The following is a 141415-nucleotide window of genomic DNA, read 5'->3' on the forward strand; positions in this document are numbered from 1 at the left end:
TGCATAGCTAAACGTAATTGATTTAACTAGCCATCTAACAGTAACACACTGTGCTTTTCACATTATAGATTCCCCCATCCCTCTCTCCTCCCTGCGCCTTTTGGTCCCACCTCTACGACTGATGTCTGCATTTATGTGGCAGGTATCACAACAGAGGGCCATTAAGCACTATGGAAAATTAGAGGAGTTTGTGACCGTGGTAACACAAACTGTCCCAGAACTTATGACTGACAGACAGAGGACCCTCCTTATTTTGGGGCTGAGAGCAAGGGTAAGAAATTCTGTCTAATCTTTCATACGGGATCGCTTCAATTGGTGAAGTACAGAGAATAGTTTTATGCAAAGTATCAGACTCCATCACCACTTTTCTTCCAGGTAACTTTGGGGCGATTTTCTGCTGAGCACCCTGTCAGCCTCCAAACCCTCCTTTATTCTATAAAGTCTTCTCAACTTGCACAGGTTCAGGTTGGTAAATCAAATGTCATAGTACAATGCCAGGATTTGAACTTTGATAATTCAGCCACATTAAAATCAAGAGCTTAAGTTAGTTGGTATGGACAGTTGTGTTCCATTTGTCACCCCCTTTAACACCAAGTCTAAAAATGACCGTCCGGTTTCAGTGTGTTTTCCACATTGTTTTACAGTCCTATGATGCAGGCATGGAATCACCTGAAGCTAACTTCGCCAAGCTCACCCAAAGCTTGATTACAGACCCAGTTGAGCGTGAACACTTCGTTCAAGTAAGTAGCTGTTCATGTCAAGCTTGTCTTGAGCCTGTTTTAGCTTAACATTTTCTATAGCCTGACTCAACCTAATAATAATTTATTTTGCTTATATAGTGCTTCTCATTACAAAATGGAATCTCAAAACGCTTCAAAAGCAAAACAAACCGGCACAGCAAATAATCAAAATGGAAAGTGAATGGTGTCTAATCAGCTTCAGATAGTTGAGGCAGTTTGGAAAGGCAGTCTTTGCCATATGGCTTGACTGGATCGATGGTGCAGCCAGAGAGAACCTAGTAATAATGTCCTTGAAAAATTGCATTTTGTTGTATGATAAGTCATAGCTAGTAGACCCTGGCAAGAGAGAATGAAAAAGACTTGGCACCCAAAGTAGGATCATGCAGGGTCTCCCAACCAATCATTAAGCAGGCTAACCGTTTTCCTTTTGCATTATCTCACTGACTCTCCATCTTTTCAGGTGGTGTTCCTTGAGGAATTCAGACCTGATTTTGACAAAGCACTTCAGGAACTGGTCTGTGACTTCCTCACTAGGTTGGAAGAGCTGCTTACACTACCAGACTTTAAGCAGGTGCAGAAATCACTTTCGTAAGACAGTCTTGAGACAACAGCATTCAAATGAATAACTGTAGTTGGCCTGGAATCTATTTTGGCATTTTATTTGTGTCCCTATTTTCCCTAGACTGCATTGTTGCTGAGTGCTGGCTCCTCTGGCCTTGATGAATGCCTGCAGTCTTTCTCTCACTCAGAAGATCTCCAGTTTCTGCTCCAGAATTACAAACAATGCAGAACATTGTACACAAACAGTAAGTTCATAGAAAATTATACATTTTTTATACCAACCATTTTAGCGCCACATGGTCAGATAAGGTTTATTGATGTAACAACTTTTTACATCAGCTGATGTCACAAAGTGCTGTACAGAAACCCAGCCTAAAACCCCAAACAGCAAGCAATGCAGGTGTAGAAGCACGGTGGCTACAAAAACCTCCCTAGAAAGGCCGGGAACCTAGGAAGAAACCTAGAGAGGAACCAGGCTATAAGGGGTGGCCAGTCCTCTTCTGGCTATGCCGGTTGGAGATTATAGCAGAACATGGCCAAGTTGTTCAAATGTTCATAGATGACCAGCAGGGTCAAATAATAATAATCACAGTGGTTGTAGAGGGTGCAACAGGTCAGCACCTCAGGAGTAAATGTCAGTTGGCTTTTCATAGCCGATCATTCAAAGTATCTCTGCAGCTCCTGCTGTGTCTAGAGAGTTGAAAGCAGCAGGTCTGGGACAGGTAGCACGTCCGGTGAACAGGTCAGGGTTCCATAGCCTCAGGCAGAACAGTTGAAACTGAAGCAGCAGCACGACCAGATGGACTGGGGACAGCAAGGAGTAATCAGGCCAGGTAGTCCTAGGACTCAGGTCCTCAGAGAGAGAAAGAAAGAAAGAAAGAAAGAGAGAAAGAAAGAAAGAGAAAAAGAGAGAGAATTAGAGAGAGCATCCTTAAATTCACACAGGACACCGGATAAGACCGTAGAAATACTCCAGATAGAACAGACTGACCCTAGCCCCCCGACACAAACTATTGCAGCATAAATACTGGAGGCTGAGATAGGAGGGGTCGGGAGACACTGACAATACCCCCGGACAGGTCCAAACAGGCAGGATATAACCCCACCTACTTTGCCAAAGCACAGCCCCCACACCACTAGAGGGATACCTTCAACCACCAACTTACCATCCTGAGACAAGGCCAGGGATAGCCCACAAAGATCTCCCCCACAGCACAATCCCAAGGGGGGCGCCAACCTGGACAGGAAGATGTCAGTGACTCAACCCACTCAAGTGACGCACCCCTCCTAGGGACGGCATGGAAGAGCACCAGTAAGCCAGTGACACAGCCCCTGTAATAGGGTTAGAGGCAGAGAATCCCAGTGGAGAGAGGGGAACCGGCCAGGCAGAGACAGCAAGGGCGGTTCGTTGCTCCAGTGCCTTTCCGCTCACCTTCACACTCCTGGGCCAGACTACACTCAATCATAGGACCTACTGAAGAGATGAGTCTTCAATAAAGACTTAAAGGTCGAGACCGAGTCGGCATCTCTCACATGGATTCCATTTAAAAAAAATCTGATTTATGTGCAGGAACTTTCTCTCACCATGTTCCTTACCTTTCTTGTTCATTTTAAAGGGATTTAAACTTGAATGGATTAGCCAAATAATAAACAATTTGACAGATTAAAATGTAAATTAGGGATATGAGAAGCATTCAGAACAGCCTGGCAGATATTTAATTTATTTTTAACGTATTTGTTTTTGTCTGTGCAGTTTCCTCCTCTGACATTCCTCAGGAATCAGATATTGAATCCGATGCCTTCCCTGACCAGTTAAACCGTACCAATCTGGACACTGGTGTGGCTATGAGGACAGCACATTTAGTGGCAATGGGGAGCACAAGAGATATTATAGGCTGCGATGAAACCTGTGATGAAGCGAATGAAGATGACATAGATGTAGAGGACGAGTCAGCACAGAAAAGGTACAGTGCCTTCAGAAAGTATTCACACCCCTTGACTTTTTCCAAATGTAGATGTTACAGCCTGAATTTAAAATGGGTTAAATTAAGATGTTTTGTCACTGGCCTACACACAATACCCCACAATGTCAATGTTAAATTATGTTTTTAGACATTTTTAGCCGTCATTGTAAATGAGAATTTGTTCTTTACTGACTTGCCTAGTTAAATAAAGGTTAACTAAACAATTAAAATACAAGGCACTAAAATAATACTTACTCAGTACCACTCTCCATATTTTCAAGCATACATATAGCTGCATCATGTTATAGGTATGCTTGTAATCATTGGGGACGGGGGAGTTTTTTAAGATAAAAAGTAAACGGAATGGAGCTAAGCACAGGCAACATTCTAGAGGAAAACCAGGTTCAGTCTGCTTTCCACCAGACACTTGGAGATGCAGGACAATAACCTGAAACACAAGACAAAATCCACACTGAAGTTGCTTACCAAGAAGACCGTGAATGTTCTGGAGTACAGCTGTAATTGCTGCTAAAGGTGCTTCTACAAGGTATTGACTCAGGGGTGTGAATACGTATGTAAATTAATTATTTCTGTATATAATTTAATACATTTGCAAACATTTCTAAAAACATGTTTTCACTTTGTCATTATGGGGTATTGTGTGTAGATGGGCGAGAATATTTTTTATTTAATCAATTTTAAATTCAGGCTGTAACAACTGTGGAATAAGTCAAGTGGTGTGAATATTTTGAGACCCTGTATGTGAGAATTAATTTATACATTTTTGTTGTTTTAAACAGTGCATCAAACAACTTTACCACTTGACTTAGTAATGGTCATCAATTTGCATTTCTGTTTTGTGCCTTTCACAGGGCTGGTTCTGGTCTTTCTCCTACCAGCGTCATGCAAGGTGGTGATACAGGTGAGACCTCACAAACTTTTAGTTGAGTACATTTACCCTTTGGAAAGCCTCAGCTGACCATTGTGGGGCAATGGAAGGGGAAACGTCAATGTTTTTGTTCATTTTTCCACAGACACCGTTGCAGGGGTGTCGTTTCAGGTGTTGACTCCTCTTTCTTCAGCTTCAAATGAGTGTCCCCCATCTACTTCCAGTTCATCACACATGAACATTTTCCACCAGTGTCCCCAGTGTGGGAAGTGCTTTAATTATCAGTCTCAACTTGTCCAACACCAGCAAATTCACTGTGGGGATAATCCATACAAGTGCTCCAACTGCGGGAATAGATTCAAATTCTTTACAAGTCTGTCAAACCATAAGAGGATGCAATGTGTGGGCACTGCCTTTAGCTGTTCCAAGTGCTGGAGAGAGTTTGGTTCTCTGCGTGAGAAATTGAGACACCAGTGTCCACACAACGAAGCCATGTCCATCTGTCCACAGAGCGGGAAGAGTTTTAAGACATCACCACAATATCCATTCCAGTGTCGTCACTGTGCAAGGAGCTTTCCCGAATCGAATCAACTGGACGCCCACGAAAAAAGTCACAGTGTCGTCCAAACGCTCGACTGTCACAAATGTGGAATGACCTTCAGCAACTTGCCCAGCCTCGTGCACCACGTGGAAGCCCACAAGAGGTCGGATCTGAGGCCATCGTCGCACCTTCCAAAGAAGAAAGGATTGCAACTTCCGAGAACACACCATTGCCACCAATGTGGAAAGTCCTTCGTAACAAACCGTCGCCTCAAGGATCACATGCGTACTCATATGAATTATCGTCCCTTTTCCTGCTCCTACTGTGGTAAATGTTTCACTCAGAAAGGTAATCTCACTGTGCACATAAGGCTCCACACAGGGGAGAGACCCTACATGTGCTCTGTGTGTGGGAAGGCGTTTCCATCAGGAGGGGATCTGCAGGTACACCAGCGCTTTCACACTGGGGAGAGACCTTACCAATGCAAAGAGTGTGACAAACGTTTTTTTAAGTCGAGCCATTTAGTGGTCCACATGCGTGGGCATAGGGGAGAGCGTCCCTACACTTGTAATGAATGTGGGAGGGGTTTTATCCGGAGAACTTGCTTAAAAAAACATTTGCTAGTTCATTCAGGGGAGAGGCCATATTCATGTCTTCGTTGCCCGAATACTTACAAACGCAGTTCACACCTGAACTATCACATGAAGAAAAATCATTGAAAGTTGTAGTGTGTATTTACAATATGCTTTTTTTGGTAGAGCTTTTGTAATAGTGGCATTAGTGGAGATGCAGGAAGTACACCCAGTACCAAACTAATTTATCATATCCTCAACACTTTAAAGCCTTGTTTCCCAGTTCAAGGGGAAGTTCAGTAATTTACAGCTTGACGATTCCTCATCCTTTAAGTAGGCTATGGGCCAGGAGACACTGTAATCTGTGCTTCAGTTTTCTTTAAACAGACACTACAAACTAACAAGCTAACGTGAGCCTCCACTAGCTGATAATCAATGGAAGTGATATGGGGCATCCATGAAATGTAAAAAAAAATGCTAAATTACCTTTTGCTAATGTAAAACCAAATATTTGATTTATCTCAGTTGATTTGGCTATTACATTTAGAACAATTGCATAATTGACCCTATCACTCCCTTTGATTTATAATTATAGGTGTTTAAAATGAGCTTAGGTTTGTAGTGGCTGCTTAAAGAAAACTGAACCATAGATTACAGGTTTTCCTGGTCCATAGACTACTTTCAAGGTGATGAACCATCTAACAATAAGTTGTTAAATAGTGAACTTGCTCTTTTTTTTAATCACTGCATAATAGTTGAGGATGCAAATATGTACATAAGCCACTGGTTGAGGCTGTTCCATCTGTTTGTTTACATAATGTTATATGGAGTTTTAGTGAAACTGTTTAAATATTCAGCACCTGGATTTATTTCCATGGTGATATAGTGATTTATTGTTCTGTTGAATGCAGTATAATCGCCAGAATCGACTCTTCTGTAATTTAGTTATGCATTCATATATCAATAAACATATCCATCTAAAAATGCCAACCGTTTAGCCTTTGTGTAAACGTTGTGTCATTCCAAAACATTAAAGTGGATGAATGATTGAGTCAAACATTTTTATAATCATTACATGCTGGTGTGCTCCAATCTGGCACTGGCTTACAGGGTTATCGTACAGGTGACTGTTCAGAACTGGGACGCGACTGCCCTAGATGTCCTGGGTGGACCAGAGGGCCCCCGACTGGGCCTCGTGCAATCAAACAAGCCAAAGCTCAGAAGGACGGGTAACTGCCAACATACAGGAAACACTTGAGTAAATGAGGGATACAAAGTAAATTGAAAGCTGTTGCTTCCACATAGGTGTGGTTCCTGAGTTAATTAAACAATTCACATCCCATCATGCTTAGGGTCATGTATAAAAATTCCCAGTTGCCCATTATTTTGGCTACAATGGCTAGAAGAGATCTGTGACTTTGAAACAGGGGTCTCAAAGAAGCATAGGGGGTTTAAAGGGTGTGTCTCACCAGATCTCAACACAATTGAACACTGAGACGGTTTATCACCACCAGCAACAAAAACCCAAATTGTGGAATTTCTTGAGCAAGAATGGTGTCACATTCTTCCAATAGAGTTCCAGACACTTGTAGAATCTATGGCAAGGGGCATTGAAGCTGTGCTGGCAGGCCCAAAGCCCTATTAAGACACTATGTTTGTTTTAGGAAGTTACCTCTATCTTCCTTTGCTTCTATCAGTAACGTTCTCACTTTGCAGTGGGTAAAAACATGAGTTGAAACAGATATCTTTATCACCCCATCCAGAAACATGATTCCATCAGCACAGTTCACATAGGCTGTGTAGACACAGGCAGCCCAATTCTGATATTTTTCCCACTAATTGGTCTTTTGACCAATCACCAATCTTTTTCAGAGCTGATCTGATTGGTCAAAAGACTCATTAGTGAAAAAAATAATTTGTCTGCCTGTGTAAATGCAGACATACAGGTTTCACAGGGTTCTTCCAAGTTGTTTACTACAGCGGAAGTGTTTTTTTGACAGTTTACCCACCTTTGAGGGAAAAGTCATTGAAATTATAGGGTGTGTTACTTTTGTCACCGCGACCGGCGATCAAGGTTTACCCATTGTGGGAGAAAGATGTACATATAGGGAGAAACTTAATAGTGTACGACAAGAGAAAGATACACTTAGAGTGCATTTGCCATTCTGGTAAAATGCATTGTCTATTGTATAGGACAGGAAACCAAAGTAAGGCCATGAGAGCAACAGCTGGACATACCAAGTTCAGAGGGACATACAAAGGAGGGGTCAGCCAAATGACCAACTGATGGACTATAGACATAGGACATATATTTTTAGGACATGAAGAGAAGAGACACATAGTCTACTAGTCCTAATAAGGACAGACATACCAAAGACCACACCAAGCTGAACATAAGGGGCCCATAGGATAAGATGGGCATGTATTATTTTTGGGACATGAAGAGGTCCTGTCACCATTATAACTTGACTGAAAGCAGATATGGCGTTATCGGGCGTGAACAAGCAGGATGCACAGATTGAAAGATAATGGTGGCAGATGGACTAAGGGAAGTAACATAATTTGCATGTGGGATGGACTCATATGTTGTATGTGTATAAATCAGAGCCAGTGTTCCGCGGACCATCTAGGCTTCTGATATGTTTGTATTAAAAGCCTATATTGAATTCACAAGTTCTTGTAAGTGTTATATTTTGTAACGATCCTCCACGACACCATCTATTTGTTTTACCACTACATTACATGCAGATGAGCTTCAAGTTGGGACTGAGTCCTCCAGCTGGGGGGGTAGTGTCTCATCCAGACCTGTCACTATGGACTTCAGGACCAGTTTCCTAGAAGGGTGATATCTTCTGTGTGGATAAAATAAATACAATTCTTCTTCACGATGCTAAAGTAATGCTGGTGATTGTATTGAACACCCAGAAAGGTAAAGGTATGAGATACATCGCTACTCTGCTACAGAATGTTTGTCATTTGTTATTCCTGACGTTCTTCGCTGTGTCAATCTTGCAAATGGTCTCATTGAAGTGATTTCTGCAAATGAAACAATATACACAAAGTGGTGGGGGCATTTTCTAACCTTCAGAAAGCTTACCTGGTCATGTGATAAAAAATAAAAACTTGCAGACTTGAATACCTTTGCAGTTGCACTGTAAGAGTTGGTTGTGTATTATATCAAATCTACTGTTTTCACTAACGATTATAGTTCTGAATCAACAGAACCCAGTTTTTCAAACGTTATCTATTCTATCGGATAGGTTGAAATGCATAGAAATATAATGAATAGAACAGACTAATCATTGACTTGAATGGGGACTCCCGTTCTATTCATTATATTTCTATGAAATCCATATAGATTTTTTTTAAACTGGGCCCAGGGCTGACATACTGGTAATGACCCACAAACAAAATAACTAAAATCCAATCAGATATCATCAGAGCCTACAAAAACAATATTTTCTAGATATCTCAATCAAACATAATAAAGTGGGCTTGGGAGGACATTCCCAAGCAATCAGACATTTTCTATCCACAGTCAATGGGGAATGTGGCCGTTTGGCAGGCATTTTAATAATAAGGCATAGAAATTTTACGTGTCCCCAACCGATTGTTTTTTGTTAGTTTATTTAAATTTTTTGTAACTTGTTTTTTCACTTATTGTGTACATAATGTTGCCGCTACCGTCTCTTATGACTGAAAATAACTTCTGGACATCAGGACTGCAATTACTCACCACGGACTGGCAGGACCATGTGCACAACACCATAGTGCCTGTGTCCAAGAACACTTAAGGTAACCTGCCTAAATGACTACCGACCCGTAGCACTCACGTCTGTAGCCATGAAGTGCTTTCAAAGGCTGGTCATTGCTCACAACACCATTATCCCAGAAACTCTAGACCCACTCTAATTTGCCCACCACCCCAACAGATCCACAGGTGCCACTAGGTAGTGGAGTAGGAAGCTATGGAGCCACTAGTTAATGATGTAGGGAGCTATGGAGCCACAAAGTAGTGCAGCTGCCCAGTGACACAAGCCTACCAGATGAGCTAAACTACTTCTATGCATACTGCCCCAAGAGGCTTCTTAACAGTTTCTACCCCCAAGCCATAGGACTCCTGAACACCTAATTAAGTGGCTACCCAGACTATTTGCATTGCCCCCCCCCCCCTTCCCTCTCTTTTACACCGCAGCTACTCTTTTATCATCTATGCATAGTCACTTTAATTCTAACCCACAGGGGCGGCAGGGTAGCCTAGTGGTTAGAGCGTTGGCCTAGTAACCGAATAGTTTCAGCTCAAATCCCTGAGCTGACAAGGTACAAATCTGTCATTCTGCCCCTGAACAGGCAGTTAACCCACTGTTCCTAGGCCATCATTGAAAATAAGAATTTGTTCTTAACTGACTTGCCGAGTTAAATAAAAGGTTTTAAAAAAAATTTATATATTACCTCAATTAACTGGTGCCCCTGCACATTGACTCTGTACCGGTACCCCCCTGTATATATTCTTGTTATTGTTATTTTACTACTGCTCTTTAATGACTTGTTAATTTTATTTTTATTCTTATCCATACTTATTTATTTTTACTGCATTGTTGATTAGGGGCTCATAAGTAAGCATTTCACTGTAAGGTCGACACGTTGTATTTGATTTGAAATTAATATTTGGCTGCATTTACACAAGTAGCCAATTCTTATATTTTTTTCACTAACTGGTCTTTTGACCAATCACAGATCTTTTCAGAGCTGATCTGATTGTTCAAAATACCAGTTAGAGGAAAACGTATCAGAATTGGGCTGTCTGTGTCATCTCAGCCTTTGCAGCAGGAACTCCATATATGGGCATAGGCTAGTCACCATGACACAGTTACCTCACACACTAGGGGCACGTTCAGTAGGTCACAAGTTAGTTTTGGAACGTTCAGATATAAATATGTAATGTCAAACAAACATGCTGCTCTGACAAGGAATCATGTCAGCTCTCTCAGTTCTATATGAAAAGTTCTAAAATTCAAAAGGCACTCGCACATCTGAGCTAACATTTTTGCAGGTGCATGGTAACAGTTGAAAAATATGAGAAAAAAAGAAGAAACCCGCACACTGCAAAGTTTGGCAACTGAAAGTGGCCCTGCATGCACATGACCATAAGCCATAATTATACCTCACACAAGTTTACGTTTAACAATAGAAAACACGTAATTGCTCAAATACCTACTACCTCCATGTGGAAATGTAGATGACAATTATAAATCTATAAACGGTAATATATAAAAGTTTAATAAAAAACAATATTTACATTTACGTATACACCTGTTTCTGTGTATTATTTTTAATTAAGCCAAATGCTTATTACATATAGAATAGGTAAGGTAGAATATAATAAATTAAGCCTACTGTAACAGCTTTTATTTGCATAGAAGAAAGAAAAAAAATACACTTGTATTTCAAAGTTCAAATATTGTCTTCTCAGTTTTTGTATTGGTTTTTATGTTGACATTTGTTACATTCAAAATAAACTGACTCAAACCACAAACGTCCAGAGAGAAGCAGGCCCAAACGTCCAGAGAGAAGCAGGCCCAAACGTCCAGAGAGAAGCAGGCCCAAACGTCCAGAGAGAAGCAGGCCCAAACGTCCAGAGAGAAGCAGGCCCAAACGTCCAGAGAGAAGCAGGCCCAAACGTCCAGAGAGAAGCAGGCCCAAACGTCCAGAGAGAAGCAGGCCCAAACGTCCAGAGAGATGCAGGCCCAAACGTCCAGAGAGATGCAGGCCCAAACGTCCAGAGAGAAGCAGGCCCAAACGTCCAGAGAGAAGCAGGCCCAAACGTCCAGAGAGAAGCAGGCCCAAACATCCAGAGAGAAGCAGGACCAAACGTCCAGAGAGAAGCAGGACCAAGCTAGAAAGTATCATAAAATGGCTCATTTATATGACACATACTGTAACTTGAAAGAGGTTATATTATATTTTGAAATGTTTATTTTCCATCCATGTTGGCAGTAATGTACACAAACTAGTTTCACAAAAAGGCATGGTGAGCATGGTTTTCAGTTATACATTGACATTATTCAGCATAACACATTGACAGACAGTGAAACAGCAATCCATGGTAACGCTTTTCAGAATGAAACCAAAACAGGAAAACACACCGGACTCTCTCAAGTGTGTGTTTGTAGGTGTCTCTTCAAGTGTGTGAGACGGGTGTAACTTTTTACACAGTGATGGCATGGGTATGGCCTCTCTCCTGTATGGGTGAATTGATGTTTAGTTAAGACAGAGCTCTGCGCAAAACTCTTTCCACACTCAGGGCAGGTGTAGGGGCGCTCTCCTGTGTGACTGCGTATGTGAACCGTCAAATGACTTGACACTGTGAAGGCCTTTCCACAAACTGTGCACCTGTAAGGTTTCTCTTTGGTGTGAGAGCGCTCATGCTTCTGCAGGTCACCGACTGAGCAAAACCCTTTCTTGCAACGAGAGCAGATGTGAGGTCTCTCCCCCGTGTGAATCCTTGTGTGCACAGTAAGATTAGCCAACTGAGAGAAACACTTCCCACAGTAAGAGCAGCTGTATGGACGCTCGCCCGTGTGAGTCCTCATGTGTGACGTCAACTGACTTTTGGAGATATACTGCTTATTACAACAAGGACATGTGTGGGGTTTCTCCCCCGTGTGTGTCCGTTGGTGGAGTACAAGTGTGGCTAAGGCACCAAAGCACTTTCCACACGCATCACACTGATGGGGTTTGTCCACTGCATGAGTTTTTTGGTGGATCTTCAGCTCAACTGACCCAAAGAATTTGTCTTCACAGTGTCGACAGTTGAAGAGAGGTTCACGAGAGTGAGTTTGCTGGTGACTCTTTAGTTCGGAGCGGGAACTGCAACTCCGTCCGCAATCCGTACAGTTGAGCTGTGCCCTATGTGTCCTCTTGTGTTGGAGCCGTTCACTTAAAGATCCAAATGTTTTCCCACACTTGGAACAAGCATACCCCCCCTCCACTGAATGGGTCCTGTTGTGTCTGGTTAGGCTCGACAGGAACTTGAAACGTTTTTCACAGAGAGAGCAGTTGAACGACGGCGTCACACTATGTGTTTGCTGGTGCTTTCGCAAATCAGAAGTCGTCTGACAACTCTTTCCACACAACAGACATTTGAGGGACTTGTGAGTAGATAGGTGTTTGAACCGCTCGCGGAGAGATCTGAAACTCTCTCCGCACTTGGGGCAATCGAAGGTCGCGTCTAGACAGTGTTTTTGGTGGTGTTTTGAAAGCCCAGTTGAATTACTGAAGGTCTTTCCGCACTGGGTGCATTTGTAGGGTCGATCTCCAGTGTGAATTCGCTGATGCTGAACCAGTTGAGATGGATAGATAAAACACCTTCCACACTGGGAGCACTTGTTGGCAATACGCCGTGCAGTGGACAATGCTTTGGAAAGGGTCTCCGAGGATGGCGATACGTCACTAGGTGGTGGTTGAGCGCAGCTAGACAGCCGAGAAGACTCCCCTGAAGCAGGTTCTGTGGAGAATAAAGCAATAAAATAAATGTCATTGTCTTTGCACAACTATGGAATCCTTGGGGCCCCGTTTACAAGTACGTTTCAAAAGTCTTACCGTTGTTTTCTTCTTCTGTGTCATCATGGTCTGGAGAAAATGGTCTTGATTCTTCAGCACCAGTCCTGTTAGGGGAGGATCCACAGCGCATGTTCAGTTAAATACTAATGCACCACAGTATTAGATAACAGTAGTTTAATATAATGGATTCAAATGTAAAGATGCATGGTGTTGATGGTGTATGTCAAACAAACCTAACTATAACATTTTCCAACTAGATAGAACTGCCAAAGGGGGTGGAGTTGCAATCTACTACAGAGATAGCTTGCAGAGTTCTGTCATACTATCTAGGTCTGTGCCCAAACAATTCGAGCTTCTTCTTTTAAAAATCCACCTTTTCAGAAACAAGTCTCTCACCGTTGCCTCTTGTTATAGACCCCCTTCAGCCCCCAGCTGTGCCCTGGACACCATATGTGAATTGATTGCCCCCCCCCATCTATCTTCAGAATTCGTACTGTTAGGTGACCTAAACTAGGACTTGCTTAACACCCCGGCCGTCCTACAATCTAAGCTAGATGCCCTCAATCTCACACAAATTATCAAGGAACCTAACAGGTACAACCCAAAATCCGTAACCATGGGCACCCTCTTAGAGATCATCCTGACCAACTTGCCCTCTAAATACACCTCTGCTGTCTTCAACGAGGATCTCAGAGATCACTGCTTCATTGCCTGCGTGCGTAATGGGTCCGCGGTCAAACGACCACCCCTCATCACTGTCAAACGCTCCCTAAAACACTTCAGCGAGCAGGCCTTTCTAACCGACCTGGCCCGGGTATCCTGGAAGGATATTGACCTCATCCCGTCAGTAGAGGATGCCTGGTTGCTCATTAAATAAGCATGCCCCGTTCAGAAAATGTATAACTAAGAACCGATATAGCCCTTGGTTCACCCCAGACTTGACTTCCCTTGACCAGCACAAAAACATTGTGGCGTTCTGCATTAGCATTGAATAGCCCCCACGATATGCAACTCTTCAGAGAAGTCAGGAACCAATATAGTCAGTCAGTTAGGAAAGCTAAGGCTAGCTTTTTCAAACAGAAATTTGCTCCTGTAGCACCAATCCAAAAGTTTTGGGACACTGTAAAGTCCATGGAGAATAAGAGCACCTCCTTCCAGCTGCCCATTGCACTGAGGATAGGAAACACTGTCTCCACTGATAAATCTACGATAATCGATAATTTCAATAAGCATCTTTCCACAGCTGGCCATGCTTTCCACCTGGCTACCCCTACCACGGCCAACCACTCAGCACCCCTTGCAGCAACTCGCCCAATCCCCCCACCCCACACTTCTCCATCACGCAAATCCAAACAGCTGATGTTCTGAAAGAGCTGCAAAATCTGGATCCCTTCATATCAGCTGGGCTAGACAATCTGGAACCTCTCTTTCTAAAATCAACCGCAAAAATGGTTACAACCCCTGTTACTAGCCTATTCAACCTCTCTTTCGTATCATCTGAGATCCCCAAAGACTGGAAAGCTGCCACGGTCATCCCCTCTTCAAAGGTAGAGACAGACCCAAACTGTTGTAGACCTATATCCATCCTGCCCTGCCTTTCTAAAATCTTCGAAAGCCAAGTTAATAAACAGATCACCGACCATTTCGAAATCCCACCGTACCTTCTCGACTATGCAATCTTGTTTCCGAGCTGGTCATGGGTGCACCTCAGCCACGCTCAAGGTTCTAAACGATATCATAACCGCCATCGATAAAAGACAGTACTGTGCAGCCGTCTTCATCGACCTGGCCAAGGCTTTCGACTCTGTCAATCACCGCATTCTTGGATGAAGTCTATCACAGTGCCATCCCTTTTATCGCCACAAGCCCCATTTCTTACCCACCACTGCAACCTCTATGCTCTCGTTGGCTGGCCTTCACTACATATCCGTCGCCAAACCCACTGGCTCCAGGTCATCTATAAGTCTTTGCTAGGTAAAACCCTGCCTTATCTCAGCTCACTGGTCACCATAGCAACATCCACCCGTAGCACGAGCTCCAGCAGGTATATTGCACTGGTCATCCCCAACGCCAACACTTCCTTTGGCAGCCTTTCCTTCCAGTTCTCTGCTGCCAATGATTGGAACGAATTGCATATATCTCTGAAGCTGGAGTCTTATATCTCCCTCTCGAACTTTAAGCATCAGCTGTCTGAGCAGCTTACCGATCACTGTACCTGTACACAGCCAATCTGTAAATAGCACACCCGACTACCTCATCCCCATATTATTACTTACCCTCTTGCTCTTTCGCTCCCCGGTATCTCTACTTGCACATCCTCATCTGCACATCTATCACTCCAGTATTAATGCTAAATTGCATTTATTTTTGCCTCTATGGCCTATTTATTACCTACCTCCCTACTCTTCTACATTTGCACACACTGTACATAGATCTTTCTATTTTTATTTTATTTTGTGTTATTGACTGTACGTTTGTTCATGTGTAACTCTGTGTTGTTGTTTTTGCCACACTGCTACGCTTTATCTTGGCCAGGTCGCAGTTGTAAATGAGAACTTGTTCTCAACTGGCCTACCTGGTTAAATAAAGAAATACATATAAACAAATAAATAAATAATAAAATAAAAACCTAATTCACAAGCACAATTCCAACACACTTTGCTCTTACGTTTCCTGTGAGGATTCAAGCAGAGGTGTATCAGAGTTCACACTGGACTCAGCCATCCTCTCTTCTAGGCTCTTTCTAGATCTCTTGGAGGAATTGACTCTGTGGTCCCCTTCGCTTTTGAGTGTAACTTGGGCGGGAAATATGGGGGGGTTTTGAGCCACACTGGAGGTGACCATTGGAGAGTTGGCTGCAAGGTCTGGTGCTCCAGCAGCACACAGGTCCCCAACAGCCCCTTCACATCTCCTCTGGTCCTTTGCTTCGGTAATAACCATTCCCACAGCACTTGTGTTTTCATTCTCCTCTTCCACACCTCTCTCTGTGCATTTATCATCATCGCTACCCATGGTAGACACTCTGTCTTCTTTACTGTTCTGGTTTCCATCTAAACATGCTCTTGATTCTGCCTGTTGATAATCTCTGCTGTCTGACAAAGTTTCCATCTCTCTGCTTACATGGGTAGAGCCTTCCAAGTTAGGCAAGACATCTAATTTGCTGTCAAAGGTATATGCCACTCTCACTGTGGTAGGGAGGGACAGTGAAGCGAGGATGCAGTCTTCTGCAGAGGAGGGAAATGCTGATAGACACAAGGGTAGAGGACAGTAAAGTAAAAAGTCAGTATGTCAGAAGTTAACATGTGGCCTGTCACAATGTGTTTCTTGTGATAAAGGAGCTTAGATTATCACGTTTGTCTAACTTTCCACAGCATGTGTGGTGCTGAAGCAGGTATTGCAGGTCCTCTGTGTGAGAAAGAGACTGCAGACACTCATCCGAGGCAGAGGGTACAGCGCTGAGCCAGGATGCAGTCTATGAAGACAGCACCCCCGAAAATGAGAGTGTAACAAAAGCATAGAAATCCTTTCACCTCTCAAACATCACTCTCAATGTGTTAAATGCAACATTTTAAAGGTGATGATATAACAACAAACATAGAGCCAAAATGGAGCTCATAAAGACTACATTGAATATCAGGGATATTTACATCTCCCTTGGTTTTCTCTCTACCTGCTTAAGGTCTGGCACTGGTAGCAGATCTTCTAGTCTGGAGAGGAACTGACAAACAAGTGCTTGCAAAGCTCTGTCAAAATCACAGCCATACACCACAGGGAAATCTGCCTGAGAGGGAGATGGAGAGAGCAAGTGAAAGGAGTCACACAATTTGTATGGCAGACAAGTACGTCCGCAAACCAAGGATAGATCATATTGATGTTGCTGCCCTTGGCACAGTTGCTATAGCAGGAGGGCAGACTGACCATTCGTCAGAGATTAACTATAAACTTTTTTTGATAATTCAACTGGTTAATAATGTCTGCTATTCAGTGACAAAATGTTGTTATTCACAATTAACATTTAAGCCATACCTTGAAGAATTGGATCCTCTCGACTGGGTCTTCAAGAAGGTTTTTGGTGAGTTTGAGGAAGTTTTCTTCCAACTCATGCATCTGTGCATCATTATTCTGTAACATAAATCCAACACAATGATACAAAAAGCAGGGCAACCAGAAAATGTGATATATTTGACCCTATATACAAAAAAGTGCAAGAACATACCATACCAACTCACCTGTGAAAGACCACAGGATGAGAATCTGTCAAGATGGATCTTAATTTTGTTGAGGTCTTCTGGATGCTCATCTTGAAACAGCTGAAGAGTTACCTGAAAAATATTAACTGTATCCTTGGCCGTGTCTACACTTGAAGTAGGTAGTTTACATACAAAGGTTGGTGTCATTAAAACTAGTTTTTCAACCACTCCACAAATTTCTTATTAACAATCTATAATTTTGGCAAGTCAGTTAAGACATCTACTCTGTTCATGACAAAAGTAATTTTTCCAAAAATTGTTCACAGATTATTTCACTTATAACTCACTGTATCACAATTCCAGTGGGTCAGAAGATTACATACACTAAGTTGACTGTGCCTTTAAACAGCTTGGAAAATTCCAGAAAATGATGTCATGGCTTTAGAAGCTTCCGATAGGATAATTTACATAATTTGAGTCAATTGGACGTGCACCTGTGGATGTACTTCAAGGCCTACCTTCAAACTCAGTGCCTTGTTTCTTGACATCATGGGAAAATCAAAAGAAACCAAGACCTCAGAAAAATAATTGTAGACCTCCACAAGTCTGGTTCATCCTTGGGAGCAATTTCCAAATGCCTGAAGGTACCACATTTATCTATACAAACAATAGTGCGCAAGTATAAACTCCATGGGACCACGCAGCCGTCATACCGCTCAGGAAGGAGATGCGTTCTGTCTCCTAGAGATTAACATACTTTGGTGTGAAAAGTGCAAATCAATCCCAGAACAACAGCAAAGGACCTTGTGAAGGTGCTGGAGGAAACAGGTGCTATATCTACAGTAAAACAAGTCCTATATCGACGTAACCTGAAAGGCCGCTCAGCAAGGAAAAAGATATTGCTCCAAAACCGCCATAAAAAAACTGACTATGGTTAACAACTCCACATATGGAGAAAGATTGTACTTTTTGGAGAAATGTCCTCTGGTCTGATGAAACAAAAATAGAACTGTTTGGAGGAAAAATTGGGAGGCTTGCAAGCCGAAGAACACCATCTCAATAGTGAAGCACGGGGGTGGCAGCATTGTGTTGTGGGGGTGCTTTGCTGCAGGAGGGACTGGTGCACTTCACAAAATAGATGGCATCATGAGGATGGAAAATTATGTGGATATATTGAAGCAACAGCTCAAGACATCAGTCAGGAAGTTAAAGCTTGGTTGGATTATTTTGAAAAATAATGCCCTTTTTTTTGGCTAGAGTTATTTGCAATCCCTTTAACGTTGCTTGCTGGCTAGCTACAGAGGCTAGCTGGCTAGTAAGCTACAGTAGTTAACTACTGTCATCAAGTTGTTGTCATTATCATATTTAGCTTATTCCACCGTTTGCAGAATGCATACTGGCATTTGAATATAGCGCAGGAAAAGGGAATTGGGACACATTTAAATGTAGGTGTAGACGCATGATGTGTTCGGATTTCCATGATCAGAATACAAAAACAGCATTAATTGTCAAGTCTACACGGCCTAGCCCTTGATCATGACTCTGTTCCATTTTTTATTGATTTAACCTTTATTAATTGAACTTTTAGTACATTACACATAAGAGTCATTGGATGAAGGTGTCTTCTGTACAGAGTTTTGTTAAGAGCCCCTATGCTCAATCTGAACATTAACACGCATCGCTTGCGGTACGGTTTTGGAAACATAAAGACCTTCTTTCATATTAGCGAGAAATAATAATAATAAAAAAAGGTTTAATTGATACACACCTTTTATAGGGATAATTATGGTTCTCACGCGGCCATATCTCGTTACAGCGCATGTTTACGGAAGACAGAGGGACCAATTGCGCTAATTATCTATCTAGCATACCTGTGTGTAACCGAAGAAGGCCGGCAGAATCGTGTTGTCACTAAAAAATACTGTTTGCTGCAACTGTGATCAAGCCGGTTAAAACAGTGTACAGTAAGTGAACATTTTTGCATTTATGAAATAATTTGATGTGATATGAAAGTAGAGTTTTTTTTGTTTCTAGAACCATATCACGTAACAATTGAAATCGATTCACATCTTGTGTCCTTTCAAATTTGTACCTTGTAAAAACACTATATATATATATATATATATATATATATAATATGACATTTTCAATGTCTTTATTGTTTTGAAACTTCTGTATGTGTGATGTCTACTGTTAATTTTTATTGTTTACCTTACTTGCTTTGGTAATGTTAACACATGTTTCCCATGCCAATAAAGCCCCTTGAATTGAATGGTAGTATTTGGCTGTCATAGCCAATCTACCTCTGAATATAGCATAAGGTCCTTGGACCTTCAGGAGTAACGGTAGGCTCCTTAAGAGTACATCTGGGCTAGACACAGCCCTTCATACACCTGACACATTGTTAAACACATTACTACACCCAAGGTACGTTTCAGAATTTACTTACCCTTGCCCTTAATGCCAGAAGAAGCAATGTCCTCTGTCTGTCAGTTATAAGTTCTGGGACAGTTTGTGTAACCACTGTCACAAACTCCTCTAACTTTCCATAGTGCTTGATGGCCCTCTGATGCGCTACCTGCCACATAAATGCAGACATCAGCCGTAGAGGTGGGACCAAAAGGCGCAGGGAGGAGAAAGGGAGGGGGTAATCTATTGTGTAGAGAAGGATGTACAGTAATATCAAAGACAGTACAGTATAAAGATAACTGCTTCTCCAATAGAAATCCCTGATCTTGCTTGTAGGAGATGTCATGGCAACGTCGGCTAGCTAAGCTCATGCGCAGAAACAAGTCATCGTCTGACGGTGATCTCGCGCCGAACTGCGAATGTCTATCAACCAAAGGTTGCTAATTCGAATCTCATCAAGGACAACTTTAGCATTTTATCTACTTTTCAACTACTTTTTAGCTACTTTGCAATTACTTAGTATGTTAGCTAACCTTTCCCTAAACCCTTTAACCTAACTTCTAAACTTAACCCTAACGTTTGCCACCAAGCTAGAATTCGTAACATATCATACATTTGCAAATTCGTAACATATTGTACGTTTGAAAATGTGTAACATATAATACGTAATATTGTACTTCGTAACATATCATACAAAATCGCTAATGGACGTCCACAAATTATTACATACCATACGAAACTTAACATATAATAAACGGCAGGTGTTGATTTACATACAGAATAATACGGCATGCTCTGAGACCAGGTTGCAAAGCTAGCTAGCTGGGGCCATATAGACATATAGATCCCTCATATAAAAATAAACGGTGTGCTAAAATAGCTACAATGTCCACAGCAAGTTTGAAGCCATATATAACTAGGCTACCGACAGGAGGCTGTTAGCTACATACCCATAGCATCCATCTTTTGCTGTGTTATAAGTCTGCTAAATGACTGTATCAATGCTGAAAACTGTTTACAGCATTCTGCTGTAAAACTGCAGTATTATTATTAGACGTTGTTCTAAAATGCATGAACAAAACAGAAAGAAAAAACGTGTCCTCGAGTATTGAGCTACTTCCGGGGTGGGAACGTCCACAAAATTATCAAAATAAAAGTCCTTTTCGCTGCACGTGTTCTGATCATGAAGTAACTTACTTTACATCATTCATGAAGCTGTATCTTTTTTCTTTTTGATGAGGTGGAAGTAACTAACAAAAACATAAACATGTTTATTGAATTGAATACCATTTAAATAAATAATGGTTTGATTCATTGACAAATAATATGATCAGTTCATTATTACCAAATTAATTCAACTGTAAATGAGATACAGGCAGAAGAAAGGCCTTAGATTTTCTTTGACAGTATTCAGTCCTTTCTCCTCAGTCTGATCCTTAGCAGCCACAGCTGTTAAAGATCACATTCTGACAGACCTAATTAACACATCCCATCTATGGGGCAGTAGCCAGTAAGGAAAAGGGGGCCTGCCAAACGTGACACAAGAAGGACTGTGGCTGAGGAGAGAAGTAAGGGAAAGAGCAAAGAAGAGGTATGTGTGTGTGGGCACATCAAACAGGCCACAGAGGAAAAGCCCTATCCCAAAGCCCAAACACACTCCATAATCATTGATCTGTCTAGACAGAAATAGGATAGCTAACACCACTGTGTATATGATATTATAGACACTCAGGATCCAGAATGTGCACACAAAGAATCTCCATTGAAAATGCTACTTCCAGAACCGAGTTAATATGTGTCTGGGAGACAAACTCTTAAAGTGACAGTTCACCGTTTTACCTTGTTTTTCCACCTAACTAGGGTGGTGTCATTCATGCTTGATCACTCGTTATTTAGCTTGTATTTTTCTTTCTTTCTAAACAAACAGACTTTGAAGGATATTCATACAAATGTACCATAAACATGAAGATGACAAACAAGTAACAAGAAAAGGAAACCGTACTTTCCACAAGCTACATTTCTTTGAAAAGGTAACATTGTTTATTGAATTAACCTCTCTTGGGTAGGTGGCAGTATTTTCACCTCCGGATGAAAAGCGTGCCCAAAGTAAACTGCCTGTTACTCAGGCAGAGAAGCTAGGATGTGCATATAATTGGTAGATTTGAATAGAAAAAAATGTTAAAATAATGTCTGTGAGTATAACAGAACTGATATGGCAGGCGAAACCCCAAGGACAAACCATCCAGGAAAATTGAGGTCATAGGATTTTCCAGTTGTTTTCTATGGGATACCCTTATTATTAAGAACATAGCTGCAGTTCTTATGGCTTCCACTAGATGTCAACAGTCTTTAGAAATTGTTCGATGTTTTTCTTTTGATAAGTTAAGAAATAGTCACTCCAGGTGGACTCTACTGTTTTGGTGCGCGTGAACTGGAGCACGCTTCACGTTGTTTTTATCCGGTATTAGAAACAGTTTATTCTGTCTTAAATTCAATTGATTATTTACATTTTAGGGTACCTGAGGTTGGATTAGGAACATTGTTTGAAATGTTTGGACCAAGTTTACAGGTAACTTATTAGATACTTTGTAGGCATGTTGGGCGAGTTGAAACCGGTGTATTTCTGAATCAAACGCGGCAAATAAATTGACATTTTTGGGACATTTTGGGACATAAAGAAGGACATTATCGAACAAAATGACTATTTGTGATGTTTCTGGGACATTTTGGAATGCCAACAGAAGAAGATCTTCAAAGGTAAGGCATTAATTATATCGCTATTTCTGACTTTTGTGGCGCACCTGCCTGGTTGAAATATGATTTTCATGTGTTTGGTGCAGGTCTACAATTTTGTTTCTGGTGTCCTTTGACAGCTCTTTGGTCTTGGCCATAGTGGAGTTTGGAGTGTGACTGTTTGAGGTTGTGGACAGGTGTCTTTTATACTGATAACAAGTTCAAACAGGTGCCATTAATACAGGTAACGAGTGGAGGACAGAGGAGGCTCTTAAAGAAGAAGTTACAGGTCTGTGAGAGCCAGAAATCTTGCTTGTTTGTAGGTGACCAAATACTTATTTTCCACCATAATTTGCAAATAAATTCATTAAAAATCCTACAATGTGATTTTCTGGATTTTTTTCTCTCATTTTGTCTGTCATAGTTGAAGTGTACCTATGATGAAAATTACAGGCCTCTCTCATCTTTTTAAGTAGGAGAACTTGCACAATTGGTGGCTGACTAAATACTTTTTTGCCCCACTGTAACTATCTACATGATGGAACCCCAAGTCATTGTAAAGACCTCATATCTTCTGTGCTCGCATGAGGAGATGGGTCCATCTGCCTTGTGTTCAGTCCAATCTTCTCAGTCAGATCCTTAGCTACCATATCCTTCATCAAAATCCTCCTTTTTTGACCAAGTCCATATACATCCCAGTTGTCAGGCAGTAGCCCTTTAAGGAAAAGGCAGGCTGCGAAACGTGACACAACCAGGATGGTGGCCAGAGAGACCAACATGATGCCGGTGCGGAATGGGAAGACATGCAGCAGATGCCCGTCCTCGTGTAGGCTGTCCCAGGGAAGGGGCATGAGTCCAGGCACACCGAGCAGGGGCTCTCCCACTAGTAGCCGCAGCAGTAGCCCTACCACAAGGCCTGCCAAGGCACCATACCCATTGACCTTCCCAGGTAGAAAGAGGACGCAGATCAACTGTGCACACACTACCGTGTACATCACATCTCCACTGAGAATCCAGAAGACATACACAGAGGAGGTCGTCATTGCCAAGCCCGCCCCCATGAAACCAAACAGTAGGATGGACACCTTTACAACCCGTAGAATTTGTTTCTCAGAGGCCTAAAATTAAGAAGAAAAATCAATTGCAGTGCCCTATTCAGTAAATTTGTGGGAAACATTTACAAATAGATAGTTACATAGAATAAACTAAGATGTTTGTAAGTAGATTCTCCAACTTTCTCTCACCCTTTTGCTGAAAATGTTTTTGTAGATGTTTCGGGCAAAAAGGGACGCAGAAGACAGCAGGGCCGAGTCAATAGATGACATCACGGCAGCAGCAATGGCGCCGATTCCGGCAAGAGAAACGAAAGGTGGACACAGGTAGCGCAGGGAGATGGGCAGAATCATACCCGCCTTGCCCTGCTCGTAGGGAGTAGGTAGACCAAAACTGGTCTGGTTCCAATCTAAAAAAAGCAAGCTTATGAGATTTACAGAACTCCCAGTGATTGACATTATTGGGACAGAGTCGGCTCCTCCCATGAAGCCTACTCCTCCATTTTGATGAACACACTGCTGTACCTGTGGATGCTGCCACAGCACCAATGAGAAGAGGTGGTATGGCGAGGATGAAGCAGAAGACAGAGGCAGCATAGCAAGTGAACTGAGCCTGAGCCACAGTGGCTGTGGCCAGGACTCTCTGGTAGAAAGCCTGGTAACAGATTCCACCTAGAGTCTGAGAGAGCGAGACATTGAAATGGACCATAAAAATGTTAAAATCCAAAAACTGACAGGATCTAAATGAGAAAACAACCAGCACAGAAAATAGAAAGGTAACACAATACAATGAAAATGATAGGGTCTTCCTTTGGGAGACATTTAGATATAGATCTATACAACAGATGGTCTGTGATGTGGAATCAACTAGATATTAGACCATGTTTGAGGTTTGAACACCTATGACAAACTGTGAAATTGGAGTGAAATGTGACTTTAAGTTGACATTACCACCAGTAGCAGGTCATCCAGCCAGCGCCCTGCATCTGCCAACTTCAGCCTGCCGGTCCATGGCTCCTGATACAGTTTTGTCACCGCTGTGACTGTAATGTCTGTTGAGGCGGGGCTCATCAGTATGAAGGGCACACAGAACCACTGGAAGGGAAAAAACAAAACCACAAAATCGCTGAAAGGAAAAAAAACTAAACCACAAAACCATTGAAAAGGAAGAAAAAAAGAAGTTGAAGCAATTCCCATACAGAAACTCTGACACGTAAATAAAGTGAATCTTGGCGTGTATATATACCGTAGACCACACACGTGCCTCACTCACTATAACACATTGACCCTATAACCAATAGTTATTCCGCTGTCCCCATAGCAGAAACCTTTGAAGAACACTTTTTGGTTCCAGGAAGAACCCTTTTGGGTTAAATGTTGAACCCTTTCCATAAAGGGTTCCCCTATGGGGACAGACAAAGAACCCTTTTGAAACATATTTTTTTCTAATAGTGCAGGACAAAGTTTTATCACCAGGCTGAGGAACATGAAGATGAGCTGGATGACATCAGTGTAGGCCACCGAGTACAGCCCTCCCAGTAATGTGTAGAGAACTGCCACGGCAGCAGACAGGGCCACAGCCAAGGGTGATGGGATATCCATGATCACACTCACCGTTCCCCCTAGAGCAAAGCATTGTACAGATTGTTCACACATTCTAGCTAGCGTAGTAGCTTGCAAGCTTCTGTGTGTAGCCTATAGCCATCAACATCCCTGAGATCTAGTGTCATGATGTCGCTAGAAGGCCTCAACCATTCACCCAATGTATAACTTACAGACATGCCATGCAGGTTCATGCACTCATTCATGCATCAGGGAGTTGGCCAACATCAGCAACTAATAATGTAAGAGTTTAGACTCATTCTCATGCTTCCAGATAATGTGGTGGTGGAAAACAATTACTTATTCTTCAATAAATTACATCAAAGAATCACTCAGAGAAATCTAAGCTAGAGACAGTTTTTCCACGTGACATAACCAGGTAAACGTGGCTCTAGTCCTGGCACGTGCTAAAAGGTGCTGTGATGGCTATTTTGCTGACAGAACAACTGACTTACCCAAAGCAGCGAGCACACAGGCTATCCAGAAGATGTCAGCAAGGAGTGATGGGACAAAGAGAATAGCAGTTAACGTGTTTCCATACTTCTCCTGGAACGGATCCATTATGGTGACGTAATTCTTCTCTCGGACCGGTCTCACAAAGAACAACGCACCTGCAGTCACAAATCCATTTACTGTGAATTATTTACCTTACATCACATGGTTGCCGTGTGTTTGATGCCATTCCATTCACTCCATTCCAGTCATTATTACGAGCCATCCTCCACTCAGCAGCCTCCACAGCCCAAGTGTTATGATAACATAACCATACATACCTACAACCAGGCTAAGGACGAAGCCTATTGGTCCGATGGCCCAAGCCAGGCCTCTTTTAGGGTCGTAGACCACCTCAGCATTGCCTAAGATGAAACCTCCTCCCACCCATGTAGCTGTAGAGAGTGGGTGGTCACAGAGAACAACCACTAAACATCGAAAAACACTAAAGTACTTTGAAAGAGACTCAATGACTTTCAAATCTGTGTGATCTTATGTTACAAGTTAGTTAGGTTGACAACACACCTGTGGTAGTGAAGATGCTGACCCAGATGTTGAGGTTCCGCCCTCCAACCATGGCAACCTCACTAAGGTTTCCAGTGCACTTCCTCTCCTCGCGTTTGGACTTCCTGGACGCCCAGACGCCTGTCGCGAGGACGATGAGGTAGAACACCCCGATTGACAGCAGGCCGGGCCAGTTAAGCGCCATCTTCAGGGAGGAGAGGGAATTTCTATAAGATACATGAATATTGACGACAGACCATCGAGACTTAGGCCAATGTCACACAGAGATGGACGAAAACGTAAACTCAGCAAAAAAAGAAATGTCCTCTCACTGTCAACTGCATTTATTTTGAGCAAACTTAACATGCGTAAGTATTTGTGTGAACATAAGATTCAACAGCTGAGACATAAACTGAACAAGTTCCACAGACATGTGACTAACAGAAATTGAATAATGTGTCCCTGAACAAAGGGGGGTCAAAATCAGAAGTAACAGTCAGTATCTGGTGTGGCCACCTGCTGCATTAAGTACTACAGTGCATCTCCTCCTCATGGATTGCACCAGATTTGCCAGTTCTTGCTCTGAGATGTTACCCCACTCTTCCACCAAGGCACCTACAAGTTCCCGGACATTTCTGGGGGGGAATGGCCCTAGCCTTCACCCTCCAATCCAACAGGTCCTAGACATGCTCAAAGGGATTGAGATCCGGGCTGATTCACGCAGATGAGCAGGGACCCTGGGCATCTTTCTTACAGTGTTTTTCAGAGTCAGTAGAAAGGCCTCTTTAGTGTCCTAAGTTTTCATAACTGTGACCTTAATTGCCTTCCATCTATGTTCATTAGTTGTTTATGATTCATTGAACAAGCATGGGAAACAGAGTTTAAACCCTTTACAATGAAGATCTGTGAGGTTATTTGGATTTTTACAAATTATCTTTGAAAGACAGGGTCCTGAAAAAGGGACGTTTCTTTTTTTGCTGAGTTTATATAGTTTTGTCCACTTTGTCCATCAAAAGTTAAACTAATTCATACTTTTTACGTACATCTAATGATAATTTGCATAATGTTTAGCAAAACTCTGGTTGCCTCTTGATACAAACTGTTAAATCGCTCAGAGGCTGTCTACTATAAATGGCCAATGTCCACCAGCAAGCAATGCTTCGCCCTGAGTAGCTTGCCATGTGGGTGCTAGCAAGCCAACAACATGATAGGTACTGCTAGGTATCGACAGCCAATCCAGTAGGGGCTAGAAGCTATTCTAAACTTTAATTGGTTGTGCAATATTGGCAATAATTTACATATATCAAGCTTTCCCCAATTTAAGTCCTTCACTGTTCAGGGTCTGTTCAGCGAGCTTCTCTTGCCTTGCTAACTTACTTCCTTACGCTGAAAATTAATGGGCTCCGTAACTTTGTCGGAGGTATCTCTTGCTAGTGGACATGCCCGGTAAGTGACGGATCACTTCAGTTTGTTATTTCCAAAGAAAAGTAGCTTGTGGTATCAAACAGCATTCACACAGGTAGGGAATTTATCAATAGCCAATCCAGCCCGTTGTTCAAGCTCGCGAGAACTTCCCTCCCCCGATTGGTTAATCACACAGTTCAGCCTAACTTTTTGCCTCTTTCTGTTCACCAGAATTGGTTTGCCTCACTCATTTAACCCTGGTGCTTTGCTGAAAAAAATGTACGGCCATTGTGGTATGAGTCAGATTGACCCGTATAGTTTAAACACACTCAAGACAGTCAAAGAATCAAGTAAAAACAACCAAAACTTTGTCTTGTCAGACCTTTCAGAAAGAAGAAATGCAAAAATATTTGATTTAAAGAACTCTATATTTAAGTACTATTTGTTAAACATATTTTCTTTCTCACAAACAAGCATTTTCTGTTGGAGCTCATTTTTGAGTGTCTGTCAGAGATCTGCTGCTCTCACACTGAGAAGCTTGGGAAAGCTCCTTTTCACCCAAACATAATTATAAAAGTTCAACCAGAACCAAAATAAATTCAGACATTTGTTTATTTTGGACCTGTGAAATATCTATACACATGAAAGCCTCCGGGTCAAAATGACCCACAACATCATGTTTGTACACAAAATCTACAGACATTCTACAACACATCAGTGTGTCCACATTTTGAGTTAGGTTCATGATGCTAAACGACGACAAGGTTTTTAATTTCACGGAGATAAAGAGAGGTGAACTAGTATTTTAGGGGTCAAGTTGATTAGCAACTTAATAGTAGGGTTAAGAGGTGTTTCCATCCTTTGAAAAATAATGACTCCTGCAATTTGTCACATAGTGCACAACCTCTGACAATGTCTCCTTGTGTCTTTTCCTCCCATTGGAAATGACTTATTTCTGGTTGTTTGATTTCTCAAAGTAATGTCCAGTATAAACGTGCTGTTAGGGTGAACTCCAATCTAATTTGCATAACACCAGCATTTAGAACAACAGAGAAAGGAGTCCACTTCACAGGAGTCTTCTCCACGTGGAATATATGGGAGAAATGAATGTGAAACCCAAATAAGGGTAAAGCTAGGTGGGATTTGTGTTCAGAGATGTTGCCATAGATCTTCATCTTCACCTTAGCCCAATAACTCACCAAGGCAACCAGTAAAGAGAGAGCAGATTTGCATTCAGTCAGTCAGTCGGTTTCATTAACATGCTGACTCACTCACACACACACACGCATCCCATACCAAAATCTCTTTACAAAGGCATTACACTGGAACCACATACTAGAGGTAGATGGAAATATGTGAATGGTCTTGCACATAAGAAAATGGTAATGTATTTACTGTATAATTACAAAATAGTTATGCTGCATGTCATATCAAATCAAAGTTTATTTGTCACGTGCGCCGACTACAACAGGTAGTTTTTCACCTTACAGTGAAATGCTTACTTACAGGCTTTAACCAATAGTGAAAAAAAGGTATTAGGTGAGCAATAGGTAAGTAAAGAAATAAAACAGTAGTAAAAAGACAGGCTATATACAGTAACGAGGCTATAAAAGTAGTGAGGCTACATACAGACACCGGTTAGTCAGGCTGATTGAGTCAGAACTAGGAAATTATACTTTCCAAGTGTGAAACTTGGGTATCAGAATCAACCAATAGGAAGCTCTACGCAAACAACTTACGTTAATTTTAACTCAGAGGTTCCCGAGTTTCTGACTTGTCAAAAAATGTAGCATTACACTTTAATTACTACACACAAAAAAATGTTTCTATCATTCTGCATTCAAATTCATTGTGGTTTCATATATGGAAACTGAGACAATATTGTTATGTAAATAAACAGATCTTGTACAGTTCTGTAATATGTCTTCGCAATATTTTCATAAGACCAGACAGTACAGTACACCCTTCAAATGTTATTATATTTCTAAATGTCAGTCAATTATGCAAATACAGTATAACATTTTAATATAAATTTAGTCCTATTTTAATGTTCCAATATTCAATAGATACTGTCACATATTTAATTGGTTTTATATACTTTGTAGTATTTCTCTTCAAGTTCAGTAGACACTTCTTTGATTGATGTTTCAGCATTGAGACATACCAAAGTGTACTCCCAAGTACGATCAATATGGCAAAACAAATATAAGATGCTAAGAACTGTTTAAACTTACCTCGATGCGCAATTTCCTTGATCCTCTCAGAGGAAAAACCTAAATGTACTTTGAGAACATCTTCTAACTCCTCCCTCTAGTCCTAAGAGTTTATTAGTGTAGTCAATATAACAAGTTAATAATTGATCATTACAGTACACTTATATAAACTAAACTAAAAAACAATTGTAGTAAAAATATGTTGACCACACTGTGAAAAATATATTAGTGGAATTTATGATTTACTGATTTTTTAGCTTTGCACTACTACACTGAGCTGTATTCTGTCACCGTCAGTTACATCCCTTATAAGGAATCATTATGGTCTGGGATTCCAGTGCGCCAATTTCCTCATGTTAATCATTAAACTGTCTGGCCCATATCCATATCCTGCTGAGACATGGTGGCCCCCAATACAAGTTAGTTCAGGTGTGACCCCACAGCATAAACCCAAACCCAGCGGGACCAGGTGGCCACTTTGTCAAGGGTCAGCTTGCAACTCAAGCCAAACATTCTTTCACTCCAGGGAAACTGAGTCAATTAAAATCTAAGCTAAGTAACGCTCTGTTACTCAACTCCATATGTAAAGAAAAAGGCAAAAGGGAAATGTTGAGACTTTGAGCAACAACTGACCACTGTTGTCCTGTTGCGTGACCACATTCTTTCACAGTGGAGAGCTGAATAAAGGACAGGGCAACTAAAGCCTAGCGGCATTGAGAAACCCAGTGATAGTTCATTTTTTCAAGTCTCTCATTGATGTCACCCCCTGGGTTTGTCAACATCCCCCTCTCTATCCATCACAACTAAGAGGGGGATGAAATAGGACATGGCTGAAGAATAGGGGTGGATGGGGCTTCTTTTTGAGGTGGCTGTATCTTGTGCATGTTGCTACAGGGTTTTGTCTACATAAATGAGCTGACAGGTGCATTTCATATATGTAGACTACATAACTTGAGTTACAGTTATAATGTAAGGTTATTTTATATTATTTTCTATATGATAGTAAAGTGGAACCCTGAACATATAAAACTATAGAAAGCAATGTGTTCAGCCAGCCTTGAATGTGTCATAGAAGCCTTTGGAGGGTCCCTGCCTGGTAGCATTTATGGTTTCCTCATAACCAGGCAGTCTAGTAATTGGACACATAATGACATGGTATGACACCAATGCGGAGGACGACTTGAAGGGTCATGTTCAACTGCCCCACAGGGTGGAGCCTCTCCTAGACAAGCTGTCACGCTTCTTCAATGACTCTGGCAGCCACCACCTTGCCGTGCTGTCCCTGGCACCTGGATCCACTATTGTGTCTTGATTTAACTTCACCCTATGACAGGTGGGGGGGAGATGGTGTCGAGGGACGGTGCCCTGTGGGTCAGGTCTGGCGCATGTGGGAGGAAATTAGTTCAGGGGCCAGACAGAGTAGCCCTGCGTTCAGCCAGGCAATGCTCCCAGAGTTCCCCATCAGGAAGGTAGGCCCTGTGAGCTTCAGACATGACTGTTTCTCCAGCCCAACTACTGCCACAACTATAGCCTCTAGTCCCACTCTTTCCACCAGTACTCCATATCCCACTTCTGTCAACACAGTCCCAGCCTCGGATCCCACTGGTGTATCAGTGCGACAGACAGACCCCTATCATTGGATGGCCAGTGTGTTGACAGCTCTGCTAGTGGTCTGCTGTCTCTTTCTGGCAGTCACCCTTACATTTACAGTTTTCTATTTCTGTAGAAGCCGTGTGAGGGTAAGGACTCTTGCGATTTGGCCCTCAGAGGGGGTTGTCCCAGGTCACACCATGGATCTGAGGACAATAAGGCCAAGCATGCCCCCCTTGTTCCAACCAGAAGTACCCCCACCTCCCCAGAGGTTGTGACTTAATGCCTCACCAGCCAGTGGAGAGCATCTGTCTCCCACATATCTCCAGGGAAGACTACCTTATCAAAGAGCAGTGTATTTCACCCACCTCCACAATACCAGTTCCCACCACAATACCAGTTCCCAGTTAATGGATCTTAGGAGGGCAATTAGGAATGTGCCTTTTGTACTGGAACTGTATTGCTGTGATAATCTAGACATATTTGTACTTCTATGTACCAAAATGTACAAAGCATACATTTTCATTTTTCATTTCATTGAGGAATCTTAAAGTAGAATTAAGATGCAATTATCCATCATAACTGGATTTTACTACTGTATATTTCAGACAAAAACCTTCCAAACTGACAAAACTGCATTTAGTTATCTATGAGACTTGATGCCAAGTAGTACCATTAACCAAACCACGAGAAAAGTAGAACGGCACAGGAAAAAAATACTGCCTGTTGACAACTTTATTGCTTCACACAATATGTGAGCCTATCCATACAAACGTGGGTAGAAAACGAACAAAAATCACTCTAAAAATTACAAAGTCTGACTGCTACCCATTAATCTATGTCTGGTATGGACAGAGTAGGGGAGGACAGTCCATACACCTCAGATTGACATGATCTCTGGTCCAAGCTCATATTCCTGCTGTGGTAAGGTATTCGGTGGAGTGGGTGCATCCTGTAGAGAGACAGGTCACATCATCTGGTGGCTTTCCCATTCTCGTGGAGGTCCATTCTGTTAACAGTAGAAGAAAAGTCAACTAATTATTTATCATAAGACCGTCTACTCCATAACAGGTACTGGACAATCAGATTTAAGTCAAGAAAACAAACTACAACATCTCTATCAAACATTATAAACAGTGGTTCGAGCCCAGAATGCTGATTGGCTGACAGAAGTGGTACATTAGACTGTATGCCACGGGTATGACAAAACATGTATTTTTACGGCTCTAATTACTTTGGTAACCAGTATATAATAGCAATAAGGCACCTCTGGGGTTTGTGGTAAATGGCCAATATACCAGGGCTAAGGGGCTGTATCCAGGCACTTCGAGTTGCATTGTGCATAAGAACAGCCCTTAGCCCTGGTATATTGGCCATATAACACACCTCCTTTCGGCCTTATTGCTTAATTAGAACTAGGAGCTATTATCACACACCCATTCTCATCTTTAAGGTGCTGGTATAACTCTGCCTTGTTGTTCACAGAGCTGATCCTGCCGGCAAACTCCTGGTGTTTCCTGGAGTTGGCCACAGTGATTCTGTTAGTCCACATGGTGAGCAGGGACACCGGACCTACATTGTAACCACAGGCCGAAAACACACAGAGAGACAGAAAGATCAGTGAAAAGGAACAATACTGGTAATGGCACACCTTAATGTATGGTCTCTGAATAAAAAAGGTAATTAATGCAGTGATGAAACAAAACAAATAATAATTGAATACTACTCATTGCAATGATAATCATGAACTTGGCATTCAACAAATATGCCAGTTCACACCATGGACCTGAGGACAAGTAGGTCAAGGCCAACCAGAAGGGGGGTGGGGCATGCACCTTTGGATTTTTCAGGTAGTTGGATCTCTTCCAGACGGGGCTTCTTGTTGAGAGGCTCTGGCGAGTCAGGAGAATCCTTTATGACCTCCGACTCCCCCTGCTCCTCCTTTCCACGCTCTAGTGCCCCCTTCAGCCTGGTGGATGAATCAAATTTTATTTGTCACATGCGCCAAATACAGCAGGTGTAGAACTTAGTGAACCACTTACTTACATGCCCTTAAACCAACAATACTTTAAGAAGTAAAAAAGTGTTAAGTAAAAAAATAGATAAGTAACGAATAATTAAACAGCAGCAATAAAATACAGAGGTACAGTCAATGTGCGGGGGCACCGATTAGTCAAGGTAATTGAGGTAATATGTACATGCAGGTAAAGTTCAAGTGACTATGCATTGATTATAAACAGGGAGTAGCAGCAGCGTAAAAGAGGGTTCTGGGTAGCCCTTTGATTAGCTGTTCAGGAGTCTTATGGCTTGGGGTAGAATGCAACACAGTATGACAGTGATGAGGAGAATACCAGGGTAAAATACTAAACCGGTATATACAGTACCAGTCATGTTTAGACACCTAACAAGTGCTCAGCATATGTGGGAACTCCTTCAAGACTGTTGGAAAATCACTCCTGGTGAAGCTGGTTGAGAGAATGCCAAGAGTGTGCAAAGCTGTCATCAAGGCAAAGGGTTGCTTGGGGTGATTTGTTTAACACTTTTTTTGGTTACTACATAATTCCATGTGTTATTTCATAGTGTTGATGTCTTCACTACTTTTCTACAATGTAGAATATAGGAAAAAATAAAAACCCTTGAATGAGTAGGTGTCCAAACCTTTGACTGGTACTGTATATATTATGAAAAATAAATATTTTTCAGACAAGATTTTTTTCAGAATCACAGAGTTGATTGAATGCAGGTCTGTTGTTTAAAACAGTAGGTCAAAATGTGTAGTGTCACCCTGACCTCTCTGACTCCTGCCAACTCTTGTCCTCTGAATCCTTGTTGATGCTCTTCTCTGCCTTGTCCTCCTTGTCCTCCCTCTTCCTCCCCCGTTTCTTCCTCTCCTCCTCCTCGGGGGGTTTGCTGCGGCAGGCGATGATGCAGTCCAGAACCCTCTGGTGTCGCTCACTGCCAGCTACGTGGGTCTTCACCAGAGTCTCCAGCTCGTTCCACATGATGCGGTACTGCTCATCCCTTAAGCCCAGAGGAGAAATTAACCAGTCAGGACAGGAGACCAGGCACATACACTGAACTTATATATGGTTCCCACCTCCAAACACTCAGGGAGCGACACAGTTACACTTTCAGACTCTCTCCCCAATTCACTCTCTTCCGCACACATCCTTAACATACAAACACAGACACACACACACCCTGTTTCCCACCCCTAAACACTTAGGGAGTGACACTAAGTCACAACATCAGTCTCTCTCACACAGAGACAGACTACCTTTTAGGGCCCTTTCCCCTGGAGCCCACAGTGGAGATGGGAAGAGGGTCGTTCTTCCTCTCCATATCCACCAGGTTGTAAACGGTCTTCTGGCAGGTCAGCAAGTCCTCCTCACTCAGACTCTCCTTCACTATGAGGTTAGCCAGCGGAACCACCTGGATCACACACACACCACACACAATTAACACATACACAGTCACACACATACAATGAACACACAAGTCACAAAATTACACCGTTAACAAAATCAATCAAACGAGTGATATGAGGTGAGCAACTGTGCAGTGTGTGAAAGAAGGCTGTTGTCCTGCTCACCGCCTGCATGTTGAAGATGGTGGTCTGGGAGATGATCATTGGCCAATAGCGAGTATAACGTTCCAGCTGGGCTTTGGCCCTCTCCACCGGGGGCTTCCCACTTGCCTCAGTGTCTGGGGACTCTGGGACAGGAGTCAGACGGTTCTCCCTCATGAACTCGCCAAAGTCCTGCGGCAGACACCCCAAAGATACTGGTATAAAACTTTTGGTCCCACTTTAGAATAAGTGTATTTTATACCTACCAGTGTTAACATGGTAGTTTCATAGACACAGCGTAAATATAGGACATTGCAGGTACACATTGCTACATAACACAGTACACAGCTGTTACACCAATTCTTTGTTTATGTGTTTTCACATTGACATTTTATATGCATTAGATTTGTAAACAAACTCCAATTAGTTGTGAGTAAACCTCCTCTGCCCCTTACAGTGATGTGGTAGTCAGTTACTATGGTGTAGAGGAGGAAGGAGCTTACAGTAATGTGGTAGTCAGTCACTATGGGGTAGAGGAGGAAGGAGCTTAGAGTAATGTGGTAGTCAGTCACTATGGGGTAGAGGAGGAAGGAGCTTAGAGTAATGTGGTAGTCAGTCACTATGGGGTAGAGGAGGAAGGAGCTTAGAGTAATGTGGTAGTCAGTCACTATGGGGTAGAGGAGGAAGGAGCTTACAGTAATGTAGTAGTCAGTCACTATGGGGTAGAGGAGGAAGGAGCTTAGAGTAATGTGGTAGTCAGTCACTATGGGGTAGGAAGGAGGAAGGTCAGTATGGGGTAGAGGAGGAAGGAGCTTACAGTAATGCGGTAGTCAGTCACTATGGGGTAGAGGAGGAAGGAGCTTACAGTAATGTGGTAGTCAGTCACTATGTAGAGGAGGAAGGGGTCAGTCACTATGGGGTAGAGGAAGAAGGAGCTTACAGTAATGTGGTAGTCAGTCACTATGGGGTAGAGGAAGAAGGAGCTTACAGTAATGTGGTAGTCAGTCACTATGGGGTAGAGGAGGAAGGAGCTTACAGTAATGTGGTAGTCAGTCACTATGGGGTAGAGGAGGAAGGAGCTTACAGTAATGTGGTAGTCAGTCACTATGGGGTAGAGGAGGAAGGAGCTTACAGTAATGTGGTAGTCAGTCACTATGGGGTAGAGGAGGAAGGAGCTTACAGTAAAATGGTAGTCAGTCACTATGGGGTAGAGGAGGAAGAGGTGGGAGGGGCTTTCAGTAATGTGGTAGAGGAGAAAGAGGTGGGAGGGGCTTACAGTGATGCGGTAGTCAGTCACCCGGCCTCCGCAGCCCTCGCTAATGGAGGGAGGGTCCTCCAGGGTGGAGCGGGTGCTATTGAGCACGTGCAGGAAGATCTCCCCGCCGTGGCTGCTCAGCATGTGGCTGATGACCTTTGACCCGGACTTCCTGGGCTGCTCCAGCAGCACTGAGCGACCTGCAATGCAATCAATCACCATCTGTATTTCAACTACATTTGTTTGTATTTTCTGTATGCAAGTAGTATTAACATTTAGGGTAGGGGGTAGAGGCAAGGGGCAGGGGCAAAATTATTCAGGCTCACCGTTCAGCAAGAAGTTAGTCAAACACGATGAGGGTCGGCTGTTGACGTCCGTAGGCGAGATCCGATAGGCTCCAGTGCAGTAGTGCAGTTCTGAGCCACCAGTTCACACACAGACACACGCAAGAAAGATGGGAAATATCCAGATAAGCCAAAGGAGAATATTACAACAGAAAATGCTCTTGGGATTTTATGTGTCGATATCAAGGACCTCTTCTTTTATCTTTATAATTTCAAATGCCACTCAAGCCCCACCTCTACCGACACTTTTCATTGAGTTAGCGCGACAACAAATAACTACGTTCCCCAGGGTTCATGGTGCCTACCTACACTGTTGGTGCGAGGAGTGCACCACTTAAGAGTAACCGTCTCCTTAAGTCCACTGTCTCGACTCGTACTACCAGCCATGTGCAGGTCGCCTGAACAACAGATGAAAGGGAGAAACTGAATGTTTACTGTAGTGGTTTTATGGCCAAGCCACTAAAAGCCACAATAATTTAGTGGCCAAAACAATACAGATTATTTTATTATTATTTCTTAAAACCTTACCACTTTTGAAGAACTCAAGATGGGCGTCCCTGTGATGCAGGAGCTCTACGTCGTAGTTGGCCGACGTGTTGGCGTGCTGCTCCTCCTTCACACCCAAAGGAGACGGAGAAGACCAAAAAAAAGAGACATCAGCGAGGTATCCTTTTCATTGACATTGTAGTCATTTGGCAGACACTCTTATCCAGAGCGACTTGCAGTAGTGAGTGCCTATCCACTGCTGTCAAGACAAACAAACACTGCTGCTTTCATGTTAACAACAAGGGTTCAAGAAGTACCAGCAAATGCATAAACCACTGATTTTTGCATCGTCTCTCTCTCTTTTGTTCTCTCTTCCGTTCTTCCTATAAGGTGATTCCAGTGATGTGAAGATTGACAGCGGTGGTTGTTGCAGTCTAAAGTTTAAGGGTCTGACGTGTATTTCAGTGAAAAGGGCTGTACATGTTTTCTAACCCAGATGAATAACATGGGACTACATGGAGGACAAAAACATTTGGGGCGAAAGTTAGGAGATAGGCGTCTACCTGCCTATCATGGCTAAGGACTAAATGACTTACTATTCAAATGAGAGAAAGAAAGAGAGAGAGAGAGGAAAGAGAGAGGGAAAGGAGGGACAGAGGGTGGTCTGATACCAATACGTACTACTCAACACAGCACAAAGGACCACAACAAGACACTACAAGGAGGGACTGCGACCAATCAACTCTGAGGTAGAGAAGGCACCAACAAGGACTCATACAGGACATGAGGCCGGGGGAGGGGGGGGGCAAACTACAGGGCACGTAATGCGTACATTCTCATCCACCAAACATGCTAACACTCAACACTGATTGGCTGCTGGAATGTCAAGTGGACAATCGGCGGCCAATCAAAAGTGAGAGCTGTTGAGCGTCCGATGGATGGACAAAACCAATCCACACAGCCTTGCGTTCTGCGGTCCCTCTTGGTGTGTGTTTAAGAGTACTGACCTGCTCGCAAACATTTAATGTGGGCTAGCAAAACAGAAAATACAGCATGAAAACACAGCATGAAAACAGCAGCGGTTCCAAGAGTCATTTCAACATGATGATGAACAAAGAACTGTGTGTAAAATCATAGTGCACAATGGCTGACGGGGAAGAAGAACGAAGTTTGGGACATTTTGGGCCCGAGGATGGGGTGGGGCAAGGTTAGGGTATCAGAAGGTTGAGACGAGTGAAGCAATAGGTGCATTGGGTGGAAGGGCCAATAGAAAATGTGTAATGTGTTGGTTTGTGGATGCAGAGAAAATAAGTGGGCGGGTCAAGATAGGTCATTTTGCAGACGGGACGTCACCCTTTTCAAACGTTCGTCCAGCCTTCAAAAATAGCCCACCTTATACCTTAAATAACTAATCTAACATCAGTCATGACATGAAGGAGGCGGGAAAATAGTTAACTCAAGACTGCTGGGACACAGCCCTGAAGGAAGTAATGGGTGGGAGTTAGTGAAAAGGGTGAAAGGTTACAGATGGGGCTGGTGAAGGCCTGAACCTTGGGAGAGCAGAGGACAGAAGACATACCTTCATTGGGATGTTGGTGATGGTGGTGGAGGCAAGGTCAAAGTGCTGCTGCACTAGAATGTTGAGTTTGGTGGCCAGGTGCCTCCCTGCCCGCACACTGTGAACCTCGCTGGTCAGCAGAGAGGAGATCTGTCGGTACAGAGGAGGACTATGTAGGACTTTAACACTAACAAAGTAGCATGCCATTTTTTATTGTATGGCATCTCTATAGAACTTTAACTACAGCATGTGGAAATGAGCACACGTTTACAGGATACTAACAGTATACTTTATCTCCATCAGATTAAGTATGCGTTGATATGACAAAGTGTGTTTGGAGCGATGTTATACATATCTAGATTAACCTTTAGACTAGGTGAAAACAGAGTCAATTTAATGCAACCCTGAGCAGGTTTAAACCTACCTCTTTCTTTGGCCGGTCTGAGACCAGGGTGTCCTCTCCTTGAGGGAAGATGTGGACGAGCACCAGCTCACACTGCTGGATAGACATCAGTCTGAAACACAGAGACACGTTGGAATGCATTGGAAAGATTCAGGACACTTCTTTAGGATCCTCTCGAAACCCTTCAAAGATGACCAATGAAATTAACCCAGTCTAACAAATCTCCTCCTCTAAATCCATTTGAATTCTCCCATCAAAAATCTCCCCAAAAATCTGACTTCTAAAGTTCATATTTATCCCCACTAAAGAGTGTAAAAACACGTGTTATTCTCATCTCAATATCTCATACCTGTCTGAGCCTGCTGCCATCTTGTTTTGCTCTAGAATGGTCTCTTGCACACAGTCCTCCAGCATTCGCACATGGGTGTCACTGTAACAGACAAACACACAATACCCCCATGAGGATTTCCATGGATGCCTTCAAAGATGGGCATTACTTCAGTATCTACAGGTTCTCAATTAATAACCAGGTTTAACAGAATCAATAGATAATCTCTTTTGGTACGGTCCTTTGGTGGCTCACTTTTGGAGTCAGGTCCAGGAGTGGTTGTTAAGTCATAATCTGTGTTCAGAGGGACCTACAAACAGCACTGTTAGGAGATCTGAAAACCACCATCAATCAATGGGAAATATGAGTATTTATTTTAAGGGAAATCTTGGCACAAACAGAGAGGTTCAAGACCTTCGTAAGTCTTCTGGGAAAGATGGGTTAGTCTGTGGACATCGGAGAGTTGGAATTAAAGTTTGTGGTGGTTAATTCGTCGGGGCATGGACTCTACAAGCTATCGCAAGCATTCCACAGGGATGGTGGCCCATGACTCCAATGCTTCCCACAGTTGTGTCAAGTTGGCTGGATGTCCTTTGAGTGGTGGACCATTCTTGATATACACGGGAAACTGTTGAGCGTGGAAAACCCAGCAGCATTGCAGTTCTTGACACTCAAACCTGTGCACCTGGCACCAATTACCATACCCCGTTCAAAGGAACTTGCCCATTTACCCTCTGAATGACACACACACAATCCATGTCTCAATTGTCTCAAGGATTAAAAAACCTTCTTCACCCTGCCTCCTCCCTTTCATCGACAGTGCCTTGCGAAAGTATTCGGCCCCCTTGAACTTTGCGACCTTTGGTCACATTTCAGGCTTCAAACAAAGATATAAAACTGTATTTTTTTGTGAAGAATCAACAACAAGTGGGACACAATCATGAAGTGGAACGACATTTATTGGATATTTCAAACTTTTTTAACAAATCAAAAACTGAAAAATTGGGCGTGTAAAATTATTCAGCCCCTTTACTTTCAGTGCAGCAAACTCTCTCCAGAAGTTCAGTGAGGATCTCTGAATGATCCAATGTTGACCTAAATGACTAATGATGATAAATACAATCCACCTGTGTGTAATCAAGTCTCCGTATAAATGCACCTGCACTGTGGTAGTCTCAGAGGTCCGTTAAAAGCGCAGAGAGCATCATGAAGAACAAGGAACACACCAGGCAGGTCCGAGATACTGTTGTGAAGAAGTTTAAAGCCGGATTTGGATACAAAAAGATTTCCCAAGCTTTAAACATCCCAAGGAGCACTGTGCAAGCGATAATATTGAAATGGAAGGAGTATCAGACCACTGCAAATCTACCAAGACCTGGCCGTCCCTCTAAACTTTCAGCTTATACAAGGAGAAGACTGATCAGAGATGCAGCCAAGAGGCCCATGATCACTCTGGATGAACTGCAGAGATCTACACCTGAGGTGGGAGACTCTGTTCATAGGACAACAATCAGTCGTATATTGCACAAATCTGGCCTTTATGGAAGAGTGGCAAAAAGAAAGCCATTTCTTAAAGATATCCATAAAAAGTGTTGTTTAAAGTTTGCCACAAGCCACCTGGGAGACACACCAAACATGTGGAAGAAGGTGCTCTGGTCAGATGAAACCAAAATTGAACTTTTTGGCAACAATGCAAAACGTTATGTTTGGCGTAAAAGCAACACAGCTCATCACCCTGAACACACCATCCCCACTGTCAAACATGGTGGTGGCAGCATCATGGTTTAGGCCTGCTTTTCTTCAGCAGGGACAGGGAAGATGGTTAAAATTGATGGGAAGATGGATGGAGCCAAATACAGGACCATTCTGGAAGAACACCTGATGGAGTCTGCAAAAAAATGGACCATGAGAACTGTCCAGACCTGAACAATTGAGAATCTGTGGAAAGAACTGAAAAAAGTATTAAGCTGTTTTTAAGGGGCTGAATAATTTTACAAAGCAGGGGCTGAATAATTTTGCCCAATTTTTCAGTTTTTGATTTGTTAAAAAAGTTTGAAATATCCAATAAATGTCATTCCACTTCATGATTGTGTCCCACTTGTTGTTGATTCTTCACAAAAAATACAGTTTTATATCTTTATGTTTGAAGTCTTAAATGTGGCAAAAGGTCAAAGTTCAAGGGGGCTGAATACTTTCGCAAGGCACTGTATACCAGGGCTCCACAACCCTGTTCCTGTAGAGCTGCCCTCCTGTGTGTTTTTCTTCCAACCCCAGTTGTAACTGACCCGATTCATCTTATCAATGAGCTAATTATGAGAATCAGGTATGCTAGATTAGGGTTGGAGAGAATTTACAGGACAGTAGCTCAATAAGGCATCATAGACTGATCAGGTGAATCCAGGTGAAAGCTATGTCAGGGTTCCCCAACTGGGAATTTGGCCCCAAAAATTATATGAACAAAAAAAATGGTTTTTATTATTGTTGGACATAAGACTGTAAAAAGACCAGCAAATTAGCTCCAAGTGATTTTAATTTCACGAAATCTGTTCCAAAGTATTATCATGCATATTATGTGTAATTATAATGTGTAATTGTATACAAATGTCAGCAAGGTTTGAAGTGATTAGGTTTTAGTCTTCCATTTGGGCTTCTTGTGGTCAATGAGCAGTCTATACATTATTTGTAATTATGTTTCGTCCCCCTGAACATTCACTCATGAAAAAAAAATACATTTAAAAAAAATTCAGCCTGCAGCTGAGTCCGGTTGATGATCCCCGGTTGATGATCCCTGGTCTATGTAAAGTACACTCAGTGTATATATAGAATTGTAATGTTTTCCACAGGTCCTACAACTAGGGGAGAGGAGGGGTAGTGGAATAATAAAAAATATATATATATACAGTGTAAAGTTTGGACACACCTACTCATTCAAGGATTCTTCTTTATTTTTAATATTTTATAACTGTAGTGAAGACATCAAAAGTATGAAATAACACATATGGAATTGTGTAGTGAACAAAAAAGTGTTAAATCAAAATGCATTTTATATTTGAGATTTTTCAAAGTAGCCACCCTTTGCCTTGATGACAACTTTGCACACTCTTAGCATTATCTCAACCAGCTTCAAGAGGTAGTCAACTGGAATGCATTTCAATTAACAGGTGTGCCATCTTAAAAGTTAATTTGTGGATTTTTTTTCCTTCTTAATGTTTTTGGTAGGGGTGGTATACAGAAGATAGCTCTATTTGGTAAAGCCCATATTATGGGAAGAACAGCTCAAATAAACAAAGAGAAATGACAGTCCATCATTACTTTAAGACATAAACCAGCAGCATACCACCCTTCATCCTACTGCTGGCTTGCTTCTAAAGCTAAGCAGGGTTGGTCCTGGATGGGAGACCAGATGTTGCTGGAAGTGGTGTTGGAGTGCCAGTAGGAGGCCCCCTTTCCTCTGGTCTAAAAAAATATCCCAATGCCCCAGGGCAGTGATTGGGGACAATGCCCTGTGTAGGGTGCCATCTTTCAGATGGGATGTTAAACAGGTGTCCTGACTCTCTGTGGTCACTAAAGATCCCATTGCACTTATTGTAAGAGTAAGGGTGTTAACCCCAGTGTCCTGGCTAAATTTCCAATCTGGCCTTCATACCATCACGGTCACAGAGTCATCCCCAGTTTACAATTAGCTCATTCATCCCTCTCCCTGTAACTATTCACCAGGTTGTTGCTGTAAATGAGAATGTGTTCTCAGTCAACTGACCTGGTTAAATAAAAAAGGTCAGTCAATCTGGAACATTTTTGGAAAGTTTTTTCTTTGAAAGTTTCTTCAAATACAGTCACAAAAACTATCATGGAACTGGCTCTCACGAGGACTGCCACAGGAAAGGAAGACCCAGAGTTACTTCCGCTGCAGAGGATAAGTTCATTTGAGTTACCAGCCTCAGAAATTGCAGCCCAAATAAATGCTTCACAAAGTTCAAGTAACAGACACATCTCAACATCAACTGTTCAGAGGATACTGTGTGAATCAGGCCTTCATGGTCAAATTGCTGCAGAGAAACCACTACTAAAGGACACCAATAATAAGCAGACTTGCTTGGGCCAAGAAACATAGACTGTTGGAAATGTGTCCTTAGGTCAAGAGTCCAAATTGGAGATTTTTGGTTCCAACCGCCATGTTTTTGTGAAACGCGGTGTGGGTGAACGTATAATCTCTGCATGTGTATTTCCCACCGTAAAACATGGAGGAGGAGATGTTATGGTGCTTTGCTGGTGACACTGTGATTTATTTAGAATTCAAGGAACACTTAACCAGCATGGCTACCACAGCATTCTGCAGCAATACGCCATCCTATCTGGTTTGCGCTTAGTGGGACTATCATTTATTTTTCAACAGGACAATGACCCAACACACCTCCAGGCTGTGTAAGGGATAATTGACCAAGAAGAAGAGTGATGGAGTGCTGCATCAGATGACCTGGCCTCCACAATCACCCAACCTCAAAACAATTGAGATGGTTTGGGATGAGTTGGACCGCAGAGTGAAAGAAAAACAGCTAACAAGTGCTCAGCATATGTGGGAACTCCAAGACTGTTGGAAAAGCATTCCAGGTAAATGCTGGTTGAGAGAATGCCAAGAGTGTGCAAAGCTGTCATCAAGGCAAAGGGTGGCTACTTTGAAGAATCTCAAATATATTTTGATTTGTTGAACACTGTTTTGGGTTACTACATGATTCCATGTGTTATTTTTTAGTTTGGATGTCTTCACTATTATTCTACAATGTAGAAAATAGTAAAAATAAAGAAAAATCTGTGAATGAGTAAGTGTGTGGATTTGAAATTATACAAGTAATGTTATTTGATAGTTCCAAATATTTCTGTTAATTTCATAGCTGATCTATCCCCTAAAAAAATTGTATTATAATAAATAAACAAACAATTATTTACTAATTATGTTCATGGTCACCTCTTGGCGTTTGTGAGGCAGATAATGCGCCCCCTGTTGGCCACCCTGTCAGCAGTGTCCATGAGGGTGGTGCGTGCCTCGTGCTGGTACTCAGTGATCTTACACAGTGACTCCACCGCTGCCACCAGGCCGTGCAGGACGCTGCAACACTCAGGGTCCTCCTGCGGGTTAGGTGGACCCACAGCTGCCAGAGCAGACATGAGCTACAAAGGGAAGCAGGTCAAGTCAACAATACATTACAACAAAACCTCTATCTGGACAGGATTGGTTAACCTCAAATTGAGACAATGAGATTGGTAGTAGTATAGTGAGTATTGCAATAACAAAAAGCTGTAGACTTTCAAAAATAGATTGCTTAGAACCATAGAATTAGTGCTGTACAAAATTGCTGCCCTGTTGATAAATAAGCATCCATCTCTCGAAGATGGAAATAAAGTACCTCATGAGTGCTTTGATCCTCTTGCCTCCAGCTGTTCAGAATGTGGAACTCTGAATCACTCACAATGTAGTTGATCTGAAACATAACCACTGAAGCAATATAATGTGCTGTGCCCAACTCGGAATATGAATGAACACAGACGAGTTGGCCAACACAGACAGACTATACTCTGTTCTGACCTGGGCTAAAACAGACTAGACCACCAGGCAACGCCAGGCTATGGGATGGAGGGACTTACCAGTTTCTTGAGGGGGTAAACGTCGTAAAGGATGCGGCAGTACTCCATGGAGCACTCCACAGCACAGGTCCACAGGGACTTGGACACTGGGGCCAGCGGGATCATGCCCTGGCCACGGCCCTTGGTCAGCACGTCACATTCCACCTGCTGCCGACTGGACTCTGCCATATAAGGGCAGTGGTCGACCACGAAGGCCGTCTTGTGGGAGACTGAGAACATCTTCATCTCTGGTTCAGCCCTGTGTGAGTTCTGCAGAGGTGATAGGAGATATTTAGTCTGATGCTAAGAAACCATCTCTTCTCAATTTAGATGAAAAGAGCAAGGCACCAGTAACGTTAGCTAGCTGCAGCCTACGTACTGACACCAATTTACATTGCTAATATTATACAGTAGCTAACTAGGCTGAACGAGAAACATGCCCTATGACAATGTCCTTTGGCTATAGATTTAGCTAGCTAACGTAAATTGGCTAAGATAAATTACCCTGGATAACGGTCGTTAGCTAGCTTGCTTACTTACTTAACTTGGCTAGCTAGATGTAATTACAAGCGTTAGCTAGCTAGCTAGCTAGTTTCCAGACCGATTAAAAAAAACTTAATTGCTACGTTAGCTAGCTAGCTAAGTAGTGGGTGAGCCGTCTGCAGAAGTACCTGGGACTGATGAGACTGGGGCGCGTCGATTTGCCAACGTTAAATCAAGCTAATGTTAGTTTAGTTTGCTAGCCAGATTCGCTATCAAACATAGTTATCTTACAAATTCGTCTAAAATAAAGTCAGGTTTTCACACCATATAGCACCCATATTGTATGGTTCCTTTCCACCAGCGAAAATACGGATTGTAGTTGTACAACTAAGTTAATATCTATCTATGTGGGTAATAAAAAAAACGACATAATGCTGGAGCAAAAATAAATAAATCAGAGGCGGCTGTAGATGTTATTGATGGAACTATGTCCGTCGTGTATGGATGGTCCGTGTCTTACTTCAACATCTTTTCATGGTTCCTATCTTCTTTGCTTAGATAAATTGAGCAGGGTTCCCCAAGTGGAGGCCCGCGGACCAAATTTGGTTTTATTTGGCCCCCCAAGTTTTCTGAATTTTCAATGTTGGACATAAAAGGCTGTAAAACACCAGGAAAATAGCTCCAATTGATTTTATTCTGGAAATATGTCCCCAAGTATTCCCACTCATATGTTTTTAATTTAACTAGGCAAGTCAGTTAAGAATAAATACTTATTCTTTCTTATTCTTCTTTACAATGACTTTCGGTTACTGGCCCAAGCTCTAAACACTAGGCTACCTGCCACCACGTATGTGATTGTATACCAGAAAATATACATTTATTGGATTTATATAGCACTTTTCTACCAACTGAGCAACCATTTTTGTGTCAGAACATTCACCACACATCAGCTATCAAGTGGAGAAGTGAGGAGTGATGTATGCCAATTAGGAATGAGGGGGATGATTAGGCGGCCATGATGGAATGTGGCCAGGTTGGGAATTTAGCCATGACAACGGGGTGAAAACCCCTACTCTTACAATAAACTTCATGGGATTTTGAATGACCACAGAGTCAGGACACCAGTTTTAACGTCCCATCTGAAAGATGGCCCCCAATGTTCCCAAATGTAATCAAGGTTTGAAATTATGCTGTTTTAGTAAAATATTATATGTTTAGGCTTATTGCGGTCAATTTGAAGTGTACGAATATGTTTTTATTATGTTCCGCCCCCCCAGACCATCCACTCAAGAAAAAATTGGCCCATGGCTGAATCTAGCTGATGATCCCTGCTGTTGAAAATGTGCACAATCCATGTGCAGCATATGACACGTTCAATTGAAATATTTTTCATTTCATCGTATAAATAATGTATTTAGACAAATCATGTATTTGCTTTCATTTCAATTTGTCATCATGGCTATACTCTGTATTATGATAAGAAAGGTTGGAACAGTATTTGTCATCATGGCTATACTCTGTATTATGATAAGAAAGGTTGGAACAGTATTTGTCATCATGGCTATACTCTGTATTATGATAAGAAAGGTTGGAACAGTATTTGCCAGAGCACAATTATGATGGGGAACAGTATCTATTTGATAGGGAACAGTATAAGGAACAGTTGACCCAAACCTATCTGATGGGGTATCAGTACCTGATAGGAAGCAAAGATGGGGAACAAAAGAATCTGCGAACACTGTGATATGGAACTTATCTAATGGGAAACAGTATGGTGGGGAACAGTAGCTACATCAAATATGGAACAGGGAACAGTAGGTCTATCTAATATGGAACAGTATCTGACAGGGAATTTGGTTGGGACAGAACAGATAACAAGATGTGCTCGATATTGTCAACACTCAAGATATAAAATTCAAAAGGCACTCGCACATCTGAGCGATCTTTGTTGCAGGTGCACGGTAACAGTTGAATAAGATGAGAAAAAAGAAGAAACCTGCACACTACTCTTGCTAGGATCACTGCTCTTTATTAAGCTTTATGTATCGGCCTCAAGGCCTTCATCAGAGCTTTTTTTGTTTTTGGAAAAAGCTCTGACGAAGGCCTTGAGGCCGATACATAAAGCTTAATAAAGAGCAGTGACACTACCAAGAGCCGTGTGCGGGTTTCTCAAGACATGAAATTGCACAATATATGAATGGATGTTAAACGATCGTTCAATTAAATGTGAGGTATTTTGGCCTTCCTACTGATATGTTCATTTCATCACTGCTTTTTCAGGACCCCTAAGCTCAACCAGGGGCCGCCTGGTTCAGAATCACAGACCTATAACCAGCAAATGCAATAATACAATTTTCCAATGAGAATCATTCATTGCATATGGAAACTGGAAAACAATTGCATATTACAATACGGGCCTAAAGAATGCTGTTGCATATATATATATATATATATATATACAGTCAATTATTAGACCGTATTTATGTGGGCGTAACAAAGCTGCCGGTCCTGCCAAGTCGCTCAAAAACTGATCTCGGAAATGGCAGACCTACATTGGTTTGATAACAACATTGTGGGAGGAAACCCGCCAGTCGGAAACTACTAAAACAACACCTCCTAAAGTACCCATAGTACTCATAGGACTACCCCACCCATTCTCTCAAGTTTGAACTTGATCTAAAAAGCATGCAATGTTTTTTCATTTGAAACCATGTTGAGAAATAAAGTGGGAACTTTTGAAATACATGCAGCTCATTGGTAGTGATCTTACATGATGTGTTAATTCCGCCGTAACATTTTGCTATCCAGGTTTAACCGTTGATGACTTGTTGTGATATGTGACATATTTGAGATGAATGAGAGTGGGGTCGACATTCTTGAAATGGATTCTTTGTCCGAGACAAAATTGGAGGGCGACACGGAGATAGAGATGGGAATGGAAGTTGGTGAGTTAACGTAGATTTCTTTATCTTTTGCAACGCAAGAGGATTTATTGCAAGAGAAAAGGGCGGAATAATGTAGTCTTCCTCTGTAACTTTTCGTTTCCACCTATCTGAACCAAAATGGTATTTTATTTGCTCAAATGTTTTTCTGTTGTGTCCCTTATATATTTTCTCCTTTGTTATTTCAAACTTTAAAAAGTATGCAATAACAGTATTGACTTTTGGCACCACCATTGCCCTCTGTAATGAGAGGTTCTGGTTAGCTGAGGAATGCTCAACTCAGTTATCTTTTGTATCTGCCTCTATCTATCTGCCTCAATATACCCTACACTATACGTTATCATAAACTTCATTATCATCAGTGTTTATAAAACTGTAAATTAGTTTGGACTGAAACTGTCTCAGCAACTGTCAGTCCAAGGTCACTCATGCACAGGCATACCTTTGATGCTCTCAGTGTTTACCATGAAGGATGCTCCATACCACTTCTTACAATGCAGCGAATTTTGGGTGTCGTGACCGGGACTCAAGCCTAAATATCTGTGATTGTTAGGCTAACACGGTAGCCATTACATCAATAAGTCAGACTCAATTGACGAGATCACGAGTTGTTGAACTAAGGTCGCTGGAATACATAAATATTCCTTTATCACACTGGTGGACATAGCATAAGCTAAAAACCACACTGATTCACAGATGCAGATTTCAGTCATAGCTTCTGGCTGGCTGCACAGCTTGCCCCTACTATTATTGGCCCAATGTACACTCCGACTTTCCCACACAATCAAATATCTTCGATCGTCGGGATCTTCGGGCAGTTTGTTAATAACTAGATCATTACTTTGTGGTTATTTAAGAGTTTATTTCCAAAATTCTATATCCACCAATTTTCAACATTTGTGTTAAAAATATATATAATCAGAAATGATTTCTTATGGGGACCTTCATGTGTGTTTAAAATAGTATTGTTTTTTTATTCATACATTTTGAATGTGTATGTTAAACACTACATACAGTGCCTTGCGAAAGTCTTCGGCCCCCTTGAACTTTGCGACCTTTTGCCACATTTCAGGCTTCAAACATAAAGATATAAAACTTTATTTTTTTTGTGAAGAATCAACAACAAGTGGGACACAATCATGAAGTGGAATGACATTTATTGGATATTTCAAACTTTTTTAACAAATCAAAAACTGAAAAATTGGGCGTGCAAAATTATTCAGCCCCTTTACTTTCAGTGCAGCAAACTCTCTCCAGAAGTTCAGTGAGGATCTCTGAATGATCCAATGTTGACCTAAATGACTAATGATGATAAATACAATCCACCTGTGTGTAATCAAGTCTCCGTATAAATGCACCTGCACTGTGATAGTCTCAGAGGTCCGTTAAAAGCGCAGAGAGCATCATGAAGAACAAGGAACACACCAGGCAGGTCCGAGATACTGTTGTGATACTAAGTTTAAAGCCGGATTTGGATACAAAAAGATTTCCCAAGCTTTAAACATCCCAAGGAGCACTGTGCAAGCGATAATATTGAAATGGAAGGAGTATCAGACCACTGCAAATCTACCAAGACCTGGCCGTCCCTCTAAACTTTCAACTCATACAAGGAGAAGACTGATCAGAGATGCAGCCAAGAGGCCCATGATCACTCTGGATGAACTGCAGAGATCTACAGCTGAGGTGGGAGACTCTGTCAATAGGACAACAATCAGTCGTATATTGCACAAATCTGGCCTTTATGGAAGAGTGGCAAGAAGAAAGCCATTTCTTAAAGATATCCATAAAAAGTGTCATTTAAAGTTTGCCACAAGCCACCTGGGAGACACACCAAACATGTGGAAGAAGGTTCTCTGGTCAGATGAAACCAAAATTGAACTTTTTGGCAACAATGCAAAACGTTATGTTTGGCGTAAAAGCAACACAGCTCATCACCCTGAACACACCATCTCCACTGTCAAACATGGTGGTGGCAGCATCATGGTTTGGGCCTGCTTTTCTTCAGCAGGGACAGGGAAGATGGTTAAAATTGATGGGAAGATGGATGGAGCCAAATACAGGACCATTCTGGAAGAACACCTGATGGAGTCTGCAAAAGACCTGAGACTGGGACGGAGATTTGTCTTCCAACAAGACAATGATCCAAAACATAAAGCAAAATCTACAATGGAATGGTTCAAAAATAAACATATCCAGGTGTTAGAATGGCCAAGTCAAAGTCCAGACCGTTTTTGATTTGTTAAAAAAGTTTGAAATATCCAATAAATGTCGTTCCACTTCATGATTGTGTCCCAATTGTTGTTGATTCTTCACACAAAAATACAGTTTTATATCTTTATGTTTGAAGCCTGAAATGTGGCAAAAGGTCGCAAAGTTCAAGGGGGCCGAATACTTTCGCAAGGCACTGTATATATTAAAACAACAATACAATGACAATACCAATGGCTGCTCCCATCAGTGGGGGCTCTGAAAAGTGGGTGCACTCGTCCCCACCTGGCCCAAGAGGCCTGAAGGGCGAAGCCCCTGCCCCCGCCCCTAGGGATTTTCCAAGGGCGGGAAGGACTGAGCCCCTCCCGACGTCCAGGAGGGCATGGAAGCGAGCGCATCCACCAGCACAGACACCGCTCACAGCATGAAACCAAAAAACAAAACATAAATAACTAAATTGAAAACATACAATAATCACATCCCCACCCTCACCCCTGATTGGAGGACCTCAAACCTTTATACTGTGCATGTGTGTATGTATTTATTCCCTCACTCATTAATTCCAACCTTTAGACAGCCACAGATCAACCCAGCTTTCCCAGTAAATCATAATTCTACATTTTCCTCTTGCTACATCCCTCCATTCTCCCATGGTGTTTCACTAGGGACTTGAAACCCAAGTCTGCAACATTTCTGCTGAAATTGACCCCAAAATAAACATTTTACCCAACAGCACAATGTTATTTCATATTGACTGACTGTGGTCCTTCAAATCCCCCCAAAATGCAGTTTGTAGGTCCAACCGTGCCCTGATATTATGACATAACATCAATTCCTGGACCTGACTCCAAAAACAAGCCACCGATGGACAGTACCAAAAGAGATACTCTTTGATTCTGTTTCCACACGGCAGAGTCTGCACAGGGCTGACTGTTTAATGTCCGATATACAGAGCATTCTTTTTGTAGCGAGAATTTCATGTAATAGCTTAAATTGAAAAGAACCGATTGATGCGTCAATTGCAGTGGTGTAAAGTACTTAAGTAAAAATACTACTTAAATCATTTTTGGGGTATCTGTACTTTACTAAACAATTTATATTTTGGACAACTTTTAATTTTACATTCCTAAAGAAAATGATTTACTTTTTACTTTTTGCATACATTTGTCATGATTCTAGCCCTTTCAGAGAATTGACGAGCAGAGATGTGAACAACCCCCCCTCTCCTGTTAGGGGGAGGGCGAGGGGGAGGCAGTTTTACGACTTTACAACCACGACGTCCATTCCTTTCAGATACACTTCTCTCATTGACCATGCAGTATGGAGAGAGAGAATTTCACAGTAAGACAAAGAGTCTCTCCCGCCCAATTCTACTATATCCCAGAATTGGAGAATTAAACATTATTCATAATTTAGAGAATGTGGAAACGGTCGGTGGCGAAGTCAGCTACGACCCTGTCAGTTTTGTTTCATGTTTGTGACCTCATGAAAGACAATACATCCACATTACCCTAACTCTGTTAATACAGGTTCCTCAGTTATGAGGCTTGCATCTAATTCTTGTATAAAATTAATGAGTAAAGATTAAACTATTTGTGAAATGATATAATGTAATGTTAACCTTTAAAATGAGAACATTGTCTCCCCTGTCAAGTTTAACTAAGTCAGTAGCCACGCCCCAGTGTTAATAGACATTGGTTGGAAATTATGAACCAACCCTTTTCTACATTTCTATAAAAGCCGCAATGACCCAAAGTCACCTAAGTTCCAAATAATGGGAGGACTTGTCAAGAACACTGACCAACGAGGACGAATCTCCAGAGTGAGTGTAACGGCTTTCTTTATGTGAAGGAGAGTCGGACCAAAATGCAGCGTGGCTATTGCGATTCGTGTTTAATGAAACAAAGTAAACACGAATCAAATACATAAACAATAAACGTAACGTGAAAACCGAAACAACCTAAACTGGTGCAAACTAACACAAGACAGGAACATGAACAATCACCCACAAAACCCAACACCAAACAGGCAACCTAAATATGGTTCCCAATCAGAGACAATGACTAACACCTGCCTCTGATTGAGAACCATATCAGGCCAAACATAGAACTAGACAAACTAAACATGTAACATAGAATGCCCACTCATATCACACCCTGACCAAACAAAACATAGAAACATACAAAGCAAACTATGGTCAGGGTGTGACAGTGAGATGAACCTCTCAGACCATGTGAACCTCTCACACGACAACCCAGAAGATTCTACAAAGGACGAGGGCGACATCGACTGGGCAAACCAGAGCCTCACATCACCAGCTCAACTATCGAAGTCAGCTTCACATAAATACAATGCATTGCTTTTCCAAATGAGCGATCGTTAGTGGCATATGTATTTATGTGAGAATAGCTTCCCAGGTCCAATAGAGACCCATGTTCTTAGTCTTCCTCTGAATTTACTGTGTTATAACCACACTGTTTTGTGTTATTTGGTCAACTATGGATGGTATTTTACTGTATAATGTTGTCATGAATTGTATATTCTGTAATTGTGTAATTACTGTTGGTTTGTGGGTGTTTGTTTCCTGTGTCAGTGTTTGTGCCACACGGGACTGTTTTGGTTTAGTTTATTGTTTATTGTTTTGTATTTCATAGTGTTCAGGCTTTTCTTATTAAAATCGTCATGAACACTTACCACGCCGCATCTTGGTCCGATCCTTACTCCTCTTCAGACGAAGAGGAGGAAATCTGCCGTTACAAGAAGACTGTACTCGATAAGATATTAAAATATCTTTTAAGTCGATTCGGGAAAAATACTCTATAAAAATGTTCCTGTGGTGCCCCGACTTCCTAGTTAATTAAAGTGTACATTATTAGTTTAATAATTACATATAGAGAATTAATTTGATAAAATAACAGTCTTCACATTTAATGACAAGCAAGAGACACGACACATTTTCCCTGACACCCAAAAGTACTCGTTACATTTTGAATGCTTACCAGGAAAGGAAAAGGGTCCAATTCACGCGCTTATCAAGAGAACATCCCTGGTCATCCCTACTGCCTCTGATCTGGCTGACTCACTAAACACACACGCTTTGTTAGTAAATCATGTCTGAGTGTTGGAGTGTGCCCCTGGCTTTACAAAAAAAATGGGGCCATCTGATTTGCTTAATTAAAGGAATTTGAAATTATTTGTACTTTTGATACTTAAGTACAGTTGAAGTCGGAAGTCTACATACACCTTAGCCAAATATATTTAAACTCAGTTGTTCACAATTCCTGATATTTAATCCAAGTAAAAATTCCCTGTCGTAGGTCAGTTAGGATCACCACTTTATTTTAAGAATGTGAAAAGTCGAGGCCTCCCGGGTGGTGCTGCGCTGTACTGCAGCACCAGCTGTGCCATCAGAGACTCTGGGCCGCGACTGTGAGGTCCATGGGGCTACGCACAATTGGCCTAACGTCGTCCGGGTTAGGGAGGGCTTGGTAAGTAGGGATGTCTCATCGCGCACCAGCCACTCCAGTGGCGTGCCGGGTGCAGTGCGCGCTAACCAAGGTTGCCAGGTGCACAGTGTTTCCCCCGACACATTGGTGCGGCTGGCTTCCGGGTTGGATGCGCGCTGTGTTAAGAAGCAGTGCGGCTAGGTTGGGTTGCGTATCGGAGGACGCATGACTTTCAACCTTCGTCTCTTCCGAGCCCGTATGGGAGTTGTAGCAATGAGTCAAGATAGTAGCTACTACAACAATTGGACACCATGAAATTGGGGAGAAAATGGGTAAAAATTCCACCAAAAAAAGAAAGAACAAAAAGAATGTGAAATGTCAGAATAATAGTAGAGAGAGATTTATTTCAGATTTTATTTCTTTCATCACATTCCCAGTGGGTCAGAAGTTTACATACACTCAATTAGTATTTGGTAGCATTCCCTTTAAATTGTTTAACTTGGGTCAAACGTTTCGGGTAGCCTTCCACAAGCTTCCCACAATAAGTTGGGTGAATTTTTGCCCATTCCTCCTGACAGAGCTGGTGAAGCTGAGTCAGGTTTGAAGGCCTCCTTGCTCGCACACACACATTTTCTGTTCTGCCCACACATTTTGTATAGGATTGAGGTCAGGGCTTTGTGATGGCCACTCCAATACCTTGACTTTGTTGTCCTTAAGCCATTTTGTCACAACTTTGGAAGTATGCTTGGGGTCATTGTCCATTTGGAAGACCCATTTGCGATCAAGCTTTAACTTCCTGACGTCTTGAGATTCATCATATCCACATAATTTTCCATCCTCAAGATGCCATCTATTTTGTGAAGTGCCCCAGTCCCTCCTGCAGCAAAGCACCCCCACACCATGATGCTGCCACCCCTGTGCTTCACGGTTGGGATTGTGTTCTTCGGCTTGCAAGCCTCCCCCTTTTTCCCCCAAACTTAACGATGGTCATTATGGCCAAACAGTTTTATTTTTGTTTCATCAGACCAGAGGACATTTCTCCAAAAACTGCGATCTTTGTCCCCATGTGCAGTTGTTAATCGTATTCTGGCTTTTTTATGGCGGTTCTGGAGCAGTGGCTTCTTCCTTGCTGAGCGGCCTTTCAGGTTACGTCGATATAGGACTCGTTTTACTGTGGTTATAGATACTTTTGTACCCGTTTCCTCCAGCATCTTTACGAGGAACTTTGCTGTTGTTCTGGGATTGATTTGCACTTTTCGCACCAAAGTATGTTCATCTCTAGTAGACAGAACGCGTCTCCTTCCTGAGCGGTATAATGTCTGCGTGGTCCCATGGTGTTGATACTTGTTTGTACAGATGAACGTGGTACCTTCAGGCATTTAGAAATTGCTACCAAGGATGAACCAGACTTGTGGAGGTTTGAAAAAACAATTCTGAGGTCTTCAATGATTTCTTTTGATTTCCCCATGATGTCAAGCAAAGAGGCACTGAGTTTGAAGGTAGGCCTTGAAATACATCCACAGGTACACTTCCAATTGACTAAAATTATGTCAATGAGCCTATCAGAAGCTTCTAAAGCCATGACATAATTTTCTGAAATTTTCCAAGCTGTTTAAAAGGCACAGTCAACATAGTGTATGTAAACTTCTGACCCGTTGGAATTGTGATACAGTGAATTATAAGTGAAATAATCTGTCTGTAAACAATTAATGGAAAAATGACTTGCGTCACAAAGTAGATGCCCTAACCAACTTGCCAAAACTATAGTTCGTTAACAAGAAATTTGTGGAGTGGTTGAAAAATGAGTTTTAATGACTCCAACCTAAGTGTATGTAAACTTCCGCCAACAACTGTATGTTAGCACAGCTGAAAACTGTTGTGTTGATTAAAGAAGCAATTACAACTTGCCTTATTCAGACAAATTGAGTATCTGGAGCAACAGCATTTGTGGGTTCGATTACAGGCTCAAAATGGCCAGTAACAAAGACTTTCTTCTGAAACTCGTCAGTCTATTCTTGTTCTGAGAAATGAAAGCTATTCCATGCAAGAAATTGTCAATAAACTGAAGATCTCGTCCAACGCTGTGTACTACTCCCTTCACAGAACAGTGCAAACTGTCTCTAACCAGAATAGAAAGAGGAGTGGGAGGCCCCGGTGCACAATTGAGCAAGAGGACAAGTACATTAAAGTGTCTAGTTTGAGAAACAGACACCTCACAAGTCCTCAACTGGCAGCTTCATTAAATAGTGCCCGCAAAACACCAGTCTCAACGTCAACAGTGAAGAGGCGACTCCTAGATGTTGGCCTTCTAGGCAGAGTTGCAAAGAAAAAGCCATCTGATGCTCCAGATACTCAACTAGTCTAAAGAATGCCAGTTTGATTGCTTATTTAATTAGCCCAACAGTCTTCAGCTGTGCTCACACAACTGCAAAAGGGTTTTCTAATGATGAATTAGCCTTTTAAAATTATAAACTTGGATTAGCTAACACAACGTGCCATTGGAACACAGGAGTAATGGTTACTGATAATGTGCCTCTGTACGTCTACATAGATATTCCATTACAAATCTGCTGTTTCCAGCTACAATAGTCATTTACAACATTAACAATGTCTACACTGTATTTCTGATCAATTTGATGTCATTTTAATGGACAATTTATTTTGCTTTTCTTTCAAAAACAAGAACATTTCTATGTGACCCCAAACTTTTGAATGGTAGTGTAGTGTTTGCAAACTGTTATGTGACACGTTTTAATGCCAAAATAACATGCAAAACAGGCAATGAATGATAGGTCGCCACTGAATTTATCTAATGGGGGACAGTATGGTGGGGACCCATAGGTCTATCTAATATGGAACGGTATAGGGAACAATATCTGACAGGCAATTTTGTTGGGCACAGAACAGATAACAAGGGGTTACATTTTAAGAGTAAAATGTGTGCTCTATATTTATTGTCAACACTCAAGATATGAAATTCCACAATATGGATGTCAAACAATCTTTCAATTAAATGTGAGATATGTTGACCATACTGTTATGTTCAATTTGTTTGCTTTGTCCCTACCTTTTCAGGACTCCAAAGCTCTTTGAGGACACCCACGAGCCCACTGGTTAATAATAACCAGCAAATGCAATAATAACATTTCCCAATGACAATCATTCAATCACTGCATATGGAAATCGGAAAACGAAACTACACTACGGGCCTAACGAATGCTATTCAGACAGTTTGTGTGGGCGTAACAAAGCTGCCAAATCGCTCAAAAACTAGGCTGGTGGGAGGGAACCGGTCTGTCTAGAGAGACTACTCAAAAACCCTCCTCCTAAAGTACCCATAGTCCGTATAGGACTACCCCACCCATTCTTTCAAATTAAAATTTGTTCTGAAAAGCATGCACCGTTTTTTTCTTTTGAAACAATGTTGACAAATAAAGTTAGTCAACTTTTGGAACACATGCAGCTCATTGGCAGTAATCTACATGATGCCTTATTCCCGCGGTAAAATTTTCCAGACAACCCTCCACTTTTAACCATTTATGACTTGTGATATGTGACACATTTATTAAAATTAGTGAGGACGAGTACAACGAAATTTTTAAAATGGATTATGTGTCCGAAACAGAATTGGAGGGCGACACGGAGATCGAGATGGGTATGATAGAGGACGTCGGTAAGTTCACGTGGATTTCATTATCTTTCGCAACACAATATATTTTATCGCAAGAGAAAAGGGCGGAAGAATGTAGGCTTCCTTTGTAGCCTTTCGTTTCCACCCATCATGAACCATATGCTACTCTACGCTATTCAAAATATCGTTTTGTGCACTTTTTTTTCTTCTCAAATGTAATTATGTTGTGCACCTTATATATTTTCTCCTTTATTATTTCAAACGTTCAAGAATTATGCAATAACTACTGACTTTTGGCACCACCATTGCCTTCTGTGATGAGAGGGTTCTGCTCTACCTTACACTATACATTATCATAAACGTCATTATCATCTACCACAGTGTCTATAATACTGTAGTGAATTAGAGGGTATCCTAACTGCAAATCAAACCCAGTCACTGACTGGTCAATCCTTCCTTCGGAAAGTAAGCTCCAATGTTTCCAAATCTCTTTATGCACAGGCACACATTCCATGGCCTCAGTGTTTACCATGAAGGATGCCCCATCCCACTTCTGACACCAGTGCACCTAATTTTGGGATATCTGTGGTTGTCAGGCTAAGGCCTTAGCCAATACACTAAGAGGTCCGACTTACTTGACTACGTCGTTAGTTGTTGTACTGAGGTCGCTGGAATACATAAGTATTCCTTGATCACACTGGAGGACATAGCAACAGATAGGCATAGGCCTAACAACTGCACCGATTACATTCACAGATGCCAGATTTCAGTCATAGCCTATGGCTGACTGCACAGCTTGCCCCTACCCCAGTCTACATTCACAAGAAACTAACATATTTTTGGCCCAATGTAGACTCCCACTCTCCTACAATGTATCAATTCTCTGGGATCAGGCAGGTTTTCATTACTAGGTATTTACTTGATAATATTTGTAGTTTCAGGTTATACATGCACTGAGGGAAGGGCCTGAAAAAAAATCCACATCCATTTATGTTTTATTTTTATACTTTCTCCATTTAGCAAAGTACTTTGAAAGTGCTTCCAACAAGTGCTGGGGCTTCATCAGTCTGTCTTTCTGCCATGAGCTAGTACACCTAGCCTTTGACCTGGTCTAGCACCAGTACAAGCAGGCTCAGTGAAGCATGTCTGTTCCTAGGGAAGCACTCTACAGGGGGGAAAGGGTTGCCTGTATAAATCACATAGCTATGTGGATGGTTTTGCTTGAAGGTAAAGATTGTATTGTGTCTCATATGTTCACAGTCAAACTTGGAGAAATGCATGACACATGGCATGCAGTATGCAAGTATTTAAGTATTTCTGGTAACGTCAAAGGATCTGCATTCCAAACAAGTATTGCATACAAGCAAGTCAAGTAAAGTACATCAGGCATGCTTCAATTCAATAACATTGGAAGATTTTTAAATAATGTTTTCAGCACAGTTTTATTAGCACAGTTGCTATCAACTTGTCGAATGGAGGTACTTGCCTAAGAGACTTAAAACAAACTATTCCATCATGGAGTATCTGAGTTTGAACATTTACAGTCTTTTCCAGGGCGTTACTAAGGGTAATGTTTTCCAAACACCATCTGATTCCAGTTACATTAGGTTTCCATAGTACTTTCTACCATGGGACGTTTAGAAGTTTTCCCGATGGAATGTCATCTGTTGTGTAAAGTATGAATGTAGTACCAGGCACAATAAAATGTCACATTTAACTGAATGAACACAATTTAATGTGGGTTGTTGAATGTGCTTTACTTTGGTATTACATTCCCCTCTGAAATAAAGATGTGAGTAATTTGCACTGGTGCATATGCTCAGTAAATCTGATAATGCATAATAATCTGCTGGGCCTTGTCAGAGTCTTACAAAAGATGGTGGTTAAGAAGAGTCACATCTCCATCAAGATCTTGTCATGCATGTCTCTCATGTCTTTAATACATGTTGTTTTTGTGGGGGCAGTCTATTCTCAGGAGTTTTTGCCAACCTATGAGACTATACCTGAGGGGGCATCAGTGCCCAAAGTGGAGAAGGTGAGTCTCAACCCTTTAAATTGTATAACATTTCTGCATTATGAAAATGATTAGTGCTCATAGCTTTGATAGTAGTTGTAGTATTAGTTTGAGCTGCCAATGAATAACTTCACGATTAATACCATATTTGTATAACATGGCTGGTTCTTGCCTTTATTTGTGGATGTGGATTTATTCGCTTTTGTATTTTCATATGCAGAAAATGCATGAATCAATGTGCCAAATATCTGTAATTACAAGAGAGGTCTATGTTTGATGCCAATTCAAATGTGGACTGTTATCATTCATGGAACAAAAAGGGTGTGTCACTTTTTGCCGTTGTAGACTCTTCCCTTCCTCTCCCATCTACGTCTGGTGTCAGTTGAGAAAGACGTTGTCTCGTAGGGTCTCGTACAAGCACAGTGAGGCTGTCTGTCAGTCCCTCTCTTGTTAAAGGACATGTATGATATCATGGAAGAAGAAGAGTTTGAGGCTGTGGAGCTACCAGATATCACTGTGGAGCTACCAGATATCGCCTGTTGTTTTTTCCCACAGGCTGAGTTCAACGGCAAATCTGACTCTCTGTTCTTCAATGATGGGGTTAGACGGATCGACTTTGTCTTAGTCTATGAAGATGAGGACATGAAGGAGATCGACAAGAATAGAACGTTCCAGAAACGTAAAGTAAGTGCATTTCTGGTGGCAGATTGTGAGTCTAAGTGTCCTTATTCACATTCAACATGGTCAGCAGGTTTCTGTCTTACAGAAGTTAAAAACAGTATTCCTACTGTGCTGTGAAAAAGCATGTTTGAAATGATATGCAGTTTCACAATGTAAGCATAGTTTTGAGGAATATGTGAATCTAAATGTGTTTTCTTATAGCTTAAGAGGAGTACTATTTTATCTATGGAACAAGTTACTAAAGCCGCATTCCATCAAAGATGTTAACTTGTAGGAATCAGTGTTATGTTCCGTCGTGGAAGCTGGTTTTTGTATTTTGCCAGGACCTAAGGCATTCACACAACGCTTTCTCATTGCACACCCGGAATATGGACTTTTAATATTTGTACAGGGAGTTTTTCTTTGCTGCAGTCATGGTGTGTCAGATCTAAGGTATCCCTATGATTAATATGAGGCCATTTAGAAATGTACAATCATTTTTATCATCATATGCCAAATAAACATACCAAAATAAAACACGAGGAAACTCTAGACAGGGTGTTGCACATGCAGGTATGTCGTGGACTGCAGTACACACTTTTGTGAAAGTAAAATCTCTGTTTCACAATATCCATCACAACAAGGTGATAGAAATGTGACATACACTATACGCTACCCTTGCAAATGTCAAAATATAATTTTCCAAATGTCAGATTTTGTTGCATCATTAATGGCTGAAATAATAAGTAAATTCACCTTTGATAGAGGTAACATTTGTGATTCACCAACAATCCCCCATATGTTGAATGAATGATTTTTGGGAGCAGGGAGTATTGAAAGCAGCAGGAGTGTACACGCCTCCTATGCAGCTGTGGTCGCTTATGTTGCCAAGCTCTTGATGTCATGTCCCAGTGGGGCTATTATGACATGCCCAGACTAGACACTCCATTATATGGACACTCCATTATACTGAAGTTCTGCTGTGGTGGTTTTAATGCACTTTCACAGACGGAGAGGGAAAAGGATGCAAAATTCCACTTCCCTAGAAACTGACCCTTTAGTCATTCCCAACCCAGTTATATGCACTGTATTTACAATTCTTTACAAGTATTGTGGATGCACTAAACAGAAGCATACAGACGTATGTAGTAGCAATGTATTTTGATTGACCAATGAGCTTTTATTTATATTACGTGGTTTTATCAGAAGTCTTGTATCGTACACACAATTCCCATATAGATGTAGTCAGTTTCATACATGGTTGAAATCAGTCAGTGCATTGCTATCCATTGAGGGGAAATAAGTCAATGTAATGTCAATATAATGAAACTTTTAATTCATAATTTATTATACACAACCACAGTTAATATGGGATAATAATAATAATGTATTAGATATTGTATTTAACATTTGTAAAGCACTTTTCATTACAAGAGTAATAAGAGAAACAGATTGGATCTCATCCAATAGGGAAACAGAAGGGGCAGTGTTACAAACAAGGGATCCATTGATTTAACATCCTGTATTCTCTTCCCTAGCAACGGAGAGAGTACTTTGAGGCCAGCTTGATGAAGATGGGGATGGAACTAGAGGCTGCCAGATCTGTGAGTGGCCACATAATGCATTCTACAAGGACTGGCTTTATGTATTTACTCTGCTGTTAGCTTGCAGAGTGGGGTTGAGTGTGTAGATCCTCAGGGACGATTGGATGGAAACAATATTTAGTATCTTACATTCGTTTGGTCAGAAATGGTAGAGAAATACCTAATGTTTGTTTTTGTTACATAGTTTTATTATCATGCTGCTTATTTAAGTGACCTTGTGGATCTTGCTTTTGGCTGCATTTTAGATGGCAGACACAGTTGTTTTACAAAGTTTTCCTTTTAAACAGCCAACTATTTCCTCAGAAAGGGTTGAGATTGAATTGTAGTGGGAAACTATGGCACCAATCCCATTATTTGAGTAGTTTCCCAATTATTGGCAAACTTTTGTGATATTTCATGGAATAGGATCATTGAGTTAACACTGATAAACACAGAGCCAACTTCTGATTTTGTAGATAATAAAGTATTGCATTAGATTTATGTGATGTTTTAGTACTTGTTTTATGTGGAGGATGTAATTTGTGATCATGGCAATGTCTTCTTAATTGCCCCTTAGGGGATTACTGAAGTTGTAATACATTTAGTTGAAATGAAAAGGGCTGCCTTATCTTGTTGTTTTATCTTCGTCATTCCGACAAGGTGGTAGATGAGAAGCTGTTGTTCGTCAAGGTGCACATGCCCTGGGACGTGCTATGTACCTACGCCGAGGTCCTCCACATCAAGCTGCCCATTCAGCCCAATGATCTGTCCACCACGTCCTCACCCTTCAACTTCCTCAGCTGCATCACCAGACACTTCTACCCCAGCGAGGACCTCATAGCCAAGGAGACGGAGTACTTCACTGCCCCGTTCGAGAAGGACAGACTGGAGTACTTCTACGTGAAGGACCGGGACCTCTTCTTCACGCCGTCCATGAGAAGTAGAATGGCAAGTGCACTGCTTTCTTTACCTCATCATGGAGTATAAACCCCAAAGTCAACCAATAAGAGGTTAAAGATGCAGCAGTGCACTAGATTTTGATAGAGATGAAAAATAAATCACTAAAAAGCAGTCACCTCATTGACTTTCTTTCGGGTGGTTTAAGCATCTCAGGTTTCTGATGCTGCTAAATGGTGTTGGAAGATATTTTGTCTGTAGACCACTGAGATTCGTTATTCAGCCCTTGCGCTGTGAAAATATCAATGTACCTATGCTTAAAACACAGTGTTAACACTCTTTTCTTAACACTTCAATGATAACAGAATGGTTGGTCTTCCTCCTCAGGCCTACTACATCCTCAGCCGAGCCCCCTATGAGGTGCGAGGGAACATCAAGAAGTTTGGTGTCACCAAGCTGCTCGATGGGGGGGTGTACAAGGCTGCTTATCCCCTGCATGATGTGAGTGGCGGTGAAGAGCGGGGTGGCACTAGTAACTGACAACATAGTACATTAAACACCAATCAATCTGTGAAGAGACTGAGCAGTGTTTTTATGGACTTTTTAGTTTTGTTTTCTGTGAACTTACTTTAGTGCAGATTCAACGTCAGGTCGAAGGAAGATGAGTGCCCCAATGAGAGATACCTCCTGTATAACGAGTGGGCTCACCCTAAAAGTTTCTATAAGATGCAGCCACTTGATCTCATAAGGTAATTCATGCTTTAATCTACTTTCGCAAAAATGCACATTGCTGCTTTAGCATAATAAGGTGTTGAGAATTATTATTCCAAACAGAATGTGCTTAATCATTGTAATTACGGAAAATAAGGGATGGAAATAATAACATTTTTTTTCGTTTTCTCACAGAAAGTATTATGGGGAGAAGATTGGTATTTACTTTGCTTGGCTGGGCTTCTATACAGCCATGCTGGCCCTCGCTGCCATTGTTGGACTTGGCTGTTTCATTTATGGGTACACGACTCAAGAAACAAGCACTTGGAGGTATATTTAAAACTCAAAGAAAGTACTTCAAAAACCCACATCACCATATAAATATATTACAAGTTGCTAAATATAGTGTATATCAAATGAAGATCAGTAAGTGCAGGACAGGACACATAAGGTTAAGTAGAGTAAATATATGTTGATTTATGTTCCTTCCATGCTGTTCCCTGACACTCTAACTGTGTGAAAACCCAATGATTAACAACTTTGTTGCATTTTGCTGTTGAGTTTTTGGTGAAGTTTGACCCATCTGTTCCGTTCATTTATTGGACAGCAAAGAGGTGTGCGACCCTTTGATTGGAGGAAATATTGTGATGTGTCCGCAGTGTGATAAGGAGTGCACATACTGGAGGCTCAACAGCACCTGTGAATCTTCTAAAGTAAGTAATGCATACATTAGGGTCACTAATTCCGGTCCATGGCTGTACAGGTTTTTTCTCATTCACTCACATGGTCAATTCAGAGTGATTATGATTATGAAAGTGACGTATATGGATAGTGAGTCAGACTCCTTGGCCCATGAGACATGCTACAAGTCAATTTTTGAACAGGGTTTGTTTTCATATACATTTATAAAGAGTCTTGGATGGACTGAAAAAATGATGTGAAAAGCTAAGTATTTCATGTGATCTTGTTTTCCTTAGAAACTGTGCATATTTGATAACTATGGGACGCTGGTGTTTGCTGTCTTTATGGCCATTTGGGGTGAGTCATTTAATTAATTCAACTTACCAAATGTTCAAATGTAGAGGTTTCAGAAACTGTATTACTTTAGTGTGTAGTTTTGTTGAAATAAGTTTATTAGCAATCAGATGTTGCATGATAATGATATTAGAGTTTAGCAGAGTTTTCCTGCTACAGTCTAGGACCAGGCAAGTAAAATAAAGCTTTACACTCTTGTTCCCATCCTGGTTCTAGTGACCGTGTTTCTGGAGTTCTGGAAGCGCTACCAGGCAGAGCTGGAGTATGAGTGGGACACCGTGGAGTTCCTGGAGCAGGAGGAGCAACCTCGTCCCGAGTATGAGGCCAAGTGTAACCACGAGAGAATCAACCCTGTCACACGGGTAAGGAAGATGTCCTATGGTGATTCCATAGCGTCAGATTCAGGAGGCTGGAGGAACACTCCGCAACCGATGATAGTAATGTCATATACTTGTTTTAAAAGGACAGTAATACCTGTATCATTACTTCATTGTAAAACATGTTATTCTTCATTTAGGCAAAAGAGAAAGTACCTTATACAGCCTGTGGACGGTGTATAAGAGTGTCTTTAGGAATCGGGACCGTCTTATTCTGGGTAAAAACTTTGGGATTTCTCTACTGTTATCTTGTTCTGAATAGGCCAATTCATATGCACTCCAACAGCAAAACATGTTTTATATAACCCTAACCTTTGTTTCAAGTCTGAGCCCTCCAATTCTTGTGTTTGTGCTTGTGTTCAGATTGTGTTGATCCTAGCGTCAGTGGTGGCCATCATCGTATACCGACTGGCAGTGTTCTTCTCATTTTCGACGAGACTCCAGTCTGACCTAAAGGAGCTCGAACCGTTTAAGGAGTATGTGACCGCCCAAATGGCCACCTCCGTCACTGCTTCTATCATCAGCTTCGTAGTAATCATGGTGCTCAACATCCTGTATGAGAGGGTTGCCATCTGGATCACTGACTTCGGTGAGACGCCCCAATGTCAAACAACAGGAAATATGTGGTTTGCTATACGGAACTATGGTGTTTCTCAAACTGCTTTCAGACAAGGGCTGATATTCACTCAAACATGCCTTAGCAAGGTTGATGCAGTGCCCCAAACATTCTGCAATTATACCATGGTATGAGTAAATATTGCACGCCAATAGGTCTGAAGTAATCCAAATATATGTATGCCAACATATTTATACTCTAGGAAATTCACACCACAATAGCCCTTAGCTGATGTCCTTATTCAGATTAATTTGCAGAATCTGGACACAGCAAAAGCTTGATTTAAGCCTGATGTTTTTTTGATGAGACTGAGAAGATGCCTCACTTCATTTTAAAGAGCTACCAAGGACCAAGACGGATTATGAGAACAGTCTGACTCTGAAGATGTTCCTGTTCCAGTTTGTCAACTACTACTCCTCCTGCTTCTACATTGCCTTTGCCAAAGGGAAAGTGGTTGGTTACCCTGGGCAACCTGTTTACCTGCTGGGCAAGTACAGGAATGAGGAGGTATGTATGCCTATCAGTTGATTGAAAGATCAGTTGATTGAAGGCTCAGTTGATTGGTGCTTGGCACAGAATATGTGATAACACAGTATGACAGTGTTTTGCTTTTCCACTTCGCTTGTGTTCTAACTACGTTTCCAAATTATTAGCTGTTGCATTTTTGTTTGACTCAAAGAGACCTTCATCTTTCAAATGAAAGAGCTAGATGAGGAAATCTTCCACAAAATAAAAGTTATTGAATGGAGGTGCTTTATCATGTAATACTACAAGATGGCCGACATTGGTTCATGCATTGTTTGTGTCTCATCCTTACCAGTGTGATCCAGGAGGATGTCTGATTGAGTTGACAACCCAGCTCACTGTCATCATGGGCGGTAAAGCCATCTGGAATAACATTCAGGAGGTGTTGCTGCCGTAAGTTTTTGGTTCAATGGAAGAACATAAAATAGCCAACCACATCAGCTCTCTAGGAGCCCAGCAACTGTAAAGTTTCCTGCTTTCAGACAGTTACATTGGATCAGGGTTGGTTCAATGGTTTATTCCATCCCAACTCAAAATGGAATTCCCCCTTATCTTCAAGTGTATCTGTATCCAGACATCATTATAATCTGATTCAGAGAGCAAACATAAAGGTGTATTTTTGTTGGCACTAACGGAGACTAACTCCACCATGGCTTATTGGCCAAGGCCTGTGGGGAAATTAATGTTTTTTTGTTGGGTTTCTGGATAAATGCTAAAAACACAAGCTTAGGAGATCTTATACGTTTTGTTCTATGAGATCATTTTCATCAGCTAACGTCACTTTTTGTGAATTTTAAAGCATTTATGTAATCAAAACAAAAACATAAAGCACATAAAGGCTTCACAATTCATTAAGGTCATGTTAACTGACTGATATTATCTCATAGGACAAAACTTATAATATCTCCTAATCCTATTTCAACCTCAGACCTTATTTTCGGCATTTATCCCAAAAACCCATTCTTTCCCTATTTATTTCTCCATAGGAAATGCTAACTAATTTCAGTTTTTTAGGATTTTTAGGATTTCCCCCATAGAAAATGCTAACTAATTTCCGTTTTTTAGGACTACAAGCTGGCGAGGTCTATTACCTTGTTATAAGCATCATGATTCTGCGATTGACATGTTTCTCATCATCAGGTGGATGAAGAATTTGATATTCCGCTACTGCACACGTGTGGGGTCTGAAAAGGTGATTCCTCGCTGGGAGCAGGACTATCAGCTGCAGCCCATTGGGAAGCTGGGCCTCTTCTATGAATACCTGGAGATGGGTAAGATATGAAGAATGAGGCAAACTCTCTCCCTCTCTCCCACCCAAATCAACTTCTAGCCCCTATCCCTGGGCACCTCTGTAGATCTGAGAGGATTGGATAGGTGTGGACACAATATGGTGGCAGCTATATGCTCAGAAGTGTTTTAAGCTGATCCTGCTATTTCTTTGGGCTCTGTCCAGAAACCACCTCTAGCCCCTATCCCCAAGGCACTTACTTAATCTAGAAGGGTTGGATGGACATAAGATATATGGTGCAAATCCCCCCTGGCTACGATCATAGTATCAGGTCCCCCCTAGCTAGCCTATCAGCTAATATCATAGTATCAGGTTCCCCCCTAGCTGGCCTATCAGTACTAACTGTCATAGTGTCAGGTTCCCCCCGAGCTAGCCTATCAACTACTATCATAGTATCAGGTTCCCCCTAGCTAGCCTATTAGTTACTATCATAGTATCAGGTTCCCCCCTAGCTGGCCTATCAGTACTAACTGTCATAGTGTCAGGTTCCCCCCGAGCTAGCCTATCTGCTACTATCATAGTATCAGGTCCCCCCTAGCTAGCCTATCAGTACTAACTGTCATAGGCTAGCTCGGGGGGAACCTGACACTATCTGCTACTATCATAGTATCAGGTTCCCCCCTAGCTGGCCTATCAGTACTAACTGTCATAGTGTCAGGTTCCCCCCGAGCTAGCCTATCTGCTACTATCATAGTATCAGGTCCCCCCTAGCTAGCCTATCAGCTAATATCATAGTATCAGGTTCCCCCCTAGCTGGCCTATCAGTACTAACTGTCATAGTGTCAAGTTCCCCCCGAGCTAGCCTATCTGCTACTATCATAGTATCAGATTCCCCCCTAGCTAGCCTATCAACTACTATCATAGTATCAGGTTCCCCCCTAGCTAGCCTATCAGTTACTATCATAGTATCAGGTTCACCCCTAGCTAGCCTATCAGTTACTATCATAGTATCAGGTTCCCCCCTAGCTAGCCTATCAGTTACTATCATAGTATCAGGTTCACCCCTAGCTAGCCTATCAGTTACTATCATAGTATCAGGTTCCCCCCTAGCTAGCCTATCAGTTACTATCATAGTATCAGGTTCACCCCTAGCTAGCCTATCAACTACTATCATAGTTTCAGGTTTACAGATCTATTGATGGAAAGGCTTTTTTTTCTGCAGTGATCAAATTTGGCTTTGTGTCTGCGTGGCTTTTTCCTACAGTGATCCAGTTTGGTTTTGTGACTCTGTTCGTGGCCTCCTTCCCCCTGGCTCCTGTCCTGGCTCTGGTCAATAACCTCTTCGAGATCCGGGTGGACGCCTGGAAGATCATCACCCAGTTCCGCCGCATGGTTCCAGAGAAGGCGCAAGACATCGGGGCGTGGCAACCCATTCTCCAAGGTGTCGCCATCTTGGCTGTGGCATCAAATGTGAGTGATGGCTCCTCCATTGGATTATGAAGTATTATGAAACATACATATATTTTTTAAGATGATGTATTTATCTTGGTTTATTCTCCATTGCATAATCCCATCACTGGATGTCAGTCATATGATTTGATTGTTACCATGCTGATGTAGTGACATTCTTAGAAAGATTATAATTAATCTAATATGATGAGCACCAGTTTAATGTGCACTGTCTCCTCCACTTCCCTGTCTCTCTGCCAGGCCATGATCATTGCCTTCACATCAGACATGATCCCACGATTGGTTTACTACTGGTCTTTCTCTGTGTATCCCTATGGAGAGCATTCCAGTCACACCATGCAGGGCTACATCAACAACACGCTCTCTGTGTTTGACATCCAGGACTTCTCCAACAAGAGCCGGCCCTTGCAAACACCTTACTGGTTCAATAACAGCACCACCTGCAGGTAATGTGAATGTATATGAGAGGGGTTTCAAAGAAATCATGTTAGACATTGAAATAGTTCATGCAGTCTCTCTGTCATACTTTAGATATCGAGATTTCAGATATCCACCAGGACACCACAGACAATATGAATACAGTATCTACTACTGGCATGTGATAGCTGCCAAGATGGCTTTCATAATAGTTGTAGAGGTGAGTAGAAATTTCTCTGAAACGTTGCTTTGACCTGATTTTTCTTTCTACTGTATAGTCTAATGCCAGATGGACATTTTCTAGCCTTTCAAGAAATCCTAATAATGTTTTCCCTCCTTCCGACCCTTATACCCTTGTCCCCTCAGCACATTGTATACCTGACCAAGTTCGTTCTGTCCTACGTGATCCCGGACGTGCCTTATACAGTGAGGGAACAGATCAAACGAGAGAAGTACTTAAGCCAGGTCATCCTTCACGAGACCAACCTCAAACTGGTGACCAAACGCTTAAAGCCTGTCGCTGATAAGATACTTAAACACAATGAGGACAAGGAGGAGGAGATTATGGACCTTTACTTTTGATCTCCGAAACTTTGTCAGAGAAGAGAGAGTCCTGCCTTTGTCAGGACCTACAATATTTACAAGTATTGTGAGCAGCTAAAGATGTATTCAATACATGTTTTAATAACTTTAATTACTATGAATTAATAGTATTAGTAGCTTAATAGCTTGGTGGGGACTACGACCAACCAAACCAGCCATGAAGCTCAGCTCTGTTGCTCAGATCTCTGCTTCAATTGCATATTTAGCACTTTTATGTCACTGATTGTTACAGGTACACTGTTACATTTAATGTGTCTTGTATTGATAAAATTAGGATTCAATGCCATATGTTTGACTGTATGGTAAATATGGAAGATTATGAATGACAACAATACTTTTCTTCTTTAAACAAAACATACAGATTTTTATACAATTTGTGGCCTAGGACTATCCAAACATTTCTAATACTCAAGGTGTGCTTGATTTAGTCAGGAATAATTCCAAAATCTCAAATTGTGTTGACCAGGCAAGCCATCAAGTATGGAAGCTCGTTCCCGCCACCCAAGAAAAAATATCTGACTACGAGTTATGAGATGGTAAGGTATAATTATGAGATAGAAAGTTATAATTATGAGATAGAATGTCTGGATCGTGGACATTGAATAGTCCTGCAGGTCGACCCCTTTTAAAGGGGAAATCTGGGATTTGCACAATAACAAAGCTCTCCCACCACAGCTAAGGAATGGGGCAGGAGAAATGTAACCAATCTCAAATACATAGACACAAGGACTCACATATGGATGCAAGGACTAACCATCCATGAGATACAAATTATATTTTTAACCATGTGTTGAAGCTATACTGTGTTTTTTTACAATTACATTGTTTACACACAAGAGTAAAACAAGCTTATATTTTGGGTTCTGATTGGGTAAGACCGTTACTCCTTTCTAAGTTACATTATTGAATAATCAATGGCTTTACACTGAGTGTACAAAACATATTTCCATGACATAGACTGACCAGGTGAATCCAGGTGAAAGCTATGATTCCTTATTGATCTTACTTGTAAAACACACTTCAATCAGTGTAGATGAAGGGGAAGAGACAGGTTAAAGAAGGGTTTTTATTGAGTCATGGATTGTGTATGTGTGCCATTCAGAGGGTTGAAAGGGCAAGACAAAAGATTAAAGTGCCTTTGAATGGAATATGGTAGTAGGTGCCAGGCGCATTGGTTTGAGTTTCAAGAGCTTCAACGCTACTGGGTTTTTCATGCTCAATAGTTTCCCGTGTGTATCAAGAATGGTCCACCACCCAAAGGACATCCAGCCAACTTGACACAACTGTGGAAAGCATCGAAGTCAACATGGGCCAGCACCCCTGTGGAACGCTTTCGACACCTTGTAGAGTCCATGACACAACAAATTGAGGCTGTTCTGAGGGCAAAAGGGAGGGCAACTCAATATTAGGAAGGTGTTCCTAATGTTTTGTACATATTAATTAAATCTGATGTCAACCAGATGTCATCAAACAGGCACCAATTTACATCAACAAAGCTCTTCAATGCGCTAATATTGAACAATATCACCACAATCTCTCTATCTTATCAATATTGACTATAAGATATGCATAAGGTTATCCTTAGTTGAGAAGGGCCTGATGCAAAGTGCACATTGGATTTATGTGATACAGATCGCCTGAACGTATCTCATAATAATGACTTACTATCATATAATTATGTCTTTCTATCTCATAACTCGTAGTCAGATTTTATTTTTGGGTGGCGGGAACGAGCTTCCATACATACTCATGGTCACCTCAAGTATTTACAGTACCATTTTTGACCTATGTATTCGATTTTAAGCATTTTGATAGAAGTCTATCGCTTGAATCAATATATGTTGCTGTATTATATTGTGCTTTTTTTAAACCAAAGGTATATATGAACTTAGAATCTGCCCCTGTGTACAATATTTGTTTATCTAGTATTTTGTCAAGTGTATTGTAATTTGTATGTTATTCCAAATAAAATCAAAATTCTTTGTTTTATATATAGAACCGTGATTATGGTTGTCGTCATTTCAAAGTTCAGGTCAGATACAATTCATCTTCCAAATAAACTGCACATGTTCTCATACTTGAAATGCTGTGTTGTGTCTGCCATTGCTCCGACAGTCTTGTGACTGGTTTGTGACTTATGTTTGTTTGCTTTTGGACTCAAATGTTATCTAGTAACAAAGATTGTCTATCATATTGACAAGATAGTCAAGTGACCGCTTTGACAATGGAAATACATGTCCTCAAATATGGAAGGCGGATGGGAGGAGGCGAGATCAGGTGGGACCATTCTATCCAATGAGAGGGCAGATATGCTGTGAACAACAGGCAATAGAAATAGATAGAGGACTCATCTTTGCGTCTGTGCCATTATAGCGTCTGTGACTGCATTTTAAAGTTTTTTGATTTTCTTCTTTGGCCGATTTCTCCTAACTCAGGAATCCCCAACCAGTTGACTACTTTAAAATGGTGACCTCGATGGCAATGTCCATGCTAAAACGGATTATATCCATGATGAGTCCTCTATCTATCACTATGACAACAGGGCTCCCGAGTGGCGCAGCGGTTTAAGGCACTGCATCTCAGTGCTAGAGGCGTCACTACAGACCCAGGTTTGATTTCAGGCTGTGCTACAACAGGCAGTGATTGGAAGTCCCATAGAGCAGCACACAATTGGCCCAGTGTTGTCTGGGTTAGGGTTTGGCCGGGGTAGGCCGTCATTGTAAATAAGAATTTGTTGTTAACTGATACTCTCATTGACCTCCATGCAAAAATTCCTCACTTCGTTAGATTGTTTTCATGGACAGATTTTGGGTGGAGTAAACCTCTCGCTTCACGTCTTCCTCTCTGGTAGTAATCAACACAGTCTTTTGTTCAGGCAAATGATTGAACACCCTGGTGTGAAGTAGACATGAAATGGTAGCAGATGTCAGTCTGCAGTGAATGCCATGCAGGAGAAGGATCCCGACAGTGAAGAAGGTGGACTTTGTTGCGTTTATAGCGCAAGTGATACATTGCACTAGTCAAACTCATAAAACATGTAAGAAGTTAGACATCATTGTGAAGACGGCAAATAGATTTCTGAATCTCCAGGACTTTACAGCAGAAATGTTACAGTAAATACTGAATGAAGAGGTTCCCCCTCCCAGGTTCCTGAGCCTGTGTAGGGATCTGAATAGACATTTAAATCTGACTGAAAGAGTACAGTTTTGGGGTTTTGTTCAAGGTTATTTATTAAGAGGATATTGAATTCACTAGCTTGAAATCACTGGCCACTTTAATAAATTGAACACTAATCAAATCAAAATTGATTTGTCACATGCACGGAATACAATAGGCCATACCTTACAGTGAAATGCTTACTTACAGTACAAGCCCTTAACCAACAATGCCGTTTTAAGAAAAATACCTGTTCAGTAAAAAAATTAGATAATCAAAAAAATAAGAAATAAAAGTAACAAATAATTAAAGAGCAGCAGTAAAATAACAATAGTGAGGCTCTGTACAGGAGGTACCAGTACAGAGTCAATATGCGTGGGCACCGGTTAGTCGAGGTAATTGAGGTAATATGTAATGTAGGTAGAGTTATTAAAGTGACTATGCATAGATAATAAACAGAGAGTAGCAGCAGCGTAAAAGGGGGTGGGGCAATGCAAATAGACTAGGTAGCCATTTGATTAGCTGTTCTGGAGACTTATGGCTCGGGGGTAGAAGCTGTGTAGAAGCCTTTTCGAACCAGACTTGGTGCCCCGGTAACACTTTCCGTGCGGTAGCAGAGAGAACAGTCTATGACTAGGGTGGCTGGAGTCAGACTATTTTTAGGGCCTTCCTCTGACACCGCCTGATATTGAGGTCCTGGATGGCAGGAAGCTTGGCCCCAGTGGTGTACTGGGCCGTACACACTACCCTCTGTAGTGCCTTGCGGTCAGAAGCCGAGCAGTTGCCATACCAGGCAGTGATGCAACCATGGCACAGCTGTATAACTTTTTGAGGATCTGAGGAACCATGCCACATCTTTTTAGCCTGAGGGGGAATAGGTTTCCTCATGCCCTTTTCACAACTGTTTTTTTGTGCTTGGAGCATGATAGTTTATTGGTGATGTGGACACCAAGGAACTTGAAGCTCTAAACCTGCTTCACTACATTCCCGTCGATGAGATGAGAATAATGATTGTGTTGGAGTCGTGCCTGGCCATGCAGTCAACAGGGAGTACAGGAGGGGACTGAGCACGCACCCCTGAGGGGCCCCTGTGTTGAGGATCAGCGTGGCAGATGTGTTGTTACCTACCACCTGGGGTCGTCCCGTCAGGCGGTCAAGGATCCAGTTGCAGAGGGAGGTGTTTAATCCCGGGGTCCTTAGCTTAGTGATGAGCTTGGAGGGCACTATGGTGTTGAACGCTGAGCTGTAGTTAATGAATAGCATTCTCACATAGGTGTTCCTTTTGTCCAGGTGTGACAGGGCAGTGTGGAGTGCAATAGAGATTGCATCATCTGTGGATCTGTTGGGGAGGTATGCAAATTGGAGTGGGTTTAGGGTTTCTGGGATAATTGTGTTGATTTGACCCATGACCAGCCTTTCAAAGTACTTCATGGCTACAGACGTGAGTGCTACGGGTCGGTAGTCATTTAGGCAGGTTACCTTAGTGTTCTTGGGCACAGGGACTATGGTGGTTTGCTTGAAACATGTTGGTATTAGAGACTCGGACTGGGAGAGGTTGAAAATATCAGTGAAGACACTTGCCAGGTGGTCAGTGCATGCTCGGAGTACACATCCTGGTAATCCGTCTGGCCCTGTTTCCTGCGGCCTTACTCACATTGGCTATGGAGAGCGTGATCACACAGTCGTCTGGAACAGCTGATGCACTCATGCATGTTTCAGTGTTACTTGCCTCAAAGAGTGCATAGAAGTAATTTAGCTTGTCTGGTATGCAGCTCGCGTCTGTGCTTCCCTTTGTAGTCTGTAATAGTTTGCAAGCCCTTCCAGATCCGACGAGCATCGGAGCCGGTGTAGTACGATTCAATCTTAGTCCTGTATTGACACTTTTCCTGTTTGGTGGTTCATCTGAGGTTATAGCAGGATTTCCATTAAACTTCTGGGTTAGAGTCTCGCTCCTTGAAAGCAGCAGCTCTACCATTTTGCTCAATGCGGATGTTGCCTGTAATCCATTGCTTCTGGTAGGGGTATATACGTACTGTCACTGTGTGCACGACGTCATCAATGCACTTATTGAAGAAGCCAGTGACTGATGTGGTGTAATCGTCAATGCCATTGGAAGAATCCCAGAACATATTCCAGTCTGTGCTAGCAAAACAGTCCTGTAGCTTAAAATTTGCTTCATCTGACCACTTTTTTATTGACCGAGTCACTGGTGATTCCTGCTGTAGTGTTTGCTTGTACGCAGGAATAAGGAGGATAGAATTATGGTCAGATTTGCCAAATGGAGGGCGAGGGAGAGCTTTGTACGCATCTCTGTGTGTGGAGTAAAGGTGGTCTAGAGTTTTTTTCCCTTTTGTTTGCTAATTTAACATGCTGGTAGAAATTAGGTAAAACGGATTTAAGTTTCCCTGCATTAAAGTCCCCGGCCACTAGGAGTGACACCTTTGGATGTGCGTTTTCCTGTTTGCTTATGGTCCTATACAGCTCATTGAGTACGGTCTTAGTGCCAGCATCGGTTTGTGGTGGTAAATAGACAGCTACAAAGAACATAGATAAAACTCTCTTGGTAGATAGTGTGGTCTACAGCTTATCATGAGATACTCAGGCGAGCAAAACCTTGAGACTTCCTTAGATATCGTGCACCAGATGTTGTTTACAAATATACATAGACCGCCACCCCTTGTCTTACCAGAGGCTGCTGTTCTATCCTGCCAATACAGTGTACAACCCGCCAGCTGTATGTTATTTATGTCGTCGTTCAGCCATGACTCTGTGAAACATAAGATATTACAGTTTTTAATGTCCCGTTGGTAGGATATACGTGCTTGTAGTTTGTTTATTTTATTATCCAATGACTGTACGTTGGCTAATAGTACCGATGGTAAAGGCAGATTAGCCACTTGTCACCGGATCCTTACAAGGCACCCTGTCCTGACGGGGATGAGGGCCTTGTTGGGTGTCTGGAGTAAATCCCTCTTGTCGACTCATGAAAGAAAAATGATTCATCCAGTACTAGGTGAGGAATTGCTGTTCTGATGTCCGGAAGCTCTTTTTCGGTCATAAGAGATGGAATCAGTAACATTATGTACACAATAAGTTACAAAGAATGCGAAAAAACAAAACAAATAGCACGGTTGGTTAGAAGACCATAAAACGGCAGTCATCCCTTCCGGCGCCATGCCTAGTGGTTAGAGCGTTAGGCCAGTGACTGAAAGGTTGCTAGTTTGACTTCCGAAGCTGACAAGGTTAGTCTGTCAATGTGCCCTTGAGGATAGTACACAACCCAAATTGCACTAGTCACTTTAATAATGTTTACACATCTTGAATTACTCATCTCATATGTATACAGTTGTGGCCAAAAGTTTTGAGAATGACAAAAATATTAATTTCCACAAAGTTTGCTGCTTCAGTGTCTTTAGATATTTTTGTCAGATGTTACTATGGAATACTGAAGTATAATTACAAGCATTTCATAACTGTCAAAGGCTTTTATTGACAATTACATGAAGTTGATGCAAAGAGTCAATATTTGCAGTGTTGACCCTTCTGTTTCAAGACCTCTGCAATCCGCCCTGGCATGCTGTCAATTAACTTCTGGGCAACATCCTGACTGATGGCAGCCCATTCTTGCGTAATCAATGCTTGAAGTTTGTCAGAATTTGTGTGTTTTTGTTTGTATCCCCGCCTCTTGAGGATCGACCACAAGTTCTCAATGGGATTAAGGTCTGGGGAGTTTCCTGGCCATGGACTCAAAATATCAATGTTTTGTTCCCCGAGACACTTAGTTATTACTTTTGCCTTATGGCAAGGTGCTCCATCATGCTGGAAAAGGCATTGTTCATCACCAAACTGTTCCTGAATGGTTGGGAGAAGTTGCTCTTGGAGAATGTGTTGGTACCATTCTTTATTCATGGCTGTGTTCTTATGCAAAATTGTGAGTGAGCCCACTCCCTTTGCTGAGAAGCAACCCCACACATGAATGGTCTCAGGATGCTTTACTGTTAGCATGACACAGGACTGATGGTAGCGCTCACCTTGTCTTCTCCGGACAAGCTTTTTGACCCAAACAATCGGAAAGGGGATTCATCAGAGAAAATGACTTTACCCCAGCCCTCAGCAGTCCAATCCCTGTACTTTTTGTAGAATATCAATCTGTCCCTGATGTTTTTCCTGGAGAGAAGTGGCTTCTTTGCTGCCCTTCTTGACACCAGACCATCCTCCAAAAGTCTTCGCCTCACTGTGCGTGCTGCTGCCATTTCTGATCAAGCTCTGTACTGGTGGTGCCCCGATCCCGCAGCTGAATCAACTTTAGGAGACGGTCCTGGCGCTTGCTGGACTTTCTTGGGCGCCCTGAAGCCTTCTTCACAGCAATTGAACCGCTCTCCTTGAAGTTCTTGCTGATCCGATAAATGGTTGATTTAGGTGCAATCTTACTGGCAGCAATATCCTTGCCTGTGAACCCCTTTTTGTGTAAAACAATGGTGACGGTTTGTGTTTCCTTGCAGGTAACCATGGTTCCAAGCACCACCCTCCTTTTGTTATTCAAACTCAATCAGCATGACAGAGTGATCTCCAGCCGTGTCCTCATCAACACTCACACCTGTGTTAATGAGAGAATCACTGACATGATGTCAGCTGGTCCTTTTGTGGCAGGGCTGAAATGCAGTGGAAATGTTTTTTGGGGATTCAGTTCATTTGCATGTCAAAGAGGTTCTTTGCAATTAATTGCAATTCATCTGATCACTCTTCATAACATTCTGGAGTATGTATATTTGTGTCATTCTCAAAACTTTTGGCCACGAATGTATACTATATTTCGGAACTATTCTACTGTATCTAAGTCTATGTCGCTCTGACATTACTCACCCATATATTTATATATTCTTAATTCCATTCCTTTACTAGATGTGTGTGTATATGTTGTGAAATTGTTAGATATTACTTGTTAGATATTACTGCACTGTCGAAGCTCGAAACACAAGCATTTCGCTACACCCGCAATAACATTTTCTAAACAATTGTGTGTGACTAATGAAATTTGATTTGACTTGGATATAGTGGTATAGACTGTTCGTGACCGGTCTCACAGTCCAGTACAGTAAGTGGCGGTGTGTGCACCTGTTTTTTTTGTTTGCGATCCGCCAATTAAAACTCAAAGAAGAAGAACAAGGGATACCCCCACGGTAACGTCATCAGTCTGCGACACTGCCTGTCTCGAGAGTCGTGGACCCAACTCACATGTCAATGCGTGCAATTTGTATGTAACTTTTGGATCTTTATAAAGTGTTTTTGAACACTTTAAAGTTGTACATTACATTGAATGTTGTTACTAGAACGTTATCAATAATGAGTTCTCAAATCACTTGTGTTGGATGGGTAAAGCGTGGCGTTTCGAAGGAAACACCAGATAAGGTAAGTAGCTAGCAAAATTGCCAACAAGACAGAAATTCTTCTGTGGTGTTTTCATTAGTCGGATTCCGTTGCAAAAGGGAAACCATTTACCATAGGAACCTAACTGAAGCAAACGAAACGGGGAGGGACCTACCAGAATTTGGCCAATAGAATATCTCGTTTTCGTTGCTAAACGTTTTGTTCGGAAGTAAATGGTTTCAGTTGCTAAACGTTTTGCAAATGAATCCGATTAATGAATAAGCCCTAGCTAGCAAGCTAGTTTAATACGTTCTGTTGTACATACAGCAGTTATAGTTTATAAACACCATAATTCATGCAAATAAAATGAATGGAACCAGCTCGGTGACGTCTGTTTTTAACCTGTTGCCACATGTTGTTACAGGTGGAGTTGAGCAAAGAAGAATTGCAACACATTATAGCAGAGGCAAAAGAACAATTGGGGTTGGTGGAGGTTTTTGGATTACTTACTTGACATAACTTTGTTTGTTTGGAGGTCTTCAGAAAAGAACACTGACCTGAGTGGGAGAATGAGACTGAAACTGCTATTCAAACTCAGTCAATATAGGAAATTAATTGAAATGTATAGCTAAATGTTTGAAATACTCATTATTTCTGGACCAGCGAAGTGACTCCGAAATAATTTCCTCAATGGTGGGGGTTTCATCAAATCAAACAAGTTAAAAATGAAATTGACCCAAACATAAATGGTGATTTATTTTGAACTCTTGTTCAGGATTAGCAATTAATGTATTTCTGTCAATGTAAACTCAGCAAAAAAAGAAACGTCCTCTCGCTGTCCAACTGCGTTTATTTTCAGCAAACTTAACGTGTAAATATTTGTATGAACATAAGATTCAACAACTGAGGCATAAACCGAACAAGTTCCACAGACGTGTGACTAACGAAATGGAATATTGTGTCCCTGAACAAAAGGGGGGGGGTTCAAAATCAAAAGTAACCGTCAGCATCTGGTGTGGCCACCAGCTGCATTAAGTACTGCAGTGCATCTCCTCCTCATGGACTGCACCAGATTTGCCAGTTCTTGCTGTGAGATGTTACCCCACTCTTCCACCAAGGCACCTGCAATTTCCCAGAAATTTCTGGTGGGAATGGCCCTAGCCCTCACCCTCCGATTCAACAGGTCCCAGATGTGCTCAATGGGATTGAGATCCGGGCTCTTCACTGGCCATGGCAGAACAGACATTCCTGTCTTGCAGGAAATCACGCATAGACCGAGCAGTATGGCTGGTGGCATTGTCATGCTGGAGGGTCATGTCATTTTGAGCCTGCAGGAAGGGTACCACATGAGGAAGGAGGATGTCTTCCCTGTAACGCACAGAGTTGAGATTGCCTGCAATGACAACAAGCTCAGTCCGATGATGCTGTGACACACCGCCCCAGACCATGACGGACCGGATTTCGATCCCGCTCCAGAGTACAGGTCTCGGTGTAACGCTCATTCCTTTGACGATAAGCGCAAGTCCGACCATCACCCCTGGTGAGACAAAACCGCGACTCGTCACTGAAGAGCACTTTTTGCCAGTCCTGTCTGTTCCATCGATCGTGGGTTTGTGCCCATAGGTGACGTAAGGCAGGCCCTCACCGGCAACAACAACAGGCCTACAAGCCCTCAGTCCAACCTCTCTCAGCCTATTGCAGACTGATGAAGGGATTGCATTTCTGGTGTAAGTCGGGCAGTTGTTGTTGCCATCCTGTACCTGTCCCGCAGTTGTGATGTTTGGCTGTATCGATCCTGTGCAGGTGTTGTTACATGTGGTCTGCCACTGCGAGGACTATCAGCTGTCCATCCTGTCTCTGTAGCGCTGTCTTAGGAGTCTCGCAGTACGGACATTGCAATTTATTGCCCTGGCCATATCTGCAGTCCTCATGCCTCCTTGCAGCATGCCTAACAGGCTGATGGCACCGCTCACATTGCAAAATAAATTTAGAGATCTATATTATTCAATTATTGCACCCACACTGCTCGCGCGTGCCAATGAGCGTCTGCGTTGCCAAGGGATAAAATAAAGTCAGTTCTATTTGTGATGCAGATCGCGCTGCAAGTACTGCCTCGCCCATCTCCTCATTGGTTTATAGAAGCAGGTACCCACGTGCCATCTCCTCATTGGTTATACCCACGTGGGTGACTGAAAGACGAATGAGGTTAGTGGTGGTAATGCACTTCATTTATGAAAGTTGCCAATCGCAATATGAAGCCAAGAGTAGAAAAAACCTTGAAGGTGGAGAGATGACTAGAAATGATTCGGTTGACTGTATTATGTGTGGATTAATTGTCAGAGTAGAGGACCTTGTGCATTTCATGTAAAATAACAGCTCAATGTTTATATCCCAGAACAAATTAACGAGTAACAGCAAGCTAGCGAAATAGGACAAATTGGCTAGTAAGTAAATTGCCATGTTTAATGCTTTTTGACCTGTCCCCAAATTAATGTAATTGGTTCAGAGTTTGTGTTGATATTTTAACCTGCGTATTGTGATCGCGTTTGGTGTAGGGGGACAAAATAAATTAATGCACGATGGCGCACGTGCGCAGCCAGTTTGGGTTGCGTGTTAAGCACGTTCACGCAGATGAGCAGGGAGCCTGGGCATCTTTCTTTTGGTGTTTTTCAGTCAGTAGAAGGGCCTCTTGTGTCCTAAGTTTTCATAACTATGACCTTAATTGCCTACCCGTCTGTAAGCTGTTAGTGACTTAACGACCGTTCCACAGGTGCATGTTCATGAATTGTTTATGGTTCATTGAACAAGCATGGGAAACGGTGTTTAACCCTTTACAATGAAGATCTGTGAAGTTATTTGTATTTTTACAAATTATCTTTGAAAGACAGGGTCCTGAAAAAGGGACGTTTCTTTTTTTTGATGGGTTTATTTGTGTTTACTCAGTGAACGTGTAGGTGAAGAGGAGGAGGAGGAGGAGGATGAAGGCATGGCCAGCGGGCAGGAACAGAGTGACGAGGCAGAAGCTGTTCAGGGACAGGAGCCAGAGCAAGATGAAAATGAAGCAGGAAGGGAGGAAGCAGATGAACTAGCAACGTATGGTTTGGATAGATATGATGAGGAAGACTCAGGTAAATATAGTTTCTTAATTTGCTCTCAGATTATGTCGGATCTTAAATTCATGAGTTATCTCTGTCTGTTAATATGCCAAGATTATTATAAATAACTCTCTTACTGTTCATCTTTTTTTTCTGGCACAGTGACTGCCAACCTTGGTGACAGCCTTGCCGGCCTCACAGTGTTCAGCACCAATGAGGAGGATCCTTACATTACCATCAAAGACACAGTGAGTCCAGAGCTGTTTGCCAGTTCAGAGTGATGAAACATCTCACCAGTCCGGTTTGGTGCATGCCAAGCATATCACATTAAATATAAAAAACATGTAAAAATATCACATAAAATATATTTTATTGTCACACACCGTGTAGGTGCAGTGAAATGTGTTGTTTTTACAGGGTCAACCATAGTAATACGGCGCCCCTGAAGAAAATTGGGGTCATGTGCCTTGCTTAAGGGCCATCGTTTTTTTTTTCTTCGTTTTTTGTCACCGTGTCTGCTCGGGTATTCGATCCAGCGACCTTTCGGTTACTGGCCCAACCCTCTAACTGCTAGGCTACCTGCCACTTAAAAAATCCATATTTGATGCGATACCGATAAATAGAAACAATAAGTTTGTAATGTGTGCCACAGTATTTTTTTATATATATATTTTTTTATCCTTTAAACTACTACTACTAGTTTTATTGTTGTAGCCATCAATTGTCTTATTGAACAAACTTATTTCATTTTAAGCTTCACATTTTTCTAGTATAGACTACTTATCGTAATGAACGATATCAGCAAAATGCCTGCGATAAGTAGTTGGTGTCGATAATTTTCAGTTTATCATCCCAGCTCTTAATTTCTGGTAATTCTGTGTCATTCAGACTTTGTTGGCATATTTTCTTTGTGTCTCCAGGATCAGTATGAGCGAGAGGACTTTCAAATCAAGCCCAATGATAACCTCATCATTTCAGGCAGAGCAGAGAAGGACTGCTGCAACCTGGAGATTCACGGTGAGTTGCAGAGACTGTTGTTCTAACTGGCAATTTGACTCTCAGCTTAGACTTACAGAAACTCTTGCTTCACAACATCAAATAGTAACAGTGTAGACATAGTGAGTGTACAAAACATGCTCTTTCATTACATAGACTGGCAAACAAGTGATCTTAGCTTTCATCTGACGTCAAATCCACTTCAGCCTCCCGGGTGGCACAGTGGTTAAGGGCGCTGTACTGCAGCACCAGCTGTGCCATCAGAGACTCTGGGTTCGCGCCCAGGCTCTGTCGTAACCTGCCGCGACCGGGAGGTCCGTGGGGCGACGCACAATTGGCCTTGCGTCATCCGGGTTAGGGAGGGCTTGGTCGGTAGGGGATGTCCTTGTCTCATCGCGCACCAGCGACTCCTGTGGCGGGACAGGCGCAGTGCGTGCTAACCAAGGTAGCCAGGTACATGGTGTTTCCTCCGGTACATTGGTGCGGCTGGCTTCCGGGTTGGATGTGCGCTGTATTAAGAAGCAGTGCGGCTGGTTGGGTTGTGTATCGGAGGACGCATGACTTTCAACCTTCGTGTCTCCCGAGCCCGTACAGGAGTTGTAGCGATGAGACAAGATGGTAGCTACTAACAATTGGATACCACGATAAAGGGGGGAAAAAAAAAAAAATCCACTTCAATCAGTGTAGATGGAGGAAACGGGTTGAAGAAGGATTTTTAAACCTTGGGACATGGATTGTGTATGTGTGCCATTCAGAGGGTGAATGGGCAAGACAAAATATTTAAATGCCTTTGTACGGGGTATGGTAGTAGGTGCCAGGCACAATGGTTTGTGTCAAAAACTACAACGCTGCTGGGTTTTTCATGAACAGTTTCCCGCGTGTATGAGGAATGGGCCATCACCCAAAGGACATCTGGCCAATTTCCCACAACATGGGCCAGCATCCCTGTGGAACGCTTTTGAAACCTTGCAGAGTCCATGCCCTGACGAATTGAATCTGTTCTGAGGGAAGGGGGTTGCAATTCAATATTATGAAGATTTTCCCGACGTTTGGTATACTCCGTGTACATGCCAGTGTAAAAACAAAGGTTGTTTTTAATGAATGTATTTATTTGCCTCTGCACAGTATACAACTCCGAGGAGGAATCCCTCTATATTCACCATGACATACTCCTACCAGCCTATCCACTGTGTGTGGAGTGGCTTAACTTTGACCCTAGTCCAGAAGGCACTGGTGAGTGAATTCACTTTTTATAGTGTTGAATGGATTCTCAGATTTGACTTTGAGTTAAGTTCAAACAACAGTCCCGACTCTGCGGAATGGACATTCAATTCAGTGTATAACATGTTGTTTTTTTACTTTACATTAACTCCATCTGTTTGTACAGGCAATTATGCGGCTGTAGGCAACATGACACCACAGATTGACGTGTGGGACCTGGATGTGGTGGACTGTCTAGAGCCTGCCTTCACTCTGGGGAGCAAGAAGGCCTCCAAGAAAAGCAAAAAGGTAATTTTCCCACAAGGACTTGGATGTGGTGGTTTCTACTGTTATGTTTATGGTGTTGGTGTCTCCTCACTATGGCCCGTATCCTAACATGCAATTTGAATTTCAAGGCTGCAGCAGAGCCAGGGGAAGGTCATACAGATGCTGTACTGGACTTATCCTGGAACAAACTGGTCCGGTGAGTCATATTGGAGTTGTACCCGTTACCCCTGACCCCTAGCCCCAGACCTTTCCACCTATGTCACTGTAATCACAAAGTCACTAGTGTTGTCACAAACCTACCCTCCACCTTTACTCTGTGTGTTGCTTCTTTTTTCCACAGCAACGTCTTGGCCAGTGGGTCAGCCGACAAAACCGTGATCCTGTGGGATCTGGCACAGGGAAAGCCGGCCACAACACTGTGCAGACACACTGACAAGGTACGTGTATCCAGTCATCACAGCCTGTTTAACTTCCCATAATGGACCTACTGTAAATAAACAAAAATATGAAGTTGTGAAGTTGATTTTGGATGGAGCCTCGCCTGCTTACTTGTGATGTTGATCTCAAACATTAAATTCAAATCCCTTTTAGGTTCAGACGTTGATGTTCCACCCCTTTGAAGCTCAGACCCTGATATCAGGATCATACGATAAGTATGTCCAATCTGAATCGGTTACATCCTCTGAAATTGTCAAATTAATTGTCATCTCCTGTATATTGGAGGTCAGGATTGTGAATGTACAAAACTAACAAGTTTTAACCTGTGTCTTCTTGCTTTGGCCAGGTCGGCAATCCTGTATGACTGCCGCAGCCCGGACAGCAGCCATCGCACTTGGAGGTTTAGCGGGCAGGTGGAAAGGGTCGCCTGGAACCACTTCTCGCCCTGCAACTTCCTGGTAAGCTGCCCTCTCGCCACCTGTCACATAGCATATTGGCTAACTTTCACATGGAAAATGCTTGGTGCACTTTACTGTTTTTCACTCTCACTGATATTTGGCTGTGTTTTAGGCGAGCACAGAGGACGGCTTTGTTTACTGTCTGGACGCGCGCTCGGACAAGCCAGTGTTTACGCTAAGGGCACATGATGGAGAGGTGTCAGGTGGGTGTGGTCACAGGCCAATTTCTGCCTCCAGCCCCTACCCCTTCATATTCAGACTTTAAAATACTGGATGAGTACTGGTACACAAACATGGCATTCAAGGTCAGGGAAACAGAATTGAAGTCGGTTGTCTCTGACCCTGTAGGCTTGGACCTTAGCAGCCAGATCCGGGGATGCTTGGTGACCTCGTCAGCAGACAAACACGTCAAGATTTGGGACATCTTGGGGAACAAGCCCAATTTAGTTCACACCCGGGACATGAAAATGGTAACGATGGTTTCTGTCGCCGTAATCATTGCCATGTCATTGCAATAAGATCCATCATGTTTCTAACAGCGAATGTTTGGATGTGTGTTGTATATGTGGCTGTTGCGGTGAAATGCTCCCTTTCTGTTGATAGGGGGTGCTGTTCTGTGCAACGTGCTGTCCTGACATGCCCTTTGTATATGCCTTTGGAGGACAGAGGGATGGCCTGCGGGTTTGGGACATAAGTGATGTGGCAGCAGGTACAGTTTCAATGTCATTACCTTCTGCTCTAGACCTGACAAGGAGCCGAGTCTGTCATGTATTTCCTTTTTGTTCCAGAAAAAAAATATATATTTTGAATATGGCAACTAGCTTTTACTTTTTTAATCAATCAACCAAATGTATTTATAAAGCCCTTTTTACATTAGCAGATGTCACAAAGTGCTGTACAGAAACCCAGCCTAATACCCCGAACAGCAAGAAATGCAGATGTAGAAGCACAGTGGCTACGAAAAACTACCTGTTCTATATAGAGGGATAGTATGGCTCTCCCTCTGTATTGAACGTCTATTTATTATGGGCTTTGATTGTTACGTTTTATATAGCTATCATCTCTCCTGCTTGGTAGTCGAGTCATGGGTTTGTCTATCTGTGTGTCTGCTTGGTCACTGAGGTGTTAGATCAGTAGCTGATGATTATCAACATGGTGTGTTTGTGTGTACGTGACCGAGTATGTTCACCAACTTTCTTTGCGTGCCATCCATGTATGTGCTGTCTCCAGTCGCTGAGGTGTTTGGCAATCGGGAGCGGTTGGTGGCAACCACAGCGCCTGAGGCATCCAGCAGCACTTCCTCCACAGCAGATATGGAGCTTTCCTAGTGAGCCACTCTGGACCAACTTCCAATCAACATAGAGCGGCACCTTGGACTCACACAGAGATCCACATAGCCAAAGACTTTGTCAACCTGGGACCAAGAAGGCACTTCAAGAACATTGCCAGAGCTGTGGATGGACTTTCTCTCTTCAAACTTTTCTTCTAAAACAGATATCCTAATAGTTAAGCGCCACATAACTATTTGTTTTTGGCGCTAAAATGTCTTTTCAACAAGGAAGGTCAATATTCATCTGAATGCTTGTCAAAATAATTCAATAGATATTTGTTTTTGACTAACAATCAATGAAATAACTATTGAAATGTGATTTTGAAGGCACAGGTATCTGGTTTAGTGTCATCAATTATTATTTGTGCAGGACTTTGCTAATCTTGGCCTGAAATTTGCTAATCTTTGCTAACCCCCCCCCCATGTATTATGTCAGTGACATTCCTGCATTGGTTAAATTAGAAATGTGTTGAAATCTGAAATACCTAATCAAACATTTACTGAAGGGCCCATCCAGGTAAAGAAATACGGTTTTGACCAACTTGTGATAAATATACAGTACCGGTCAAAAGTTTGGACACACCTACTCATTCCAGTGTTCTCTTTGTTTTTACTATTTTCTACATTGTAGAACAATAAGTAGCCACACTTTGCCTTGACAGCTTTGTACACTCTTGGTATTCTCAACCAGCTTCATGAGGTAGTCAACTGGAATGCATTTCAATTAACAAGTGTGCCTTAAGTTAATTTGTGGAATTTCTTTCCGTAATGTGTTTGAGCCAATCAGTTGTGTTGTGACAAGGTAGCCCTATATGGTACAAGTCCATATGTTAAGAACAGCTCAAATAAGCAATGAGAAACAATAGACCATCATTCCTTTAAGACATGAAGGTCAGTAATGTGGAGATTTTGAAGAACTTTAAAAGATTCTTCAAGCGCTATGATGCAACTGGCTTTCATGAGGACCACCACAGGAAAGTAAGACCCTGAGTTACCTCTGCTGCAGAGGATAAGTTCATTAGGGTTAACTGCGCCTCTGAAATTGCAGCCCAAATAAATGCTTCACAGAGTTCAAGTAACAGAAACATCTCAACATCAACTGTTCAGAGAAGATTGCGTGAATCAGGCCTTCATGGTTGAATTGCTGCAAAGAAACCACTACTAAAGGACACCAATAAGAGCAAGAGACTTGCTTGGGCCAAGAAACACGAGCAATGGACATTAGACCGGTAGGAAATCTGTCCTTTGGTCCAAATTTGAGATTTTTGGTTCGAACCGCCTTGTCTTTGTGAGAAGCAGAGTAGGTGAACGGATGATCGCTGCATGTATAGTTCCTTCCGTGGAGCATGGAGGAGGTGGTGTGGGGTGCTTTGCTGGTGACATTGTGATTTATTCAGAATTTAAGGCACACTTAACCAGCATGGCTACCAAAACATTCTGCAATGATACACCATCCCATCTGGTTTGCGCTTAGTGGGACTATCATTTGTTATTCAACAGAACAATGACTCAACACACCTCCAGGCTGTGTAAGGGCTATTTGACCAAGAAGGAGAGTGATGAAGTGCTGCATCAGATGATCTGGCCTCCACAATCACCTGACCTTGATCCAGTTGAGATGGTTTGGGATGAGTTGGACGGCAGAGTGAAGGAAAAGCAGCCAACAAGTGCTCAGCATATGTGGGAACTCCTTCAAGATTGTTGAAAAGCATTCCAGGTGAAGCTGGTTGAGAGAATGCCAAGAGTGTGCAAAGCTGTCAAAGCAAAGGGTGGCTACTTTGAAGAATAAAAAATATAAAACATATTTTGATTTGTTTAACACTTTTTTGGTTACTACATGATTCCATATGTTTTATTTCATCATTTTGATGTCTCCACTATTATTCTACAATGTAGAAAATATTAAAAATAAAGAAAATGAAAGGACAACCATCTTTTTTTTATCATATGCATGTGTTTGAGGAAGCTTTTATCTGGGAATTGAGCATTACCAGTTCTATAACCAGGGGCAACAGAGACAGATCCTCCTCTCTGGGTAGTCTGGCCAGTAGATGGAGTGGTCTACTCCAAAAATAAACACACTCCCAGAAGTATCCCTCCAGCGATACTGGACTCGAGTCACTGGCACTGCCCTCAGCAGATGTCTCTGTTGAATGATGCGGCGCTGGGGCCAGTTGGAGTGGGACGACCGCACCATCCTTCGTGAGGCTGCGTTGACCTCTTCCACAGGGAAGGTGCTAATGGGACACACCTTTTGGCCCAAGCCATTGTGGAGGATCTCCCCTATGGCATGGGAAATCCTCTCCTCTGGGATGCCGCCTGGGACACCTAGCAGGTACCTGTCGAGATGACAGCGGTAGTCCACCCGCAGCTCTTTGAAGTAGCACAGCTGACCATTTCCCACGCACATCTCACAGCAAACCCGGCCCAAGGACATGCAGGACATGCAGGGCACCATCTTCTCACCCTTGCACTCTCTGCAGGGCTTTTTGGTGCCCCCGCCTCGCCCATGGCATACAGGGCAGCGCACCCTAGTAGAGGCACAGCAGGCCTTGCACATAACCCACTTCTGCTCCTGGCAGTAAGAGCAACCGGTCACTCGGTCTGTGTGAATCAGCCTGTAATTTAACACCTGGTTGTGGAACATCTTGGCCGGGGTCACAGGCACCTTCCAGGGTTGTGGCTCCTGTACTTCCCCTGCTGGTTTTGGAGACACTGGTGCTTTGGAAGTTTTGCATTGCGGTTCAAATCTTAAGCACACAGACCTGTGCTCTGTAAATGTTTCCAGTCTGTAACAGTATGCAACCTCATGGGTTATGCCAGTGATGACCATTCCTCTGGCTGCAGTGGGTGAAAGGAGCGGTTTGTTTCGCACCCAGTCAACAAGAACATCACGGATCGTCTGTTCTGGCAGAGGAGACAGGATGAATGGGTTAAAAACCTCTGGCTGAAGTTTCACTGATACCTTTGCCTTCCCCTCCTCTATTGGTGGTGGAACTGTGGAGTACTGAGAGGGTTCCAGTATGAGGTCACATCGGTAACCCTTTCGATGTTCAGTTGCCATTATATGGAGGTTAAGAGCAATGCTGTAACTTGGGTTTCATGTTAATGAATTAGCAAAATGTTCAAATCCCATTATTTCTCAGTTTACTCTATTCCAATTCTAAAATGATATTTATGATGTCATAATGTATTTATACAAATGTGAAAAATACTTTTTCCCCAAATACATTTGACAGTTAAACTGTCCCAGTTCTTTTGTTTTTGTATTTTTACTTTGGCTTTACTAAAGAAAAAGGATTTGTTCATAAAGGTTTGTACAGCGGAACAAACGTGTATGGTTCACGTATGAACACGGAATTATTTCCTTGTAGTACATACCCGTAAATATTTCCATGTAACCCAAATACAACATTTTTGATGAGCATGGCTACTACAGGTCATTTAAATAGGTTGAGTTCTTTATTTACACGGTTTTCAACTGTTAATCAACTGAAACACTGCACAGGTGAGTACTGTCTATTGTAAAACTTGGAAGATTAAGGAACGCGTTTTGTGAACACAATCAAGTGCTGAAAGGATTTTGTCAGCTAACTAGTTAATGTTAGCGCACATATATTAGCAAGCATTTCTGAGGCAGAGAACCCAGCTGGCTAGCAATCTTGTGACTAGCTTGGCAGTTATTAATCACATCATACTGTACCTTTTGATTTATGTAAATCAATATATCCACATCAGGCGTTGTGCCTGTCCTTCACAAGTCAACTATCCGTGGACCTTCCATTGATGATGATTGGTAAGTAACGTTAGATGGCTTGCTACGTAGCCTTTTTTTATAGTAAATCATCATTTTGTAACTGTATTGCGATGACTTTGTCCATTTCTTGTCACCTTCATTGCAGTAAGGTGGAAATTGGTGTGACATCTGATGGGAAGACCATAGTGTGCTACCATCCCTCTGAGGATGTTCCTTATGAATTTACCCAGGTAAGAAATTAGAACTTGGATTTGCCGATACTGACGTTAACAGAGATGATGAGGAAAAGGAAACCTTTACATACTGTGAATACTGCATTTGCAAACACAATATGCCCTGCAGATTGATCTGTGAAATCCTGATGTCTGTGGGAGGCTGAGGTTTACCTGCCAGCAATATGCCCCTTTTCTCAACATGCTGGCTAATAAAGGGCAAAATAAGCCCTGCGATTTAGGTTGGAAAACAGCATAAATGGTCTTTGATTGTTATGGCTTTCGTATGTATTTGTGACACTGTAGCCCATTCTACGGCCAGACCCCCTGACCAATCCGGCAGAGACACATGACCAGGTGCTAAAGGCCCACCTCGGAAGGGAGGTGCTGCAGAACAAACAGGCCCCCACCATCGAGGAGCTCAGCAAAATGTTTCACACCACCAAGCACCGCTGGTACCCTGTGGGACAGTAAGTACACCTATGATTGAATCACTTTAGTGATAGTACTGACTATCTAAATTATGAAGAGATACTCAGAACGAGAAAATTATGTTGATGATTGCTCAAAGCAGGGCAATAGATAGATGCCACACCCGTTCCATATTAAATATTGGTACTGAACTCACATGGCACATCCTTAGTATTAAAGGCCCAGTGCAGTCAAAAATGTAATTTCTTGAGTTTTATATATATATTTACATACTGATGTTGGAAGAATGCTGTGAAAATGATAATGCTCTTTTAGTGTAAGAGAGCTGTTTGAAAAGGCCGTCTGAAATTTCAGCCTGTTTTGGCCTGCTTGGTGACATCACCAGGTAGTAAATTAGTTAATAGACCAATATGAAAGAGTTCTAAACGTCTCTGCCAATAATGAGGCTTCGGATTTCCCCTCCCCACTCCGACAGTTCTAGCAAAATTCTTGCTTGAGAAATTGCTCTTGCTAAGAAAGTATTTTTGTTTGTTTTTGACCATTTTGATTGAAAATAATCCCAGTAGGGTACATCATTTTTACCCAGAAAGGATTTGATATTGAGATAAAGTTTGCATTGGGCCTTTTAAGTATCCAAAATGTACCTTAAGTTGCTAATTTGTAAATTCATGCAATGCTAATGTATTGAGTGAGAAGCTGGCATGAAGATGGGTAAAATCCTCACTCAGTCCTTTTTAAAATCACCTATAGAGTGCATTCGCAAAGTATTCAGACCCCTTCCCTTTTTCCACAATTTGTTACATTACAGCCTTATTCTAAAATTGAGAAATAAATACATTTTTATCCATATTCACACAATACCCCATAATGACAAAGTGAAAACAGGTTTTTAGAAATGTTTGCACATTTTTATTAAAATTTAAAAACATAAACCTTATGTAAATAAGACCCTTTCCTATGGCACTCGAAGTTGAGCTCCGATGCATTCTGTTTCCCTTGATCATCCTTGAGATGTTTCTACTGCTTGATTGGAGTCCACCTGGGGTAAATTCAATTGATTGGACATGATTTGGAAAGGAACACACCTGTCTATATAAGGTCCCACAGTTGACAGTGCATGTCAGCAAAATCCAAGCCATGAGGTCGAAGGATTTGTCCATAGAGCTTCGAGACAGGATTGTGTCAAGGCACAGATCTGGGGATGGATACCTAAACATTTCTGCAGCATTGAACGTCCCCAAGAACACAGTGGCCTCGGTCATTCTTAAATTGAATAAGTTTGGAACCACCAAGACTCTTCCTAGAGCTGGCCGCTCGGCCAAATTGAGCAATCGGGGGAGGCGGCCTTAGTCAAAGAGGTGACCAAGAACCCAATGGTCACTCTGCCAGAGCTCTAGAGTTCCTATGTGGAGAAAGGAGAACCTTCCAGAAGAACAACTATCTTTGCAGCACTCCACCAATCAGGGCTTTATGGTAGTGGCCAGACGGAAGCCACTCCTCAGTAAAAGGCACATGACAGTCCGCTTGGAATTTGCCAAAAGGCACTTAAAGGACTCTCAGGCCATGATAAACAAGATTCTCTGGTCTAATGAAACCAAGATTGAACTATTTGGCCTAAATGGCAAGCGTCACGTCTGGAGGAAACCTGGCACCATGCCTACGGTGAAGCATGGTGGTGGCAGGTTCATACTGTGTTGATGTTTTTCAGTGGCAGGGACTGGGAGACGAGTCAGGTTTGAGGGAAAGATGAACGGAGCAAAGTACAGAGATCCTTGATGAAAACCTGCTCCAGAGCACTCGGGACCTCAGACTGGGGGCGACGGTTCACCTTCCAACAGGACAATGACTCTAAGCACACAGCCAAGACCATGCAGGAGTGGCATCGGGACAAGTCTCTGAATGTTCTTGAGTGGCCCAGACAGACCCCGGACTTGAACCCGACCAAACATCTCTGGAGAGACCTGAACATCGCTGTGCAGCGACGTTCCCTATCCAGCCTGATAGAGCTTGAGAGGATCTGCAGAGAAGAATGGGAGAAACTCCCCAAATATGTGTGCCAAGCTTGTAGCATCATACCTAAGTAGACTTGAGGCTATAATCGCTGCCAAAGGTGCTTCAACAAAGTATTGAGTAAAGGGTCTGAATACTAAATGTGATTGTTCTGGTTTTTATTTTTAATTACATTTGCAAAGATTTCTAAAAACCTGTTTTGGCGTTGTCATTATGGGGTATTGTGTGTAGATTGAGAGATTACAATTTAATTCATTTCAGAATAAGGCTGTAACAAAAAGTGGAAAAAGTCAAAGGGTCTGAATACTTTCCGAATCCACTGTATATTGAAAATTGTAACTTTTGTTCATTTTTTTTCTTAGGTACCATACACGACGCAGAAAACGAGATCCCCCAAAAGACAGATAGTTGTTAAGGAGTTTCTTACCTTCAGAATCATTTATACCTTACAGAATTATTAGCTCAAATCTCAAACTGTTTTTGTGTGCAATTATTTGTGCTGTAAAATAAAATAAAATTAACACATCTGTAGTTACGCACTTATGTTTTGAAGCAGATTACCAAAGCTGTCAGTGAAATATATATTTTCCCTATTTGTTGAATACCTTTTATTTCATGAAATTTTGGGACATTGTTAAGGTATCTGCATGTTATTGTGGAGGAAGAAGGAGAACACTGCAATAGCGGCGTAGCGGGAGAAAGAAAAAGCTGCAACTGGGACTCAAACTTTGGCTCCTACTGTGCAGAACAATATTACATTGATTGTGACCTGACCATTATTACGGTAATTCAAGTCATGTATTTTAAGTTTTTGTGATTCAAAGAAATTACATTAAAGAGCACGTTCATATTTCTCGTCTTTTCTCTAAGATTTTGAAAGCACCCATTCCTGGAACATGAAGTTCGTTTAATTGAAATATGTTCACGCAGGTCGTTGACCAAAATACATTTCCCAGCATTCACAATCCCGTCAGAGGCCAACATCATTCACCGGAAAGCGTGTTTTTTTTCGGCGACGAAGGAGTGAACATACAAAAATACTGTATACAGTAAAACAAGATGGCAGGACTACCCCGCAGGATTATAAAGGTAATTTCAAAAACCACATGCAATAAATAGTTCACAAGCCGTATTTCGGTCCCCATTGAGTTGCGAAGAAAAATACGACAAGGCACGTGCATTGCCATGTATTTGCTAGCTAACGTTACTTCCGTTAGCTAGGTACCGTATGTCTCAGGCTCAGCCCCAAGTCAGATGAATGTTTGTTCAAATGTATTAACCTTCCTGCTGAGTATGGCCCAAGTCTACTTAATTGCCTATGTGTTGAAAGTAATACTTTTCTTAATGTACATCTATTGAAGTAACCTTGCTATGGTCTCAAGTTAGCGATCTGAGCAATGACCCTCGACTGGCACTTCTAGCTAACGTTAGCAACGTACATACAGCTAGCAAATTTAGCTAGTTAGATATTGATGGAACTTACTATACTACTAGACTCCAGAGTGTGTATTATAAACTCACATTTACTTGCTTGGTTTACTGTGTATGAAAGTGCTTTGGGTAGCAAAGCTAACTTGGCTGTGGTATAGAAGCCGGTGGCAGTGCAGGTATTTCTCTCAAACTGTGTCTAGGCCCAATGAGCAGAATCAGGATATCTTGTTGGTCTTGCAGGAGTTCTGTATCAGAAATGAAGAGACATGGGACAATAGTTTGTCATACACATACTAGGTGGCTGCAAAAACAAATGTTTGACAGAAGCATTCAATTTATCAGCCTACTCAACTGGCCTAACTTACTGACTTGCCTAGTTGTTGAATAAAACAACTGAGAAGACAAACATTTACAGTGGTGTTATGGTGTACATGGGCCTATCAGTGAGTTATATTTGAAAGTTATAGATAATACATTTATTTCCATTAGAATGACAGTCATACCATGAAGATGTTACATGTTGGTTCTCACTAGGCCCCAGACATAATTCACAACAAAAAAGACTTTGCAGCTTGTCCACCTCCAGGCATGTAATTATTATTATATATTTTGTTTGTTTAACCTTTTAACTGCAATAGAATGTATCCTATGAGCTCTTAGCTGAGGGTCTAAAACACTGCGTGAGTGTTTTGTGCTCTTGAAAGAGACAAGACAGAGTGATTGTTCATTGGCCCTAAAAAGTTCAGAAACAGAATGTCAAACCTGATCTTGAATGTATGGATGACTGTCCTTGCACCAAAACATAGTTGTCCAAAACCTTGGTCACTATTGACCCTGACCTGACATCTGGTTGTTGGTGCTTATCTGTTTCGCTACATCTGTCGCGCATTCTGCTTGAGACAATTTAAATTGGGTTCACTTCGAACATGACACGTTTCTGTTTGCATGTGTTTGTCTATCTACCTGCATGTCTCGATCTGTATCTCTGTCCGTGTTCAGGAGACTCAGCGTTTGCTGGCCGAACCCGTTCCTGGAATAAAGGCAGAGCCTGATGAGGCGAATGCACGCTACTTCCATGTGGTGATTTCAGGGCCCCAGGACTCCCCTTTCGAAGGAGGCACCTTTAAACTTGAACTGTTTCTGCCAGAAGAATATCCCATGGCAGCTCCCAAAGTGCGATTCATGACCAAAATCTACCACCCCAATGTGGACAAGCTGGGTAGGATATGCCTAGACATCTTGAAAGGTGAGTTATCCAGATTCAGTTATCATTAGTCACAGTCATGTCCTGACTCAAAGTATGACTCCTTCCTCCACCATTTTCTTTGTCTCTCACAGATAAGTGGTCCCCAGCTTTGCAGATCCGGACAGTACTGCTATCAATCCAAGCATTATTAAGCGCTCCTAACCCTGATGACCCACTTGCAAACGATGTTGCAGAGCAGTGGAAATCAAACGAAGCCCAAGCCATTGAGACAGGTGAGACAGCGCACGCACGTGTTATGTTCATGTTTAAACTGAACCCAGTTTAAATTCTCACCCCTTGGCACGTACATTATTTTGCATCCTCTGATCAAGAGTACCTATCGCTGAATGTGAACAAAGCCTGGTTTTAAACAGAGGCAGTGTGTGTGAGAAGGAACCAATTACTTACTGCTCTTGTAGTGCTCTTCACTTTAGCCTCCTAAAGTGTCACTGCAGGTCAAATCAATTCAGAGATAGCAAGACATTCCTTCAAGAAGAATGCTAATACCTGTAGTTAATGAATCCCCTCTCTGTGCACCTTGCAGCTCGGACATGGACCAGGCTTTATGCGGGAAACAGCATTGAGGTATAGAAGAAAACAGACGGGCACTGGATGTTAACACAACCAAGATGATCTCCTTTATTTGCATTTAAAGGACATTCTTAGACAACAAAAAAACAAGATAAAAGCAAGCAAAAAAATCTGTAAAGAATATATTTAAAAGAAAACAAAACTACTGCAGCCCTCTGGTAATTTTATGGCACATAGCAATGTGTTTTGTCTTTGTCCCGGCTCACTGCTCGAATGCATGGACAGAGGCTGATGGGGGGGGGGGGGGGACGATAAGTCTTGGTCATACAATGGGTCAGTTTAGTCAAAGGTCAATAAACTGAGGGAGTTAGTGACACAGCCACCAAATACCCACCCATTTGAAAATGTCCACTTGAGGTTATGCCGCCAAGCCCCTTGTTGAATTTAGAGTAACCTTTGTTTCCCTCAGACAGTTGAAGTTGTGGGTTCGGAAGTCCTGTGTTTGCAAGCCCTTGGCAGAAGCTCAGATTAGGGAGGTGAGCGTGTCGGTTATGACTTCCTTCTGGGGAGAAAGGCGTTCTTTTTATTTTCTTTTAATGTTATTTTAATTGAATTTTTTCTCCTATGATGCTTCATTAAAAGCATGTACTTAACCAAGCTCAGAACATGACTGTTCTAACAAATTAGATCCGTATTGATACTGAGAAGTATCACTTTCGGGGTGTTGATGGGGGGGGGGGGGGGGTGTACACCCAATTCTGACATGAAACAACGAGGCATGAAATACTATCATTGTCACTTCATTGCTGAGAACCACACAGACTTGTTGCTTCTGTACTTATTTTCTGTAAATGTTATGTTGTAGTAAAAATATTTTTGTTATGACATTTTGTTTGATCTCTTTCTTGCTAGCACTGTACCTACATATTCTGGTAGGTGGTGTTTCATTGCTTTTCCCATACTCTGTCCTCACCCTTGTCTTTTCCACAATTCTCTACTGCAAGTGTATCCAGCATTTAGTTCAACCAACATTCTGAAAGAGGGGAGAAAGTCAGAGAATGTTCTAATTTATTTATCTTTTTCTAAGGGATTTAGAATGAAAAATCAATGATGATTCGTCATCTAAGCGTCTGGCCATTAGATTGAGAATGGCTTCCATGTCTCTGGTTAATCCACTCTTCATGTGAAAAAGGCAAAGAGAATCGTGTATTACCGGTGTCTGAAATGATATGGGAAAATAAACCAATGCATTTGCATTTGTGGCTCCTGTAAATAAAATAAGTTGAGTAAGACTCCTGTGAATGTGTCTGTGTGCTGTTGTGTATCTGGCTAAGGGGACGTGACTCACTTGTTTTGTTTATTGATACGCTTGCTCTGTCTGCGTAGATGGGTACCTGTATGTCAGGGCCATGCTTGTCTTTCGGGGGCCAGTATCTCACAATGGTTTTATTGTCCTGTCTTTATATGGCAACAGTGAGCCACTCAGTGGGGGTCATTCTATGTAAATCTTGGCTTTTTGACCAGCAATTTAAAATATATTTTTTAACCAAAACTTAGATAATAGTTAACACCCCTTAACATTGTAAATCACCATAAATGACAGCTTAATGCTTTTTAATTTGTTACTACATTCCCCAAAATATCCCTTCTTCCCTTTTTGTCACTGGTGTTACATATATTTTAATGACAATTCATGCTTTCCATGTAATTTGACTCTTTAATTTGAATATATAATTGAAGACAAGGTTAATGATAATATTAAGAAAATGTTTTGATTAGTAATTTACTTTAAACAATATACTTCTTTTTTTTTACAACACCAGTGACAAATTTGCAGGCAAGATGGCATAGCTGTCGGTCACAGTAGCTCAAACCACACTTAAATTGTAAATAAATCACGTAACCGTGTCTATTGACACACCTGTGCATCAATTTAAGTAATAATAAAAAAATCCCCATCAAAATCTGTCAATTTAAGGCATATGTTTTATTGCATGGGCTGCGTCTCAATATACGGCGTCCACCTATGTCGGCCTTCCACATCTGCGGTGGAAGGTGGCCGAGCTACAGCTGTGTTTGTAAATTATTGTAATCAACTTTCCTTTCCTTTTACTATAAACTGTGTAACACTCCGGTACTTATTTTGTAGTAGTTCTGAAGTAGCACTCATTAGCCAAAAGCGGTCCCCGATGTGTCATTGCTCTCTCGCTCTGCTGTGTGCATCTTCCTAGATGTCACTCAAATGGTGTGGGGCTGAAGCTCGTTGTCTGAAACTCGAATTGCATGGGGGGAAATGTTGTTGCACAGCTTCCAGAAACAGTCACTTTCAAACTAGAGATTTTGTGGCTAGTCAAGGTGAGAATTCTGCTCCTAGATTATGCATGCATGTATGAACTACACATTGGCCAAAGCGGGAGTCAAAAAATAATAATTTTACTAGTTTCCAAAGTTCCGGAGCATGTATTTAAGGTTAGCATGAAATTACCAAATTAATCTTCAAATTGCTAACATGAGGAGCGCAGACCCACAATGTTGTTTTCAAAACAGCCCTGCCTCCAATGAACCTTTGACCCTGGGAGAAGTTGGCAAAGATGTTGAATTTCTTTCAAAGTGGTCATCTATAATGGGGTAACACAAGTGACATGAAATTGAGGGACAGCTATTCCCTATAAATTATACTATTTAGTTGATATTTTAGTTGAAGTATTCCACTAAATACTTTTATATTACAACATTTTAAAGTGTGAGAGAAATATATATTTTTACTCAAAATATGTAACTAAACCACGACTCATTCATGACCCTAGGGAGTAGTACAAGCCAATTTCATGGTATTAAGCATATTGTAGTAAATACAGAGCATTCAGAAAGTCCACAGACCTCTTGACTTTTTCCACATTATGTTACGTTACAGCCTTATTCTAAAATGTATTAAATAGTTTGTTTCCCCTCATCAATAAAAATGTAATCAATCCATTTTAGAATAAGGCTGTAACGTAACAAAATGTGGAAAAAGTCAAGGGGTCTGAACACTTTCCGAACGCACTTTATATGCTGTCTATTAACACAGCACTTCAATTAAAACAAACATTTTGTGTCATTATCTGACACTTAAGTGTTTTCCCTGGTGGTTAAGGCAGGGAAAGGAAAGCCACAATTTTCATAGAATGACCCATGTGCTAATCCTCAGAATGTAAATGCAGGAAATGATTCCTTGTATTATGGTCCTGTCTTTGTTTATATGGCAACAGTGAGTCACTCAGTGTAGGAACTAATCCTCAGGATATTATTCCTTGAATTATTTTTTTAGACACTAAACATTAGCTAATCTCAAAGCAATAAAGATTTGTCAGTGAAATTAGTCCATCACTTAATTTTTTATTTGTACATTTTAGTCCGTTAGCAGACACTCTTAACCACACCGACTTACAGTTAGTGCACTCATCTTAAGATGGCTAGGTGGGACAACCACATCCCAGTCAAAGTAAGTACATCTTTCCTCAGAGTAAGTCATGGGGGTTGGGCTATTCGATTATCCATTGTTACAGGGCGTTGTTACTATCTGTTGTTACAGGGTGACTTACTGCTGACAGCTCAGAAACGTCCAAATATAAACAGAACATTTGTGACAGGCATTGATTTATTGACCTGACAGGTGAACATTACTCATCGCCAGGTGCTTACGGCACAGGGTAGGACACTGTCTTGCCACTCACAGTAGACAGTATGTTTTGGATTTTGCATCATCAATGTGTCACAGAAATGTTAACACTTTCTGCTAGTTTGCTAGTAGGAATACATTATTTGTGGTGTGATTCTCTAGTCTTAGTGGTTGCATGGTAATGACTGTTTTTGATCTGACATCGTTATGAAGTATTTGTTTGTTGTAATGGGATTCCTCTCCTTCTGCAGTCAGTATGAGAGTCACTTGTGACTATGAATATCTGCACTGCCTGGAGATCCACTCTCCACATGACAGGGAGGGGTGGGTGGGGGGGATCTCTTCCTATGAATACTTCATCTGCAGTGGGATAACAGACTGCTGTGCCAGGCTTCTCCTTCGCTGACCTTTACATATAACCAGCCACCAAGGTGGAGACTGCAGGGAAAGGGTGGTAGTGCATGGCCTCCAAGAGTGCTGCATGGAATAATGATGTAAGATGTCTTATTTTGGTGTTGGTGTGACAAGATACGAGGATGACATGGGTGTGATGCAGTATGAACAGCGATTCACTGCATTATATTATCAGAATGTACAGCAGATACAAAGGTCCAGAAGAGGTACATACACATTTGTGTTTGATGCCAATTGTTAATATCCTCTATCCTCATGTAGATATTGTACATTTTGAAATTAGGTTGTGAAATACTGAATGTGTTATCAGGAAGAAAACAAGCCACAGCTCGGTGGTAAAACCATGTCAAATACCTGTATGTCTAGATTCAAATCTGTCTAGAGTTTTTAATGTACATGTACAGGTGTGACAAGTATAGGCTCTGAGCTCCAAAATGCAGGACTAGTGAAATAAAATAATGAAAATGGTAATTAAAACAATAGAAATAGCACTATATACAGTTGAAGTCGGAAGTTTACATAACCTTATGTTGGAGTCATTAAAACTAGTTTTTCAACCACTGCGCAAATTTCTTGTGAACAAACTATAGTTTTGGCAAGTCGGTTCGGACATCTACTTTGTGCATGACACAAGTAATTTTTCCAACAATTGTTTACAGACAGATTATTTCACCTATAATTCACTGTATCACAATTCCAGTGGGTCAGAAGTTTACATACACTAAGTTGATTGTGCCTTTAAACCACTTGGAAAATTCCAGAAAATTATGTCATGGTTTTAGAAGCTTCTGAAAGGCTAATTGATATAATTTGAGTCAATTGGAGGTGTACCTGTGGATGTATTTCAAGGCCTACCTTCAAACTCAGTGCCTCTTTCCTTGACATCATGGGAAAATCAAAAGAAATCAGCCAAGACCTCAGACAAAATTGTAGACCTCCAAAAGTCTGGTTCGTCCTTGGGAGCAATTTCCAAATGCCTGAAGGTACCCCGTTCATCTGTACAAACAATAGTACGCAAGTATAAACACCATGGGACCACACAGCCGTCATACCGCTCAGGAAGGAGATGTGTTCTGTCTCCTAGAGATGAACGTACTTTTGTGGAAGAAGTACAAATCAATACCAGAACAACAGCAAAGGACCTTGTGACGATGCTGGAGTAAACAGGTACAAAAGTATCTATATCCACAGTATAATTTCTCCTATATCGACATAACCTGAAAGGCCGCTCAGCAAGGAAGAAGCAACTGCTCCAAAACCGCCATAAAAAAGCCAGACTACGGTTTGCAACTGCACATGGGGACAAAGATAATACTTTTTGGAGAAATGTCCTCTGGTCTGATGAAACAAAAATAGAACTGTTTGGCCATAATGACCATCGTTATGTTTGGAGGAAAAAGGGGTAGGCTTGCAAGCCGAAGAATACCATCCCAACCATGAAGCATGGTGGTGGCAGCATCATGTTGTGGGGGTGCTTTGCTGCAGGAGGGACTGGTGCACTTCACAAAATAGATGGCATTATGAGAATGGAAAATTATGTGGATATATTGAAGCAACATCGCAAGATATCAGTCAGGAAGTTAAAGCTTGGTTGCAAATGGTTCTTCCAATTGGACCCCAAGCATAGTTCCAAAATTGTGGCAAAATGGCTTAAGGACAACAAAGTCAAGGTATTGGAGTGGCCATCACACAGCCCTGACCTGCCGAAAATTTGTTGGCAGAACTGAAAAAGCGTGTGCGAGCAAGGAGGCCTACACACCTGACTCAGTTACACAAGCTCTGTCAGGAGGAATGGGCCAAAATTCACCCAACTTATTGTGGGAAGCTTGTGGAAGGCTACCTGGAACGTTTGACCCAAGTTAAACAATTTTAAGGCAATGCTACCAAATACTAATTGAGTGTATATAAACTTCTGACCCTTTGGGAATGTGATGAAAGAAATATAAGCTGAATTAAATCATTCTCTACTATTTTTCTGACATTTCACATTCTTAAAGTAAAGTGGTGATCCTAACTGACCTAAGACAGGAAACTTTTACTTGGATTAAATGTCAGGAATTGTTGAACTGAGTATAAATGTATTTTGCTGAGGTGTATGTGAACTTCTGACTTCAACTGTATATCTTGACTAGATAAGTATTCAACACCCTGAGTCAATACATGTTAGAATCACCTTTGGCTGTGAGTCTTTCTCTGTAAGTCTCTTAAGAGCTTTGCACACCTGGATTGTACAATATTTGCCCACTTATTAATGAGAGAATTCTTCAAGCTCTGTCAAATGGTTGTTGATGATGATAACTCGACAGGCATTTTCTAGTCTCGCCGTAGATTTAAGTCAAAACTGTAACTAGGCCACTAGGCCATTCAAGAACATATATTGTCTTTTAAGCAACTCCAGTGTATATTTGGCCTTGTGTTTTAGGTAATTTACATTTACATTTAAGTCATTTAGCAGACGCTCTTATCCAGAGCGACTTACAAATTGGTGAATTCACCTTCTGACATCCAGTGGAACAGCCACTTTACAATAGTGCATCTAAGTCATTAAGGGGGGTGAGAAGGATTACTTATCCTATCCTAGGTATTCCTTGAAGAGGTGGGGTTTCAGGTGTCTCCGGAAGGTGGTGATTGACTCCGCTGTCCTGGCGTCGTGAGGGAGTTTGTTCCACCATTGGGGGGCCAGAGCAGCGAACAGTTTTGACTGGGCTGAGCGGGAACTGTACTTCCTCAATGGTAGGGAGGCGAGCAGGCCAGAGGAGGATGAACGCAGTGCCCTTGCTTGGGTGTAGGGCCTGATCAGAGCCTGGAGGTACTGCGGTGCCGGTCCCCTCACAGCTCCGTAGGCAAGCACCATGGTCTTGTAGCGGATGCGAGCTTCAACTGGAAGCCAGTGGAGAGAGCGGAGGAGCGGGGTGACGTGAGAGAACTTGGGAAGGTTGAACACCAGACGGGCTGCGGCGTTCTGGATGAGTTGTAGGGGTTTAATGGCACAGGCAGGGAGCCCAGCCAACAGCGAGTTGCAGTAATCCAGACGGGAGATGACAAGTGCCTGGATTAGGACCTGCGCCGCTTCCTGGGTGAGGCAGGGTCGTACTCTGCGGATGTTGTAGAGCATGAACCTACAGGAACGGGCCACCGCCATGATGTTGGTTGAGAACGACAGGGTGTTGTCCAGGATCACGCCAAGGTTCTTAGCGCTCTGGGAGGAGGACACAATGGAGTTGTCAACCGTGATGGCGAGATCATGGAACGGGCAGTCCTTCCCCGGGAGGAAGAGCAGCTCCGTCTTGCCGAGGTTCAGCTTGAGGTGGTGATCCGTCATCCACACTGATATGTCTGCCAGACATGCAGAGATGCGATTCGCCACCTGGTCATCAGAAGGGGAAAGGAGAAGATTAATTGTGTGTCGTCTGCATAGCAATGATAGGAGAGACCATGTGAGGTTATGACAGAGCCAAGTGACTTGGTGTATAGCGAGAATAGGAGAGGGCCTAGAACAGAGCCCTGGGGGACACCAGTGGTGAGAGCGCGTGGCGAGGAGACAGATTCTCGCCACGCCACCTGGTAGGAGCGACCTGTCAGGTAGGACGCAATCCAAGCGTGGGCCGCGCCGGAGATGCCCAACTCGGAGAGGGTGGAGAGGAGGATCTGATGGTTCACAGTATCGAAGGCAGCCGATAGGTCTAGAAGGATGAGAGCAGAGGAGAGAGAGTTAGCTTTAGCAGTGCGGAGCGCCTCCGTGATGCAGAGAAGAGCAGTCTCAGTTGAATGACTAGTCTTGAAACCTGACTGATTTGGATCAAGAAGGTCATTCTGAGAGAGATAGAGGGAGAGCTGGCCAAGGACGGCACGTTCAAGAGTTTTGGAGAGAAAAGAAAGAAGGGATACTGGTCTGTAGTTGTTGACATCGGAGGGATCGAGTGTAGGTTTCTTCAGAAGGGGTGCAACTCTCGCTCTCTTGAAGACGGAAGGGACGTAGCCAGCGGTCAGGGATGAGTTGATGAGCGAGGTGAGGTAAGGGAGAAGGTCCCCGGAAATGGTCTGGAGGAGAGAGGAGGGGATAGGGTCGAGCGGGCAGGTTGTTGGGCGGCCGGCCGTCACAAGAAGCGAGATTTCATCTGGAGAGAGAGGGAGAAAGAGGTCAGAGCACAGGGTAGGGCAGTGTGAGCAGAACCAGCGGTGTCGTTTGACTTAGCAAACGAGGATCGGATGTCGTCGACCTTCTTTTCAAAATGGTTGACGAAGTCATCTGCAGAGAGGGAGGAGGGGGGGAGGGGGAGGAGGATTCAGAAGGGAGGAGAAGGTGGCAAAGAGCTTCCTAGGGTTAGAGGCAGCTGCTTGGAATTTAGAGTGGTAGAAAGTGGCTTTAGCAGCAGAGACAGAGGAGGAAAATGTAGAGAGGAGGGAGTGAAAGGATGCCAGGTCCGCAGGGAGGCGGGTTTTCCTCCATTTCCGCTCGGCTGCCCGGAGCTCTGTTCTGTGAGTTCGCAATGAGTCATCGAGCCACGGAGCGGGAGGAGGACCGAGCCGGCCTGGAGGATAGGGGACATAGAGAGTCAAAGGATGCAGAAAGGGAAGAGAGGAGGGTTGAGGAGGCAGAGTCAGGAGAAAGGTTGGAGAAGGTATGAGCAGAGGGAAGAGATGAAAGGATGGAAGAGGAAAGAGTAGCGGGGGAGAGAGAGCGAAGGTTGGGACGGCGCGATACCATCCGAGTAGGGGCAGTGTGGGAAGTGTTGGATGAGAGCGAGAGGGAAAAGGATACAAGGTAGTGGTCGGAGACTTGGAGGGGAGTTGCAGTGAGGTTAGTGGAAGAACAGCATCTAGTAAAGATGAGGTCGAGCGTATTGCCTGCCTTGTGAGTAGGGGGGAAGGTGAGAGGGTGAGGTCAAAAGAGGAGAGGAGTGGAAAGAAGGAGGCAGAGAGGAATGAGTCAAAGGTAGACGTGGGGAGGTTAAAGTCGCCCAGGACTGTGAGAGGTGAGCCGTCCTCAGGAAAGGAGCTTATCAAGGCATCAAGCTCATTGATGAACTCTCCGAGGGAACCTGGAGGGCGATAAATGATAAGAATGTTAAGCTTGAAAGGGCTGGTAACTGTGACAGCATGGAATTCAAAGGAGGCGATAGATAGATGGGTAAGGGGAGAGAGAGAGAATGACCACTTGGGAGAGATGAGGATCCCGGTGCCACCACCCCGCTGACCAGAAGCTCTCGGGGTGTGCGAGAACACGTGGGTGGACGAAGAGAGAGCAGTAGGAGTAGCAGTGTTATCTGTGGTGATCCATGTTTCCGTCAGTGCCAGGAAGTCGAGGGACTGGAGGGAGGCATAGGCTGAGATGAACTCTGCCTTGTTGGCCGCAGATCGGCAGTTCCAGAGGCTACCGGAGACCAGGAACTCCACGTGGGTCGTGCGCGCTGGGACCACCAGATTAGGGTGGCCGCGGCCACGCGGTGTGGAGCGTTTGTATGGTCTGTGCAGAGAGGAGAGAACAGGGATAGATAGACACATAGTTAACAGGGTACAGAAGAGGCTACGCTAATGCAAAGGAGATTGGAATGACAAGTGGACTACACGTCTCGAATGTTCAGAAAGTTAAGCTTACGTAGCAAGAATCTTATTGACTAAAATGATTGAAATGAAACAGTACTGCTGGAGTAGGCTAGCTGGTAGTGGCTGCGATGTTGACACTACACTAATCAAGTCGTTCCGTCGAGTGTAATAGTTTCTACAGTGCTGCTTTTCGGGGGCTAGCTGGCTAGCTAGCAAGGTTGATTGCGTTCCGTTACTTAAAAGAACGACAATAGCTGGCTGGCTGGCTAACCTAGAAAATCGCTCTAATTGCCCTGCTGAAAGGGGAATTTGTCTCTGGGTCTGTTGGAAAGCTGACTGAACCAAGTTTTCCCTCTAGGATTTTGCCTATGCTTAGCTCTTCTGTTTATATGTATCCTAAAAAACTCCCCAGTCCTTGCAAATGACAATCATACCCATAAGATGATGCAGCCACCACCATGCTTGAAAATATGAAGAGAGGTATATATTGAAGCAACATTTCAAGATATCAGTCAGGAAGTTAAAGCTTGGTTGCAAATAGGTCTTCAAAATGGACAATGACCCCAGGCATACTTCCAAAGTTGTGGCAAAATGGCTTAAGGACAACAAAGTCAAGGTATTGGAGTGGCCATCACAAAGCCCTGGCCTCAATTCCATAGAAAATTTGTTGGCAGAACTGAAAAAGTGTGTGCGAGCAAGGAGGCCTACACACCTGACTCAGTTACACAAGCTCTGTCAGGAGGAATGGGCCAAAATTCACCCAACGTATTGTGGGAAGCTTGTGGAAGGCTACCCGAAACGTTTGACCCAAGTTAAACAATTTAATGGCAATGCTACCAAATACTAATTGAGTGTATATAAACTTCTGACCCTTTGGGAATGTGATGAAAGAAATATAAGCTGAATTAAATCATTCTCTCTACTATTTTTCTGACATTTCACATTCTTAAAGTAAAGTGGTGATCCTAACTGACCTAAGACAGGAAATTTTTACTTGGATTAAATGTCAGGAATTGTTGAACTGAGTATAAATGTATTTGGCTGAGGTGTATGTGAACTTCTGACTTCAACTGTATATCTTGACTAGATAAGTATTCAACACCCTGAGTCAATACATGTTAGAATCACCTTTGGCTGTGAGTCTTTCTCTGTAAGTCTCTTAAGAGCTTTGCACACCTGGATTGTACAATATTTGCCCACTTATTAATGAGAGAATTCTTCAAGCTCTGTCAAATGGTTGTTGATGATGATAACTCGACAGGCATTTTCTAGTCTCGCCGTAGATTTAAGTCAAAACTGTAACTAGGCCACTAGGCCATTCAAGAACATATATTGTCTTTTAAGCAACTCCAGTGTATATTTGGCCTTGTGTTTTAGGTAATTTACATTTACATTTAAGTCATTTAGCAGACGCTCTTATCCAGAGCGACTTACAAATTGGTGAATTCACCTTCTGACATCCAGTGGAACAGCCACTTTACAATAGTGCATCTAAGTCATTAGGGGGGGGGGGGGGGTGAGAAGGATTACTTATCCTATCCTAGGTATTCCTTGAAGAGGTGGGGTTTCAGGTGTCTCCGGAAGGTGGTGATTGACTCCGCTGTCCTGGCGTCGTGAGGGAGTTTGTTCCACCATTGGGGGGCCAGAGCAGCGAACAGTTTTGACTGGGCTGAGCGGGAACTGTACTTCCTCAATGGTAGGGAGGCGAGCAGGCCAGAGGAGGATGAACGCAGTGCCCTTGCTTGGGTGTAGGGCCTGATCAGAGCCTGGAGGTACTGCGGTGCCGTTCCCCTCACAGCTCCGTAGGCAAGCACCATGGTCTTGTAGCGGATGCGAGCTTCAACTGGAAGCCAGTGGAGAGAGCGGAGGAGCGGGGTGACGTGAGAGAACTTGGGAAGGTTGAACACCAGACGGGCTGCGGCGTTCTGGATGAGTTGTAGGGGTTTAATGGCACAGGCAGGGAGCCCAGCCAACAGCGAGTTGCAGTAATCCAGACGGGAGATGACAAGTGCCTGGATTAGGACCTGCGCCGCTTCCTGGGTGAGGCAGGGTCGTACTCTGCGGATGTTGTAGAGCATGAACCTACAGGAACGGGCCACCGCCATGATGTTGGTTGAGAACGACAGGGTGTTGTCCAGGATCACGCCAAGGTTCTTAGCGCTCTGGGAGGAGGACACAATGGAGTTGTCAACCGTGATGGCGAGATCATGGAACGGGCAGTCCTTCCCCGGGAGGAAGAGCAGCTCCGTCTTGCCGAGGTTCAGCTTGAGGTGGTGATCCGTCATCCACACTGATATGTCTGCCAGACATGCAGAGATGCGATTCGCCACCTGGTCATCAGAAGGGGGAAAGGAGAAGATTAATTGTGTGTCGTCTGCATAGCAATGATAGGAGAGACCATGTGAGGTTATGACAGAGCCAAGTGACTTGGTGTATAGCGAGAATAGGAGAGGGCCTAGAACAGAGCCCTGGGGGACACCAGTGGTGAGAGCGCGTGGCGAGGAGACAGATTCTCGCCACGCCACCTGGTAGGAGCGACCTGTCAGGTAGGACGCAATCCAAGCGTGGGCCGCGCCGGAGATGCCCAACTCGGAGAGGGTGGAGAGGAGGATCTGATGGTTCACAGTATCGAAGGCAGCCGATAGGTCTAGAAGGATGAGAGCAGAGGAGAGAGAGTTAGCTTTAGCAGTGCGGAGCGCCTCCGTGATGCAGAGAAGAGCAGTCTCAGTTGAATGACTAGTCTTGAAACCTGACTGATTTGGATCAAGAAGGTCATTCTGAGAGAGATAGAGGGAGAGCTGGCCAAGGACGGCACGTTCAAGAGTTTTGGAGAGAAAAGAAAGAAGGGATACTGGTCTGTAGTTGTTGACATCGGAGGGATCGAGTGTAGGTTTCTTCAGAAGGGGTGCAACTCTCGCTCTCTTGAAGACGGAAGGGACGTAGCCAGCGGTCAGGGATGAGTTGATGAGCGAGGTGAGGTAAGGGAGAAGGTCCCCGGAAATGGTCTGGAGGAGAGAGGAGGGGATAGGGTCGAGCGGGCAGGTTGTTGGGCGGCCGGCCGTCACAAGAAGCGAGATTTCATCTGGGAGAGAGGGGAGAAAGAGGTCAGAGCACAGGGTAGGGCAGTGTGAGCAGAACCAGCGGTGTCGTTTGACTTAGCAAACGAGGATCGGATGTCGTCGACCTTCTTTTCAAAATGGTTGACGAAGTCATCTGCAGAGAGGGAGGAGGGGGGGAGGGGGAGGAGGATTCAGAAGGGAGGAGAAGGTGGCAAAGAGCTTCCTAGGGTTAGAGGCAGCTGCTTGGAATTTAGAGTGGTAGAAAGTGGCTTTAGCAGCAGAGACAGAGGAGGAAAATGTAGAGAGGAGGGAGTGAAAGGATGCCAGGTCCGCAGGGAGGCGGGTTTTCCTCCATTTCCGCTCGGCTGCCCGGAGCTCTGTTCTGTGAGTTCGCAATGAGTCATCGAGCCACGGAGCGGGAGGGAGGACCGAGCCGGCCTGGAGGATAGGGGACATAGAGAGTCAAAGGATGCAGAAAGGGAAGAGAGGAGGGTTGAGGAGGCAGAGTCAGGAGAAAGGTTGGAGAAGGTATGAGCAGAGGGAAGAGATGAAAGGATGGAAGAGGAAAGAGTAGCGGGGGAGAGAGAGCGAAGGTTGGGACGGCGCGATACCATCCGAGTAGGGGCAGTGTGGGAAGTGTTGGATGAGAGCGAGAGGGAAAAGGATACAAGGTAGTGGTCGGAGACTTGGAGGGGAGTTGCAGTGAGGTTAGTGGAAGAACAGCATCTAGTAAAGATGAGGTCGAGCGTATTGCCTGCCTTGTGAGTAGGGGGAAGGTGAGAGGGTGAGGTCAAAGAGGAGAGGAGTGGAAAGAAGGAGGCAGAGAGGAATGAGTCAAAGGTAGACGTGGGGAGGTTAAAGTCGCCCAGGACTGTGAGAGGTGAGCCGTCCTCAGGAAAGGAGCTTATCAAGGCATCAAGCTCATTGATGAACTCTCCGAGGGAACCTGGAGGGCGATAAATGATAAGAATGTTAAGCTTGAAAGGGCTGGTAACTGTGACAGCATGGAATTCAAAGGAGGCGATAGATAGATGGGTAAGGGGAGAGAGAGAGAATGACCACTTGGGAGAGATGAGGATCCCGGTGCCACCACCCCGCTGACCAGAAGCTCTCGGGGTGTGCGAGAACACGTGGGTGGACGAAGAGAGAGCAGTAGGAGTAGCAGTGTTATCTGTGGTGATCCATGTTTCCGTCAGTGCCAGGAAGTCGAGGGACTGGAGGGAGGCATAGGCTGAGATGAACTCTGCCTTGTTGGCCGCAGATCGGCAGTTCCAGAGGCTACCGGAGACCAGGAACTCCACGTGGGTCGTGCGCGCTGGGACCACCAGATTAGGGTGGCCGCGGCCACGCGGTGTGGAGCGTTTGTATGGTCTGTGCAGAGAGGAGAGAACAGGGATAGATAGACACATAGTTAACAGGGTACAGAAGAGGCTACGCTAATGCAAAGGAGATTGGAATGACAAGTGGACTACACGTCTCGAATGTTCAGAAAGTTAAGCTTACGTAGCAAGAATCTTATTGACTAAAATGATTGAAATGAAACAGTACTGCTGGAGTAGGCTAGCTGGTAGTGGCTGCGATGTTGACACTACACTAATCAAGTCGTTCCGTCGAGTGTAATAGTTTCTACAGTGCTGCTTTTCGGGGGCTAGCTGGCTAGCTAGCAAGGTTGATTGCGTTCCGTTACTTAAAAGAACGACAATAGCTGGCTGGCTGGCTAACCTAGAAAATCGCTCTAATTGCCCTGCTGAAAGGGGAATTTGTCTCTGGGTCTGTTGGAAAGCTGACTGAACCAAGTTTTCCCTCTAGGATTTTGCCTATGCTTAGCTCTTCTGTTTATATGTATCCTAAAAAAACTCCCCAGTCCTTGCAAATGACAATCATACCCATAAGATGATGCAGCCACCACCATGCTTGAAAATATGAAGAGAGGTATATATTGAAGCAACATCGCAAGATATCAGTCAGGAAGTTAAAGCTTGGTTGCAAATAGGTCTTCAAAATGGACAATGACCCCAGGCATACTTCCAAAGTTGTGGCAAAATGGCTTAAGGACAACAAAGTCAAGGTATTGGAGTGGCCATCACAAAGCCCTGGCCTCAATTCCATAGAAAATTTGTTGGCAGAACTGAAAAAGTGTGTGTGAGCAAGGAGGCCTACACACCTGACTCAGTTACACCAGCTCTGTTAGGAGGAATGGGCCAAAATTCACCCAACGTATTGTGGGAAGCTTGTGGAAGGCTACCCGAAACGTTTGACCCAAGTTAAACAATTTAATGGCAATGCTACCAAATACTAATTGAGTGTATGTAAACCTCTGACCTACTGGGAATGTGATGAAAGAAATAAAAGCTGAATTAAATCATTCTCTCTACTATTATTGTCACGCCCTGACCGTAGAGATCCTTTTATTCTCTATGTTTGTTTGGTCAGGGTGTGACTCGGGTGGGAAACTCTATGTTCTTTGTTTCTTTGTTTTGGCCGGGTATGGTTCTCAATCAGCGACAGCTGTCTATTGTTGTCTCTGATTGGGAATCATACTTAGGCAGCCTTTTTTCCTGTTGTATTTGTGGGTAGTTGTCTTTGTTAGTGGCCTGTATAGCCCTAGTAAGCTTCACATTTGTTTTAGTTTTGTTGGCAACATTTATAATGAAGAAAAATGTACGCTCACAACGCTGCACCTTGGTCCGGTCATTTCCACGACGATGGCAATCGTGACAATTATTCTGATATTTCACATTCTTAAAATAAATTGGGGATCCTAACTGACCTAAGACAGGGAATTTTTACTAGGATTAAATGTCAGGAGTTGTGAAAAACCGAGTTTAAATGTATTTGGCCGAGGTGTATGTAAACTTCCGACTTCAACTGTACATCATAACAACTGTGGCAGTGATGAGTTACCTTTCCTGTTACATTCAAATAGAATTGATTACTTTATTTCATCTAGACTTACTGATTGCATGGGTTGGGCATTTAGGGTCAAAGTGTTGTGACATCAATTGGAATATGATATTACTCAGTAGGTGCGCTTTGTGAATGATTAGATAATAGCTATATGACACTACTTGAATATGTTGTATATCCGTGCTTGAGGAACACCCAAACCCCATCCACAAGTGTCAGAGGACAGAGATTAGGTTGCTAATATGGGTGACTTCGCCCAACAATGTCAACAGAGGAGGAATAATCTGCTTTAAAAGTGGAGAGAAATGAGTATGACTCTTAGCTAATTGCTAGCAACACACAACCAATGCTAGGATATGTTGGGAGCAAGACAGATTTACAAACTGAGGTGAATTCCTGTTTTCCGACTGCCCATTTTAACACAGTTAGTGCTATCCGGTATCCTTGGGAAGTCCCCGTCCTAAACCATAACCCTTGCCGAACCCTAATCTTTACCCTTACCATTTGAAATATCAATAGGGTAGGGATGTCCCAAGGATTCCAGATAGCAAGGACCCCTTTTACACTTCCAAATCCAGAACTGAGTCCGCATCTCATTTCTCAGCAGGCTGACTTTGATTTATGAATGGGGCATTACATAAGTAGCAAGGTACTCTGAACACTAGAGGGAGGGCTACAATTCATGTCATGGAGCCTCTTATATTGTCATCTCTTCATCTTGCGAGTTCTGTGGCTGACCCGGCAGGCCTGCAGTCCCCTTGAGAGCACTTCGTACCGAGGTCAAATTGAGTCACAATGGTGGAAAATATTACTCTTAGATGGATGATGCTGTCCTTGAGGCGTATCATGTCTGTTCACTCAGGCTTTTAGCCACAGTGTACTGCTCTCTAATATTTATTTTTATTTTTTTATCTTTATTTAACTAGGCAAGTCAGTTAAGAATTCATGTCATGGAGCCTCTTATATTATATATTTTCAATGACGGCTTAGGAACAGTGGGTTAACTGCCTGTTCAGGGGCAGAACCACATATTTGTACCTTGTCAGCTCGGGGGTTTGAACTTGCAACCTTCCGGTTACTAGTCCAACACTCTAACCACTAGGCTACCCTGCCGGTTAACTGCTCAAGATTCCACTGTCCATCTAAACCACCTCTGCAGTTACATTTGATGTGTTATTCATGGTAAAATTTGTCAAAGATTGAAACTAATTTCTGTTTAGTTCAATTTTTTAAAAGGTTAAAGCCATTGTGTCAGCACGGGGAGAGAAGTGCTGACACTGACCAGATCTAGGCTTCCACTACAGAGGCTCATGAGACAGGGTACATTCAAAACAAAATAGCTTTATTGCCTACGAAGTTTACAACCTAAAGAATCAATAATGAATAAAACATAAATGTTCAGCAACACAAACGTGCAAACAGAGCTACGTGCTCTCAGTCCTCTCCTGTAAATCAGTTTTTCTCGACTTGTCCTCTAGTACCCTCAACAGCTCACATTTTCTGTGAGCACACAGAGCACACAGAAATCTGATCAACTTGTCAACTGATCATCAAGCCCTCAATGAGTTGACAGGTGAGTTTGTCTGTGGCTACAACAGAAATCTGTGCTGTTGGTGGTACTGGAGGACTGGAGTTGGTATACACTGCTCAAAATGAAGGAGGCAGCCACTGATAATGGGTTGTGTCCCAATAACATCTTATTCACTTCCTTTCATGGATTTCAAAGGAAATGACTGTTAAATGTAAACTCCTCTAGCCCATGCCTACACCAATCCAATGCTTTTAAACTTGTGGAGAACAGTGAATGAGTGCACACTTGAGGAGGAAGGAGAGATTATGGGGACGCAGCCCATGGTGTGGTGGCTGATTGAGCTGTGAGCCACACCCTTAAAACACCCTAGAGTCGATGTCCGAGCCCCCGCTGAAATATAATTAACATAAAAAATTCCCATAAATCTGTTAGTTTAAGAGAGATCTGTTTTTTTTGCATTGGATGCGTCTCTGTCCGCCAATTTCGCACTTCTGCATCTGTGGTGAAAGGTGACAGAGTTAGAGTGGTGTTTGTCAGACCATGAGACATCCCAAAAATTGGTCTTCTCACAAAATCTTCTGTAGAGTCCAAACGATTTGGCGTACAAACTATTATGATCTCACGAACACGTGCTGTACATTTCTGTTGTTTTGCTGTAGGACACCCACATGCCTCACAAGACTCGTCTGAAGGACCCCGGTACCAGTTGAAAACATTGAAGTATATATGGAGAATGTTTCGTGCCAAGAATTAGGGGTATCTTTCAGATATAGGACAGACACTTCAGAACAAACTTCCTTTGATTTTTTCTTTTTTTTGGGGGGGGGGACGGGACTATCTGTTGTTCCATGTAGTGAATCTGTTATTCAATGCGTTTGTATGGGCTAATAGCTGTAAGGCCTAAACATTATTTTCATCAAATATTGTTTTATACTTCAAGGAGCCATAAAGGAGCCTTCTTTAAAAAAATCCATATAGCTTAGTAGACTCCCCCAGCATGAGCGTTCCAGGCTGACGACATGTCTAAAGTTACCCGTTAAGTTTCTACTCCTCAAGGCACCACACAATGAAGGTTGCTTTTTCAGTTCATTCTACTTCAGAAGCCCTAAGTATAATAAAACACATATTAACCCAATGCCCATTCAAAGAAGGAAGTGAACTGCCTTTGTCTTCCTTGCAAAATACCTGGAGGAGGTCAGACTGTTCTCCACAATATCCCCTGTCCATGCTGTGTATTTTGATTCAGAGAACTTTCCCACAATCTAGCAATTACACTGTCGCTCCCTGGCCTTGTTTATGTCTCAGCACACTGTTCTGCCCATGATTACAGCATGTCCATGTTTGTTCCAGCTCAAGGAGACAGTGCTATCACTGTAAGTGCAACACAACGGAGGAATATAATACCATTACACACACACACACACACACACACACACACACACACACACACACACACACACACACACACACACACACACACACACACACACACACACACACACACACACACACACACACACACACACACAGACACACAGACACACACAGAGAGGCAGTGAGGCACACACACACACACACACACACACACACACACACACACACACACACACACACACACACACACACACACACACACACACACAGACACACACAGACACACAGACACACACAGAGAGGCAGTGAGGCACACAAACACACACATGTGCACACCCATACCCACACAGAGAGACACACACACAACCCTATAATAGCGTAGCTTATAATGTCAGGTGGTCTGTGTCTAAGTGATGTTTTCCCTATCCTAATGAAAGGCCATGAGAGAGACCTAGCTGTGATAAACACCCATTGTTTGTATTATGTCTTTAAGAGCAGATTATTGTGATGATATAATAATTGTGAAAGCTGTGTTTACTTATGGCCTCATTCCCTGTCACAATAGTTGCTCTGTTTCCTTTACCTTGTGACATTCCCTCATACTATCATTTTGTTTGCTTGTTTGACCCTTAAATTTATAGGGTTAGGGTCAGAGGGCAATGTACTATTGACCTGAGGGTCAGGGAAGAAATAAAATAGATATCAAATTAAGCCAACAGCCATTTGTTTGGTTGGGTATAGAACATCTACCAGGATTCCTGATGATCAGTTATGACAATTGCTGTGAGTACATGTGTACAAATGTTTCATGTAATGCTTATAAAGGCTTTTTAACAGCCTTATAACATAACCTAGAATGACGCTGCATGATTTTGCTCTTTGTGGTTCTATTTTTGGGTCACTGATCATTCATTGGTAAATACTGATATGGAGGCAGAGGATTCTGTTTCACACAGATAGAGGGGAGTTCTATATTCAATAGTGACAACAGCAACATTAGAGCCATCATGGCAGTCGAAGCAGACGGTCAGAGTTCACTTCATCATCTGTTATTCGTCTCTCAATGAGGACACATTGTCAGAGTATGACATCAAGAAAAACTGGCATTAGGTGGATGGATACCTATTATTGCTCAGAAATAGCCTCTCTATTGCTATTTTACTACTGCTTTTTAATTATTTGTTACTTTTATTTCTTATTTGTTTTTAAACTGCATTGCTGGTTAATTAAGGTCTTGTAAGTAAGCATTTCACTGTAAGGTCTACGACCTGTTGTATTCGGCGCGTGTAACAAATAAAATTTGATTTGATTTCTCTAGAGAGAAAAATACACATTGGTCTCAACATTGAAACATGTAAAAGTATTTTAAAGAACAGATATAACAATTATATTTTGATTACTAGTAATATTCTTTGTAGTAATTGTGGTAGTATTTCACATTACACACACTTCAAATATCTAGATGTATGCATGATATGTAGTTTCAATTTCAAGTTTGACGTTTTTATTAGTTATATGTAGAGGATACACATGGTATACACTGTCCAATAAAATGCTTACTTGCAGTTTCCTTCTCGACAATCAACAACAATAATAAATAATAGAAGATAAGAATAGGAACATAAAGTAAATGACTCAGATGAATAGAATAGACATTTTAGCATAAATATAATACAGGAAGGCACGATTTATAGTCCAACATTTACACATTTATCAGAGAAGTGAGCATTGGGGGACAAGTGTTTAAATTTAGCAGTATTAGCAATAGTAAATAAGAGTCTGGTTGCAGCAGTTGTGTGTGTGTGCTTTTGTGCTTGAGTGTGTGTGTGTGCGGGCGCGCATGCCTGTGTGTGTGAGAGAGAGTGTGGATGTGTGATATAGGATAAATTATGCTTACAGGACCATTAGCTTTCACTTAACCTGTCCAGGCAGTAATAGTGACCTATACATTACACCCATGCTGCTCAACAAGCCATATGTAAATATCCTAATGTGACATTTTAGGGAAAGGTTTATGGGTCTTGGTGGGGGCTGTGCTATTGCTGCTCAGGAGCCTGCTGCTCTTAGAATTAACTGGCAATGGGCCATGTCCTCATGATTCTGGGAGATGCAAAGACCAAAGCACCTCCCCTTTAATACTGTCTTAAAGGGACTTACAGCAAGTGACTTGATCATCTCAAACTCTAATTGGCACAAAGGGCAATCCGAGCCGGCTGTGCTGAGAGAGTGGATCATTAGCAAACAAGGAAAGTGACAGAATAGATGAAGAACAGTCGGATTAGCCTAGCTGTGTGTGTTTCTGTGTGTGTTTTGTGATTGCCTTGGCGATGGCAGAGAACAAATGTGTCTATCATTAGAATGATTACAGGAATGGGCAGAGGTTCAAATCTGGTGACTTCATACACATCTTTCTGTCATCCTTTAAGCATGTGAAATCAAATCCCCCTTCTCTCTCTCACTTGGACTGCAGCTATTATTATGGGTCGTTGATATCCTTTCTACTTTGGGCAAGATGATGCTGTAGATGACTGCTTTTGGGTTAGATGACGATATTGACTTTTTGTATAGAAGTTTCTGCAGGTCTATTCTTTGCAAGTGTTAACTTTTGAGACCCTGTCTATTCTAAGATAATGACCGAGATATACAGTACTTTGTGTAAGAGAAAGAGGTAGAAATAAGTTATTATTTTGGGAAAAGGGATTTTAGACCAATTCAAGTTATGGAAAGATGGTAGATGGTAGAGATCCATTGAGACAGGGAAGATAGCATTGAGGCATATGTTATTTTGGTGTTCCACAACACAGTCTGACATCTTTGCAATTCCGCTCATATGAGATTTTTGCACATCAAAGGCTACCCCATTGCCTTTCGTCACTCCTACACGACCCTCGTCGCTCAGTGCAGGCGGAATCATTGCTCTATCTGACGTAAGACCCTGATAAGATTTTGACTAGTCATTTCAAACTGTAACGATCAATTATGTTAAGAAAAAGCAGGCTATCTCACCCCATGACCTAATCAATTTTTCTCTCTTTAAATTCAGTCTATCCTCTCTTAAAAACAATCACATCACAATACACTGGTTGTCAGTTCCAAAACTCTGATACTCTGTGAGTGACATCTCTTTGATGAAGAGTGTGAGGTAGGATGCTTGTCCTGCTGGCATACAGTTAGAAAAGTACATCAAGTTAACAGCTCTTTTGATTCAGTCATTGAATTCCAATTTTGACGAGAACACAGGTTAACAGACGACAACACTGGCCTTACTGGTAGAGCAAAACCTTTAGAGGTGAAGGGTTAACACTTACAATTGCATGCTTTTCTCGCTTATGGTGCAGAGAGTTACAACACCAAAGCACAGATGCAATGAATGAACTCAGAGGTGTGTATATATACCATATATGTGGATGTTTGTGTGAATCTCACTTTGTTGTGACAAAGGTCTCTTAACGAAACATTGATAATAGATTCTGCAGAGGAAAAAACAGGAGACTTTGTATTTTAATACCAACTAAAGGATCCCTGTACCAGTAATGACTAATATAATATTCAGGATCCGGTAGAGTTGTTGTTGAATGTATAGTCTGTACAATTTCTCTACTGCTATGCAATACTAGTTTCAGTAAGTAACAAAACAAAGTTGCATTTACAGTTGCTAAAACATTGGCTCAATGTTTACATGGAATTTAATGAAATATGCAATATTAGGACGCGAGAACGAAACACAAAAGCAGCAAGCCACGTTTTAATGTACGTTCCCCATTAAGAAATATAAATAATAATAATAATATAATATATCCCATTTAGCAGACGCTTTTGTCCAAAGCGACTTACAAGTCAGCTGGGGCCACAACTTTTACATATGGGTGGCCCCAGCGGGAATCGAACCCACGACGCTTGGCGTTGCAAGCGCCATGCTCTACCGACTGAGCCACACAGGACTTAAATATATTTAAGAATTTTCTACTACTGTTTTCTACTTTGACAACACCCTCAGCAAATACTTGTCACGTAAACAACAGCTGTAGACTAACAGTGAAATGCAATGACTAAGATAGAGGAACTCCTATACAAAATGTCTTTGGCTATGCATATACACTTAAAAAAGAAGGGTTATATCGCCTGCTTCATCTATGGAAACCCCCAAAAGGTTCTATATAGAACCTTTTTCTATGAGGGGAAGGTAGGTGTGACCTGTCTTATATAGCATAAAAACTATACATTAACACACATAAATAGACCTCTTCAAGTAGGCCCACCTTCCTTTATAGGCTATAAACAGAACAAACCTAGACTAGGCCTATATCCCCAACTTGCTTTCAGTCAATAGCATGAATAGTCATCACAGAGCAGCTAAGGCAGGCTATAAAATTGACAGTGCTTTATTTGTGAAATTATTTTTTACATTTTTCTGATGTGAATACAGAAAAAGTGGAAGGTCAGAAACCGTCTTTTCCACCACCCCCAATCCCAAAACAGTGGTTAACAGTGGAGTCTATTATAAGGAGTCTTTTAAAGACCTTGGCTACTGACATTTCAGGGCAATATGTCACATTACATCTTATATTGAGAAAATACTCTAATGAAGTTATAGGCTTAATTAAGGGTTCAAAATTGTAACCGTACTATTTTTCTAGATTACCTATCCATATGGGTGGGCCTATGGAACAAACAGGATAGGCTACTTTTCAAGAAAGCATAAAGTCAGACGGAGTGATCACTGCATAGATGTTCAATCACGCTAGATTTTTCAAACATTTTTATCCTATCCTCATCAGACGTATGGTGATGTGCGTAACAGCGCTCCGCTAGGTTGCCTTCTGTCTATTGACAGTCAGCGACTGCGCAAAGCCTACCTTGTAGTCTACTACCTAAGGTGGGAGGACTTCGGAGGAGGGTACAGTATCGACTTACTCTACTTAAATAAGAGATTGCACATAGAAGTGGAGGGTATGGGGGACTGAACTGCATCCATTAACCCAACATCACGGAGGAAATTCCCTGACAAAACCGCACTAAACGCAATTGGAGTGAATGGGAAAATACATCGTCGATGGGTAGATTGCCAGTATATCGCGTTATTGGACCTCAGTGATACACATATGCCAGTTTTCTCTTCGCCATCCAGAACCTTGGTTTGGTGACTCATTCTTCGTTCGTTCATTTTCTGGATTTCGTTGCCTGCCCGGTGAGGAGAGTTATAACCTACATAATGAAGTTCAAGCCGAACCAGACCAGAACTTATGATGGCGAAGGCTTCAAGAAACGAGCGGCATGCTTGTGCTTCAAGAACGACCGTGAAGAAGAGGTATAAACGTTAACGTTAGATGGTTATATTTCTCATTGACAGTTAAGGGGACCGATGATGACCTGTCTTTAAACCAAACTACGGTTCTCGGCTATACCCTACACTTGTTCATATTTTATCTATAATTGCCTATTGTAATAGACTTAAATAGGTTTTCATTGTGGTTTTACCACTTCATTCATCAGAAAATGTCGATGTGCGGGGGGCTATCTTGCAGTGTCTGAAAGAAATGCTTCAGCGGGGTTTTAAAACCTAATGATTAGAGATGTAGGCTTGATGTTAAACAAAAAAAACACAGGAGTGTTATAGTCTATTTATACGCCTTTTATTGGCCTACGTTCCATGGCTTTAGTAATGCATCCTCGGTGGTGTTGTGTGACTGCCCGCGGCTATCCAGTTTGGGCTAGTTTGAGAGCAAAGCGAGGGGGGCGAGGCGCTCTGTTGCATGTTTCATTTGACGGGCGGGACATCAGTCCAGCCATTGCTACATTGTATGACGATACCACTGTACTAATGCATACTAGTAACAATATCACCGTTATCATTTTACACTTTATAATCTCTGCTGCCTCATAAAAATGAAATGAAAATGCGTTATTGATGAAGTGGCCATTTTGTAAGACATGGTTTCAGTATCCTGGGCTAAAACCAAAGGTAGCCTAGTGAAAAGTAGTCTCAATCAATGCTTTGTTGTATATTTCTGGTTTGAGAGAACATCTTTAACAAATTGCTGTAGTCCTAGACATATGCCTCGTAATAGTTTCTGTGTTTTAACGGGCTTCACCGTGATAGCCTACGCACCACCATGATGCAAGCGTTCACAGTCTGTTTTAGCAAAATGGACAATCTACCCAAGTCAATTTCCCCGAAATTATAGCAACATATAGGACTCGTTCCACACATTTTTTACATTTTATTAAATGGGAAGCAATTATTTCCATGAAATAGGCTATACTGTTGTGCATGTGTCATTTCAGTCAATATAGCATGCTCCAATTGTTTCTGCCTAGGCCTATTTAATTGTTTAAAGCCACAATTTATACAGATATGACTTAGACCTACTACCGTAACAAGTTAAATAGGCCCACTTTATCATAACTAAAATCTATGGACCTTTTCCATTGTTATGTGTTACAATTTAATTTCACGGTAAAGTCTATACCAGTTGTATTCTGCGCATGTGACAAATCCAATTGGATTGATCTGATTTGTTGTCATAGGAGATTTAGTAAGCAAATGATGTCATTTTTCAGTGCATGAACTAAAGTCGAGAAGACTTAAGGTTGGTCATTAATGTAAAAGTGGCGATGCTTTTCATTTCTTACTGAGCCACAGGCCTTGTTTATGAACAGCTCCTACATTTGGATTTGTACTGTCTGATAGAAATCCAAATCTGTATCAGACAGTTCAAGACACTGCAGCCCCTGACTTCCCTGCACCACTGTTATGCAATAAATAAGCTGCAGACTTTATCTGTCTGTCATTAGGAACTCTATCAGAGCACTCAAGTATTTGTACCACAGAGAGAGAGAGAGAGATGGCCTGAAGGAGAAACTGTTGTCCCTTAAACTGCGGGAGCCTTGTTCTCTCCCTCATGTATAGCCGGTTCTTTCAGGAACAAGGAATAGAGATATATCAGTTTGCTGTGTGTAGGTGTGTCCGTGCCATAGGCACATTGCATTGTGGTAGAGCAGCTGGAAGGCTTTCTCACTGAGTTATATTAATGAGACTGCCCAATCTCAGTCTCAATGCTGCATTCCAATCTCCCCTTTGATTTTTACTTGTGAAGTATTTATTAACATTAGTAATTACCTACACATACAATCTTGTTGCTGACATTTCATGTGTAATACTATAAAACAAGCAAACCTTTGTGTAATATGTTAGCTTGTTTTAATATTTAAGATACCTGTGGTGGAACAAATGGAGACCATCTTCAATCACCCACCTGTGTCTCTGGTCAAGGGTATTGTTCGGTCAAGAAATGCTTTGCCTGTGTCTGTTCAACTGTTATACTGAGCTGTTGTAATGTATAGAGCCCATCCCCAGGATCATCTTTACAGAGTTTGCTCTGGGACTGTCCAGCTACTCTGTCGCACTTGCATGAACTCGTTAAGCCTGAATAGGAGAAAAGCCTCTGTGGCTCCTGCGTGGCCAATACTGTCTATGCCAATGCCACCTCTTTGTGCCAATCCCATTCTGTTGAACCCCTGAAGGATTGTGGCCTATCTATATCTCAAGACCTTGTCTCAACCTGCTTTGGTCAGATCTCAGCAATCAAATCTCAGTCCCCTTTGTGGAGATGGAACAAAAATGTAGCTTCTCCTGGTTAATAGGAACTCTTTGTTTAAGGAATGGAAAAGGAGAAAGAGGAACCCCCTGGGTCAGGTGTTCAGTGACAAGGTTTAAAGTCCATCAAGGGAAAACAGGAACATGACATCCCTCAGGGCCAGTGGGTGGGTCATTTGCCTCCAACAACAGTAGAGACTAGAAGAGCGTTCATGCCGGCAGGTAGGAGCGGTCTGTTAATAGGTGTCTCCCTGAGACTGTATTACAGTACATTGTGTCTTTTCAGTCCACTGTGTCACTACAAGACTAAGGGTTTGTTGACACTTGGCAAAGTTGAAGTACGGTTTATTGTTGGTCTGGATGGACTAAAGGGTAGCCTATTACTAGGCAAATGATGTTGCCCTACTTGTACATTGCTAGATAGGAGTTAAAGCTGTATTGAATGTGTGTGGTCTGGAATTGGCATATAGTTGGGCTTTGTTTTCTTATACCGACTAGGCTGAAAGTAGGTGTATTTGGTGTAAAACAAGGGTCAGCAAACTTCCGTGTGTTGACTTCATACGTCTATTTTGGTTATGACTAACCACTCTCCTAATGCATTGAAATAGTCCCGTCTAAAACGCCAACCCTCCGTAGGCTGGCATGTGGGACACTGGTTTATTTGACAGCCACAGTGTTGCTCCTCCGAGAAAGTAGGTGTTTATTTCCTCCCTGAGATTCCTGGCCCTTTTAGCAGGCTTACAAAACACACTGGAATCTCGCTGGGAGACGCTGCTCTATTCCCTTTGCCCCCCCCCCTCCATCTGCACCTGACCTTTGACCTATCTAATATGTTGGTGTGGCGTTTTGCTCCTCGCTGTGCCGAGTGTTCCTCAGTGCCATGATTTTTCTGTGGGACATACCTTGTTAGCCTAAGCTGTTGACATAAATTACATGCACATTGTTTTGTATATTGCATGAATTTGTATGAGGTGCTGACAACCTTTATGTCTTTCCTGGAATTAGTTAAATTCGTAACAGTTCATATCCAACCACATTTTGAGAAAGAAATAGAAAAGATAGGACTTAAAAGTGAAGAAAAAATAACACTGGCAGCATGTAGTCTAGCTAGATTTGTATTGTAAACTCCACGGGAGACACTGTCAAACACAGTGACATCCCTGAGCTGCTTAAAGCCTTGCCCCCAAAAACATATTTGCAAAAGGCCCACAGCGGTGCCCCACCCCCATATATAAACACAGACAGTACCCCCCCAACACACACACACACTTGTGTACACACACGTACACTCACATTCTGAAGCACTAGCAGTCTGTTATAAATAGGTTAGTCGGTTCATTCTATCTCCATGGTTTATGGCTTTATAATGTAGGGTACTAAGCAGACAGTCTGGTCTACCCCAGTTGGATCCCCTCATCTGTATGTGGCGCCCGTAAATATAGCTAACCGTCCCACTCCCTGTCCACCCTCCTTCCCCTCTTAGCCCGGGACGAGCCAGATGAGATGTCGGCTCAGTTAAGGTCCGGGAACATGACATGGTGACCCAGAGTGGAAGGGTGATACGTGCCGTATCCACTGGGTGGCCTCTCTTGACCACTTGACTTGTCACTTCCTGGCTCCAGGCTCGGACCACAACAAGTCTGCTCCAGCAATCCCACAATCCCATTAGAGCAGCACAGAGGAGTGTCAAAGCCAAGCTACTAGCTGATATTACATGGTTGTCAGGCTGACACACTGGTCCTGTATAGAGGGGTCTGGATGGGGAAAAGATGGAAGGTGAAAGCCACACAAGCTGCTTCTGACGCTGCATCACTGTCATATGTCGTATTCAACTGACTTGAGTTGGATGTTTCCTTGGCATGGTGAGAGACAACTGAGCAACTATGAGCCCCATAGATCATGAGTGCAAGGTGTGTGTGTGTGTATTGCATCATGAAAATGCAGATACATGCTCATTCAATCTGTACGGATCGTTGTACATGGCAGACTGTGGTGTAATTTAAGCTCAGGCACCTGCTTCGATGCGCCCAAAAAGGACCTGATCTGGGTCAATCGATCAGCCAAGGTGGAGCAGAGGGCCCTGTGGTGGAGCAGAGGGCCCTGTGGTGGAGCAGAGGGCCCTGCGGTGGAGCTGGACTCACAGAGCTATTGTGTTTTCTCTTCCAGGTGTTGCTGGTGAGCAGCAGTCGGCATCCGGACCAGTGGATTGTCCCAGGTGGAGGGATGGAGCCGGAGGAGGAGCCCTGTGGTGCAGCGGTCAGAGAGGTGTTTGAAGAGGTGAGTTCACCTGTCATCATCATCATATACAGGAAAGATCCAATCATTCTGAATGTTATATTGTTTTTGTGCATCTCTGAGTGATGTTGTATCAGTTCCCGGGGTCATTTCATGTTTTCATATGATGCAAAAGCTTTTCAGATACACATAAAAATTAAAGAATGACCTGGGAGTCGATAGAGCATCGCTCAGAGATGCACAAAAACAATATCACATTCAGATTGATTGGATCTTTACTTTAATCCAATCAATCATCACCATAATCATCAGTGATGATGAAATTGAAAAGAATCACAAAGTGGGTGTGTAACTAATAGCTATATGCACGCACAAAACACACATTGATCTGATGGTCATTCATGGATTTGTCTGTAAAGAACATGCCTTTTAGCGATGGGTGAGACTATTGTAATGTGTTAGTTGTAAACTCTGGCTTCAAGTCATGTAGTGATCATGTCATCTATATGAGTATCAATCTCTGCCCCCTGATTGGTCATTTAAAGGCAACGTGCAGGAATGTCTGTAGGCCCGAAATATTCTCATATACACTATGAGATAGATAGAGACACCCTCTATAATTCACCACTGCCTTCCTTGTTGCATGTGACTGATCTTGTCGATCTCCTGGGATGTCTCAATGGCACTTCACATCATGTTTTCTCCGAAGTGGCTTCACAGCTAAAGGGTTCAGCTCTGAGAGACTTGATGTATGCAAGGATTGTGGGTGACGGGAACTCTCTTATAACATGACAGAATTGGGAGGTACATTTTGGTGGGTCCAAGGTGGGTTTGTATAGAAAGGGTTCAGAAGGATTTGGTTTGGGTAGTGACTGAGGAGCTCGTGGTATTCCAAAGGTCCAGCTGGTGGGGAAACCTGACGTACTTGGCTCCCTACTGGATTCCAGCACATTCACAGGTCCCAAAGCCTGTCCAGTGGATGTGGGCAGATACTTTGTGAAGATTGATAAAGGGGAAGGAAGGGGAATGGGGGGTTGGTCATGTGTCTTTTTGGAAACAGTAACCTCTCAGATTTTGACCTCTAAATATACAGCAGGACTGGGTGGATTTGTGTTGTGATATTCAATCACATCTCTCTCTCTCTCTCTCTCTTTCTCTCTTCTCTCTCTCTCTCTCTCTCTCTCTATCTCTCTCTCTCTCTCTCACACACACACACTTCACATCTTAACACACACACACACACACACACTTCACATCTTAACACACACACACACTTCACATCTTAACACACACTCCTAACTCCAGTCAAAGGTTTTCATACTAAAACCCCCACACAGTATTGTCAAGAATTGGGATTTCTCTACTTTCCTTTTTAATCTAAAACAAGTGTTTTGGTTTGTCAAATAGCCATAGGCCCAATACGGTCATCTCACATCCCCCTAATGCCTCTCTTCTCTCTCCCACCAGGCAGGAGTGAAAGGCAAGTTGGGACGTCTCCTAGGTGTGTTTGAGGTAAGGTGGGACTCTGGGCTGACAGTAATTATAAGACAGTTACATTTTTACTCCTTGAACAACTGTCATTGCTCTCTTGTGTAAGTTGTCACATGAATGAAATTCAAGAATAGAAAATGAGTGGATTTGGTTGATGCATAGTCAAGGGTTGATAAACTACCCTAAAGCATGGGCACCCTCTGAAAGCAGCTGTTTTTTCTTGAGGTGCCACAGGTAGAGGCTCTTCCAACCTGAATTTTCAAATGTAGTCTTTTTAACTTTACAGCAGAATCAAGACCGAAAGCACCGAACGTACGTTTACGTATTGACCGTGACGGAGACATTGGAAGCATGGGAGGACTCGGTCAACATAGGTGAGTTTATGGTCACATGACATCAGGACTTCAATGTCTAGTATAATAATCTGTTTTACCAGGAAGGATGTTGCCAGTATCAACAGGCCTCACAGACTAAATAATGAAATCCCACTCACTGACTAAAAGGCCTGGGATTGCAGAAAACAAGCAACAAACAAGTTCAATATTTTTCCAATAATATCCGGCTTCACCTAATCTAAAGTTTGGAGTCAAAACACATCAATTCCAAAGTGGCTGATTAAGACTCAACTTATGCTGCTAACAGCTAAATCACACCAGCCTGCTGGCTTTGGAGAGGTGGACTAAAATAGCTGGTCAAAGGTAGAGTAAAATATGAACTTGCAGGTCATCTATCCCAGGCCTTCCCAAACAGACCGTGACTCACCACTGACTGCACTGAACAATGTGACCTGACCTCTGAAATCCATTAATCATCCTTTAGACTTCATCCGTCTTTTTCCTGAGTGGCTGGAGCTTTCAGTCCTTATAGATCTTACAATAGGCAGTATATCAGTCTCAAGTATTTATTTCGTTTTTGTTTACCAACTTAACCGCGCCAATATATGTTCCTTTGCACTAATAGTACTCATTCCTGTTAACACAGGATTACCAAACATGGGCTACAACTTGTTCCTCAAAAAGAATGTTGTGAAAGCATGCCACTGTGATTGACCTTTCCTTTAAATGAGTTCATGTCTATGGCCTCATCTTCACGCAATAACACTGTCGCTGTTGTTAGAGATAATCAATGTATTCTGATAACATCTATTCTGGAAACATGTATTCAAAATGGCTATTAGCACCCTTCACAAGACTTTTGGTAGGTTGAAATTAATAGGGGCATTTTGAATGTTTAGATGACAAACGTTGGGCATGTTTGCAGATTGGTAAGGGGATACCAGAATATTTTATTGACAGTGACACATGGGGTTGATCCAGATCCCATATCTTTGTGAGAAGATCCCCACCCCTCAAAGGGCAAATGTCACACTAAGTTCATGTGGAAAACCCCAGTAGTTCTGAATGCTGATTGGTTACTGGGACTGTATTAAAAACATGCTCTGGAACTTTGGCGACTAGCAAGTATTAAGCGCTTTGGGCCAGTGACCAAAAGGTCTCTGGTTCAAATAATTTTTATGAAACCCTTAACAATATTCAATTTCAAAATGACAATGCCGCCTTCAGGTGGTTGGTGTGTAACGTCCACTACTTGCCCCCCCTGGTGGTCAATAAAAGGAGTAATTCACACTTTGTCTCTGTCTCCCCCTGCAGGTCGTAAACGGGAGTGGTTCACAGTGGACGAAGCCATTAAAGTCCTGCAGCACCACAAGCCGGACCACGCTGAGTACTTGAAGCGGCTTCATCTCAGCTGCTCTCCAACTAATGGGAACTCCCTGCTCCCCAGCCAGCCCCCTAATGACAACTTCCCCCGTTACGGCCCCCCCACGCGCAGATAGGACTGGCCCCTTCCCACACCTATGAACTTTCTTCTACCTGTACAGATACACTGAAAACGGACATTTTGCATGAATATACGAATCCTCAGAGTCACGGCTCACGCCACATGTATGTAAATGTCTGTATACTTGGACAAACCAAAGCCATACTTGGAACTGTGTCTGGATGATTCAGTTAAGGAATGCCTTTCAGTAACGTCTTTAAGAATGTTCTATTGGGGTCAATTGTATTGTTATTTTCTTCCATAATTAAGTAAATCACACAACATGGCTGCCACAGAAAAGGGGTCATTGGCTGACAATAGGATGGAAAATGGCAGTGTCACTGGACCTCGGGAGCTGGAGCAGTGTTGACAACAAAGAGATGCTACCTCAGTTGGACGAGCACTGGAAGGATGTCTTAGTACGGTGTCAGATTCCCTTTGGCTGGTGTTTAACCTGTACAAACAAACTACAGCTCAAAAATATGACTGTTTACCTACTTCAAGTAGTACCATACTGTGTGGGCAGAAGACAAGGGCTCACTATTGTCCCTCCCCGTTCACCTCAGTAATTGTTTCCCTACTTCAAGTTTAGTTGTAAAAACAACACATTTTGTATTTCTTATAGGGAGCATTTCACATTTAATTGCCTTTAATTGTGTTGCCTTGATTGTCATCAGTTTTTTTTCTCCATCTAGCATGATCATGAATAACAATAATTTGATATACTAATTTAATAATTAACGCCCGCCCCATATATGACCTAAGAGTCATAAGAGTCTCTTTACTAGTTGAAGGCAGGCCCTCTTTAATATAATATCTACATTTCATTCAATTGCCACAAACGATGTCTCCTCAGTGCTGAGATAATGTACCTTAATCCACAGTTGAGCATCTTGTCTGACCGCTGAATGAGCATTGAACCCCCCCACACAGGGGACCTGTAAATACTTGCTGCAGAGAAGTGTAGAGTTGTGTGTCTGGTTAACAGAAATGCAACCATATGAACTTTTCTCCTCCATATTTGCGATTGTTTTTCTAATGATGTAAAAAAAAAAAACGCTGTACCATGTAGTGAAGGTGTGACGGTAAAAAATGTCCTCCTTTCAGTTCCACCTGAGAACAGAGATGAGATGACATGGAACAACGAAGAGGGAATGGAAATGAGTGCTTCCCATGTTAGATTCATGGTGGGACGACACATGGAAATGTTCTTACAATGGACATGAATGAGAGATATTATAGTTGAGAACACACTTGTAAATTGTAGTGCTTTACTGGAGATTACACAAACATAAGTAGTTTCACTTTTTAATCTTATCACTCAACCACTATCTCACTCAGACTCCCAGCATTCATTTTATCACAAGAATACCCCTCTGAGGCAGACATTGTCAAACACATACCAGTATGTCAACTTTCAAATACTTGAGGTATTGTAGGGTGGGCGGAGTTTGTACTTTGGGATTATTCCACTGGTTACATTTTACTAGGCAAGCTAAATCAAGTGCACTGTATTTTACATGTGTACTTGACCAAGGTCTGCCATTGTGGATAATGCTTGTTTTAATTTGTGCTCATGCTTTATCAAAGCAGTTTTTTGGGAGGGAGTGTTTAGGGGCCAGTAAATAACCGAAGAAAGGGTTAAACAGATGAAGGTGGGATCTATTGTGAGTTTGATATTGACCCTTCTTAAAATCTGTTGCATGAAAAGATTTCACCGTCCTGTCTGATTGGACAGTCATCTGGCTGGTCCAGCCCTTCTATAAAACCTGTCATTGGATAATGTCTGCCACTTGGTCAGACTACATGCGTTGTTTGTTGCATACATTGTGTCTATGTGACAAATACATATCGATCCTGTGCCAATGACAAATGTTTGATATAATTGGCCAGGCAGAATGATAAAGTCAAAATCTACTTACTCTATCCATGTCTAATACATGATAATATTTGGTAATATTCATTAGGATTTAAAAAAATACATGGTTATTCATGAAACTATCATCTTTAACCAGTTGTATTTCTTTATGGATATAACAATTTATGGAGATTGGATTGATGCATACTGGTACACTACATTCAGGAAGGAAAGTAAAGGACATTAATGCTATTTGTTCTGAATTGCGAGGACCTTTTTTAAAATGTATTGCGGAGAAAAAGTGGCAAATGTACAGCAGCTGTAGTTTTATTTTGAATGAATTACCCCCATGGTCCCTTATTACTGACACTAAACAGTCCCTGTATAATGGGTGGGTGGGGGACTGCTGTGAATGTGTGTTGATCAACTTAGTTCCAGGCACTCTCTCACTAGGGTGTCTTGAAGCACTCACTAGTTTATCAATGCAAACAGAATTTCCTTTATGATCATATGAACAGTGAAATTGGATAAAGTGGATTGAAGACTATTCTGTTTGGAATAATAATGAATTAAAAGGGAATTACATGACTCCAGCCTGTCTGTAATGTCTGTACTGAATCTACTCATTTTGCTCAGTGTTTCTCCAGTCTTTTGGTACATTGTTGGTGCATGTTTGTGTGAGGGTGGTGTTAGTGGGTGGGTCAGGTGTTACTTTGTGTTTGTTTTCCAATAAAAAGACAGCATAGAACAGGACGTCCACAAGGATGCATGGAAACGGACACAAGATGACTGCTCCAGGGCACTTAGGAGGGGTGCATGAGACATACTGGCCTTCAATATTTTTAAGGTTGTTGAAAAAATGATAAGCTGCAGCCCAATGAAATGAAAATTAAGTTTAAAAAAAAACTATTTATAAAGCCCTTTTTACATCAGACATCACAAAGTGCTTTATAGTAAGGTGTCTGCTCATGTAACTACCATGTACACTGAGGAAAAATATAAACAAAACATGTACAGTCGTGGCCAAAAGTTTTGAGAATGACAAAAATATTAATTTTCACAGTCTGCTGCCTCAGTTTGTATGATGGCAATTTGCATGTACTGTTATGAAGAGTGATCAGATTAATTGCAATTAATTGCAAACTCCCTCTTTGCCATGCAAATAAACTGAATCCCCCAAAAACATTTCCACTGCATTTCAGCCCTGCCACAAAAGACCAGCATGTCAGTGATTCTCTCGTTAACACAAGTGTGAGGTTTGACGAGGACAAGGCTAGAGATCACTCTGTCATGCTGATTGAGTTTGAATAACAGACGGGAAGCTCTAAAAGCAGGGTGGTGCTTGGAATTATTGTTCTTCCTCTGTCAACCATGGTTACCTGCAAGGAAACGTATACAGTCAACATTGCTTTGCACAAAAAGGGCTTCACAAGCAAGGATATTGCTGCCAGCAAGATTGCACCTAAATCAACCCTTTATCGCATCATCAAGAACTTCAAGGAGAGCGGTTCAACTGTTGTGAAGAAGGCTTCAGGGCGGCCAAGAAAGTCCAGCAAGCGCTAGGACCGTCTCCTAAAGTTGGTTCAGCTGTGGGATCGGGGCACCACCAGTACAGAGCTTGCTCAGCAATGGCAGCAGGCAGGTGTGAGTGCATTTGCACGCACAGTGAGGTGAAAACTTTTGGAGGATGGCCTGGTGTCAAGAAGGGCAGCAAAGAAGCCACTTCTCTCCAGGAAAAACATCAGGGACAGACTGATATCCTGCAAAAGGTACAGGGATTGGACTGCTGAGGACTGGGGTAAAGTCATTTTCTCTGATGAATCCCCTTTCGGATTGTTTGTTGCATCCGGAAAAAAGCTTGTCCGGAGAAGACAAGGTGAGCGCTACCATCAGTCCTGTGTCATGCCAACAGTAAAGCATCCTGAGACCATTCATGTGTGGGGTTGCTTCTCAGCCAAGGGAGTGGGCTCACTCACAATTTTGCCTAAGAACACAGCCATGAATAAAGAGTGGTACCAACACATCCTCCGAGAGCAACTTCTCCCAACCATCCAGGAACAGTTTGGTGACGAACAATGCCTTTTCCAGCATGATGGAGCACCTTGCCAAGAAGGGTCAATATTGCAAATATTGACTCTTTGCATCAACTTCATGTAATTGTCAATAAAGTCCTTTGACACTTATGAAATGCTTGTAATTATACTTCAGTATTACATAGTAACATCTGACAAAAATATCTAAAGACACTGAGGCAGCAAACGTTGTGAAAATCAATATTTGTGTCATTCTCAAAACTTTTGGCCACGACTGTAGTGTTGGTCCCATGTTTCATGAAATGAAAAAATACCCAAGAAATGTTCCATACGCACAAAAAGCTAACATCCCTGTGGGTGACCATTTCTCATTTGCCAAGATAATCCATCCACCTGACAGGTGTGGCATATCAAGAAGCTGATTAAACAGAATGATCATCACACAGGTGCACCTTGTGCTGGTGACAATAAAAAGCCACTCTAAAATGTGCAGTTTTGTCACACAACACAATGCCATAGATGTCTCAAGTTTTGAAGGAGCGTGCAATTGGCATGCTGACTGCAGGAATGTCCACCAGAGCTGTTGCCAGAGAATTTAATGTTCCCCTTGGTGGGTCTCCTGAGTGGCGCAGCGGTCTAAGGCGTCACTACAGACCCGGGTTTGATACCAGGCTGTCTCACAGCTGGCCGTGACTGGGAGACCCATGAGGCGGCACACAATTGGCTCAGCATCGTCCGGGTTAGGAGAGGGTTTGGCAGGCCGAGATGTCCTTGTCCCATTGCGCTCTAGCGATTCCTGTGGCAGGCCAGGTGCATGCACGCTGACACGGTCGCCAGGTGTACGGTGTTTCCCCTGACACATTTGTGCTTCTGGGTTAATCGGGCATTGTGTCAAAAAGCAGTGCGGCTTGGCTGAGTCGTGTTTTGGAGGACGCACGGCTCTCAACCTTCGCCTGTTGGGGAGAAAAAAATACAAAATAAATAAATAAATAAATATATTTAAAATATGTCTCGCGGGCCAGATTGAAGTACTTTGCCCCTCCTTGGATTAGGGTATGGGCAGGGATAAGCTGTACTTAATTCCTGGAAGCTGAAAATGGCCCAGTTCTTCCATGGCCTGCATACTCAGCAGACATGTCACCCATTGAGCACGTTTGGGATGCTCTGGATCAACATGTATGACACCATATTCCAGTTTCTGCCAATACCCAGCAACTTTGCACAGCCATTGAAGAGGAGTAAGACAACGTTCCACAGGCCACAATCAACAGCCTGATCAATTCTATGCAAAGGAGTTGTCACACTGCATGAGGCAAATGGTGGTCACACCAGATACTGACTGGTTTTCTGATCCAAGGCCCTACTTTTTTTTGAAGGTATCTGTGACCAACATATGCACATCTGTATTCCCAGTCATGTGAAATTCATAGGCCTAATGAATTTATTTTAATTGACTGATATCCTGATATGAACTGTAACTCAGTAAAATCTTTGAAATTGTTGCATGTTGCATTTATATTTTTGTTCAGTATGGATAACCTGAAGGCTGCCTACCTCTGTTAAGGTGTCCCAGGTGTATTTGATGCTGTAGCAGTGTCTTCGGGTAATCAGGGTCAGAGACAGACTGAACACACTCCTCCAGGTCAGAGGAGGCAAGGCGGAGACAAGATGCTGTCTGAGGGTGAGAGAGGCAAACGTAAAGTTAAAATGGAAAAGGAGAGTGCAGTCCACTCCCAAATCAACCCATATCTCATACCCACTGAAAACATGTCAATGTTCAGTCCATTTATTAAAGGGGGTTTATTCATTCATAACTGTAAACACAACATTTTTCACATTTGAATTGATAGGATGAAGATGCAGTCATTTCAGTACCTGTGTAAAGCTGGGCACCGGCAGCAGCTCCTCCAGTCTGGAGAAGAACTCCCACACCAGAATCTGCAGTGCTGTGTCATACTTAGTACCGTACTGCACTGGGAACACCTCCTTTAATGAAAATGTAGACAGCTATTACACAGTGAGGTGAATGGTCTTGCCTGTAACACGTGTTATCATCAATAATATTAGTTTAATAAAATACTTGTTTTATCCATTTGCACTAATATGCTTGATATTTGTCACAGTACCCAACTTGACACACAACACACACATCACATGCTTGGGAACATTACATTCAATTATTACACAGAACTACCCAACTGTTGTATAGAAATCATAAAGTGTGACTTTGTGAGATTCAAATGGTATTAGTAATTGACAGGTGTGATACAGGTGTTGTATATCATAAATGATTGGATAGTACATGGAAACAATGGCAAAAAAATATATACATTTCCAGAAATTCTGCACAATTGGTTCCCAACCACGGGTACTAGGAGCCCTGGGGGTACTTGGCCTATCTACAGGGGGTACTTGAGAATACTCAGAGACCATAGGCCTGCTGGTAAAATGCACGAGGGGGTGCTTCAGGGTATTACGGGCACAACAAAATCCAGTTGGTGGTACAGTAACCGAAAAAGGTTGGGAACCAGCTATCTACAACAGGGATGGGCAATGTTGATGGGGGGGGGCCCCCAAAAAAATGAATAAATAAATTTGACGCTGCAGTGGTTTGCCAACTCACAAGTGCAGTCAGTTCTGGCCCTAGCATTTTGGGGTCTTAAGTGAAGTTGTCCCCCCCACCTTGCAAGCAAAACATTTTAGCAGCCCCCCCCCTCTTGACAGCAAAGAGAAAATTAAAGTTTGAGTTAATTTCCTGCAATTCTACACATTTTGCCCTGGGCCAGAGAGAAGATTTTTGCAATTGTATAACTGATTTCATGCAATTCTGCTATTTTTTTCAATGGAGCAGCCTAATCTCAGGCTAGATGTTACATTGTGAATGTATATCTGAGGCACTCAAATTAGTATGATATGTTATACTTGGTATTGTATGATTATATAAGAACAAAAGGAGGATGGTTGGTCGGGGTGGATGGGTGGGCGTATAACTTTAGCAACTTTTCAACTACTTTGCATGTTAGCTAACCCTTCCGCTAACCCCCAGCCTAGCTAGTGTGAGCCACCTAGTTAACATCAGCCAGGAATGCATAACATACCATAAGTTTAGCAAATTAGTTTCATACGAATTGTCATTTGTAACATATACGAAATGGATGATGGACATCCACAAGTTAATACATACCATACTAAACTCATAATAAATGGAATGTCTCGAATTTACATACATAATAATACAAAATGCTCTGAGACCAGGTTGGGCAGAGAGAAACATTTACAGTTTTACAGACAATTTCCTGCAATGTTTTTACATTTCGCCATAGGGTGGAGACATGTTTGAAGATTTTATATGATACCTGATGATCAATGGGGGCGTGTCATAATTCGACCATGATTAGATAGCTGCGCGCTAGACTAACTAACCAATATAAAAAGGTTTTGCTGACATTAACTAACTGAGGGACAGTCAGTAACTGACATGAGAGAAAAACTGCTGATGCACAACCAAATTTCGAAATAGCAACTTGTGTATTGTACTAGTCCAACTATCAACAGTAAATTGAGACCCTGACAGTTCCTTAAAAAAGTGGTTGTGGGAGACATCCGCGGGGCTATAATGTGGAGGGCGCCAGTTGCCCATCCCGGATCTACAAGGGTAGCTATTTGCCAGTGAATTGGCCTTGTAGGCTATCAACGATCATATTTTGGGCATTCTTCGCAGCGTGTCCTCGCCTTCCTTATTTGTAAAATGATATTACAGGTGTCGACTGTATAGACCACACCCCAGTGGCAATGAATTCAACTGTCGCTTGCACCGGAACGGACTCACTCGAATACTTCACTGTTCGGAAACACCGAGTCACTGTGTATGAACGGATCGGGAAAGGACGATAGTGACACTTTTTATGAATCTGCGGGCTATTTTATGGAATTACACTTTTGGAGAGCTACGGAATCATGGAGGCGCCGCCATTTATGAAGTCAGTTTTACCTGCGCTAGACTCATTCACAATCGACGCAGATGACACGAGTTTGGCATTACCACCAGAGGATAATACAAAGACTCATTCAACCGACCGGAGTTTTCGTGTTCAGCAACAAGTGCAGCTCACGCTTGCTCGTAAGGGCAAAAAGACAACGTCCAATGGTAAAATAGTAGTTTACAATGTGTTTTTCATTGAGTCTGCACGAATAAACAAGGTCTGTAAAGATTAGCCTATTGAAATCGACAAGGGAATTTGAAGGTGCGAGGAGGGGGGGCTGTTTAGACATAGTCTTCCAGGAAATACAGGACGGGTCGAAACCAGATGCAACCGAATGGACATATGCAGGCTTAGTCATTTGTGTCAAATTCTTAGTTACATTGTATTTGTCATGATGCTTGAATATAATCGTCTTCTAACATGATTACAATCTCCTCTAGCCTACTGTATTTGCGGTCCTCTCCATTTACCTTTCCAATAGGAGAGGGCATGTGTCCATATGGTAATTAGGGAATTGGTGCGATGGCATGGGCCTTCAGAACACATGTGGTGTATCTTTCAGGTAGTCTTCATCTATCCAGAAAGCCATCAATTATCACCGGTTCCAGAGATGGAACCTGGTCTAACATGAAGGTAAGGCCTGTCCTATAATACACAACCCACTATCCACAGTCACAGGTGCTTTAGCCTCCCTAAAGTTAATCAGAGAGCCTGAATGTTAGAAATAACAGCTACGTGATTCAACTCCGGAGCAAGGGACTTCACCCTGCATGGCAGTCAAGTGCAATGTGTCTGGAGGATATGTGAAGTGTTTAAAAAAAATATTTTTTACTTGAATTCCATATTTAGTGTGTCACTGAGGTGTTAAACTTCACAATAAACAACAGGGAAATGAGATTTCTATTTGCCCCTAAAATAAACTGTAGGCTGCATTGGTTTTGAATGTACTGCCCATATGGTTTGAATAAAAACAAATTGGATAGTCTCAGGGATGTGCAGCTATTGTAAGCCCCAAGCCCATAGGGCAGAGCGTGTTAGATACCCATCTCAAAAATGTGACAAATAAAGCCTTTCCTCCTGGCACACTTGACATATTTATCGCCCCTCTGTCTGTTCAACCAAACACTGAAATTCTATCATCTCGCATAGACAATTTGAATTGAACTGCTGTTTTATTGAATAATATCTTCAAGATTCCTAAAGGAAACCTTACAGGCTGACTACACCGCTCGTGTTGCAAAATAAATTCAGAAATCTATATTATTCAGTTATTACACCCACACTGCTCGCGCGCGCCAACGAGCATCTGTGTTGCCAAGGGCTAAAATAGAAGTCAGTTCTATTTCTGACGCAGATCGTGCTGCAAGTCCTGCCTCTCCCATCTCCTCATTGGTTTATAGAAGCAGGTACCCACGTGCCATCTCCTCATTGGTTATACCCACGTGGGTGACTGAAGGACGAATGAGGTCAGTGGTGGTAATGCACCTAATTTATGAAAGTTGCCAATCGCAATATAAATTCAAGAGAAGAAAAAGCCTAGAAGGAGGAGGATTGACTAGAAACGATTCAGTTGACCGTTTTATGTGTGAATTAATTGTCGGAGTAGAGGACCTTGTGCATTTCAGGTAAAACAACAACTCAATGTTTTATATCCCTGGACAAATTAGCTAGCAACAGCAAGCTAGCTAAATAGGACAAATTAGCTAGCAAGTGCAAGCTAGCTAGCTAAATTGCCATAAATGTTTAATGCTTTTTGACCTGTCCCCAAATTAATGTAATTGGTTCAGAGTATGTTTTGATATTTTAACCTGCGTGTCGTGATCAAGTTTGGTGTGGGGGTACAAAATAAATGTATGCACGATGTCGCACGCGCACAGCCGGTTTGGGTTCCGTGTAAGGTGTGGCTTTAAAACACACAATACAGGATGATGCAACAATACAAACAGAACAGTGGTTATTCAGACATCAGAGAGAGCCTTTTGTAGGATATTTTTCCCTAAACCTTTTGTGTTGCTTTGAGTCATCAAGACTGTGTCCAATTATATGCAACAGCTTTACACAGATGTTTTAGCATTATTACCAGAAATGTCTTGATGGTTGATTCAGTTGTGAGCCTTCTGAAACGGGGGAACTTCTGCTTTTCATCTTTCCATGTAGACACACTCATCTTTTGGCCAGATTGGAGGCAGGGACTTCAGCAGCCTGTCGTCTTTGAAGGAGACTAGAAGAAGTCCGTCTAAGAGGGTGGATTTGACCCCAGTCACCAGCCCCGAGTTACCTCGCTCCCGTCTGGCCTACGGGTCACGCCGTTTCGGAACCTACACCCTCCCCGGCCCTAGCCAGCCGCCCATGATTGGGACTTCAGAGGAGCGGTCGTATGGGACAGACTTGATGCGGCGTTATGCCCATTCAGAAATGGCCCGTAGCACAAGGACACACGCCATAGCTAACGGCGGCAACTACCACTGGGGACAGTCCCTCAGACAGACTCGAGGGCCCCAGCCCCTCTCTGCAGACCACTCATTCCTGTGCAGCAGCCCTGCGATTCGCACCGACAACAGCCCCTACCTGATGGAGGTTCAAAAGGGGGCGAGGAGACAAACAGGTTACGGGTCATTCAATGCTACCCAGAGAACAGAGGGCCTGGCCTGGCTGGGCCAGGTGGGGAAGGAGAGCCAGGGGCATGTGGGAGCAAAATGGCCTCCTTCGTACCCAGCCTCACTGGTCAGCATGGAGGTGGACATGGGCCAGATGAGGGCGGCGGCGGAGCCAGAGATCCAGCAGACAGACGTGAAGGAAGTCACTGTGGTGTAAGACGGCTTATGCGTTCCATACAAACCTGAAGATGATTAGATCTGGCAATTAATTTAGTTCTCAACATCTCAAATCAAATGTTATGTCGTAAACAACAGGTGTAGACTAACAGTGAAATGCTTACTTACGGGCCCTTCCCTACAATGCAGAGAGAAAATAGAGAAATAATAGAAAAGTAATAACAAGTAATAATAAATGCACAGTGAGTAAGGATAACTTGCTCGAGGTACCAGTACCGAATTGATTTGCAAGGGTACAAGTTAATTGAGGTAGATATGTACATACTGCATAACTAGGAATAAAGTGACTAGGATAGATAATAAACAGGATAGATAATCAACAGCAGCAAAAAGGGTCAATGCAGTCTAGGTAGCTATTTGGTTAACTGTAACTAGCTATTTAGCAGTTTTATGACTTAGGGGTAGAAGCTGTTCAGGATCCTGTTGGTTCCAGATTTCAGTGGCTTATCTCGGCTGGCACTAAAGCTATTGTAAAAGAGTCTTCCAGAGAATTATTGGTGGTTCAGTTGCTTCTCTGTTGTTTCAGGCCAATGATTTACCCAGATTTCGTAATGGGTGTATATAATGGAAAGTGTTGTGAGGATGAGAAATTGGATTAATCAGAATTTGGGATTGATAAAGTGAGTGTGTGTGTGTTTGTCAATGACAGGAAGTTCCTCTTCAATGCTCTCTCCCATACACAGGAAGCCAGAGAGCAAGGTGCCTGAGCTGACATTGGAGAGGGCAGTGAACCTGCTGGGCCAAGAGAATGAGGAGATGCAGATCACTGCTGCCAGCTTTATTCAAAACCAATGTTTCAACAGTGCTGACGCTAAGAAGATGGTGAGCTGGGGCCCATCTCTACTACTGTTGACTTGCCTGCTCAATTAAGGTTAAAGGCTTTCCGGGGTGTAGGCCTACAATATAGCTGATGTTGATAATACAGTATGTGCCATTTTCAAATAATTGGGTTGGTATGGGTATTTTCCCTTCAATTTCTATTGAGATTATGTGGGCGATTTGCATGAAAGTTCATGTTGAGCTCATTCTTCATATGAACAAGGGTAGATGAAGATCTCTGCCTGTCTGTCCCTAGGTGTTCTACCTCCACGGTATACCCAAGCTGATCAAACTGCTGCAGAGCGACAGCGAGGAGCTGGAGCGCATAGCGGCGGGGGCGCTCCGAAACGTCGTCTTCGAGAGCAGCGAGAACAAGATGGAGGTGAAGGACAACGAGGGCGTGACCCCTGTACTGCGTCTGCTCAGGAGAAGTCGCGACATAGAGACCCGGCGGCAGCTCACTGGTTAGTTTGAACACCTGCTCATGTAGATCTGAAAGAAATCGTCGTGGCACTTTATTAATGACAAGACCGCGTATTCACAAAGTGCCTCAGAGCAGGAGAGTGGATCTAGGATCAGTTTATCCTTTTAAACCATAATGAATGAGGGGGGCTGATCCTAGATCAGCACTCCTATTCTGAGATGCTTTGTGAATATGTGATTTACATGAACTTACATGGTAAAATGGTAATGACACAGCAGTAACCTAAGAATGAAACATTTTCCACAGGGCTGTTGTGGAACCTATCCTCCCATGACCTGCTGAAGGAACATCTCTCCAAAGAGGCCCTGGAGATCCTGACCACTTCTGTGCTGGTGCCCTGCTCAGGCCTGTCTGAGGGGGAGAACCCCAAAGACGCCATGCTGGCTGACCCAGACACCTTTTACAACGCCACTGGCTGCCTCCGGTAGGTCATCTGGTCTGGACAAAGGCGTTTATTGGCCATTTGTGTGTTTGGCACTGACCTATGTAGTATCTGTGGTCAAGTATTTCTAGGGATCCATCTTAGGGCAGCCTGGGATAGACACTAGGCAGTGGGATGCAGAAAGGGGTATAGTATTTATGTTTGGAATGATCATGAAATAATTTATTGATTGATGGCCATCTGTAGCTTAGTTGGTAGGGTGTGGCGTTTTTCAAAGCCAGCACAGTGGGTTCGATTCCCAGGTCCATCTGTACGTAAAATGTATGCATGCATGACTGTAAGTCGCATTGGTTAAAAGCTTCTGCTAAATGGTGTACAGTGCCTTCGGAAGGTATTCACACTCCTTGACTTTTTCCACATTTTGTCGTGTTAAAGTGGGATTAAAATGGACGTCTTAAAAAAAAATGTAATTCAACAATCTACACAATATTCTGTCAGTGGAAGATAAAAAAAATATATAATATTACATTATAAAACATTAATACATTTGAAGTCGGAAGTTTACATTCACTTAAGTTGGAGTCATTAAAACTCGTTTTTCAAACACTCCACAAATTTCTTGTTAACAAACTATAGTTTTGGCAAGTCGGTTAGGACATCTACTTTGCATGACACAAGTTATTTTTCCAACAATTGTTTACAGACAGATTATTTCACTTATAATTCACTGTATCACAATTCCAGTGGGTCAGAAGTTTGCATACACTAAGTTGACTTTGCCTTTAAACTGCTTGGAAAATTCCAGAAAATTATGTCATGGCTTTAGAAGCTTCTGATAGGCTAATTGACATAATTTGAGTCAATTGGAGGTGTACCTGTGGATGTATTTCAAGGCCTACCTTCAAACTCATTGCCTCTTTGCTTGACATCATGGGAAAATCAAATGAAATCAGCCAGGACCTCAGAAAAAACATGGTAGACACCCACAAGTCAGGTTCATCCTTGGGAGCAATTTCCAAATGCCTGAAGGTACCACGTTCATCTGTACAAACAATAGTATGCAAGTATCAACACCATGGGACCACGTAGCTGTCATACCGCTCAGGAAGGAGACACATTCTTTGGTGCGGAAAAGTGCAAATCAATCCCAGAACAACAGCAAATGACCTTGTGAAGATGCTGAGGAAACGGGTATAACAGTATCTATATCCACAGTAAAACAAGTCCTATATCGACATAACCTGAAAGGCCGCTCAGCAAGGAAGAAGCCAATGCTCCAAAACCGCCATTAAAAAAGCCAGACTATGGTTTGCAACTGCACATGGGGACAAAGATAATACTTTTTGGAGAAATGTCCTCTGTTCTGATGAAATAAAAATGGAACTGTTTGGCCATAATGACCATCGTTATGTTTGGAGAAAAAAGGGGGAGGCTTGCAAGCCGAAGAGTACCGTCCCAACCGTGAAGCACGGGGGTGGCAGCATTATGTTGTGGGGGTGCTTTGCTTCAAGAGGGACTGGTGCACTTCACAAAATAGATGGCATCATGAGGGTGGAAAATTGCGGATATATTGAAGCAACATTTCAAGACATCAGTCAGGAAGTTAAAGCTTGGTTGCAAATGGTTCTTCCAATTGGACCCCAAGCATAGTTCCAAAATTGTGGCAAAATGGCTTAAGGACAACAAAGTCAAGGTATTGGAGTGGCCATCACACAGCCCTGACCTGCCAAAATTTGTTGGCAGAACTGAAAAAGCGTGTGCGAGCAAGGAGGCCTACACACCTGACTCAGTTACACAAGCTCTGTCAGGAGGAATGGGCCAAAATTCACCCAACTTATTGTGGGAAGCTTGCGGAAGGCTACCCGGAACGTTTGACCCAAGTTAAACAATTTTAAGGCAATGCTACCAAATACTAATTGAGTGTATATAAACTTCTGACCCTTTGGGAATGTGATGAAAGAAATATAAGCTGAATTAAATCATTCTCTCTACTATTTTTCTGACATTTCACATTC

The 141415-nt window shown here is 42.5% G+C and overlaps 11 protein-coding genes across 19 annotated transcripts in view; 7 read left to right on the top strand and 4 right to left on the bottom strand.

Annotated features, from left to right (window-relative positions):
• LOC135515738 (zinc finger protein ZFMSA12A-like) overlaps positions 1-6257 on the top strand; it is a 7145-nt gene extending 888 nt beyond the window's left edge. For both annotated transcript variants that reach the window (XM_064939436.1, XM_064939437.1), the window contains exons 2-9: positions 69-271; positions 376-465; positions 645-740; positions 1201-1311; positions 1423-1546; positions 3055-3265; positions 4138-4187; positions 4300-6257. In XM_064939436.1, coding sequence (XP_064795508.1) covers positions 69-271; positions 376-465; positions 645-740; positions 1201-1311; positions 1423-1546; positions 3055-3265; positions 4138-4187; positions 4300-5414 — 2000 coding nt within the window. In that variant the 3' untranslated portion in view covers positions 5415-6257. The remainder of the gene's footprint in view (positions 1-68; positions 272-375; positions 466-644; positions 741-1200; positions 1312-1422; positions 1547-3054; positions 3266-4137; positions 4188-4299) is intronic.
• A 4269-nt stretch (positions 6258-10526) lies between these two features.
• On the bottom strand, positions 10527-20568 carry LOC135515739 (zinc finger and SCAN domain-containing protein 2-like). Of its 3 annotated transcripts, none has more exons than XM_064939440.1 (9): positions 20380-20568; positions 19470-19598; positions 17060-17152; positions 16857-16952; positions 16501-16611; positions 16182-16302; positions 15499-16072; positions 12870-12934; positions 10527-12774 (listed from the first exon to the last, which is right to left on the bottom strand). In XM_064939440.1, exons 1-9 carry the CDS (start codon positions 20386-20388, stop codon positions 11423-11425), a joined length of 2550 nt encoding a protein of 849 aa, XP_064795512.1. In that variant the 5' UTR covers positions 20389-20568; the 3' UTR covers positions 10527-11422. The 3 variants fall into 3 exon arrangements, with proteins under 3 accessions (XP_064795512.1, XP_064795511.1, XP_064795510.1); XM_064939439.1 differs by having other exon boundaries at positions 19470-19672; XM_064939438.1 differs by having other exon boundaries at positions 19470-20568.
• A 112-nt stretch (positions 20569-20680) lies between these two features.
• Positions 20681-31644, bottom strand: LOC135515741 (high-affinity choline transporter 1-like). The gene is made up of 9 exons (XM_064939445.1): positions 29451-31644; positions 25834-26017; positions 25590-25703; positions 25272-25427; positions 24688-24836; positions 24166-24309; positions 23740-23893; positions 23407-23624; positions 20681-23280 (listed from the first exon to the last, which is right to left on the bottom strand). Exons 2-9 carry the CDS (start codon positions 26015-26017, stop codon positions 22714-22716), a joined length of 1686 nt encoding a protein of 561 aa, XP_064795517.1. The 5' UTR covers positions 29451-31644; the 3' UTR covers positions 20681-22713.
• A 95-nt stretch (positions 31645-31739) lies between these two features.
• On the bottom strand, positions 31740-45606 carry LOC135515740 (integrator complex subunit 13-like). 3 transcript variants are annotated; one of them, XM_064939443.1, is made up of 17 exons: positions 45584-45606; positions 44602-44850; positions 44364-44438; positions 43925-44127; positions 38983-39063; positions 38655-38745; positions 38252-38380; positions 36715-36799; positions 36492-36584; positions 36169-36258; positions 35864-36042; positions 34612-34779; positions 34297-34451; positions 33810-34040; positions 32855-32988; positions 32456-32591; positions 31740-32028 (listed from the first exon to the last, which is right to left on the bottom strand). In XM_064939443.1, exons 2-17 carry the CDS (start codon positions 44824-44826, stop codon positions 31992-31994), a joined length of 2112 nt encoding a protein of 703 aa, XP_064795515.1. In that variant the 5' UTR covers positions 44827-44850; positions 45584-45606; the 3' UTR covers positions 31740-31991. The 3 variants fall into 3 exon arrangements, with proteins under 3 accessions (XP_064795515.1, XP_064795513.1, XP_064795516.1); XM_064939441.1 differs by lacking the exon at positions 45584-45606 and adding an exon at positions 45252-45575; XM_064939444.1 differs by lacking the exon at positions 45584-45606 and adding an exon at positions 45121-45187.
• A 2204-nt stretch (positions 45607-47810) lies between these two features.
• LOC135515742 (anoctamin-6-like) lies at positions 47811-71424 on the top strand. Of its 3 annotated transcripts, XM_064939448.1 has the most exons (21): positions 56980-57160; positions 57285-57332; positions 59255-59325; positions 59860-59988; positions 61503-61568; positions 62208-62495; positions 62832-62945; positions 63078-63193; positions 63351-63485; positions 63763-63868; positions 64133-64193; positions 64407-64552; positions 64708-64785; positions 64931-65156; positions 65521-65690; positions 66004-66101; positions 66849-66979; positions 68201-68406; positions 68647-68852; positions 68938-69043; positions 69190-71424. In XM_064939448.1, exons 1-21 carry the CDS (start codon positions 57142-57144, stop codon positions 69403-69405), a joined length of 2736 nt encoding a protein of 911 aa, XP_064795520.1. In that variant the 5' UTR covers positions 56980-57141; the 3' UTR covers positions 69406-71424. The 3 variants fall into 3 exon arrangements, with proteins under 3 accessions (XP_064795518.1, XP_064795520.1, XP_064795519.1); XM_064939446.1 differs by lacking the exons at positions 56980-57160; positions 57285-57332 and adding an exon at positions 47811-48008; XM_064939447.1 differs by having other exon boundaries at positions 56980-57332.
• Positions 71425-77786: 6362 nt separating this feature from the next.
• Positions 77787-89010, top strand: LOC135515743 (periodic tryptophan protein 1 homolog). Its single transcript, XM_064939449.1, has 15 exons — positions 77787-77991; positions 78374-78432; positions 80893-81077; positions 81207-81292; positions 81965-82061; positions 83166-83273; positions 83428-83549; positions 83657-83724; positions 83869-83965; positions 84120-84181; positions 84313-84424; positions 84537-84627; positions 84773-84894; positions 85028-85133; positions 85655-89010. Exons 1-15 carry the CDS (start codon positions 77926-77928, stop codon positions 85750-85752), a joined length of 1479 nt encoding a protein of 492 aa, XP_064795521.1. The 5' UTR covers positions 77787-77925; the 3' UTR covers positions 85753-89010.
• On the bottom strand, positions 87751-88818 carry LOC135515405 (protein SSUH2 homolog). Its single transcript, XM_064939082.1, has one exon. It carries the CDS (start codon positions 88816-88818, stop codon positions 87751-87753), a length of 1068 nt encoding a protein of 355 aa, XP_064795154.1.
• Positions 89011-89122: 112 nt separating the features above from the next.
• On the top strand, positions 89123-93017 carry LOC135515746 (large ribosomal subunit protein mL42-like). Its single transcript, XM_064939451.1, has 5 exons — positions 89123-89262; positions 89493-89550; positions 89657-89741; positions 90030-90193; positions 92528-93017. Exons 1-5 carry the CDS (start codon positions 89175-89177, stop codon positions 92571-92573), a joined length of 441 nt encoding a protein of 146 aa, XP_064795523.1. The 5' UTR covers positions 89123-89174; the 3' UTR covers positions 92574-93017.
• Positions 93018-93122: 105 nt separating this feature from the next.
• Positions 93123-96671, top strand: LOC135515744 (ubiquitin-conjugating enzyme E2 N-like). The gene is made up of 4 exons (XM_064939450.1): positions 93123-93254; positions 94596-94842; positions 94935-95075; positions 95387-96671. The coding sequence occupies exons 1-4, from the start codon at positions 93225-93227 to the stop codon at positions 95431-95433; spliced, it is 465 nt and encodes a 154-aa protein (XP_064795522.1). The 5' UTR covers positions 93123-93224; the 3' UTR covers positions 95434-96671.
• Positions 96672-118750: 22079 nt separating this feature from the next.
• LOC135515747 (diphosphoinositol polyphosphate phosphohydrolase 3-beta-like) lies at positions 118751-129453 on the top strand. Of its 2 annotated transcripts, none has more exons than XM_064939452.1 (5): positions 118751-119174; positions 123630-123740; positions 125166-125210; positions 125476-125563; positions 126839-129453. In XM_064939452.1, the coding sequence occupies exons 1-5, from the start codon at positions 119079-119081 to the stop codon at positions 127021-127023; spliced, it is 525 nt and encodes a 174-aa protein (XP_064795524.1). In that variant the 5' UTR covers positions 118751-119078; the 3' UTR covers positions 127024-129453. The 2 variants fall into 2 exon arrangements, with proteins under 2 accessions (XP_064795524.1, XP_064795525.1); XM_064939453.1 differs by having other exon boundaries at positions 125479-125563.
• A 4879-nt stretch (positions 129454-134332) lies between these two features.
• The window catches only part of LOC135515748 (plakophilin-2-like), a 12327-nt gene continuing 5244 nt past the window's right edge, over positions 134333-141415 (top strand). The window contains exons 1-6 of the mRNA XM_064939455.1: positions 134333-135045; positions 135444-135514; positions 137039-137691; positions 138399-138537; positions 138791-138998; positions 139265-139442. Coding sequence (XP_064795527.1) covers positions 134856-135045; positions 135444-135514; positions 137039-137691; positions 138399-138537; positions 138791-138998; positions 139265-139442 — 1439 coding nt within the window. The 5' untranslated portion in view covers positions 134333-134855. The remainder of the gene's footprint in view (positions 135046-135443; positions 135515-137038; positions 137692-138398; positions 138538-138790; positions 138999-139264; positions 139443-141415) is intronic.

This window comes from Oncorhynchus masou, chromosome 27 (assembly GCF_036934945.1).
Source record: "Oncorhynchus masou masou isolate Uvic2021 chromosome 27, UVic_Omas_1.1, whole genome shotgun sequence".
NCBI lineage: Eukaryota > Metazoa > Chordata > Actinopteri > Salmoniformes > Salmonidae > Oncorhynchus > Oncorhynchus masou.

Excerpts from the sequence above, each read along its gene's own strand:
- LOC135515743 (XM_064939449.1), top strand. The coding sequence starts at position 77,926 with ATGAGTTCTCAAATCACTTGTGTTGGATGGGTAAAGCGTGGCGTTTCG. Across the intron at positions 83,274-83,427 it reads CCCTAGTCCAGAAGGCACTG|GCAATTATGCGGCTGTAGGC; the intron begins GTGAGTGAATTC and ends CTGTTTGTACAG. Across the intron at positions 84,182-84,312 it reads ATATCAGGATCATACGATAA|GTCGGCAATCCTGTATGACT; the intron begins GTATGTCCAATC and ends TGCTTTGGCCAG.
- LOC135515742 (XM_064939446.1), top strand. The coding sequence starts at position 47,915 with ATGAATGAGAGTGGGGTCGACATTCTTGAAATGGATTCTTTGTCCGAG. Across the intron at positions 59,326-59,859 it reads CAGTGCCCAAAGTGGAGAAG|GCTGAGTTCAACGGCAAATC; the intron begins GTGAGTCTCAAC and ends TTTTTCCCACAG. Across the intron at positions 65,691-66,003 it reads GCAAGTACAGGAATGAGGAG|TGTGATCCAGGAGGATGTCT; the intron begins GTATGTATGCCT and ends CATCCTTACCAG.
- LOC135515405 (XM_064939082.1), bottom strand. The coding sequence starts at position 88,818 with ATGGCAACTGAACATCGAAAGGGTTACCGATGTGACCTCATACTGGAA.
- LOC135515739 (XM_064939438.1), bottom strand. The coding sequence starts at position 19,775 with ATGACATCTCCTACAAGCAAGATCAGGGATTTCTATTGGAGAAGCAGT. Across the intron at positions 17,153-19,469 it reads TTCTGGCATTAAGGGCAAGG|GTAACTCTTCAGCTGTTTCA; the intron begins GTAAGTAAATTC and ends AATATTTTTCAG. Across the intron at positions 16,953-17,059 it reads CATCCTGTGGTCTTTCACAG|AATAATGATGCACAGATGCA; the intron begins GTGAGTTGGTAT and ends TTTATGTTACAG.
- LOC135515747 (XM_064939452.1), top strand. The coding sequence starts at position 119,079 with ATGAAGTTCAAGCCGAACCAGACCAGAACTTATGATGGCGAAGGCTTC. Across the intron at positions 119,175-123,629 it reads AGAACGACCGTGAAGAAGAG|GTGTTGCTGGTGAGCAGCAG; the intron begins GTATAAACGTTA and ends TTTCTCTTCCAG. Across the intron at positions 125,564-126,838 it reads GGAGGACTCGGTCAACATAG|GTCGTAAACGGGAGTGGTTC; the intron begins GTGAGTTTATGG and ends CTCCCCCTGCAG.
- LOC135515740 (XM_064939443.1), bottom strand. The coding sequence starts at position 44,826 with ATGAAGATGTTCTCAGTCTCCCACAAGACGGCCTTCGTGGTCGACCAC. Across the intron at positions 39,064-43,924 it reads TGCCTCACAAACGCCAAGAG|TGACACCCATGTGCGAATGC; the intron begins GTGACCATGAAC and ends TGTCTGTTACAG. Across the intron at positions 32,592-32,854 it reads ACTACCTGAAAAATCCAAAG|GTCCGGTGTCCCTGCTCACC; the intron begins GTGCATGCCCCA and ends GTTACAATGTAG.
- LOC135515741 (XM_064939445.1), bottom strand. The coding sequence starts at position 26,017 with ATGGCGCTTAACTGGCCCGGCCTGCTGTCAATCGGGGTGTTCTACCTC. Across the intron at positions 25,704-25,833 it reads CAGCATCTTCACTACCACAG|CTACATGGGTGGGAGGAGGT; the intron begins GTGTGTTGTCAA and ends CACTCTCTACAG. Across the intron at positions 24,310-24,687 it reads TCTTCATGTTCCTCAGCCTG|TGGTTCTGTGTGCCCTTCAT; the intron begins GTGATAAAACTT and ends TTTCCCTTCCAG.
- LOC135515744 (XM_064939450.1), top strand. The coding sequence starts at position 93,225 with ATGGCAGGACTACCCCGCAGGATTATAAAG. Across the intron at positions 94,843-94,934 it reads ATGCCTAGACATCTTGAAAG|ATAAGTGGTCCCCAGCTTTG; the intron begins GTGAGTTATCCA and ends TGTCTCTCACAG. Across the intron at positions 95,076-95,386 it reads AGCCCAAGCCATTGAGACAG|CTCGGACATGGACCAGGCTT; the intron begins GTGAGACAGCGC and ends TGCACCTTGCAG.
- LOC135515746 (XM_064939451.1), top strand. The coding sequence starts at position 89,175 with ATGAGCATGGCTACTACAGGTCATTTAAATAGGTTGAGTTCTTTATTT. Across the intron at positions 89,742-90,029 it reads TTCCTTATGAATTTACCCAG|CCCATTCTACGGCCAGACCC; the intron begins GTAAGAAATTAG and ends GTGACACTGTAG. Across the intron at positions 90,194-92,527 it reads CGCTGGTACCCTGTGGGACA|GTACCATACACGACGCAGAA; the intron begins GTAAGTACACCT and ends TTTTTTTCTTAG.